Below are 144,179 nucleotides of genomic sequence, written 5' to 3' on the forward strand. Positions count from 1 at the left end.
AGGGAGTTTTCTGCACAAGCAGAGCATCAACTCCAATCCAGCCTGCTGCATAATATATATCCATAACATATATCCTATTAAAAAAAAAAACCATAGTAGAATCTAGAAAAAAAATCTTGGGTTTATTGGCCAAGAGTTGTATGGAAGCATTTCCCATTTCCTCTAAATGTTGGGTGCACTTCGCAATACAGTCTGAAAGGCCCAAGATTTTAGATTACTGTTGTAAAGGGATGGAGCAGAGAGAGCCACAGAGGGGAGATGGAGCCAAAAGTTGTTGGGAAGGAATGCCATGGTCTTGCCTGGGAGCATGTGTCTGGATATTATTTGTTTAATTAATCCAATTCTGGCCAATTCAGGAAAGCTTTCTTGGTCACTGAAGTTGATATTTAATATTAGAGATCCAAATGCAGACAACAAATTGTCTTGAGCCAACTACAGTATTGATCCTTTCTTTGCATATCACCTGAGGATTGTGAAAGAAAAAAAAATGGGATAACACATTTCCTCTTTGAATGCTTCAAGATATGTGAAAGAGCACTTTAAGTGAAAAGACTGCATCCCTGATGGTAACTTAGCACAATGGAGTGACCTGCTTCCTGGTCAAGATCTTCTGCTGAACAATCCTTACACTTGGTTCATACATTGCACAAAGCCATAATGTAATTTGCAAACTATGTCTTCATGAAAGGTGTGAACCAGCCGTTGAGGATATAGCCAATATGTAAATGTATGTATGTACACACACATGCATACATATACATGCTATCTATCTAGTGGCCACATGGCTTTTTGTTATTTCTGCCCAAATTGTCCACTGACAACAATTTTAATAAGAAATTGACTGTGTAGGAAAGTTATGGTTCACCAGTCAGACTCCCCAAAGTATAATCTGAAAGAACAAAAGTATTGAGCTTTAGCAACCCATGGATCTTGCCAAAACTTAGGATCAAGATAGCTCTCATGTGAATGCAATAAACACACAATGTTTGCTTGATGTAAAGAGCAGCTCAAAGAAATCCAAGGGATGGTTGCTATTTACCTGTGAAGGTCTGCCCCTCTTCCCCCAAATTTCTCTGCTGGTTCCTAATTGCAAGGGAAGGGGAACTCCTTTGATCAGCTTTGGAGAGAGAAATAGGCCATTTGTGTAGTGACTGCTGGTAGTTTTAACAGAAGATGAACTTAGTAACCTTTAATGTGAGTTATGGCACTTTCAGTTCTCAAGAACAGAGGAAAAAAGTGAATAAAGGAAAGATCTCAGCACTGTTCAGATGGTTCCAAATGGTTCTTTTTCTGCATATGGAAAAATGATTGGGTGTCATAAGAGCATCACAAATGGAAGACCCGTAGTCCTATTCTAAACTGAGGGGAGACAGGTGAGCAGTCCCGGGTTCTTCCGCGTCGGAGTATGGGTACATCTGAAAGAACCCGCCAACTCAAAAGATGCCGTCTCCGGGGGACCGGCAAAGCTCGCGGGGTCTGGGAGGCGGATTCGCGCTGCAGCCTTGGCGAAAGGGCTGTACGCCGAGAGTGACCCATTTGCACGCCAGCCTGCGAGAATCGGGTTTCCCGGAGGCGATGGGGGCGGCTATGCGGAGGAAGGTTACGCGCAGCGCCCAGGTGATGGAGAAAGGCGACCGCGAGGAGAACGCGGCGGTCTCCCGTCTCCGCCGGTGACAGGGGGCCGTTGCTGTGCGTAAGAGCGAGCGCGGGTCGGAGCGGCTGGCAGCCTCGGCGCCTGCTCGCCATCGCAGCCCCTCGTCAGCTGGTGCCCCGGGGAGCCGGCCAAGGGAGGCGACTCTGCCGGTCGCTTGTGCGCGGCCCTCTAGGATGAAGGGGAGGAGCCAGTGCCAATCCAGCACTGCTCTGTCCGCTCGCTTTGCGCGATGCACATCCTCCTCTTGCGGCTGGAAGCCTGAAGTGGGGGACGGTGAGAAACCGACGTGACCGCTTGGGGATTGGCGAGACCAGGACCCGGGCCCGGGGAAGGCAGAAGCGGAGGGCGTGCGATCGTGAGAAGCAGGGAGGGCGAGAGGATCGGGACGCGGCTGGGCGGAGAGGCGAGGCGAGGCGTGGCGGGCGGGGAGGGGGATCCGGTTGCAGGTGTTTTCGAGCAGGATCTCGACTGCCGTAAAGGAGACTGCGCTGGCTTGGCTGAAGGGAGGAGATTCCCCTAGGTTCCGGCTCGCTGGTGCCGCCGCTTCGGCCAGGAGCGCGGTTCCGGCTGGGCTGCTGCGGATCCGGAGCGCGGGTGACTAGGGGGCGCCACTCGCCTGCCCGAGCCGGTCCGCCTGTCCCAGCGGGGACTTGCTCGGGGAAGGAAGGCGGACGAGGACAGGAGCGCAAGCCGAGGATGTGGCGGTGGGATGCGCGGGTGACGAATCTCTTCAAGAGGAACCTTCAGCCCACGCTGACCTACTGGAGCGTCTTCTTCAGCTTCGGCCTGTGCATCGCCTTCCTGGGGCCCACCCTGCTCGACCTGCGCTGCCAGACCCAGAGCTCGCTGTCGCAGATCACCTGGGTCTTCTTCTCGCAGCAGTTCTGCCTGCTGGTCGGGAGCTGCTTGGGCGGCATTTTCAAGAGAACGTAAGCCAGCTCTTCCCGCTCCTGCTCGGTGGCTTTTGCTCTTCCCATCGGCAGCGCCTGCCTCTCGTTCCTCTGGGAGCGAGGATGCTGCTGGCCGGCCGAGGGAGGGAGGGAGGGAGGGAGGGAGGGCGCCCCTTTCTCTTTCGCCAACCGGGCGCCCTTTCAGCATCCAAGAAGGTGGTGTCGCCCGTCGCTTGCTGGGTGGGATGCATGCCAAGCTTTGCCCTGGAAATCAGTGCCTGGTTTCTCTGCTCATGCCTGTTAGTCATGCCATAAGGCTGGAACAGACCTGCCTGCTGCAGTTCCTGACCTTTTAACTTAGGGATCTTGGGCAAAGTTTGGAGCCTGTTGAAATCCATGCCTAATTCCTCATAAGTCCCAGCTGCAAGTTTGGGCATAAGTCAGGACTTATTTCTGGGTACAAGTGTGTTGGACTGAATCCAGCGAGCAAGGGAAATCATTTTCCTTTATAATGACTTGGCACTGTTTTAGCCCTGGTGCCTAAATACATAAGGAGGATGGGGAGAAACCAACTCTCTCGCTTGGACTGTGATAAATCAGGAAAAAGGGAACTCGGCTGTTGCTGGACTGCCAGACGTACGGTGCATTACTTGTTGGGAACACATTTTGATGTATGGACCAGGCCACCGTGGCTCACCCAGCAAACTATGGCTTAGCTTTATGGGTGTGAATGTAGCCTAGGTATTGTGGCAGAAACTGGATTTAATGGATGACTCAATCCAGAGGACATTTCTGGAGGGTGGGGTGGATGTGTGGGCAGATGAATCTGGAGGTGGCCTTTCGGATTCTGCCAGGCATCTAGCACAGTAGTGGGCAACACCTGTTCAGGGAGAACCTGGTTCCTGTGTCTTTAAGAGCAAGCTGTCACAGCAAAATTGAGCAGTCAGTCGCTGCGGCACATAGTTGTTTGTTCAAATGACAGATTAAAACAAAATAAGATTGAACAGATTGATTGAGATGCAGTCACAAGAGAAATGTAGAGTCCGTTATCTTAAAAGCAGTTAACCAAATGAATCTCCCTCTTAGAAAATGCTTCTTACACTGGCAATTGTCGATACAACACCCCTCCCCCACCACTTTTTCCCATTATATTGGTTTTGCTAGCTAAATTCCATTTTTTGCAAATTAGGTGAAGGTCTGGTTCCAAAAGCAATGTGTTTCTTGAATTATTTAAGAACATATCCTCCAATAACTTTCAGACAGCTCATCTAAATAGGATCAAAGTCATCCATCCAAATCTGAACAGGGGCCATGCAAAATGATCCTTATGTAACTACCAAGTACCTGGTCAGTTGAGAAATCCCATTCGTGCTGCAGGATGGCCTTCTTGCAGGGCCTACACGAGGAGCTCTTGGGTCTGCTCACGTGACATCATTGTGGTTATTTGAACTCTTTTGCCTGCATGGAGGTGGTTGCAGACTTTGGGAAACTGGAGCATATGGCAGGATCCCAGAAGGATTTACAGTGGGGAACCAGCAGAACTCAGCATGCCTGATGGACTTTGACATAGAAACCTCAGGCTGCAGAAATCCTGCTGAGAATTTCTCTTTGTAACCTAAGAGGTTTGTTGTAAAGGACTTGTTTTAATAACCTCAGTGTTCAAATTCAAGCTGTCTTCTTCTCTGAAAAGTTGGCAGTTAAACATCTAGTGGCCAATAAGCATTTAAGTTGATGTAGGGTAAAACAGATACAGTAAATACTCCATTTTCATACAGAGTTCCAGGATGAGATGATGTTATGTTTTTTAAATCATTGATGAACCATCAGTAAGGGAATAATCCCTATAAAGCAGAAAATATTATGAGTAATTCCCCCTATCCCACTCCCAAATTACACCTTATAATTGCTGCTGAATATTAATTATAGTCTTGATCCAGTTTGTTTTAGTTTCCCATTTTAACTTATGGTTAACATCTGTCATCTGATGTTTAATCTGGAAAAAGGTTTTTATCAGTCTAGGTATTTTAAGTCTAGGTGTTTTAAAGGTATTGTTGACTATACTTTAACAAACAGAAAGCTTTGATCAATCTTGCTTTAAAAACCAATTCCTTTAATTGATAGGATGTTTGGATATATAGTCTCATCATCAATGTATGCTTCGGAAGATTAAAATATATTTTTTGAATTAAGGCAAGCACACAAAATAGTCACATAACAGTGTTGTAAGCAAAGATACTCTTCCATTAGAACAATTCTGAATAGAATCAACTATACTAATTATTCTTTTCAACCTCATAATTATGGAGTCAAAAAGAATAGTCCTGTTTGAAATTTTAACTATTGGTATCCCCGAACATATATCTTCCTATATAATTATTTGGCTTCAGTTTTATAGTGTGACCTGACATTGTTCCATAAAATATTTAGAATAGAATTTTTATAAGCATATGATATACCTGGCCAAGATCATAGAGTAGCTGTCCTTTATTAACGAAAGAGGAATTGTGTATGGATTGGTTTGGATCATCTTGAGAAGAATATGGGATTACATTTTAGTTTCTAATCATCATCTTGGCAACATTGAGCAGTGTCTTACAGAAATCTTGGGTCTATTGTTGTCCAGCATCATTCTTTTAAGACATCTCTGTAATTTGGCTCTGACCAATGAACCATTAAAAGAAAAATGAAATCAAAATTAGGTTAAATGATTATGAAAATTAGAATGCTAAACCCTACTCTTTCCAGAAAGTTATATATATTGCTTGCATTATCTATAATAATAGAGCCTATTTAAGCATGGACTGAAAGAAGCTGCTTAGTCATTGTATTTTTTGTCATCAAAGTGAAATTCATTGGCAAATTGTTTCTTAAAGATTCAGTGGGCTAATAGTTGTTGATCAATATTGCATTTTTCCCAACAGTCCTAAGTATGTCCATTTTTGCTGATTAAGTATAACTCCCAGCATTCCCTTAAATGTAGTCTAAGAACTGGGACTGCAATTAACTTGTATACAGTGCAGCTAGTATGTCATAATGTGCAACTTTCTGGAACCTTGATTGAACTTGCAAGTACATTAGCTACTCTCTTTAAATTAATGTGTTTTGATCCTACAATGTACAGTATGTTTTCTGAGTTATGTAATATACTGCAGTTCCCAGTTTACTGGGGAAAAACTGAGACAAAGTCCCAGGTGGACAGCTGTTAATTAATACTGAATAATTCTGTTCTTGTCATTAGATGATCAAGTACATTTGGAAGGTGGAATGTTGATGGTTGTACTTAACACATTTGCGGAGGACTAATTGACCTAGGGAACAAAAGACTTTTGAATGCTCTTAGCCCCCCATAATGACATCCTTAATGCTCCCTCATCAGGGTCTTAGCAGTTTCCTTTCAATACAATATGAAAAATGATAGCTTGTCTCTGTACAGTGTTTGGAAAACACATGTTTCTCTAACTGCTGCTATCTTCCAGGATGTTATTTGAACTTAAGTAACATTTTTACATCGAAAAATTAATTTTCTAATCAAGTCCTAAAACTAAGATCTATTGACATGGGAACATAGTTGTCCAATATGTTATAGCTTTTTCCTTATCTGTTGACTCTTTCATACAACATTCTTAACTCAGTCTTCAGAGGTGATCGGTTATTATGTCATGGAATTATAGAAACTCAATTAAATGTCCCAGATAGTTAATTCAGAGAGAAATTAGTTTTATCCCCAGATAAATCAGGCTCTGTTTGGAACTAAAATAACTCCACTCATGCATCCACACTATGGACTACTTGAGAGTAACCTGTCCCAATCTTTGTGATTGAGACAAATTCTAGAGAAGCCTCTCAAACCTCTAGCGCCCCATCTTGCTTGTCTTTTCAGAGTACTCTCCTCTCCTCGCCTGCTCTGACCAGCCAGACCCAGCAAGAGGAAAAATGAATAGAAATTAGTATAGATGAGTAAAATTCCCCCCTGCCGCCCCCCCCCCCAGTCCTGCTGGCCCACAGTTTAATCTGCTTTCAGATTAGAAGCAGTAACATGTGAAAAAGCAAGCAACAGCCTCCAAGTCTCATTTGCAACAAGAGCTGGGACCTAGAAAATGGCTGCCAGGGCAACTAAGACACTCTGACTCGTGTAGTGAGAGGAGTTAATTTAGCAGGAATAGGGCTCCCTTGGTCAGCCAAGACACGTGAATGGGACCTCTGGATCCAAACCTCTTCCTGCAGCATGGCAGGCAATTCATTTCGCAATCTTTTCGCAGTCTGGGAGGCTGCTTGCTTATTTATTTATTTCTGGTCTCTGAGCGTCTCAAAGAACACAGCTGTGTTATGATGTCCCTGGAGGGGGCAGGATTAGAATTTTTAGCTCTTTTTAGGCTTCAGGGAATTTTATTTTTTAGTAAAATAGGTTTGTTAAGCCTACTGAAGTGTAACGCACATTCTTTTTTTTTTTAATTAGTATTATTTTTAAGGGAACAATCATTAAGAATATCAACTACTTGCTGCAGGATATTGGTGGTGCATTTTGGGGGTAGGCAAGAGGGGACGGAGGTTCCAAGGGCAATGCAAATGAGACTGAGGTCTGCGTGCAGCTCATGGGTTGCCCATTCATAGTCTAGAAATTGCTCCCTATTTTGCGTTTTGTTTGGATCTGAGTCTGAACCCTGGAAGAGTTGTTCTCTATCTGTGTGGACAGTACTGAGCTGGATGGACTTCCTTCTTCTATTTGGTAGGGCAGAAACATGGGTCTCCTAGTCCTGGTGGTTATATAATACCCTTAACAGCTGACTTTTCAACTTTTGCTTGAATGAATGAAAATCCTCTACTTCAGTAACATAATTGAGTACTGCGTGCTTGGTCTTGGATATGCTAGACCTGGAAGGGGCTTTCATGGTCCTTTCCAACTAGGAGCAGACACCTACATTTCAATATGCTACCTTCAGAAGGGCCAAGAAAAAGTCAGTAGGGTCAGAAGGGGAAAATGAGCAGGGCATAAAAAAAAGTAGAGAGCACAAATTTATATTAAATAAAGTAAATCAATTAATAAAATAAAATAATTGTTCACCTGGCTGTTGGCCAGTCAGATGATCTGAAAAAGCACCCTTTAGATATGTGATGAATGTCTTTACTGCAGTAGACACTGTGTCCAGGTTTTTCCAAGTGCCAAGCTTCTCAGTTGTATCTACTTTAATAATGATTTTACCAGTTTGATAACTGTTTATGATTTGTTATTTTTATTCTCAGTGCCCTATGAATGGAGAAGAAGGATGTTGTCATTCTTAAACATGCTTTAACCATGTTTTGTTGACCAAACCTTTGTAGACTGGTTCACACACAATGCTAGCCCATAAACCATGATTTTCAGCCACAGTGACTGAGCTCACATGTCACACTAAGCAAATAACATGATGGTTTAATGCTCCATGAGAATGCAGCCATTGTTTCCCTTTTTTTTTTTTTTTTTTTTTGCGGTGTCACCAGTTTCAGTAGCAAATGAAGAGAAGTCTTTGGAGCCCAGGTCAAACATTTTGGGCTTCCTAAGTATGGGCTTAAGGAAGTTGTATGAAGTATGTTGTTTCCAAAGCTTCTTTCTCCCTCTATAATAAAAATGAAATCCAGGCAAAGACTATTAAGTCTTTGGATCCTTCTCCCAAGCAGATTAGCAAATCAAGTCAGTTTGTGTTAAAATCTGCTCTGAAGTGCTGTGCCTCAAAAAGGATCAGTCCATTGTTTAAATTACTGCAAATGAGCATACTTGAATGCTTGGGTTAATATAAGAAAATCTCCTTCTTACTATATTTGGAAAGAGAATTGCAGTTACCCCTTGCTGGAGATGTACTGCTGGAAGACACACCCTTAAACTAACAGCTGCAGACCCCAAGTGCTCACAGAGTATCAGTCTCCTATCATGGAAATTTTGGCTTGCACTCCATGTGATGCTTAGATCATCCAAAAAGATTCCATTATTTTTATTGGCATCCTTGTTTTGACCCATCAGGAATTTAGAATTTACACTTCTCTTGGAGGATATGAGATCTCAGAAGAATGTGAAAGAAACTCATCTTAAATTCATGACTCTCTAGAAGTGTGCTGGGGTTGCAGGGGGGTGGGGGGAGATAGTCAAAGATGATGAGATGTATCACAAGACTTGGCAGTACTGTATATCCATTTTGTTCTTGCAAACAACAATTTTCCTAAAAGCAAGGCATAATGCTTTTAAACTCACTCTGTCCATTAGATTTAGTATGCCATCCTTTTACAATTAAGCACATTCATAGATTTCAATACACATTGCTTTCTGTATTACAAGTCCTTAATACTTTGTTGAAATTATAAGGAAGTATACAGTAGGCTTATTTTTGTTTTTTGATCAAACAAGGAAACCAAGTTCTTGTTAATCTGTATCTTCCCCTGGGCTAATGCCTTATTAATGGTTCTGAGGATGGAAGTTAGAGAGTGATATTAGGGAAATACTTGTATTAGGCCAACTACTCCCAATTTTACAGTCAGAATTTGCAGTCAGAAGAAACATACAGGCCACACATTTCTTTAAACCATGAAGTAATTTGTTTTTGACTTCACGTATTGTTGAACTCTGCCATTGTGGTTTTTAAACCATGATTTATGACTTAACATTCATCTGGGAACTCAGACATAGTAGCTTAAACAGATTCCAGCAAGGCTTGATTCTTGGTACATGCACGGACAAATGCATAGCTCTTCTAAGAATGGCCCTGTAATTTCTTGATATGACAAACCAAGTCTCTAGCCCAGTGTTGTCCAAACTTAGCCATTTTAAGATGAGTGGACTTCAACTCCCAGAATTCTGGGAGTTGAAGTCCACTCATCTTAAAGTGGCCAAGTTTGGACAACACTGCTCTAGCCATACAGTCATGCTCCATATTTGTCAGCTGAGTGACTGCCTCTTCCATGCAGCTTAATCAACAAACCACATTTGATTGTGATCGGGGTGCTTGGCAACTAGCTCACACTTACGACGGTTGCAGCATCCCACAATTGCTTGATTGCCATTTGCAACCTTCCCTGCTGGCTTTCCCACAAAATCAGTGAGGAAGCTGGCAGGGAAGGTTGCAAGTCACTGGGATAAGTCTCCCTCACCTGCATACCCTTCCCCAGCCCCTCTGCACTTGTGCCACCCTGGCTAGTTGTGCACGCTCCCTGACCCTTGCTACACTTCCCTTGCACACTCACACCCCCCGTGCACCCCCCCGACCCTCGCCATGCCTCCCTTTCACGCTCACGCACCCTCACACTGACTTGGTTGTGGGAAGCTGGCACGAAGTTGCCTTGACCGTAGAATTCTTTTAATGACGGCAACTGGGGCTGCAGGGATTGCTGTCGCTAAGCGATGAGGTCACGCTTTATGACTGCATTGCTTAGTGATGGAAATTCCGGTCCCAGGTACTGTCATAAGTCGAGGACTGCCTGTATGTGAATCCAGCCACTGAGTAGGGAGATTCCTGAGTAAGGAAATCCTGAAAATATTTGCATTTCTCTCTATATATTGGGCCTGGTGCTCTAGCTATTGTCTGTCTGTTCCCCACATTTTAAAATAAATTCACATATGCACACAATGGCTGGGTTTGCATTATACATAGATCATAAAATGTGATCACAGAAGCTGTGAATCCCTAGTGTATGTGTCATTGGCTGGCTGGGGAATTCTGGGAGTTGAAGTCCACACATCTTAAAGTTGGTAAGTTTGAAAAACACTGGTTTAGCATAATATGTAACAGAGTGTTTGTGTCATTGCCATTCTGTGTTTTTTCCCTTCTGAAGTGCTCCTTCCAGCTTCAGCCTTTTCCCATTTCACACTTTAGGCTTTTATTAAAAACTGGTTGATATTTTTTCTCACCATTGGATCTCCCACTATCTAAAAAAGATGGTGCAGGTGTTGAATCCACCCAGGATGTTTTAGAATTATTGCAGTTGTTTAATTTAGTTCTGTTCCTTCCTAAATTTCAAAGCATATTTTTGTGCAGGTCTTTGAAAAGGTTTAGGTTTTGTTCTATTTATGAAAGTGCCAATTTTTGTTCAGCTGTCTGGATGGTTTTTTCAGAACATACAGGTGTTATTACCATTGTTGGATACAGACTCTGTGGAAGAACCCTTTTAGAGAAGACCTAACGCCTGTCAGTTTCAAGGCTCAGTTTCTGAGATGCCAACTGCATGCCTCTGACAAGCAAGCAGGATAGTCTTGTTTCTCCCACACACCTATGGTCCAAAAGGATAATATACATGAATGTGAAGGCTACAATTAGAATGGATTATAGTGTTCTATTGTTTTCAAACATTCCATTTAGAAAGAGTTACCTACCTTCCTCTTCTGGGAAGTCTACATTAGGGATTATTTAGGGCAGGGGTTCTCAACCTTTTTTTGCTCATAGCTTCTTCTGAGTCTCGTTTACCACTCTGACCACCCCGTTGCTGTAAGGGGGTGAATTGTAAACTGTAGCAATTTTCAATATTTTTGCCGTTCAAGTTAGCAGAGAGAATGAGATGTGAGAATTATGGCAAATTGATCATACGACCGGCAGTTAAGTTTGAATAGCCCCCTCAGAAACTTACTATGACATCCTAGAAATTTGGCATGGTCCCCTAGGGGGGCCAAATGGCCCACATTGAGAACCACTGATTTAGGGACTCTTCAGTTGGACCCAGCTCCTCATGACTGTATGGACAAATGCTCACCATCTCAACCTATTTCTAGTACTAGCTTTTAGCTCTTCCAAAGGTGATTCTGTAATTCTTTGATACCATCCATCTACCTTATCAGTTATCTTTCCTTTCTTTTACTTCTCTCATACTTAGGAAGCATAGTAATTTTCTTTTTGTCTGTCATTGATCTGCATCACATGCCTGCTTGCATATCATCATATTCTCAAGGGAATAGGAAGTCATTATTTGCTTCAGGATTGATTGACTGGTTTTTCTTGCCGCCCACAGTATTCTTAGCAACCATCACCAGATCCATGCTAAAAGCATTTTGAAGACCATTTATGCTATCTGTGTGTGTGTTAGGGGTGGGGAAATTCTTTTAACAAAAAATCAAATTTACATTTCAGTTTGAAGTATGTGCTTTATATTTACAGTACAGCCAAGAGAAACAGATGAAGTTGATTTTGTGGTATGTGTGAAAATGTCTGTAGTCCTGTGTCTCTCTTAGGCCTGATTCAAAGCCATACTGGGAAATGTCAGTGAGACATTGTACCCTCTGCAATGGTTAGATTATGCAATGCAGGTCCCTGTGTACAAGGACTCTTGGCTACTTCTTTCTGTATCTGCATATTTACTGATAGTTACTTCTACTTCTGCTTTCTGGCTGGTTCCTTCTTTGAAGTTGTTGCCCAATATCAACCTCATTTTATTTTGATAAGGGTTGAAAGCATTAGCTAACAGATGAAGTTTTTATCTACCACTGGTTTCTTATGTAGATAGGAGGCTGCCTTACATTGAATTTGTCTACTCGTCCACGTGGTTAAATTCTGCTGATATTAGGTGGTAGCAATGGTAGAGTTTAAAGCAAAGGACTTTCTTGGCCCTACCAGGAGATCCTGGGGACTGAACATGGGATCGTCTGCATTCAGAGCATGGCATTCCAGTAGCATATGGCCCTTCTGTGTTGCAGGAAGAGTGTGGCCTCTTTGCACAAGACATTTAACAATGTAAATTAGCAATCTAGTGGCTGCATTCGCATAATATGCTAAGCTTGATTAGTTTTATTTTTAAATGTTTATTATAAAGTTTCTTTATGTTACATTACACACAAGTTTCTACAATAAACAATTCTATTATATTAGACCAATTACCATATATAATTGTGTATAAAGCCATTTGTGCATAAGCTGACCCTCAAATTTTTAACCAAAATACCGTGAAAAACGTCCCACCTACAGGTATGTTGACCCACATTTTTCATGGTATTTTGGTTAAAAGTTTGAGGGTCAGATTATCCATGGGTGGGCTTATATGCGAGTACATACACAAAATATGGGACTTTAAAAAATACCTTTAAAAAAGTATTACTGTATATAGTTGCAGATAAGCCCATTTGCAGATAAGCCAAACCTGATTTTTTAAGTGCATTTTGGCACCTAAAATTCTCAGCTTATCCGCAAGTATACATCTTCTACACAACCTGAAGGTTACAGGTAGTCCTCATTGAATGACTACTCGTTCATCAACAGTTTGAAGTTATAACAGTGCTGAACAAGGAGATTTTCAATGGGTCCTCATCACTGCAGCCATCGCAGCATCCTCAGGGTCATGTGATTGCAATTTGATGCTTGGCAACCAGCTCACAAATACGATGGTCACAGTGTCCCGCAGTCATGTGATCGTTATTTGCAACCTTCACTGCTGACTTCTGACAAGCAAAGTCAATGGGAAAGCTGGCAGGAGGTCACAAATGGTGCTCATGCAACCATGGGATGCTGTGATCACATAGGATTCACTTAACAATAGCACCTGGAACTGCCTTAACTGCCATTATAAGTCGGTGCAGTCACATGATGTCGCACTTTATGACTGCATCACTTAGCGACAGCTGCTGGTCCCAGTTATCATCATTAAGCAAGGGCTACCTGTATTCCTTTGGTCATTTACGAAACAGATAAAATACTGCCAGTCCCAGTAAAATAATGAATTCCCACTTCGTTTTGTAAACTTGTGAATTTTATCAGAGATTTCTCTATCAGGACAAATCTTATCAAACTATTTTTCAAATGAAGTTCCATCCAGATATTTCCATTGGTGGCCAAGTATGAATACATTTTTGGCATTATACCTTTGGGTTATACAACATAATTAATAATTTCTCCAAATTGGACAGTGGATGATCACCCTCTCGGTTCATAAAAATGAGTTTACCTGAAACCAAAGTAGCCATGGCACTTTACAGCTTAATTATTGCTATACTTACTTCTTTCTGTAAGTTATTGAATCTTTATAAAAGGCCATTATTCTATGGATCTCTTTCCACAATTTCAGGTGTGCTATTATATCCTGATTAAAAATCCCAGGAATATAATTTAAGGATTGCACAGAATAAGTACAAAATAAGACCTCCTCCGCAATGGATCATAAGTGAATTAATGATTTAATTCCTTCATTTTATAAAGATCATTTTGGAGGACAAAGATGGAGCTTAGATGTTTATCCAAATATTGAATAGTTACAATTTTTGTCCACTGTTTTATCAAATCTTCCAGAATAAATTAAACACTATGGCCTAGTTGTGCTGCTTGATAATATAGGTTCAAGTAAGTTATCCTCCATTTTCCTATATTCTGAGATGTATAGAAAATATTTCTATTCTCAATTTTGATAAATCATCCAAATATTTCCATTTTTCTTACAAAATTGTTAGAATCTTATCTATTGTGCTGGTCTGGAATAAAAAATATTGATAAATACTCTGGAATTAAAATAACTTTATATCTTTTTAGACTATATGGTTTTTCATTTTTCAAATATTTAGAAAACTCAATTATTTCTGATTGCTGAAAGGCACATCTAAAATTGAAGTATCCTCTCTCGATAGTTCTGGCAATTTCAGTTTAGCTAATTAATTATTAACATCCTCTAATGCTGGGTTGTTTGATATATCTAACTCTTTTTAAAAATTCAGAAATTCAACATTAATTCAGCCTGCATCAACAATGATTTATTCTTTAGAATTTTGTATTGATTGAAAGTATCTTTATTGTTTTTCAGTGCTTTTTCAGTCTGTTTGCTAACCATTTTGAATTCTTGATGTCAAATTCATGTTTTTTCTTTAAAATTAAAAATTGTGCTATGATTTTATTAACTCTAAAATGTCCAGTTCTTTTCTTTTTCCTTCTAATAGTTTATATATTTTGAGATTCTGATTCACTGTATTTTACCAATAAATGGTATATTTCAAGATCTAATTTCCTTAACTAATAAGAATTCTCTTTTTAATTAAGCTCATCTGGTTTATGCACTTTTCTCCTCTTGCTGCTTTCATAGCTTCCCACTTTATTTTTAAAAATGTTTTCTTGCATGATTTTCTTTTTAAAAATTACTTAAGGATGATTATAAATTTTCTTTTGATGATTGATTGAAAATTAATGTAGGATTAAATTGCCAAAATAGGTAAAGGAGATACACTTATCTAACTTCAACTCTAAATTAGTGGGTATAATCTGTGATATGTTCAGGGGTGAATGGGTTTTGCTTAATTTGAGTTAGTAAAGATTTAGATATCCTATACGCTATGTAGCATATTTTTAAGTAGGACCTATGCCTATTTGAGTAATATGTAAAGCTATTTGATTGGGGATTCCTAATCTCACATGCTTAATCATTTACTTTGCATAATTTTCAACAATTGTTTATATAATGAATATTTAACTTACCATTTCCATTTTCTCCTGCTTAATACCTGCATTTATATTTAGGATCCCTCCTAATATCAGATTTTCCATACCAATCTTAATAATTGTTCCATTAGCTTCTGTAGAAATTGTATCTGCCCTTGATTCAGAGAATATGTTAAAGCAAATGTAACCAGTTTATTGTCCAATTTCCCTTTAACAAAAATAAAACTCCGAGGCCTTTCCCTTACTTTTAAAATTAAACTAGCTTTAAATAGAATTTCAACCCCTAAATAATTTGTTCCTGCTGCAAAATATTGTTTATCAAAACATTTTTTCTTCTAGACCTCCTGTTTTGTATGTTTCTTGTAGCTATCTTATTTCCCATATAGTATATGCTGCTAAATTTTTTCAGCTCAGATCATTCTGATATTTGTGTTTCAGTATCCATAGGAACCCCTAAATGAGTTAATAAAAAAGGGGGGGGGAGGGTTTTGTGTGAATGTCTTCCATGTTATTTTCCAGTATGGCTTCTTGTGATCCCAAGGCCTCCAGGGGATATTGATCTACAGTATACTAAGCAAATAGCCTGAAAAAATCTGCCAATCCTAAAGAGCTTCTGAAGTTCCCAATTATTTGGAACTTTGAGGTGGACTCTTAAGAGAAGAGGAGAGTGGAATTGTGGATACAATAATAAGCAAACTATTCCTCCATCCTCCTCATGGCCAGGCCCAGGAGATTGATGTGCTGATATATATAAAAAAGTGGCTGCACTGGTTGCTGGCAGCGCATAACACAGTATTTTCATAATCTCTGAAATAGATGACAGCAATGTTTCCCATGCTGGCTGGGGGAATTCTGGGAGTTGAAGTCCACACATCTTAAAATCGCTGAGGTTGAGAAACACTGGATTAAAGGATGATATTTGTTTTTGTTTTTGTTTTACCTGCTTCTCCGCCATCTAAATCATATAGATGTTTATGTTGTCCTAAAGAACTCACAAATCACAATTAATGTTTAACTTCTCAACGTGTTCTGAGGCCAGCCGAGGGGAGAGGGTGGCAGTTCTTGTTCTACAAGGCTCATGCATAGAGTTCCCATCTTGGCACATGGCCCATCCCCAGTGGATCTGTTGTTAGCATCTGCATATTTATCCCCCAATGTGCTGTTTTTGTCTCCCAGAGGTGTTGCTTTTATAGCTCTGGGCCTGTTGCTGGCACATCACTAGCACTTAGCAGTTGTTTTTCGCTTGGTGCTCCTATTTTTATACGTATTTTTCATTCCTGTGTAAATCAGTACCAAGCTCCAATTTGTAGCTCAGTTGAACGTAATACAAGTCCTTTCGGAACCAGTTATTTATAAGAGGTTCTATATAACTGCTGTGTAGATCGCCATAGCTTCTTGCCACCTTTCTAGTATTCGATGTATCCTTTTGCATGTTTGCAATTTGATGGGAAGGATTCATTTTCCTCATACATCAGGATATTGATTTCATTATGTTGCACAGTCGTGTGTCAGATTCATAACCAGCATTAGTCAGTTAAAGCTAGGCATAATTCCACTGATGGACAAGAGAGGGAGTTAAACATATCCCTTTCAAATAGCACGTATGCAGCAAGTGGGAAACAGTTCTTGCGATCTTCATTATAGGCATCTTAGTCTGGTCCTATTGAGAAAATATCATAGCACATTGGCTGGGGATGACAGAAATGATAATTCAGCACACACATCTGGAGTGTAATGGGTTGGGAAAGGCTCTTTCTTTTAAAAATCATTTAAATATCACTGACTTCCAATGCATGTCATTACTGTAGTGAGCATATTGAATGAAATCACATTTTTATTTATTTATCTATTCATCTATTTAAATTTGTTAGAGCCACCCATCCTGGTAGACTCAGGGCATCTTAAAATGCAAAAAAGAATCAAATCAGTTTAAAACATACAAGAACACAGACAGCCTGGACTAAAACAACCTGCATAATAACAAAGAATCACAACAGGTACCAATAGAAGAGAATATGTGTAGCTCAGGGTTGAACTCTGGAGTCCTTGGGGTTCTCTGAGCTTGGTTGTTTTCTTGCAAACATTTCGTTACCCAGCTAGGTAACATCTTCAGTGCTAGAATGGAATGGGATTTGCTCTCTGTTTATATACAGTGGAATGCCCTGCCAGTGTTGGTGGGGGTGTGGGTTTTGTTTTGTTTTATTTTTTCCCTCTGGTTGTTCCTTGATTAGGGTATTGTTTATTGCTGATTGTATGTCTGTTGATAATCTTTATCTCTAAGCACCTGTTGATGGCTGCCTTGTCTGAATATTCCTGAATATTCCTGGAAGCTTGGTATTCAGACAAGGCAGCCATCAACAGGCACATAGAGATAAACAACATCTACACACTATTCAAAAGAGACAATAGAAAAGAAAACAAAAGACCAGAACATCTCCTCACCAGCAATCATCACCCAGATAAGCAGAGGTTAACACCAAGATTATCACCAGACATACAATCAGCAGTAAATAATACCCTAATCAAGGAACTACCAGAGGGAAAAAATAAAACAAAACAAAACCCACACTCACACCAACACTGGCAGGGCATGCCACTGTATATAAACAGACAGCAAACCCCATTCCATTCTAGCACTGAAGATGTTACCTAGCTGCGTAACAAAATGTTTGCAAGAAAACAACCAAGCTCAGAGAACCCCAAGGACTCCACAGTCACAACAGGGGCCTCACAACACATTAACCCCAGGACTGAGACCAAAGCCAGATCTTGAGGGCTTTTCACAACCCCAGGAGAGAGGGCACTGTCCATATCAGTTAATACCATGTTCAGTCAAAGATTCTGTATCAAAATACCTGAAAAAATCGTACAATTTTTACAATAGTGCTTTGAATGGCAGACCTATAGTACAACAACATGAGTAACTTGTGCCTTTTTTTCCCCATTTGGTCCAGGTTGGCACAGTCTCTGCTTGCTCTCTTTGCTTCATCCCTTGCTATTTCTGTGGTTTTTGCCATCATCCCTGTCTGTCACAATGTGGTGGTACTTGCGGTGGTCATGGCTGTGGCTGGGCTGGCCATGGGGTGTATCGACACACTTTCCAATATGCAGCTGGTGAAGATTTATCAGAAGGATTCAGCAGTCTTCCTGCAGGTGAGAAAGAAGCTAGTAGATGCTGGGCCCCTGACTTTGAATCCCTGTTTGTGTGCTTGCATCCCCCTGCTTTTCCATTGGTTCACAAATGTTCAAGGCTCCATTGTGCTTGCCATGAGCAGGTATGTTTTCCTCTGATGTTATGTCAAATATGAGGGTCCATATTCCTATGTAGGCTGAGTCCCTTCTTTATTTTTATGCTAGGGAGAAGGAAGGAAATTTTCACTTTGTGCTGAGCTTGGGTGGTATGTTTTCTTTGGAGTCAAAATCAGTGCAGTGAAGAGGAAGCCTCAGCCTTCTCAGTGCTTTCAAAAAAACAGGATTCTCCTAAATGCTATATTACGCAGCTAGAGCAAAATCTGTGGTTACAAATGGTAAGATGCTGCTGCGTCTGGGCATCTCTGGTCTTCCGTTATATCCCAAATGCTTGTATATTTTCTTTTCTCCACCCTCCATGTTGCATTTGAAATATATGTTTGTTTCCTTTCAGTTTCTATTGTAAGGCATTATCTCCATTTTATAGTTAGATACTTCAATCCAAGCTAGGACGTATCTGTCCAATACCTTCCTTCCCCCCAGATTAAAACCTGGATGCAAAACTAGAAGTAAAGGCACGTTGGCTTCAGACAGAAGCATGGTATAGCGCTAAAGAATCCTGCACATAATGAATGAATGTCAGTCATTTCAGTGGGAAGCCTATGTTGATCTTGCTTTCAGACCATTCAAGAGGACCAGCACATGTCCTACTGCCTGGAGAGCAATAGAACTGAGTGCACTATGTAAGCATATCCAAACCATAACACACAAAAAGTTCTTTGCAGATCGTATCAGAATTCATCCAATATCACATAGCTTCCTAAAATTATTTGTCACAGTAATAACTTGTTTCTGAACAAGTAAGTGCAGATGTAACTACTTCGTTGTGTTAGAATAATGGGTTCTTTTCTTCCTAGCGTTTTTCCAACATGTGCAGGGTCCGCTTTTTTTTCCCGGATCAACCAAATGTTGATCCATTGGTTATGATAGGAATTGACCAACCGGCTTGTCGTCCTAGCCTGACATCAGGGGCTAAGAAACAGTGACTGGCTCAAAGTCACCCAGCCGGCTTTTATGCCTAAGACGGGATGAGAACTCACAGTCTCCTGGTGTCTAGCCTGGAGCCTTAACCACTAGACCAAACTGGCTCTCTTGTGTTAGAATAAAGTACTGTATATACAATCCTTTATCAATATAAATTAATCTTTGGATCATTTTGCCAGTTTTGTGTTTTAGAGTACTTATCTGATCATAATCCCATTTCCTAAAACAGATACTTCCCTCTTTCTTGCACACCCCATTCAAACCATGAATGGGTTACACATGTTAAAGCTTATGTGTGGCTGGGGAATTCTATAATAACCATCTAGCTGTAATCCCATCTTCTGCTGTCAATAGACAGGGACATTTCATAACATTTTCTTGGAGGACTAGTGTTTGCTTAATCATAAACTAGCCATTAATCCTAGCTTGGGTGACATACCAGACTGTGGTTAAAGTAAGCTAATCTATAGTAAGCCATAGCTATAAACTGAGATTAAATCATTCTTACTCCATCACAATCTTGAGCTACTATCTAGTTTAGATGATATAATAAGCCAAACCCTAATATGGTTTGGCACGTTATATGAACACAGTCACACTGTTGGTTTGCATCACACCTGTGGTCAGCATCGTAATTGTGCTGGCTTATTCTCTGGTTCATCTGTGGTAGAGGAGATGTGTATATTTCTAGTCTCCCACAAACAAGTCACTAAGATCAAAATCCCAAGAGCACTTGGGTTGCGTATGAAATCTATTGCAGAATTAACTACATAGCACAGCCTTCTCCAGCCTGCCACCTTCCCCCCAGATGTATTTAACAATAAACTATTATTTTTTTCTGAGCCATAATTGATTGTGTCTGGCCAGATTTGTTACTGGCAATGTTGGGTGTCACAGGACTGAAAGCAGCTTTTCTCTTTGTCATTCTCTGTAGGCCCTTCATTTCTTTGTGGGCTTTGGTGCTCTGCTAAGCCCTCTGATAGCCGATCCTTTTCTGTCAGACACCAATTGCATCCTGGCAAATGGCACAGCCAGTGGTAGCAGCAACCTCCCTCACATTCGGAAGTCATTGGTCCCCCATCATCCTGGGAATCTGACACATTATGACCTACCCACAAAAGGACTGGTGGTGACACGAGTGTCTTATGCTTTCTGGATTATGGCTTTGATCAATGTAAGTATGGCCGTCTTCATAGCCAATTGTTCCGTGCATAATGTTCATATACATGTGGAGTTGTGGGTGCTCTCTGAGCTTGGTTGTTTGCTTGCAGATGTTTCATTACCCAACTAGGTAACATCATCAGTGCTAGTGAATGTGGGGTTTGCTCCCTGTTTAAATACAGTAGCCTGTTTATATACAGTAGCTGTAGACAATAGCTTATTGTAGCTTACAGTTTCCACACTAAGCAGAAACAACTGATTAAGTTTTTCCTGATCAGTACCACTTCAAGAAAGGGCTTGCTGGTTTGAACCTCCACTCTGTTTCTTTTCTTGACTCAGGCTGAAATCTGTTTGTTTCTTTGCAGACCCTCATCTTTTGTGTGTCTATTTCTTTTACTTTTACCAACCTTAATGGAACATACATGCTTACATCATATAGTGAGTACCACTCAGTTCAAGGGGACTTACTCCAAAGTTAGTGTACCACTGAGAATTTCAGTGGCATACCAAGGGCAAGGCAGCAAAGGTGGTCTGCCCCAGGGACAATGCATAATCTGGTAACTTGGAGGTGACAAGGAGGCTATCTGGAAGGTTGATGGCAGGTGTGGAGGCAGGTCACTGCTGCCAGTGCACCAGTCAGCTGTTTGGTGGTCAGTGGTGTGGTGTAGGAGGAAGGATGGATGGAGGAAGTGGGTGTTAAAAAATTATCTGGTCCGGGTGTTCCATATGCTAGGTATGGCACTGGAGAATTTCTTTGGGTGAGGGAAGTGTCTTTCAGAGGCTACTGTTCATTGTGAAGTAATGGAGGTTCTGTGCCTCAAGCCAACCCTGATTTCTCTCCCCCTATTCTGCTTTTTTAAAACAGATGCATGGAATTGAGTCATACATTTTACATCTGCCTAGTTTGCTGTTGGCCCAGTGTTAGATGCTATTGGTGGACTGATATATTTGCCCCTCTGAAAAATCACTCCTGTGTCTTAACACTGGAAAGCTGAGTTACCTGACAAGACTTTGTGGTCTGGCCAGAATGTTGAAAATCCCAGAGGCTAGTAAAGAAAGTATTAAATAAAAGACTATCTGGAAATCAAACCATAATTCCGAGCATATCAATATACCATAAAATAGACTTCTGATTTAATATTCAGGCTAGATTAAGAACCATGGGAAAAGATGTACACAGCAAAGAATTCTGTGGGCTATTTACATTAGATTTAAAAGACAAAGTCAACCCAGTCTGTCATCTGAGAGTGATTATTGGCAGCATATGTTAATCCCAGTCGCAGAGTGAGCCCATTAATATATTCTGCAAATATTACGTTCAGAAGTAAGTAGTAATAGATTCAGCTGTCCCAACGGTTAGAGTCTTATCCTTTTCTTCTTCCAGGCAGATTAATTGTTGAGTTTTAGTAAACTTTGAAGTGTGGCTTAATACCCCGCTTTGAATTCAGGACATTTTATACTGTGCAACCTTCACTGAGACCACATGTACACCTCTTATATAGCATATTCTTCACGGAGATCAAAAGACGTGGGTATCTCCCCCACATGCAGGTGCCCCCCCCCAATGCAGTGCTTTGAAGTATTGCTCCACTTCAATGAAGTTCAAGCAAAACACTCCCTTGAAACTGCTTTGCAAAGCACTGTGGCTACCTCACTTCTAAGTGATGCTGATGCTTTAAGACAGCGCTTCCCAAACCTGGATAAATTACCCAAAATTGGGTAAAAGTGGTTTTTCTTTGGGTAACAATACACAAACCCATTCACAACAGGGACATTTAAATTGACTTAAAGATTGCCACATGTACTAAAATATATTCAAAAATCTCCCAAAGTATTCCTATTAAGACAAAAATCGATGAAGTTGCCAATGGTAATTTGCTGAAATGACATAAAGATCATTCATTGATATTGTTTTTATAATACAGGTAGTCCTCAAGTTACGACCATTCGTTCAGCAACCATTCTAAGTTATGACGGTGCTGAAGGAAGGGACTTAGGACCAGTCCTCAAAGTTTTGGCTGCTGCAGTCACGTGAACAAAATTTGGGCGCATGGCAACCAGATCACACTTACGACCAGTTGCAGCGTCCCACAGTCACGTGATCACCATTTGAAACCTTCCCTGCCAACTTCCCACAAGCAAAGTCAATGGGGAAGCCAGCAGGGGAGGTCACAAGTCATTTGGGTAAGTTTATCCCACCCACCTTGGCCTTTTTCCTCACATATACGGTGCCCTCCTTCCCCCTTTCACTCGTATGCCAGTGCCCTCCTTCCCCCTTGAGTTTTGGGTAATGAAGGAAAAAGTTTGGGAAGCACTGCTTTAAGACCCTTTATTTTATTTTATTTATTTATGTATTTATTTATTTATCTATCAATCAATCAATCAAATTTATGGGCTGCCCATCTCACTATACAAGTGACTCTAGGCAGCTTACGCATAAAAAATAATAAAAATAATAAACAAATCTTTAAAAATATATATAAATACAGGGTTAAAAGACAAGGGAAGTGACATCAAATCAGCAACCACCCCCAGTGCTGGGAGCCCCCATTCGATCCCCATGCCAGGTGGCAGAGCCAGGTCTTCATTCTCTTCTGGAAAGCCAGGAGAGTGGGGGCCAGCCTCACCTCAGTGGGCAAGGTATGCCACAGGGCAGGGGCAATGGCAGAGAAGGCTCTCCTCCTCAACCCCACCAGCTGGAATTCTTTAGCTGACAGAGTCCGCAACATTTTTCCTGTACTTCCAGCTCCTTACAACTCCAGCAGTACTATCCAAGCTTTGACAAGTAATGAAGAAGGTGCTGTTTAACTCACAAAGAAGGAGGTGAATGGAACAGCCTTGTTAAAAGCTTTGGTATGACCGGCTGGAAAACACCCTCTTCATATTCTCTGGCATCCCCTTGCCAAGGCCCAAAGAGAATTCTGCCCATGTGCAATGAGCAGAAAAGATAGGGGGAGCTACAATGCAACACAGATGGTATTAATGCATAATGTATTACCTCTTTCCTTCAACAAAGAGAATCATGTCACTTCCATGGAGCAATCTCTTTATCAAAGTGAATCTAGGTTGTCTGCATAGGCCTAATGCAGATCATATTTTTCCTTCTCTTTCTCTAGTTCTGAACATCTGCACTGAATGATCAGGGTAATTTAACTAAATCTACCCTGTGCATTTCAGTCAGTAAAGGAGCTTTGTTTTCCTACAGGGGGGTGGGGAGGGCAGGGTTGTTGGGAAACGTGGAAAGGGAAGTATTAAATCTCCCTTCTCTCCCTGACTGCAACCCCAATTAAAATATATTGTGCTTAAATGTAAAGGAGGAAAATTGAAGTGACCACAGGCCATGCTATTATTGTAACATGCAAGTGAACCTCCAATAATTAAGATGGTGGGGCTTTTGATATTGTCCCAAATTGTCTGGGTTTGGTGTTTTTTTTGAATACCTTTTATGTTTTTGTATGTTTCAATACAATGAGATTTATGCAGTATTAATTAAGGATTATTGACATTATTGTTTAGATAACTCGGAAATAAAGAAAGGAAAAATAAGTATTTTATCAATATGAATTACAATTTAGGATGACTTTTTCAACCAAAACTGAGTATAACATTAAAAAAAGAAAACTGCTGCAGATTGCATCAAAATATTTGTTATACAGTAAGTTTCACTCTTGAGCTGATTACTTAGTGTTAAAGTCATCATTGTATTGTTACTTAATTTTTTTTACATATTATTAAAGGGAGAGAATAGATAAGCAGAGCAATTTTAACAAAAATTAAAATACCAAAAAAGGAAAAGGAAAAAGAACTTTTGAGTTTCTAGCTACCCCCTTTTTATTCATCTGCTGATTTACAGTGTTTGTAAACGTTTAGGCTCTCTTAGAAGCCAGACTATAAGTGATTATATTTGCCATGCTGTGTAATGTATTGTATATATGGGAACCATTCTTGCTTAAATTTGGTTAAAGTTCCATTATATATTAAACTAACAGTTTTGCCATTGCTGCATATTCTCCAAGTTTACGTTTCCAGTCAGATATTGTTGGAATTGTATTTTTCTTCCAGTGTGGGGCAAGATTTATTCTCGCTGCTGTAAACATATATCTGATTAAATTATGATATTTCTTACTGATTTTTTCTGAGATTATACCTAGTAGGAAAAGTTGTGATTTCATTTCAGATTTAAATCTCAGGGTTTTCTGCACTGTATTATATAGTGTATATCTTTCCAATACTTTTGGGGGTTTTTTTACATGTCCACCATATGTGATGAAACATTTCTTCTATTTCGTGGCATTTCCAACATTTATTACAATATTGTTCCAAATTGTTATAAGTCCTTAGTGAGAGACAGCAGAGACTTTTGGCAGAAATGGGAATTTAAAGGAAAGGCAAATCATGTTGTAGTATTCCTCCTGCAAGTTTAGAGTTTTGTGTTTGAGTAGGTTCTAATCTCTTCTGTGTTGTATGCTTGGCAATTTGTTATGCTCTAAACCATGCTTAAGATGAGAAAACTGTGCCACTTTGCTAAATGGGAAAGAGAAGTTGTGGACAACAAATATTGACAAAAATCCTTTCTAGTTTTCACTTGTACCTGACTGACTTTCTGGCTCTGCCAGTTTCTCTGCTGTTGCTGCTTCCTGAGAATGAGATCATTTTCTTGCTAAACCTAAAAGGTGTGGCCCAGTAGAATTCCTGGGGAGGAGACCACTTGAGGGCCAAAGTCTGGGCTCTACACATAATGAGATTGATTTTGCATGATTATGTCATGGACATCATTGAGTTGGGGAGGCGTCATGTTGAGAAAAGCTGTTTCTTCTTCTTTTTTTTAATGTGCTGGTTGGTTTTAATGTGCTGGTTTTTAGTTTTAGAAAAGGCAAAAGGTACCTACTACTTGGAGAACTCTAACTTCTCCTGGGTGAGTCTCATAAGGCCTGTTACTGGAGGGAATAGCTTGTTATGATTCTCTGCTTTGATAATGCAAATCCTATCTTCTTAAATCTGCAATCTGCTTGCACAATTTTTAACACTTCACAGCCTCTGCAAGGTTTTCTAGCACTTGGGTGGGTGGCGGAGCTTCTATTTTCTGCCTCTCTTGGGTAGTATAAGAAGAAGCTACTTTACATGCCAAATATGATGCAGATGAGCAAAACATATGGAGTTGGTAGAACAGAAGAAATGAATATTCGTTACCAAAAAGGAAAGTGAAATTTTTTACAGATTAAACAATATGGTGATAGAGTGGGCAGAGTGTGAGAATGCAGTCTGAGATTCTGTAAAGTGTAAGAAAATATGTAGGATTGGTAAGAGGGACACCTGCACTGGATGAAACTTACACATAGGCATAAAATGAATATAAAAAATAAAACAACATGGTTTATGTATTTTTTTTTTAATCAGGGAAATGCTACAGATGTTTCAGGGTTAGTAGATGAAAGACCAAATATTGAGGAGTTAGTGGGGGCAGCATGTCAGGCAGAGTGGCATTGTTGCAATCCAGTGCCTGTAGCCTAACCCAATAAATTACATTCAACTATTATGAATAGTTGAGCAGCAAGAAAGAATGGACAACTTGGAGGCCATACTTTATAATTTGCTTGACCTCCTTGCGACCATAGGGAGTGTGGTCCAGTGATGTGCTGGGGACCACAAATTGTTCTAGTGGATAACTGTTGCATTTTTCAGCTTTCATTCACAACATTTCTTTTAAGAGGAGCATTCTTTTGATCAGCAAGAAATAGAAGTGGAGGTCTCCAGATGCTACAGTTTTTATTGTTCCTGACCAGTGGCCATGTTGACTGAAGCATCCAACAGCATTTGAAGAACCATGGATTTCCTACTCCTGGCCTGGAATTTCAAGACAAGTAACAATAATGGTCAATAAGCCTTATTAAATTGCCCTGTAGCTACCCTATGAGCCTGGTTAAAGAAATGTAGAATTCTAGCACTGTTAAAATGAAACTGACAACCACTGTCTGTGCTTATCTTGAAGTGATTTGTGTGGATGGTCTTGTTGCTGATAGTTAATATAGTTTGAGACAAATCTTCCAGCAATAGTACTAAAACTGGATATATGCCTTAAGTGCTTTTGTGTATTGAGTGATGAATATGGCCTGAGCCCACTGGATAAATCAATCTTGAGTTTTGGAATATGAAATATAGGCATTTTTCCTAAAAGCCAGAGTTCACATAACTCTAGGAGACTTCTGGCATTCCCTCCTGCACCCCCTTTTAGGGTAAGCATTTGCAACCAGGAGTCCTCCATCTTGGCTTAAAACCCAGCAGTTCCAACAAGCACAAGCTATAATGAGGGACACTGAGAAATATATTTCAGCAATATTTGGAACATTATAAATTTCACTATCTTTCCCCTTCTGTTGTGGAAGAGGTATATTACCCTGCCACAATCGAAGACTTATTGTAAAGGGGTCTGTTGTATAAATGACCAGTGATGAAGAAATTAAATACCTCTTTTCCCATTGTATTATTACTATGATCAAATTCCCCCTCCTTTTCCATTCATCCCAGCCTATCCTTAAAAGTTATTCCTTGGTTTCTTTGCTGATCTTCTAGCATCAGGTGCAGCTTGTCTCACATTTCATTTCTCCTGTGGTAGAAAATATGGGTGTGGTATCTTCTGTGGAACTCTTAGCATGCAAGCCTCGGAATTACAGCTTAAAGGAACACACTATGCGGATACAGAAAATAGAAAGGGAGCTAGGATATGTGATGGATTGGGTCCAGATTTTCCATTAGAGGTAGGGCACTAAACAAAGACTTTGAGGATTTAAACCTTTTGATTGGTCCTCATTACATTCTTTTAATAGTTCCCTGACAATTTCCATGGGGTAGGGTGGGAATGGAGGTGGAGTTTCATCTGCTAAAATTTCCTCTTTGGCAGATTGTTCTTAAAAGCAGAGGAATAAGGCTGGGGAAGAATCTTGACACGATAAGGTAAACCATTTCTTCTAATGTTTGTTTGAAAACTAACCATATGAATGTTTTCTTAAGTTAATCATACAGCTTCTTAATGGGCCAAATGATATAGGTGTGTAGAAATGTTAATCTAGGAATATTTCCCTGAGATAGATAGGTGAACTTGTTATCAGCAGCCCAGGTTTTGATGCTAGTGCCTTTTCTCAGTGTCCAGAGGAGCAATAACACCTAAGCTGCTTATTTGTTCACTATCAATTTGATCTGATCTGAAAAATTAGCTCAGACCATAGTAGGTCATATAAGATAATACTATTTGTTATGTGGAATGTTGCAACAATCCACCACATCCACAGGGGAGGGGGAAGGCTTCTTTGAAGTAGACTCTCTGCTGCGAAGGCATTTAACAGCTTTCCCAGTCCTCCAGATTTGTTGGATTTATGGTGTCTGGAGGTTGATGGGAGTTGAAGTTCAATTTAGCTCTGCTAGGAAAAGTAGGGGGATCCATAGTTTGCATTCTTAATATATGCGACATGAGTGCAAAGGCTGGCTCTGCTTAGCCTTGCAGGCAGGGCACTAGTGAAACTAAAATGATTCTGAATATATGTTAGTTTTGCCTTCTGGTAGGCTGGTGAGTCTTGCACTGTGGTTTGTTATTATAAAGCAACATAGCCAGATGTTACCTATGTCACTCTAAAAGCAAATTGTGAGATCCTGCAATAAAGTGCCTTGGCTCTGCTCGTATGTTTCTTGGCAGGTGAACCAGTAGTAGAAGCCAAATCGGCTGATCAGCACCATTTAACTGTGAAAAGAATTAAAGGTAAAGGATAAGCAAAATTCAGAGGAAGAAGAGAATTGAACAGTTGTGTCTATAGAACACTTGGACGGAGGTGGAAGAATTTCACTCGAGTGTAGGAAGGACAAATTCAGTGACAGGACAAGATTATGTCTCAATAAAACTGCTACTCCTTAAGATACCCAAAGATTCTTCTTTTACTTTTGTTCAAAGTCAGGTAGCATTTTCCTGGTACATCAGCTGTACAGTGTCTTTTCTGAGAAAAGAAGATCTAGCTGTAGCGATTGTTGCCTTAATCCCCTCTTATTTAGATTCTTGTAACAGACTCTATCTAAGGCTGCCTTCCAGAAGTAGCTAGAAACTACAACTAATGCAACACCTAGATTTTGGAAATAATTGTTTTTTTCACTTGCAATGTGCAGCAAATACCTCTCTCTTAATGCCTCTGGGAGCTGTGCAATGGGGATTTTTTGTGTCATGTTAAAGTCGAAAAATTTACTTAGTTACTTTACTTAAATAAGTTTACATATTCACTTTACTTAGTTTTCTATGTGGCATAGTGCTTAGAGTGTTAAACTAGCCCAGTAATCTCCATGTTCTGATCTCCTTTGTTTCATGAGAGTCTCTGGTTGACCTCAGGCTGATTTTTTCTCTCCTACATAAGAAGAGTTTTGCTACAACAGACCAGAGCCCTACTGAGTTCAGCGTTTGGTCCTCATAGGTTGACCTCAGAGTGGATAAGCAGACATTGAAGGCAAGCTAATGAGGAAACAATCAGAGAAAAGGAAAAGGAACAGGAGTACATTACTCTTGGAGACATCGTGGGGAAAAACATCTTAATATCACTCTGTATTGTCAAATGTTTTGAGCATAGTGGAAGGGGGGTGTACAAGAAAATGAACCAAATGTAATTAAAAATCAAACATTGGAAAGAAAAAAAAATGAGCACTCCAAAAACAGATTTCTTATGCAATTCCTTCTCATGCCTTTTTTTTAGCTTATTTCCAATTTACAGTGTTGAGCCATATTATATGTATCCTTCCTCCAGGAGGATTATGCTGGTAAAGTAATCTTGGGATATTATTGAGAATTTTGAGGTTCTGGTAACCGATCTGCAAAAGGAGATTAGAAACAAGTAGAACAAAATCGGTGTTTAGTACAGAGCTTCCTTGAACCATCCATTCCAAAACTTTTGAGGCATGTAATAAAATACTTTATTCCCATGACTTCTCGTAGTAGTGGGTTCAAGCTGAAAAGACAGGCAATTCTTAGTCTGACCAATTTGATGGAAACTTATAACTTAATTATGATGGTAGCAATGAAGATGTGTATTTCTTCACATGCCTCCACCAGAAGTGAGAGGCAACTGTGCTTGTGGATTTGGAGAAAGGGGAAATTTGGTGGGAAATATCTCAAGTCAGTGCTTTTTACCTGAAATGTTTGAAGAGAAGCCATTGCGAAGATTCTAAGTCTTTCTGCCTGTGGGCTATTCCTTCCTTCTTGAACGGGATCCAGTTTAGCAAAACGCTGCAGTTTACCAGGATAGTCTGCCTACTTTTGTCAGTGAAGGTGAATGTGTAACACGGGATAGCCAAAACACCATTCCAGTTATTTAATTTTGGATTGCTGTGAGTTCTTATATGTAATTCATTGTTCAGATATCCTTATTAATATCTGGCACTTGCTCTAAGTTATTTCATATGCTATATTAATCTTATGTGGCAACCAAACCTACATGGATCGGCCCTCCCCAGTTTTGTAGGTCTCACATATGCTGGACCACAGCCTTCATTCATCCTTGCATCCATCTGCAAGGTAGACTGTTATTCCGCTCATATAGGAATAGTCCACTGCTTAACATAGAGTGTTTGCCCAATATTTTCTGACCTGGCATTGTTCAAATATCTGTGAAGTATGCATCTGTTTTTGCTGCTCTCACTTTCATAGCAAACTTGCTATTAACACAAACTGGTCCTGACCTCCGGAAGGATTCTAACTATTAAAGGAAAATGTTTTTCTTCCATGGGACTGAACTAGCTGTTCTTGTTTCTATTGTTCTATGAACAATAGAGACCTCTTAAATGAATTCAGTTGAGGAGAGGGGAGCAGAGAGGGAGAGAATGCTCCCTACCTTGAAATAATTCTGTGAGCCAACAAAAACCAGGAAATGTGGAATTATAGCTCTCCTAAGTCACAGACAGAGAAAAAACAAGCTCAGAGCAATCAACCATTAATTATGAATGTTCTAGCTTTCACCATAAATCAGATGGGAGAGGAGAAAGATAGCTTCAATTAACATTACTTAATTACTTTCAGATACAGTTTCTACTCTGCCAGTGCACAAAATATTTCACTAGGCTTAGCAAAATCAGTGTTGCATTTAACAGAAGCATTTTATATTGTGGCAGAAGGCCACAAGAGGGCGCTGCTTTTATATATCTGAATGCAACATTGCAAAGTACTAATGATGTGTGCTCAGGAGCTTTCTGGGATCCATGTCTGATCTTTAGACAACGCCTGTCCAGATGGAGTCCACAACTTAGTTGCAGTCTTTAAATATAAGCCTCAAAGTTAATGCAGTATGCAAAGCCATTTTCATTGTGTGTACCTAAACTGCTAGCATCTGTGGTCCTGGCCTGTCACCTGCTGGCAAAGTGAGAAACAGCGTTTCACTTCTTCAGTTAGCAGGGAAGTGGTATAGTTGGGTTTTTAGGTGAGAAAAAAACTATGGGAAAGGGCTGTCTGAAAAACACTTCAAATGTTATATTCTGGGTTGAGTTTTACAGCTTGTCATTTGGAGAGCAAAGCATGCTAGCTATAATGGCTATAATGCATCTCCTCTACTGATCAGCTGAAGCTCAGATGTATTTTTAGACACTACTCATATGCCCATCTTATGCACCAGAGCCTTAGAAAGGCAGTGCCATGAGAGGGCCTTTGCACAGGTCCATTTGGTGCATCAGTTGCACCCTTTCCTGGATCAGTCAGCCCTCCAGACAGTCACTCATTCCCTTGTCACCTCATGGCTTGACTATTGCCACACGCTGTACATGGGGTTGACCTTGAAGACCACTCAGAAGCTTCTCCTGGTCCACAATACAGCGGCTTGGGCAGTGATGGGCATGCCTCAGTATGCCTATGTGACGCCTCTGCTCTGAAAGCTGCATTGGTTGCCAGTATGCTTCCAGGTGAAATTCAAGGTGCTGGTTGTCACCTATAAAGCCTTACATAATGTGGGACCTGGTTATCTGAGGGACTGCCAGTCTCCAATGGTGTCTGCCCAGCTGGTAAGAGCTGACCGACTGGGCATGCTCCAGGTCTCCTTGATTAAACATCATCTTTTGGGACCCAGAAAGCATACCTTTGTTGTACATTGCCCAGAGTCACTTTGTGTGAGATGGGCAACCATATAAATGTGACTATTAAATAAATAAATAATACCTTCTCTGTAGTAGCACCTGCCCTCTGGAATGAGGTCCCCATGAGATCTGTATGGCCCCCACCCTGATGATGTTCTTAAAGACCTGGTTATACCCAAGCCTTGGGATAGGGCAGATGGGACTACCCTGTCTGTGATGTTTTATGCTTGCTTTGTTGTTGAGTTGCTATCTTGTTATTTTTTGTAGTTATTTTGGCACTGTTTTGATTAAAGTTTTGTATTCTACCATTTTTATCTTATTTATTGTTGTTAACTGCCCAGTGCCTGGGGTTGGGCAACATCCAAATTGCATTAAGTATTTTTAAATATTCTTGCCAAAAAAACCCACAGTTGTAGAAATTTCTGCTCCTAATTTAAAAGCAGGAAGGCTATGCTTCTCTGTATGTAATCCTTCCTCTTCCTCTTAGTATATGTTGGAAGAAAATAACATTGTGCACACAGGTAACATTGAAGAGTTTCCTGAGAAAACTGGAACAGCCCCTTTCAGTGGAAGAATAAACATACACCTATACAATGGATATATGTAATACAACATAGGTCTGCTTGGGTAACTTTCTCTTCTCTTTTCTATTGCTTTCCAGCTGCCTGTCCCCATTGCAGTATTCCTTTTGCTGTACAAGGAAAGGCTCGTGCCCTGCTGTCACAATGGCAGTCCCCCTCTGTTACCTGCAGATGAATTGGCAATGGAAACACGGATAACTGACAAAGATGACTCTTCTACTTCCTCATCAAAAATCCAGGTAGAAATAGGTGAGAGCGATTATTCCAGTTTTGGTGTACCATTCTTTTCTCCCATTAGCTCTGCAAAACCAAGAGAGCGTGATGTGCTGCTCTATGAAGGCCTTGGGCTTATATATAACCTTAAACAAGGCTTATTGAATCATGGTTTATTGAATCAGCCTGAATTGGCCATAGTTCCCGCAACACACTGAGCCAAAACTGAACAAACAATACAGTGGCTGTGTTCAGACAACACACTGAATCATAAATTAATTAACTATAGTTTAACTTAGGATGTTGTACAGGCACAGCTTGTGCAATGTCTTCTTCAGTGAGTTGTGTGAAATAGAAAATTGGGTTAATTGAATAAGCCATATTGTTAAGCATAATTTAGCATATTATATAAAGATAGCCTTTGGCTTATGGTGGGAACCAGGGCATAGCATGTTGATGATTTCCAGTGAAAAATCTGCATATTAAGATGTTGACATTAACTTTCAACAAATCCCTCAAATTCCAAAATGTCTTTATCCTTCTTCTAAAATGGACATAGACATCTGAATTGCTCAAGGTTGTTTATGAGACAGATTTCAGAAAACCCAGCAGAAGTGTTCTGAGTTGCAGATTAATTCCCTCTTCGTGTTCCCTTGTGTAGTCCTAGGCTGATTCCCAGAATTGTTGCAATATGTATCAAGAGGAAGTCAAAACAATACAAACTGGTTGGTCCATTAATGCTAGAATTTTATATGAAGTTTGTCTTTAGTGTCTGTTAATATTAGCTCTACATATTATGAATTCTCTGGGGCAGGTTCTTCAGTGTAGTTTACTCAGTTCAAGGTTAATATAATTGCCATAGATCGTCTTGTGGACTGCATTTAGCACAGTCATTTGTATTTGTCCATATAGAACTCTCGTCAGTCGAAAATGAGGCCCCATATTCACTTTGGTCTCCTAATAAAGATGCCATTTCTCTCTGGGCAAAAGTAACTGTATCTCTGTGCTACAATAAGTCTCATGAGTAAAACGGCAATTATTTCACAGTGTACGGTTTGAAGATGAAAAGCAGTCAATACATGCCTAGAAGGTTATTTCTAGAGTCTAATAGGAAGCAATTTCTGTATGTGTTCTAAAGCTGTATCGTTTTATTTAGTTGATAGCTTTGCAGCAACATCTATCAGCTTACACACTAAGAAGAGAAGGCATTTATGAGCATGTACTTGCATTTTGTAGTGGCTTTAATGCAGACCTCATTTAAGCCATACAGTTAAGTGCAATACATGCCAATACGCCCTTGGTGCATATGACAAATGAAGAAATGGGGACATCAGCATGGAAGCACAAACCATGGGTACAAGACAGCTTTTAGAAGCAATGAAAAATAATAAGAGCCTTGTTGGATCAAACAAACAGCATATCAACTGAATCACTGTTTCTTGGAAGGTTCCCAACAGAGCTACAATGCTCCTGAATTGGTTCCACAAATTAATTTATGGCATGGCTATACATTTTGTTTCATTCAGATCTGATCCCTCACATCCATAGTTGCACTTTAATGAGAATACTTAAGATCTGAAACTCTTGGGAACTAAGTGAAGGACTGGTGGCATATAGACTCCTAAACTGCTTCTCATCCTTGCCTTCTCTCCCTGAGAGTTTGTTTGTTGAACCTTGCTCAGTGGGTGACTTTCTTCAATGCTAGCAAAAGGTATAATTTGCATGGATGGTGGAATATTAGAATTGAGGAAGAAAGGCCTAAGCATCTCCTCCAAGGAAATATCCCTTGCAATATAACTAAGATGGAAAAAAAGCTTCCCATTGGCTTCATTTTTTTAAAAAATAACATTTTTTCCTAAAACGCCCAACTGATTGACAAAGGAAGGCATACTTGAGTGCACAAGACAGGGGAAGAATGTGTGACTCCATCCACTGCTGGCATGAGACTTCTAGAGGGTTACTCATTGGGTGGAAAATGTTTATCCATCTCTGAACTAGGGAAATAACTGACTTATTCTACCTTTCTCTTACTGGCTCCCTCCAGATCTTAGACTACATGGTTCATCATCCCAATCTATTGGCCAATTTGACTAGGAAGTATTAGTATTGTGATGTAGCGCATCGGGATATCTTTTGCGGATAAGGAATCTTTTCATTTTAGAATTTCCTTCTTTCTTGTATAATCTTATATAACCTTGGTCAGGTTTTTTCTCTGTAATAATTACAGATTGACAGCTGAGTTTTGTGAGGGAAGAATGATATCATCTACTCCTTTAACACCAACATTATGCTTTCAAGCCAACAAACTGTGGGACACAGAAATTATTACCTTTCTCCCTTTTTTTGTATGTACTAGGAATGACCACCCAGAATTGTGTAGGAATGGGCAACCAAAGAAATCAAAATTATAAATACATAAACTAAATATAAAGTTATCAAAATGAGAGGTGTTGTTCAAGTCCTCAAATGTGATTGATGTTAAGCTTGCATGTAAAGAGTGACTGGCTATACTAATAGTTTAACCAATACACTTACATGACATTGTTTTCTCTCCCTAGGGCATGATGACCTCTTTGGGTGCTGCCAAAGCAAGAACTTCAGAGGAGTTCCTTGCTCTTACTTTGCTGTCCACGTGACTGGAGCTCTTCTCCTTTTTATGACAGATGGGATCCTGGTAAGGGCAAGTGACAAAGAAAATGTCAGGCCCATACCTGTACTACCAGAGTAGCTTTCCCAACTCTCAGAACTGATTAAGATGCTCAACAACTACCATGTAGACAATCTAATTTTGTTTCAGGCATGATCTCTGTAGCTGGCTTAAAATGTTCACATGTTCCAAAATCAAAGGATAGTTTTCAATCATAAACATTTAAGCTGTTTCTTTTTTTCTCTCTCCCAAATTTACTGTCTGTTAAACCTCTGTTGGTAAAATTATTTGGCTCTGAGCATGTGGATTCTGCTAAGACAGAACAATCTTTACCCAGTTACTTACTGTACATTTTAAAAGAAAAATTCCCATATTTCTCCCCTCCTTCTATTTTGTTGTCAGCATCAAATACCTTAGTCTGACAAGTTACTTTCACAAGTTATGTTATGTGATTCTGGGGATTTCTAAAAAATGTGTAAAAGTTTTAAAAATGACTTTTTAAAGTCTATCCTTTGATTTAAATTGTGCCAAGTAGTATAAGATCGTTATTTTAATTGTTTTTTATACGCTGTCCAGAGAATTGTAATTATATATTGATAAAAATCTTCTGAATGAGTAAAAGCATGACTGCTACAGGTAGAAGGTCATTGCTTAATACTGAAAGAGTGGAAATCTAATGAAGAATGTTTTCATCTCTTCAGGGTGAATACTCTGGCTTCGTGTACAGCTACGCAGTGGAGGAACCACTCTCAGTGGGACACAAGAGGGCTGGCTATCTGCCCAGTCTCTTCTGGGGGTTCATCACACTGGGCAGACTCATTTCCATCCCTGTCTCCTACAGAATGAAGCCAGCAACCATGGTTTTCATCAACGTGGTATGGCCAAATCTTATTCATCCTTTCTTTCTAAGCAAAGAATAACAATTTTTTTGTGTTGATAATTGCCATGATACATACGTGGGATCTATCTCAATACACCTGGAGGGCATCATGTTGGGGAGTCCTGGGGATAGATTAACGTACTTTCCCTTTAGGGACCCATGTAAACTATAGGTCTAACATGAAAGCTTTGGCTCTTCAACAAAGTAGTCTTTCTATCTTCATAAATTTTCCATGTCCAGAAGCTCTTCAAGAGTTGTTATGCCACCTCTTCTTAAAAGAAATAATTAATTATATGATTATATACTTTTCCTAAAAATATTTGTGTTTAAAACAAAATAAAACAAAACACTTACTTTGTTCTAATCCAGCTGTAATAATATACAAAGTAGATTAAGACAAAGTACAACTATAAAGCAATAGCTTATAATGATTCTGATTCAGTTCCAGATGAGCCTTTCAATGAACAGTCCGTTATTCATGGAAGGATTAAAGATCCCTCCTATAGAGGAAGGTGGAACTGCATGGAGACATTTTTATCAATTCCCCTGTAGCCATGTGTCCTACCTATCTTTCTGCTTGGCAGGCTCCCTGCTCTTTCTTAAACTCTGATAAATACTATTCTGAACTCAGTTAATAAAAACAAAACAATTAACCACACATATGTTAATAAAACTACACTAGAAACAATACAACAGTAAAACCCTGGAGGAAAATAGCAGCAACCACCCAGAATGTTGGCTCCCACTTCAGTCTACGGTTCTTTGCTCCAGGTGGCAAGGATCACAGTTGAACTAAGAGAGCAACGAGAGGGCAGCTATATAGTCCCCATCAGGGGCAACCCTTCTCTGTCTCCTGCAAATTTCCTGCAGAATCTGGACTGGTATCAAGCAGGGATTATTGGAACATTTTAGAGGCTGATTTCAGAAATTGCAGTGGTACTTATGATTTTCTTGTGATGTGTTTTTGTAATTGCTGCTTCTCTTTTCACATCTGAATTTGACTCTGTCTTGATTCCTCCACTTTCCCATCTAATGTCATTGCAGGTTGGAGTGCTTGTAACATTCTTCCTGCTCCTAATTTTTTCTACCAGTGTGGTTTTTCTCTTTGTGGGGACTGCCTCTCTTGGCCTCTTCCTCAGCAGCACATTCCCCAGCGTGCTAGCCTACACTGAGGACATCCTCCAATACAAAGGTAAAGCAAATCTCTCCTTGTCTTTTCTTTTGCTGGAAAATTAGTAGTTGGAGAGTCCCAGTTTAGGAAGGCTGGTCTGTGGTAGCATCCCATTAATTACTTACTATCTTCTAGAGTCAATGAACCATTGTTGTGCCAAAATAATGGAAAGGAAGACTGGTTTACCTTGCCTCAAGTCTTGCTAAGTGATTCTTGAAGATAAGTCACTAATGAGGATTCTGCCCATGTCGCTCTCTTAGAACTCTTGTTTTGTGGAAATAAATTCCTGGTATTCTGCCAGCCTTTCTAAGAGAGGATTCTTTGAATGATCTGATTTGCTTTCTTTGTCATGCTTTATTTCTTCCATTCTGGGTATTATTTGCCTTGCCCCAGATTGGGTCCCACATATCATTGTCAATTATAACATCATGTAATGTATTGCTGAAGTTGAATTCAACTCCTGATGACTTCATTGTCATATCCATGTCATTTTCTTGGCAACCAAATGGAAGTGATTTATTGAAAACATCTTCTGGGATGTTTTCTCAACTTTCCAGTCTACTCTACCGCCCTGATATTTTCTGGTATTCCCATCCAAATACTAACTAGGTCCAAACCTTCTGAGTTTTTTGAGATCAGCCAAGATCAGCTAGTTGCTGCCACATTACTGGGCAAATGCTGAAAGGGGAAGGAACCAGATGGGTCTCAAAGAGTTAATTCTTTCTTCCAAAGTGAATAAACCACAGATCCTGATGCTCTTTTTTGCTTATTTACTTTGATGACATTAAATTAACACTGAATGTTTATCTTGGACTGCAGCACAAGACAGATGGAATGGCACTCCTGACAGGTCATTTATACTACAGATTAATTTCTGCCATTTACGTTTGAATGTGCCAGCTATACATATATTGTCTTTATATCATCTGCATAATTAAAACAGATGCCAACTTTTTATTCCAGGCTGCGCCACTACTGTGTTGGTGACGGGAGCAGGAATTGGAGAGATGGTTCTACAGTTACTGGTAGGGTCGGTAAGTACACAACATATCAAAATGACACCCTGTTGGGTGTCAATTAACTTATGTAGCATCTGACTACCTCCCAGGAAGTAGATCCTCTGAAGAGAAAACTGCTACCTTGTACCAAGACTGCTAATTCAGCTAGCTCAGTAGTGTCTGCACCAGCTGGATTTCAGAAAAGCTATCCAAAGAGCCTTACATGAAGATGCCCCATGTAAGTCTTTTAAATAAATAAAATGCTGGGAACTATACTTGGGATACAAACATATCCTGGACCACCAAACTTTAGCTGAGTTGTAATGTGTTCTCTAGCATAGGTGGCAGTTTGTAGAGAAAGGGTGCAAAAAAAGCTAGCAAAATTCTGCAAGACAATATTTCTAGCATATGGAAATGCTGCTCAGTGTTTTTAACCACATTTATTTTGGAGGCCGACTGAGGCCAACAGTAATCAAAGAATTGCGAAGTGTGTGCATTTCCACTGAGCTGTGATCTGCTAGGCTCCCATGGCAGCAGTTTGGAGCTTAGAGGTATCCTATTGGTCATCCAAAGTTCTAAGCTGAAGAAAGGGAAAAAACATTTCTTCTCATGATCATGTTGCTTCTGAGCTTTTGGCACTTCTTGAACTGCAATTCCTCCCACGTACATGCAAACACAGTGTGCAAACACACACTAGTCTCTGGCAGGTAGAAACCCTGGGGAAGCAGATGGCATTTGCTACTTTCCCTGAAGGTCAGAGAGTCTGGCTCAAACTTCTTCACTCAAGGGAAATGAAGTCTGCATAACCTCAGTCAGCAGTGCTGGAGCACTTTAATGTTCTTCTTCCTCCCAGACATAAGCTGTGCTCATTAGTTTTTAAGACAGTGCCTGAAGCTTGAAAACCTAAAATACCCTGTTTTCTTTCTGGCAGATCATTCATGATCAAGGTAGCTATAGTTTCCTGGTGTGTGGAACCATCTTTGGAGCTTTGGCCTTTACTTTCTACGTCTTCCTTCTATTTTTCCACAGAATTCACCCTCAGTCCCAATCAGGTGAGACTGCCAGCTTATTCGCCCTACCAACAGCAGCACTTCTGAAAAGAAAGGAAGGCAGGCAGGGTGGAAGAGGGTGTACGTTAATGCAGAACAAACAGGGAAAACTCTGAATTTTAAAAAAAATGCAAGGAAGTGTTTATTTTACAGCTGCTTCCTTTCCCTTTGTCCTGCTTGGACTGGACTGAATGCCCAAGCAACCGCAGATCCCTTTACTTTATTTATTCTTGGACAAGGAGACCACAAAAAATGAAGCCAGGGAAGTGGGTGTGGAGTGGAGAAAATCTATAGACACTAAATAAATAAACAGTAATTGGTTTTCTTTGCTGAGTTTAGAAGAGATTTCAACTTCTGGCATTGTACCTTTTCAGATTACAGTTGCTACCATTTCAGTTGAAGAATTAATGGGGATTTGATGTTATATATCAGGCATGAGGAACCTGGGTCCTTCCATTCCCAGGCAGCACCATCTAGCATGGCCTATGGTGAAGGAGCTGTAGTTCAGCATCCTATAGAAAGCCAGAGCTCCTCATTCCTGTAATGCACCAGATGTTGTCAGAATTATTAGTAATAGTTATGTTCAAGAAGTATTAAGTGCACAATTTTTTCAAGCAAATAAATGCAGAAACAAACCCTGCTATCGCTGTGAGCTTTAGGGATGAGGTTTACCTCAATAGCTATGAACGCATGTAAACTGCCTCCATTTACAAGACAATTGTATGCAAAACTTGGTTTTGCTCCATGAGGTATCCTGGTATCAGTACATATATCAAAGAGTGACGTTCAACCCAGTATATGTAGAAGTTGCACACATTTTGAAGAATAGCACCTGCCCACAATTGGTATCTAGAAGTACAAGTCTCCATCTATGTCTATTGCACATTGTAAGACAGAACTAATAGTACTTCATAAAGCAAGTTTGAATGGAAGAGGGTAGAAGGCACATGATATTTTAATTATTTAAAAAAAAAAAACAGCCAGTGAAGGGCTTTTGATGCTTCACTTTAAATAACAGCTTCAAAATCTTGTTTTGTAGATATGGACGTGTCACCTGACAAGCAGCCAACAATAGGGGAACATGGACTTTATCAAAGCTAAATAAAACAGCAAGTTCTTACCTGGATCAAGCACATGGTCATTTCAACTGAAAGATTTGTTATCAAAGTCTGATTTGAAACTACCTGATTTTTCTACAATTGAACTCCTTGATTACAGTTCATTCCCATTTATGGTTAGAAGGGAATGGTCACAGCAACAAAGACTGAGGGACAATCTGCAGAATCCTAGAGAGGCCAAACTTTTGATATATGATCATTTAAGTCCATTCAAGAGCACAGGTGAAAAAAATGTACTACTGTCATTTTACAGACTTTGCTGACAGGAAGCTGGGGAGGGGTGGGGATATACAGTACTAGTATTTTATATGTAGGAAGTTTTGGAAAGCACCCTTCTTAATTATGTAAGCTGCAAACTGTTAGCTGCAGGAAAGTTTTAAAAATCTCTATCCTTGGTGTTGTACATAGCCATCCAGAATAAAAATATTGTATCAAATTGCCCCCCAGCTTGAAGTATTCAAGTTTTGTCTGTCCCCAGATGGGACTTTACTATGTTCTGGTGGTGAAAAGCCCTAGACACTGTTGATAATACAGTATACAGTTCAACTAGCGATGGGTTAAGCTTGGTTGAATCAGTATAAACTGGCCTTTTAACATTAGCCTACTAAACGGTATAAGCCAGATGGGCTAATTTATTTGTCACAAGAGCCCAAGTCCTGAAGTATTAAAATTTTTTAAAGTACATGAAGTCAAATGTTATGTCTCTTGCAATTGTGCAATATTGTGTAATAGGTGCCTTCCAGGAACAGAACTTGAGAGGTACTAAATAAGTGGTAGCTATTCTCATGACTGGCTCAGATGAAGGTAATGGGATAGGTGGGGATTGCCAATGCTGCCCCATGGGTATACATCTGTATGTATATATAAAGGAATGTTAAATATGGTATTGTTGCATGAACTTGTGGAGTGACTAAGATGGGACCCAGCAACATTACTTAAGCTATTTTTTCTAAGAAGCGTGTTGCACTTCTCAATTCAAAATTGTATATTTATACTAAATTTGTATTGCAATGTGGCTTTCAGATTGCTATGTTGCATGGGTATGCACCCTCATCTTTGATTTCCATGTTGTTTAAACCTTAAAATACACTGTCCTTATTACAGAGCATGTGTACTCAAGTTTATATATTCAGATGAGTATAAAGTGGACCACTGAACTTTTCTAATGGCCCATTTCTAGATTTTTACTTTTCTAGACCAGAAGACAAATCAGGTGAATCTTAGTTCCAAATTTCATGTGTTAAGATTCTGGCATTACACAAGATTCAAGCTGAAGCTTGTACAAGCTTCTGCTGCTACAAAAGAAAGATTACCATATTATCTGCAAGTTCTTTTTAATATGTGAGAGGGGGAAATTAATGACATAGGTAATAACATTTTTAATTAAAATTGAGGTTAAATTTAAATTTGTCCTGGCTCACCCACTTGCTGGAGTGTAGCATCCAACCCATGACTTAATAGCCAAATACAGCTCATAGCCAAATACAAACCAGGATTGGAAATTTTAACCTTAAATCATAATGTGGTTTGCTTGACATTGGTTTAATGTATTTATAAATCACAGTTTATTTAGATTGCCGTCAGAACCCAGAGATTGTGGTTTGTAAGACATAGTTTGATATGTCATATAAATGCAAACAATTGTGATTTATTCCATAATCCATGTTAAGCAAAGTATGGATTAACATATTGTGTGAACACAATCTGAATAAAACAGTCTGGAGCAAAAGTGTCTTTTGTAGATGCAGCCTAAGGCAAAAAAAACAAAGTCTTGTGAAAAACTGTTCAGTTTATTAATGATTATCAATGTGTTTTAACACACAAAAACACCATAAGTGTGCAAAATATTTTGAATCAAATAATTTTTAATGTAAATGCTCCTGTTTCAGATATGAAGCAGACTACTTGGAGCATGTTGTGTTTCAAACTCAAAACAGTGTTGCACTGAAAAACAGGTATGCCAAATTTGAGGTACTTTCATTCAAAATGCTTTGCAGGCCCCTAAGAGGTACTTAACAAACAAAAAACATTCTCAGAATTGCCTGAATAAATTATTTCAAAGTCTGCAGTACAGGAGGTGCAGGATTAAGCTCTTGTTATTTCTAAAAACAGTTTTAATTAGCAAGTCTGCATCACACTGACCATGCTGTATTTGCATTATCAAGTGGAAAACCTGATTGAGTTGTTTGTTTATTTAAACTGCCCAATAGCCAAAGCTCTCTGGGTAGCTTATACTAAAAATACAATATGAATAAAAATATATAGATAAAATCAAATAACATAGAAACAAAACCACCACCAGCACAGAGGTAATTCAGAAAATAGAATTGAATGTCAATTAAAAAGCCTCGGAAAATAAAAAGATCTTTACCTGGTGCCAAAATGATGCAAATGCAGGTGCCAGTCAAGTGTCCCTCAGAGGGATTCCATAAATTGGTTTCCACCACAGAAAAAGTTCTCCCCCTTGTAGAGGCCTACTGGAGGGGACCTAGAGGAGAGTTTTGTGAGATGATCTTAAGGCCCAGTATGTACATATGGGAGAAGACAGTCCTTCAGGTAATTTGGTTTAGGGCTTTAAAGGTCAAAAAGCACTTTGAACTGGGTCTAGAAATGGACTGGCAGCTGGTGTCGATGGTGAAGAATTGACATAACTTGGTTGCATCAGCCAGCCCCACTGAGCATTCTAGCCTATTTTGAACAAACTATAGTTTCTGGACCACTCTCAAAGGCAGCTCCACATATAACACATTGCAGTAATCCAGCTGGTAAGTTATCAGAGTGTGAATAAGTGTTGTGAAACTGTCTCTGTCCAGGAAAGGTCAAAGTTGGTAAATCAGCCATTTGGACCTCTAGTGACAGTGATGGATTAGCAACACCCCCAAAGTATGAACCTGCTCCTTTAGGATGAGTAGAGACTCCATTAGGACAGGCAGGGCACCACTTGGCTGAACAGATGCACCATCCATAAACAAGATTTCTGTTTTGTCCAGACCGAGTCTTAGTTGATTGGCCCTCATCTAGTCCATTACTTGCCCAAGCACTCATTCAGAACACCAAGCAACTCACCTGGTTAGATGAGAAGGAGAGGTGGAACTGGGTGTCATCTACATATTGATGACTGACATATCCTCAGCTGATGACCTCTCCAAGCAGTTGCACGTAGACCAGTGTTTCTCAACCTGAGCAACTTTAAGATGTGTGGACTTCAACTCCCAGAACTCCCCAGCCAGCAGAAGTTGAAATCCACACATCTTAAAAGTTGCTGAGGTTGAGAAACACTGATGTAGGTGTTAAAAAGCACAGGAGATAAAGTGGAGCTCTGAGAGACCCCAAGGCCCAACCACCACGAGGCAGAAGAGAAATCGCCCAGAGTTGCTGAGAGTCGGGTGGCATATACATTTAATAAATAATAATGAATTCCCCAGAACCACCTTCTGGAAATGGCCAAGTAGAATGGAATTATCATAGTACAGTACCCCCTCATCCCAACTCTGAAAGCCTATCTAGGAGGATACCATAGTCAATGGTATTGAAAGCCACTGAGAGGTCCAAGAGGACCAATATGGTTGCAATCTCCCTGTCTTTTTCCCAGATCATCTCACAAGGTGACTAACAGTTTCTGTTCCATAGCCAGGCCTGAAACTAGATTGAAATGAATCTAGAAAATCATTTCACCCAAGAGAGTCTGGAATTGATCGCTACCGCCCACTCAAGCACCTCGCCTGACCGGGCAAAGTACCAAACTGCTGCACGTATTGCAGTCTACAATGAGAACTCAGCACTCCAATGGCTTCTTCCATCTGTGAGGCTGTGAAATAAAACTGAAGCCTGCTGTAACCCAGACGCTCCTTTGCTTCTAAAGATGGTATATGAAAAGGAAACACTGCATTGATGGGCTATTGGGAACACAGGGAAGAAGGGATTTGGATTCAGTCACTTTAAAAACAGGCTGTATAAGTAGCACTAAATAATCCCAACCCAAACGTAGCCCTTGGTGCTACTTTGCTTCCATGCTGCAATCCAAAGAGAAACTTCACAATAAGCAACCACCTTGCTTGCATTGCTTGCCTGCCCGTTCATGCAAGATCTTTAGAGCCACCTCTGGTCGGAGAGGGGCTAGTTGGATTTTGGTTTGGCAGCCAAATGCTTATCTCTGCTACAGGACATCCTTCATACTTATTTCTCTGGTCTGATTTCAAATACTTCTAGCAAAAGTTTTATAAAAATTGTACTGTAATGACATCTTCTGTCTACTGTGGAAGAGAATAATATTCCAAGATAAATTTTTGTTAAAAAATATTTATTTTAAAAAATACAATTGTTCTGCAAGTCTTCTTGCACATACATATTAACATGATTTACTACAATGTTTAAAGCAAACCTGCATTATTAAACAAAGCAAATCCCTCTATCAGTTCTTAAACAAAATATTTAACACTTTCCCCAACTCTTGTAAAAAAAATTGCTGTAACTTTTTCTTGCAAAAAGTCTAAGCAATAGGAAAAAACACACCTGATTTCTCAAGGAGAAACTTCATTATGTTAGGATGTGCAGTAATTAATATATCATTTTTTAAAAAGCAACCAGTCCTCAAAACTGTGCTTGCAAATTGTAAGGCTAACTTTTCAAAGCTCTGGACCAGATTTGGTAACTGAAATTATTACTGAAGATGCAGGTTTTTCCCTTTTCTTATAAACACCTTAAGATTATGAAGGTCTCCCTAATGCCTTGTCCAGAGATGCTTATAGTCAAGACAGTAACACTGAAAACATACTTAGAACTTTGGCTATTCATGCAATTTTATTACATATTAGCATTATTTTACATAATGGAATTAATGTACTGAATATATAAAAGGTATAGGTTTTCAATTTTTTTTTTTTAAAGGAACAAGTCGTTACATTTCCCTAGCTAAATTCACATGACCCTTGTGACAACAGGCTGACTATCTGACAGATATTAAGAAATCCTGATTAGACAGCAAAATCCACCAAGGGAGAATATATTATAGGTAAATGTACTGAATGTATTCTCTCAGATATACCAACATAGCCCCTGGATGTTTGAGACTGCACAGATACTGCAGAACACTCACATCCCAAACTCCACAAGCATGAAGACTTACCTAGGAGCATGGGATGAGGGAAGAGAAGCTAAAGCTGATTTTAATATCCTATACAAAGGGTAGCACAAAGGCCTCAGGAGAAAGATACAGTCTCCTTCCAGCAGGCAACTACACAAAGAAAACGGCTCAAGGACCTGGCCTAACCCACTCCTATTCTTACCCACTCCAGCCTAGAGGGCTATCGTCTCCAAAAATTAAGATAATTCCTCTTTTGTCTGCAATACATATGCTGAGTAAAAATAGACAGTCTTCTGGGAAAGTAACACTTGAAAAAGAAAACAAGAAACCAAATACTGTGTGTGTTTGTAAGTAAAATGGAAATGCAGGAACATGATCAACATCAGAGCAAACCCAGCAAAGCAAATTTAATTCATACTGCCCACCGTCAATGTAAGCCAGAGATTCTATAGTAGCTTTCATGATTACCAGTCCCTTGCAGAGGACTCCACTAACTGCAGCTGTGCAGATATTAGCTAGTCAGCACTCTGGCAGAAGTATTTGTGAAGCACTGGAAGTACATAATAATATTTAATTGTGGCAGCTTTCATCTCTGAAAAACTCTTATATCAACATATACATCAAGGCATATTCTAGGTTCCTCCACTCCTCCATCCTCTAGATTTCCCCTTGTACATTCTTACAACATGCATGAACATGTCAACTGTGAATACAAACAATATCAAAGTACTCTCACAACCACTATGCGTACATAAGGTCATTTGGTAACTGCATTAAAAATACAAATAATGTATTGTTAAGTGGATTTAGAAGGCTTTCCCATACAAGCTTTAGCAAGTATTTTTTAAATCTAATATTTCTAGTATTTAAAATTCTGGGCAACTGAACATAGAGACCAAATATCAACTATAGTTATAAAAAGTACTACCAAAGAAATAATATCACAGCTTAAAGAATCTATTAGAAAACTTTGCTATTTCTTCCCCTGTTAATTACACATGGCATACCAAAGGCAGATTTTAAAAAAAACAAACAGATAGGAAGATAGTCTGAAAATAAAAGCTTCCAGTTATTAACATAGTACAGAGTTAATATTAAGGAACTTGTCCCAAGTCAGAGTTTAAGATAGCTTTGAAATGGGATACGGTAAAGTTGGAACAAGAAGTATATTGAGATCCAAACAGAATAACTGAATATCAATTGTGGGCCACAATGAGGGAGATCCATCTATTTTTTATATTCCACCTTTCCTTCAAGAGCTCAAGGTGGCATACCTAGTGGTCCTTCCTCCCATTTCCCCCCTCAACATCATATTATCTTCAAGCTGTGTTTCTGGCCTTCATAGTAGCATATGACTGATCATGGATTAGTAAGATCTTTGGCGTGATCCACAGATTTTTTTCTAGAAAGCTCTGCAAAAGAATTCCAAATTAATGCTCACACTGAAGAATGCACTAACTATACAGCTTTGAAAGTTTGCCATTACAAAGAAATCTTATTTTGAGCCAATCCATTCAGCATGAAAATAAATGATGCTGAACCAATTTAAGTTTGATGGCAATTCAGCTAAAGAAAAGCTTACTCCTTCAATTTAAGCACCAGCAACATGAATGGCAAACTAAATAAAAGATTTAATTTGCAAACCTGAAAGCCACTTCAAGCAAAGATACATTCATGTGGTAACAACTATTTCAGCCATTCAGGTTGTTATGTGACAAACACAGCTGTATGAATAATGCTACCTTTTAACTCATCTTCAGAATATTAGTTTAAGATACTTTTGGAGAAAATGACATGTTTAATAGCTTCAAAATTATGTCTTAACAAATAGAGAAATATAACATGGCACAATGACCTATAGTATTAGAAATCCTGAAAGTGCAACTTATTTTAAAAACTGCAGCTATAAAGTGCAGTACCTTTCAAGCATATTTAATAAAAACAATCTGGATACCATCTGGGTCACTTAACTCTACAAAACACTGCCTTAGGTACCAATTTCTCCAAGCAACGGGACTAGCTTCATCACTGTGACTAATAACATTCCACGCCACTGTAAGAGTGAGCCTGAGAGAAAACTGTTTTAAACAATTGTCAGGAGCCAACAGATTGTGGCACTACTTCCATGATCTTAAAATTTATATTCATGTTTTGTCAAAAGCAGCCATGCCTTGATACTAACATTGTAAACTACTTTCAAAAGCATGTCTCTGGGAAGAAAAAGCAAATAGCTATTCAAAGAAAAAGTCAAAATACCCTTAGCATTAGTGCAAATCCTAACTAATGAGTCCAGAGCTAGTAAATTACACCTAGATCATTTTGTTAGACTTGCATTTATATTTTAGCCAGACTCCTTCAAAGGCATGACAAGAGATGAATTTCTGAAGCAATTATTATTAGGGCACTTTTATATCACTGTTGTTTTCATTTGCCGATCCTTGAAAAGCCATTTGAAGACCATCTACAACTGAAATGTTAAAAATGAAGAGCAAAACTCAGAGCTCTGCCTTGAGCTGAGATCAGCAGTAGTAACCCTTACCCCCCTACTTCCATAAAAAAAGGGGGAAGGTTTGTTTCCTTGTACACACAAACGCCAAGCCATGCTCTTATTTCATGTTGTTATGCATTTATCTGATTATATGCCAACCGCCAGAACTTTCAGTGGGTGCCACAAGGAGGAGCTGAAAAAGCAACAAGCTACCTTTCATCTTGAAAGACCTGGAGCCCAGAAGCTGAGAAATAGGTGAAGCAGTAGATCCGGTAAGGGACAAAATGAATCATCCACAAGCTCACTGAACCACAGCACTTTTTTCTTTAAAAACATGGTCTTTGTGGTTGTATTCTCTCATAGCTCCAAGTCTACAGTTGACAATGATGAACCTGTCAGTCTCCCATAACTTGAACACCATGCTTTAGAATCTACCATTTCTAGATCTAATAATCTTTTATTGTTAGAAATCAAAGAAGAAACCACATGGGGCAGCTGAGGGCTCTTTCTACATCTCTTCTGCAATGTTGAAGATTACAGTTACATGGGTGACAAGCTTCTGAGATGAAGCTTAACATCCTCATCTGAAACTTAAGAATATTTATTCATTCAAAAACTAAAAAGCACAAATATACATTAGCTTATCAATTTGCCCAATCTGTGAATGTGCCATTTGAAAAGGGATAAATAACTCACATCTTTTACTAAATGATTTAAGGAAAACCAGCATTATCACTTTTCACTCCTCCAAGATATCTATGTTCTATAACGTATTCATATTCACTGAAATCAGTGGGAGTTCCAAGTAAACACAACTATGAATGTTTATCAGCATTTTGCTTCCTACTACTTTTCACCACTTAAAAAAACTGCTTTCAAGCACAAAAGCTGCATAAGCATGCCGTGCTTTGTTTACTCACAGAACTGATTTTACATGGAGAATATCTATTTTATTGGAGTATTTGCTCAGCACTGTATTCAGGGAAGAAAGTATTAATAAGGCAAAACAAGTGCAGGTTCAAATCCCAGCTTGATTTAGTATGAAAGAAATAGTACAAGGATCATATGTCACTTCCTTTCCTTATATTTATGGAACCCTGGAAGAGCACCTTAGTATGACAAAACCTCAGCTAGATAGTAAGATCCATTAGTAGAGAGGAAGATCTGCCCTTGCAAGTTTCTCTTTCTGCTGCCTCTCTGTTGGCATTCTAACAAGTGGCAAAAGCCAAAAAGGGAAGTGCTGGGGGATACTGAAGGAGGGTGCTCAGTCTGTCAACACTGGAGCTCCTGTACTTCTTTCCACTCGAGTCGTCCACCGTTTCCCCCTGCCCAGCAGCATAACCCCAGAAGGGATTTAGATGTCATTTGTTAATGTAAGATAATAACCAGAATCTTAAATGTAATTCGAAATGTAATTTCAAACCTTAGTAAATTAACAGTCACCTACAGTTCCTTTATTTCAGCTCTAATGATTAACTGTGGTTTAATGTAAAAAGGAAGTGAAAACGGAACTCACAGTCTTGTTGCTCTTTCTGGGTGTTAAATTATAGTTCAGGGAACCAGGAACTGAACATCTGAACCAGGCTGCTGATAATTGCGTGTCTGCATGACTTTGAGTCAGTGCTGATTCCTAGCCACTGCCTGGACTAATCCCTGCCATTTATTTGGCACGATTTTTGGAAGTGGTTTGTCATTGCCGCCTTCTTAGGGCTGAGAGAGAGTGATTGGCCCAAGGTCACCCGGGGGCTTCATGCCTAAGGTGGAGCCAGAACTCATGGTCTCGCAGTTTCTAGACAGATGCCTTCACCCCTACACCAACCTGGCCCACCCACTGATAATTACTGATAGTTGATTTCAGTTTCCATTTTGAGAAAGTACTCTAGTTTGGCCCTTAAGAACCATACCACACTTTTTTTTCAATGCCATGGGCATTAGCCTAATGCTTCCTTTTAAGCAAAATTTTGCAAATATCAACAAGCTTGAGGAAGTATTTGGTTATTAAATTAAAATGTTGCTGATTTACATTCACAAAACATGACCATGACAGCAAAGGAAAATTAAAGTTCTCTGGCATTTCCTCGCATTAATGTGTCCTTTATGGCCTCTCACAATCCATTTTCATACCAGTTACGGGGGGGGGGGAACCCTCACCCTTTTTGTGAAAGATAAAATTTTCACTACTTACTCTTAAATTTGAAAAATAACATCTAACTTAATGAATACTCCCTTTTTAAAAAACAGAGCTTTAACCAGTACCATCTGGACAAGCTACTGAGATCTTTTGGATGAATAAATGTTTACATGCTATTACATATAAAAATGCAATAAAAGACTAACGAAAAAATATAATGAACTATTTAGGAGACCCATTTGTCCAAACACTAACAGATTAGATAAAGACCAATGGACATCAGTTCATGCTAACATACAGAATCGTATTGTAACAATAAATGTAGGGATTTTTCTTTTCTCTAACCATCAGAGAATGAAAATACAGCATTAAGAAAACTCAATTAAGTACCAGATATTTTTTATCAGTAATCACATATAAAAATAAGTTACCATCTGACTAATGTCTATGTTAACATGATCTAGCAGCTCAAAGCATGAAAATATTTATTATCTAAGATAATTGTAGAAAACATGCATGAAAAGCAAAATAAAATCTGGGTCTGGGTGAAAAAGAAATAAAAAACATCCTTATTATCTGGGGTGTAAAATGGAGGTTAACCCTTCATTATCACCTCAACCTGCATTTCTTCCATCCTTAATGGTAAGAGTACAGTGTTTCATGTTTACTAAATGGGTTTTTAGAAAACATTAATGAAGTACCTAGGTGAGTGGCTGCAATGGAACAACATTTCTATTCAAAATATAACCATATGAAATTAAAAAAAGAAAATAGCAGGTCAACTGGCTGGGAAGTAGGCCAGTATAAAGAATTTGTCTAAATAAATTACACAAAAGTTTACAACTGGGAATGGTTTTAAAAACCTTTATTACAAAGGGAAGCGTCTCTATGCAATGATACTATGTAATAGTACAGACTGTTATCTTCCATACCAAAATATAGTAGCCACCTCCAGTTCTGACTCCCAAAGCTCTTTCTTAAATAGAAAATAAGAGGCAAATGGTACCTATTGCTCCCAAATGATTTATCAATGATGAAGCAGGGAGAGAGAAATTAAAAATATCTCTCTCACACACCTCCTTCATAAAATGAAAGGACAGAGTTCTATTAAGTCACTAAAAATGGATATGCTGCACCTGGACCTCAGCATAAGATGACCAGTGGTTTATAGCTGTACATTTTTTCTGAGACTAGTAGGACCAGATTGTGAAACTAGGATAAACAAAACTACTTTCAGGATGATCTAAGTTTTGGTTCACTTGCAAATCTAAATACATGTATTATGTGCAGCTACTTCTCATACCACACAGGAAAGCACAGTACTGGAAGCAGGACAGACCCACACGGAAGGCAGAAGCCATTTAGGCCAGTGTTTCTCAAACTTGGTCACTTTAAAATGTGTGGACTTCAACTCCCAGAATTCCCCAGCCAGCACAGCTGGCTGGGGAATTCTAGGAGTTGAAGTCCACACATCTTAAGGTGGCCAAGTTTGAGAAACATTGATTTAGGTCATCAAATCGAACCCTCTGCGCAGTGCAGGAATCTAAGTAAAAACATCTGTGACAAATGGCTGTTTAGTCCATCAGTTATTTTTTTTTCTCTCATTCAGTTGGAATTCGCCAGCCCCTTCTGTTGTCTGTGTGACAAAGGAGATGAAGAGCAAATATTTTAACCACCGTTACTATACGTGGTAGAGTTCTAGTCAAACTTCATTTTTAAAACCTCCTCTATCTAATACATGTGCCAACAGCAGCCAGTCCAGAATGGCTGCCCTTAAAAAGTGCTGCTCTGACTTGGACGTTGCCTGCCGTGCAAGTATAAGAATGCAGGACATCTACTTTTGTTACCTGCCAGTGTTGTTTTGCATGCCTATACTGAAAGCAGATCTATGAAATATTGCACATTCAATTAGGTACAACAAAAGACAAAAGGCCTTTCGAATCCCTGCCTGATCAAGGGAGCCAACTACAGATCGAGCCAATTAAAAGGTTTTTCACTCAAGGATAGCGCAGTTACTTAAATTTTGCACCATTCTGTATAACACATTCACAGGGATCTCTCATTATCTAGTTTAATGCTGATAAATCAGCAAATGTCTCTTCCTTTAGTCTTCCTTTAGTTTGATACATTACCTTGAGGCACTCTTGCATACCAACATACAGGTTGAAATGGTATGAGGCCTTTTCAGAGTGCCTGAATAAGTATATGAATTAAAACCCACAGGTTGTTAGCCCTTTTCAATCCAAGCCAACCCCCATACATAAAAAGTATTAAAACACTTTTCTGGTATCTATTTCAACTTTCTAATAAGCTATTAAAGCGACAAGATTTAAGGTGCTTTCTGAAATGTAACAGGGCCTGAATATAAATGTTATGCAGAAAGGGTGAATCTTCTTGAAATTCTTTCAGCTGAGAGACAACTACTATTAGTGGTGTTTAGATCTATCCATTATACCTTCCATTTCTAGCCCCCAAAATAAGACTCTCACTTCAGCAAGCTGTCATTATGTTACCATCAGTTTACAAAGAAGTCTCAACTACCATCATGCTGAAGTTGTTACTCAATGAATATCTTCCCACAAGATTAAGTACAGGCTAGAAGCACATTTTACTCCTTCCATGTTACAAACAACATGTGCCATCTTGCTCTTTCTCCCTCCAGTCTCAAACATTTAATTAGCCACAGTACTTTCTAATAATGGCACACTTCTAACTTCAGAGGCTTGGACACATTCAAAACTTCAGTCCACTTATATTTAAAGGAACACCTAAATATATAAGAGGCCAAGAGAAGGCATGTTTCTTTGGTTCTTCATTTGCTGAGAGGGAAAAAGAACAAACTATAAACATTCACTTCCCAAATGTCATACCTATGTACAACATTATCAAGAAGCAAGACAACAATAACCCACAGCATGACAAATAAATGCTTATTAACCCAGTGCCAGAACAAATCCACTGCATGGATCTTCAATCAGCACAATCTGCTCAATTCTTCTTTATTATGTAACAAGGGATTTGCTTTTATTTTTCTTGACTTGGCTTATCAAATCTTAAAACCTTCCAATCTTTTTGGAAGATCAAAGCAATTCAACCCATGATCTATGCATATCTATACCATTCAAACATACAAAATACCACACTATTATGTGATAGATGAACTGGCATTTTTGCCAAAGGAAAAAGAGTTTCCTTATCCATAGCAACCACTCTTAAAATTTTCCTCAACTCTCTTCTACACTACTGTAAAATGCAGTGTTAAAGCTTCTCCTTAAGGTCATTGGAATCCACTGTAAAAAATAAGTTTTTTTATTCACTTTCCAAGCATTTCTTGGAATGCCAGCTTCCATGAATTAATATTTTGACATAAAAAACAAAAAGCAAAGGAATGAAGGATATCAGTCAAAAACTATCTGATACCAGTTGCATGTTCTGTCCAATACCAATTCAATTATTATACAAAAATGTTTTTTTTTTAATTAAAAGAAGCTTTCTTCAGTCAAAAGAAGCAGTAAGGAGCAGGGGGGGAGAGAAACTCTGGAGAAGCGTCTCCACAATTAAGGCACTTCCTAATGAATTCTCATATGTCTTAAAGAGGATTTTGCAAAGGCATCTGAACCAGGAATAGCAAAAACCAAGTCAGTTTAAATTGTCTCCATGGAATTAAAAACTGCTCTTTAAAACTTGGGTTGCAGCATTTTTAATGAAACCTTTTTCTCTTGTTACTCCAAGCTGTCCATTTCCCAAAAGCCATACACTAAGTCTTCTGTAAATCTGGGGAGAAAGGGCCAGGAGTGGAAGGCCCGTCCATTCCTGATACAGTAAATGGTCCGTGGGTATTCAGCACTGATGGAAACTATAAAACAGAAACAGATGTTAATGCTACAGTTGTGTATAAGGTAATGTTTGCATTTTTAGTTATCATTTCCACTGGTATCTGAAGCATCAAGGCTTTGCCATCAGCAAAACATTCACAGGCTTTAGATTCTTCAGCTGAAGACAGAGTAACAATTTCATATGATTGTTTTTGAAGAGGGAAGCCTATCCAGCCCTTTATTCATGCTATGAAATGATTTTATCAAATGGCTTCAAAAGGCAAGCACCTGAGTTACCAAGTCGTTTCTTCTAGCAGTAAAATCTTAAAACACAAGGGCCTTTATAGTTATTGATTTTTCTCCTGTGTTTTGGATTTTTCTGCAGAAATATGAATAAAAAAAAGCCTAAGAGAGGTGAACTCTCCCATTCCCACCCTTGAACTCCCTTAAAACTCTCAAATCAAGCAAAAAAGAGTCAACCATTTCCAACTTTCCTCTTCCAATTCCTTAAGCAGGGGGGTGTACTCAGTGGCCTGAATCAGTTTCTTAACCTCAGCAACTTTAAGATGTGTGGAGTTCAACTCCCAGATCCCAGGTAGAATTCCCATTCCAACTGTATGATTCTGGGATAATTAAGTTACAAAATGGCCTCATGGGACCCACCATCAGGTTGAGTGTGCAGATGCAGTACTGTATAATTTTATTGCATAGTAAAGCACCACACTATCTTATTTATCAACCAGAAGGTCTTTGGGCTTTACAAAGTCCTCACAGGGATAATCAAGAGCATCCTGGGAGGTTATTTTACTTTCTGTTCATGTCCACCTTTCATGAACAGGAAAGTCTTCTATGGCAGCCATTTTCTGAGAATACTCATCACATCTCTCAACATTTCAAATGAGCTCCTGCCCCAAAGCAGTTGCTAATCCCTGATAAACATGGTTCCCCGATACAGATAAGCCTGTTTATTTGGGGAAAAAAGTCTTAATAAGAGGAAGAAAAGCAGCAACAAGCTCAACAATGGCACTTATACCTATCCTCATATCATTTTCCACAGTAAGAAGCCACATCAATCTCCCCAGACTCAGTGATGTCAGGTTCAGCCCAAAAAACTCCAAGAGACAATGCAAATACAGTTCTGTTGCGTTTATTAGCTTCAATCTCCAGACAGAAATCTCGCCAGACTGGACCCTAGTTCCCAAGCCAGCCAGCCACAACACTGTGAATTCCTTAGGGAGCTGCCAGCCTCATCTTCTTGAACTTCCCACACTCCTGTTGGGGGCTAAGAACACACTTATCTTCCTGAGCCTGGCCTTCATAAGTCCATTCCATCACAGACCCTTGGCTTAAATAAGGTTGCACAACCTTGTCCTAATGAAGAAAAAGGCTCACACTTACATGAATATTTAGGAAATATCTGATACATGGACTTTGATTGTTGTCATGATCTGAAACATACCTGGAAGAGGGTATTAGCACCTTGTAATCTTGCTGGACTGAGGGGAGCAACTGGGCTGAGAGTACTCCAAAAATGGATACTGGAGAGCAAGGGGCTTGGCGTCAGTAAAATAGGTGTCTGTGGGACATATAGAACAATAGGATAAAACTAATCATTTGGAAATACTCATTAAGTTCAATATGGCTAACAAGCTTCTAATACCACTAAGGCAAGACATTTGTTTTAACATCACTACTGTAGTCTGGGATCAGACTCCAAAATGACAGTTGATGAAGAGAAGAAAGTCACTTTGATTTATAGATTTTTTTTATTAGTATGTGTAAAGCAACAATAAAAGGGGAACTCAATGAAACACATTCTAAGGGGGGGGGAAACTACATCTGGAATTATCTGAATTAATTCCCAACATTTGTGCTTTCTTCTTACTTGCATGCAGTATAAGCTATCTCATATTTTATCCACAGCTCACACAAATGCATTATAAAAGATGAAAATCCCGAACTAGTTCTGTCTAGTCTATGCACTGAAAACTATGTCACACTGCAAAAATGGGAAGACAATTTGATCAGCTATCTACCTCTTTCGGATACAGCAAGAGGAGGACATGAACCAAGATTTTCTCTGTTTCAGTGTCAGATCCTAACAGGTATGGTGAGATGGAGGGGAAACCTTATTAGTTTTGTCTGACTTCATTAGATTATTATTTTATTTCCTGCTCAAGAAACACTGATGGGACAAAAATAAAACAAGTGACCTGTGAAAACACGTTTTTAACAAAAAAAAAAGTGATGCCCTGAACAGATGATCATAAAATAGAACTAGGCAGAATTCACATTAATTTTTTTTAAATTACATATAAGACAAGTCATATTCTGATATGTTCACTGAATTCCATGAATCTAAAGCATCAGCTTCAAGTTGTTACTCTGATTTTACTTTTGTTTTCATTTTGATCATTGTTTTACTGTTTTCTGGAACTTTACAGCTTGGGAGGTTTTACCCCTAAAAAGTGGCTTATAAATCTTCTAAATACATACAATCACCCCCACATTATATTTTACAGAATTTTCCAAGGTTGCCATTTTGGGATTTAATCCCAACTACTTAATCATAGTTAAATCATTCTATTGGATTGTCTATTCTCCATCACCTCTCTATTTTTCATTGCATTCAACTCACTTGCTTACTCATTATGGTCAATTTTTATATCTGCAGCAAAATTAACTTATAGCTGAAAGTACATTAGGGTTCTTGCTTAATTTAGAATATGAAACTACCTAGAAACAAATTTTTAAAATGCTATGTTAAGTAAAAATTTAGCTGCACATAATGTTGCTGTAGGCATAATAATTAAATATGGTCTTCAACAGCTGAAGAAGTTTCTCTCTAAGAGGGAGAGAAGGTATTATCTCATAGCAACTCCTAATTAGATAACCATGGTTAAACAGTGAAACGTTGGCATTTGTCCTTACTAGGAATAATTTTTAAAATGTCTAGGAAGCTTTGGGTCTCTTAAGAAAAGGTAATATTTCAAAAACCTCCAGCAACATTAAGCATTCTGCATCAACTCCATCAAGCACAGACTAATATAAAATACTAAACAGATTTTGACAATTATCTGGTGAACAACAACCTTGGCTAGATAGCCATCCAGCCTCTTAAATACCTACTTTTATTCCCAAGCTTAAAAAAAAAAAAAGCACCCTTCTTTCCCAAGAATCAGCAGTCAAGCTTCTACACTATTGCTAGTCCACATATAGAATTTGGGTTTGAAGTAAAAGACAGGATTACCTGTGAAAAAAGTGCTGGTGTAAGAGAAGCAGTTGGTAGAGATGGGCTTAGTATTCCCAGTGGACTGGGGTCACTGCCAGTAATAACCAGAGTGGGAGTAATCTCCAGCCCTTTGGGCTTTCTAGTTCTGCTATGACGAAGATCCTTTTCAAACATGGAGGAACCCTGCTCTTTAACCTCTGAGGCTTGATTCTGAGAGTGCTCTAGCTGCTGGCAAACTACAGACTCTGTTTCTGTGTCTATAACCAGATCAGAATTAGAGCTTAACGGTGGCAAGGGAGATTTGGGTGGAACCTGGAGACTAGGAGATGTGGAGGTTGCAGGAGATGTAGAGTTACAATTAGAGGTCAAGCCTGGCAAAGATGCTGAACTTTCAGTGGTTGCCCCTTTAGGTGTTACTAAAGATTCCAAAGCCTGGAGACTTTCATCTGAACCTGAAGATAGGACAGAGGCAGCAGAGATAGTAGAAGTCAGTTGAATAGTCGAGGCAAGGGGAGATATTGAAGGCCTTTTGGAGGACATGGTCACAAATTTTATGACTGAAGGTGTCGGATCCTGAGAAGTTCTTTTCTCTGCCAGTTTCTCAGCTGAATTCTCCATCTTAATTGGCTTAAACAGTTTTGCACAAGAGGAGGAATTAAGAGAGTTCAAAGTAAATGAAGAATATAGGCCTGAGTGGATATAGTCATTGCGACTGGAGGATTTTGCACAGGCCTGATGCTTCTCTTTCCCGTAAGTCTCAATGTCCTTTGTAGTGTTGCTAGTATCAACAAAGCCAGCCTGTGCCTCAGCCTCACCCTCAATCCTGCCAACAACCAGCGGATCCATATTCAAAATCTCTGGGTAAGATACAAACTTGTAAACAAACTTTTGACCATTAACTTTTTTGATGATGTTCTGTGAAAACATCGAAAATAAAACAGGCATTAGGCACCCCCTGCTTGAATACTTGTTCCAGACATAGTTCATCTAGTCAAGGAGGCAGTATCATTAAATAAAGATGAGGGAACTGTGACTGATTCAGTCCCACTGATCTCAATGGGCTAAAGAATCTCTGCGTAGTTCTGGATTCAAACCTACATCTTTCCTCACTTTTGTTTTGAAAGTACAAGGTGTCTTTCATAGGGATTTGGGGGTACACATCCATGTTCTAATCAGGACACATACCCAACTGTTGAGGACAAACATCCACTTGTCAAAAAGCATATAGCACTGGGGAAATTAAGAATGTACTTCCCATTTCACTCTGTCAGGACAGCCATACACCAACAAATCCGTCAACAATAAAAATAAATAATGGATTTAAAAGTACAGCACAGCTTTAAAAAAAGTTTGCTCATAATGAACATGGATTCAGTCAACTGTATATTTTATTGTGTTGATTCAGAAGGCAATATAATATAAGCCAATTTCTGATCTCGGGTATAATACTTCTATCAGTATCGATGGTGCATTTCAGCATCAAGAAATTCAAGATACCATCAAGTATTCAAAGCTGGCTGTATATAACATTTTGATGTAGCTGAAGGGAAATGAACACATGAAATATTTAGCAGAACGGTATGAACTACAGCCATTTCAAAGTCTGTAGACAGTATTCAATGGCACTTGCATTATTCTGTAGCAATGTGCTGAATGCTACAATTTGCGTATTATAAAATTACAAGCAGCATTCCTGCCACTGAGGTCAGTGAAGAAAAAAAAACTAATTCTAGAGCCACTGGAATGCAAGGAAAGTTAAACATTTGAGGCAAACAAAAGGCTGAGTTACCTTTACGTAATAATATATATCATCTTTATTATGGTCACAGACCAGAATTACCTTTACGTAATAATATCTGAGTGCACGACTGAGTTTGTCATAGTTCATGCTGGGCTTGTTTTTACGGATCCCCCAAAGACGGGCCACCTCTTCTGCCTGCAAAAGTTTGAATTCTCCATCATTGGAGGTCCAGCAGATAATATCCTTATTCTGAGATTCCTGAAGAAGTTGCAAAAGGAACTGCCACAAGGTGATAGCACTGTCCATAGCAATGAACTGAAATTCAGAAGAGAGGAGATAAGGTTGTCACCAAGATCATGCACAATACTTTGGGAACAAATACATCTCCTGTGGATGGCCATTAGTGCTATCTGATGAGAGAGAGGTTGCCCAGAGAAAGTCACCTCAAATTTTAGGGGACCCACATTTGCTATACAATCTGCTTTTCTACCTCCTTAGCCTTCTTTGCTAAATCAGATCAGTTGGAAGAATCGCACTGACACCCTATATTCATTTTGCCAAAATGACATACTGTATGTCTGATTCACCTCATAAGGGACTATGCCACTATAGCAGCCAAATAAAATTTCTCCCTCCATTCAAGATAAAAAATATCACGTACAAAGAACAAACTAGTTCAGTACAGCCATTGAACTACATGTTTTCTCATGACAGAAAAAGTATAACTGGGGATGAACAGAGGAGTGCCTATTCAAGTCTGACTTGCATGTTACTTTAAACATTGACATCAATATTACATTCATCTAATAAATTAGAAAATAATAGTAACAAAATAAAATACTATTTTATATATTAGGCAAAAATCATTAATCTGCATCTGCAGGCTTTCTGATGAGAGACCTTTTGCAGACATACTATAGTCCCATTCACCTATTAGTTTTAGAGGTACATTTTAAAAAATATAATACTATTGTTACCTGAAAGGAGGACTAGGTGTTTTTACCCCAGTTTAACTTTAAAAAAAGAGGGATAGGTTCATTTTAGATTTCCTGAGAATATGACAATAGAGACTGATGTGTTTCTCTCCTTATAACCTTCCTTTTTCTGGAGAAGCACTATCTTGCATTCAGAGTCATCTTCCTCTCGGGTAAATACAAGATATGAAATGGTTCAAATAACCTCCTCTTGGCTTTCCAAATCAAATTTTACATTATTTTTCCCCAGATTTCTACAGCTGAATAATGCAGGAAAGATCCCAGTGACATACAACAGAAGAACAGAAAGAATTTTATAGATGGAAATATTGACATTATGACCTTGTCGTCCGTCCTTCTTTTGAGTACCATAAGCATACCTTTTACAAAAATCCACATTTCTAATGAAGATCAATTCCCAGCAGCCCCAGCCAACAAGGCCAATGATAAGGGTTTCCAGAAGTTGTGAACCCAAACATCTGGAAGGCAGCAGATACTAATGGATCTTTACTTTGGTACTCAGTCCTCCAGGTTACAGACACAGATGTGAAAGAGGAATCAGGATCATGAGACTAGTGTCAAAAAATAAATTAAAAAAACACAAAGAAGAAAGCAAACATGAAGAAGTCTTAGTCTATCACTTTCCAAATAGCATAAATAATACAATTTATTGCAATTCTACTGAAAATTTATAGTCTAAGAAATTAACTGATAATAATTCTATTACTGTAAAACCTTTGGAAAAGTACCAAGAAAAAATTTACAGAATATGACAAAGTAGCCCATTCAGAAGAGATGCCAGAATGTAGTTGGCTCAAGAAAAGTATTTGCATAATATTTAAGTAGGGCTCAGCATTTTTATTTAAAGTATCCATTAAGACAACTGTCTCCTTCCTTGAGATACAATCTGTCATTTCATCTATTTTTAATACTGTAGATCTCTTCAATTTACCTTCCAAGAAGATTTGTGACATTTGATGCCCGCAGACTGCCCAGGTAAGAAAACAGGCAGAAATGGAGGTCACAGAAAAAGCAGATGTCTGTGACAAGTCTCATTACTTTTACTATCCTAGAGTACAGGTAGTCCTCGCTTACCAACAGTAATTGGGACCGGGAACTCCATCACTAAGCGATGTAATTGTAAGGTACAATATCACATGACCACGCCAACTTATGATGGCAGCCCAGTTGCCAGTTAGGTAAATCCCATGCAATCACAGTGATTGCAATTTGCAACCTCCTGCCAGCTTCTCATTGACTTTGCTCGTTGGAAGCTGGCAGCGAAGGTCTCAAATGGTGATCCCATAACTGTGAGATGCTGCAATGTCATAACTGCAAGCCGGTTGCCAAGCACCCAAATCGTGATCATGTAACCACAGGGATGCTGTGATGGCTGCAATTATGAGGACTGTCGTAACTTTGAACGGTTGCTGAATGAGTGGGCATGAAGGGAGGACTACCTGTACCCAAGAGCAAATCATATTTCTTTCCTATTCCAACTTTGACTGAAGTCAATGCCAGTAGATCACAAGTAAGAAGATATCTTTTGAAGTCCTCCTTATCAACAATCTTAGGAGAGCACAACCAAAGTTATAAGGGACACAAAAGAGAAGTATTTGTGAACATTTGTATCCTGCATTTCTGCTGGCAACGGATGATAAGAGTTATAGTCTACACACCTGGAGGTCACGAGATTGATAAAATCAGCATTCCCCAATGAGCTTCTTCCATTTGTCAAGAAAATACTGAAACAAAAACTAAAGAGGAAGCAATTATTTTTCTACTAAATTTTCAATACAGTACTGACTAATTCATATAAAGAAACACATCTGCAGGGTTTTTATGCATAAAGATCTCTTGTTCAGTCTCCAACATTTCTGCTGTAGATTACTGGGTAAGAAGGCTGGGAAAGACAATTACTGGAAGGCAGATGCCATACAGGCTAAAGTGTAACTGGTGCGTGGTAGCCTGCTCCAAAGTCTTTAAAAGAAGTTCTTTACAATGAGCAGAAGCATGAACAAAGCAATTCTCGCTGAATCATTAAAGAAGGGGAAAAAAGCAAAGCAAAGCACCATACACATGCAGACAGCTAGATTCAGTTTCTGAAGCAGCTGCATGAGCCTTGAAAAATTTGTATCTGCTTTAACCATTAGAAGTGCTTTTTTGTGCTTCTGCACATTGCAAAGCACCTCTTTCAAAAGTTTTGCTTAGCTTTGGTGATGGAGTATTACAGTCAGATCCTTGGTTTATCTTATATTGCATCCATCATGGGTTGCATTGGGACAAATATGGCACCCCCCCCCCAAAAAAAGCTAAACCAAAACTGCATAAAACAGTTTTGGTCAACTGCTATCAAATAGCTCTTAATAGCACCAACCCAACCCCCAACTAGTGTGAGAAGAGCTTTTGAGGAACCATCTCACCTTGAAACAAGGGAAAAATAAACAGATTCAATTTGAACTTGGGAATGTAAAGAAAAACTAAAGAAACTAAAGAAAGAAAAAAGAGAAGAAAAAAATGCCAACCCAGAATGCGGAAAGATGAAGTGGAAACCTAAGTACACTCAGTTCACGAGGAAACATTCTCTCCAATCAGGCCAACCAAATAAACCACCAGTATGCTTTTTGTGTTCCTCCTTTCCCCTTACACATCTCTTTGTTTCTTTGTGTCTATCTCTCTTTTTGGGGGGGCAGGGGGAGGGAAGATTGTTCTGGAGGCTTATTGGATTGCAGAACTGGGGAAAATGTTTCAAATAAATTGTTTATGTTGACTGTTGATGATCAGGGATAATAGTTCAGAGCTGAAGATTTAGCATATTCCTTTAGCAAAATGTTGGACTATGCAAAGCTTAAGCAACAATTTGGTGAAATACTAGGAATCAAGCAGTGAAATACAGCAGTTGCTTTTCAAATGCCATAGGACAGAATGGCTCAAGAGCTCACTACAGTATCCAGAAATCCTTCTGTGTATGGCTTAAGCAACACAGCAAAGACACTGGAATGCCTAAAAGTTCTTTCTCTGATTGTATGTTGCCCTTGGTACAGTTTGTGACAGCTATAATAGGCAAGGGGAGCCCCAGAAACCATGGTGCACTTTTAGAGCACAATTTATTAAGATTATTGTAATGTGCTCTATACGGGGTCTCCTTGAAAAATGCCTGGAAACTATAGCCAGGACAAAATACGGTGGCCAGACATCTGTGAAGCTTGCATTTTGAAAACCGTGTACTGTATTATCAACCTTGGAACTTCTTCACTGTTTTGAGCAAAATTCAAGACATTGCTTTTTATCTATGAACTGTGAGAGACTCACTGAATGTAGGAGTTTGATGGTATCTTGAAGATGATCTAGTCCAACCCCCTGCCTAGTATATTGTCCCTCAACAAGCCTATCATGCTAGTAGGAAACACAGCCACCCTGGAAGGCTTTTATGGGGTCCCCCTAACCAACTTTTTTAGACCGAAGAAGCTGCTTGAACAAGTAGCGAAACCTCTCTACTAAAAATGAAAAGAAGTGCAGTTGCCATGATCCAACCTCCAGACAATTCCACCTGGATGGCTGAGAAACTTCATAAGCATACTGCCTAGTATAGGAATGTACAACTATAGCATCCCTGACAGATAGTCATCCAACTTCTATTAAATACCTGCAGCTAAAGTGAGTCCACCATTTTCTAAGGAAATCTGTTCCATTGTTGAATAGCTTTTATTATTAACCATATTTTTCCTTATGTTCAACCAAAATCTATTTCCTTGAAATTTAAATCCACTGTTACTTGTCCTCGCTTCTAGAACAACTCTGAACAATTTTGCCCTAATACTTGACAACTCTTTAAATATTTGAAGACAGCCACCATGTCTCCCCAGTTTTCTCTCCTTCAGGCTAAATATATCCAAACCCTCCAAGTGTTCCTAGTAAGTTTTTCCTTCCAGAGACTTTATCATCTTTGTTGCTCTGCTCTGGATATTCCAGTTTGCCAGTGTCCTTCCTAAAATGTAGTGCCCAGAACTGGATACAATTTTCTAGGTGTGGTCTGCCCAAAGCAGAATAGAAAGAAATTATTTCTTCTTTTGATCCTGACAACCCATTTGATTTTTCTTGCTGCTGCATCATACTGTTGCTTCATGTTCATCTTGTGATCCATCAAGACACCAAGATCCTTTTCACATATACTGCTATCCAGTATGGCCTCAATCCTATACTCATGCCTGTGATTTTCTTACCCAAACATAAGAATTTGCATTTGTTCCTGCTGAAATTCATCCTGCTGGTTTCTGACCAGTGTTTCAGTTTATCAAAATCCCTCAGATTTTGATATTAGCTTCTAAGTTTTTGCAATCTGCCTACATTTGTGTTGGCTGCAAATATTTTCTAATCATTCATCCAGGTAATTTAATGATATGTTAAACACACAGGGATAGAATAGAGCCCTGTAGTACACCAAGCAGTACTTCCCTCCAGCTTGACACGACACAGAGTTTAAGGCTAAGATATCTGAGGACTACATCCTACCACATAAACTCCTTCATGAAGGAATTAAAAGAATCTTGTTTAGGAAAGCATTTGAATTTTAATGGTGACATCTTTGATCTTTGATCATGTCTGATCTTGTTGATCAGGATTGAAATGTACTTTGTAAAGCACTCAAAACCTTGGGAGAGGGACAGTATGTAAATAAATGTCATGAAATTAACACACACACCCCACAAAGTGAGGTCATCTCCATCCCTACTTATTTTCCAGAAGTCCCTCAAGACCTGGCCATGTCATCTGGCCTGGGGATCTCAGGGGACCGGTGAAATCTTGAGAGGGCTCCCTTGCTGATCTAATTTCTTGTGTGTTTTATTTTTTTTAACTTTTTGACTGCTTTTAACATGTTTATTATTTTTATATTTTTTGCTGTACACTACGCAGAGTCACTTTTTGTGAGATGGGCAGCCATATAAATTTGATAAATAAATAAATAAATGTACCCCATTACGTATGGCGTAGTATATTTAGAGCAACTACTTTAATGGACAGGTCCTTTTCTAATTAAACTTCCTGCGGTAGGAGTTTTTTACACTGGCATCCTCTGTCTAATACTGTGCAAGAAATATGCTTCCATTTTGGTCAAGTTTTTAATGTTCTTTATTTTTATATATACATACATAAATCCTTATAATACAAAGGATTTATTTGTTCCTGTGATTGAATAATATTTTTAAGCTTACTGGGTTTTTTTATTTACATATCAGCTCACATGAATGATTCATAACTGTATTTAACATATATATACAGCCTAGATCCTATGGCAAAAAGGCCACTATTTCCCACAAACAACATCCCCAAAACCTGCTGAATTAGCAGCATGATCAGAGAGAGAAAAACCTAAATCCACCTGTAGGTTGCTTGATATAGTCAAAGAATTTCTGCAAATGTTTAGTATATTGTCCCTTACAATTCAAACTTCTTGCATTCCAGAAGTTGCTACCTAAAATACATACACATGAAAGAGAATTCCTTGTATCTCTTGAGGGATCTATGGCTATAGCTTGTGGAATGTTAAATAATGGGCAAGCTACTTTCCTTTTTCTAATCAGTTTGTCCATTTAGCCTTGCAGCTGCAGAACAAACTTCAAAGACCTCCATCTACTACACAAGTAAAAAAAAATGTTCTTCCCTACATGCTCAAATAGTAAAGCTTCCAAAGATTTTCCAAATACATACAAGGCTAAAATGGAAGTTTACAAAATAGTTCCATTTAAGCAACATCTAAATCCAATTGACAGAAGTGCATGCAATACAATCTATTGCAATTTTCCCCTACCTTCCAAGATACCTGGAGGTCTTGGAAATTGCAGACCAATACACCTTGGCTATGTTATATGTGCTAGCTATATGTATGTGCATTTTTGTATTTACTTTTCTTCTTAAAGCAGCAGAACACTACACTGTTTCAGACAACTTTGAAAATAACCTTCAACTTCAAAAGTCATATCCTATGTACCATATTTACCATGGTAAACATTAGTAGCTTTGCTAGCTGTACTCCCAACTGTTGTACTGAATTTGTACTTCAGCTGTACTTCAGATCTTGGCAAGCATATACTGTTTTTTTAAATCTAAAAGCCTGCAAAAAATTGGCTAATAATGGTTTTTGTGACAATAGTCACATCAACGACGCTACAAAAGACTTAAGCAATAACCTGAAACACTAGAGAATATCACTGACTCCAAAAATAGTACTGAAGTTCTTAGCTATCCTTCACCAAGCTGGTGTCCTCTGTATATGTTGTGACTACAACTCCCAGGTTTTACAGGAAGAAGGGGGGTACGTCGTCATTTTATTCTCACAATAAACCTATGAGGTAGGTTGGGCTCAGAAAACAATGATTGTCACAAAATCACCTAGTGAGTTTCATGGTAGAATTATAGAAGCTGAAGTCCAACATACACTTGTGCACCAAGTTGCAAGAAGACTGACTTAAAAGATGGGGGAAATGGGATGAGCACCATCAGGCTACATCTTCTGACCCCAATTCTTCTCTGTGAGGTACAAGTATACTGCCACTGAGGGATGCTAATTGAGAGTTCTTCCTGTGAGCAGCTCCTGCCATCTTGGTTGACTCAGGACCATCTATTTGTTGTTCTTGTTATCAGGAAAATATTTATACATATGTATTGTAGCTTTTGTTTTACACAAGTCATGTGATCTAATAAACATTTCCAGGGGAAAAAATCAAAGTTCACAGCAGAAAAAGTAAGCCAAGTTCGGTACAAATAACTACTATATCCTTTCAGAGCCAAAGTGCTGAATGGAATAACAAGATTTCAATGCGTTTGTAGCTGCTTTCATCCAAGTTACTGGCACGTACACAGAAGCATGCAGACACACAAATGTCCTCATCCACATGACACCACAAAAGAAATCTTAACGTTTTCATACATATAACACAGGCTCTGAAAGAGAATCTGCTTCACTCACTGTTTAAACATTAACCTTTAGAAGTATGTCTGCTGAGATCTATATCAGTATAAGACATACTGACAAGTGAAATACTTGCATACAATACCAAACTCTTTCAACTTTTTCTTATGAGACATGAGATCCTCTGATAGTTAAGATTTAATGAAAGGGCCTCCTTAAAGAGCAGATCCAAATACCAGTAGATGGTAATATGAACACCTTCACCATTTGTACTTAAACAAATTATATTTGCAGTTCCTACCAGTCACCAAAAAGTCCTCCTGTGTCTCTTCTACTCCATGTGCCACTTATCTCTGCTAGTCTATTAAACAGTGCAAAAACACAAAGCTAGAGAGACAAGTATTCAGCCAGCTGAGAAGAACACAAGATATTTCAGTATAATAATAAGGGAGAAGAGGTCTATGATATGCAGCAATGAAAGCTAAGAGTAATCAAGGAAAGAGAAAAATCTCTTTGGCCAAAGCAAAAGTAAACAGATACCTATAAAAAAATGTCAGGGTAAACTTACAGGTGATCATAAGCAAAGCATGGATCTTGGAAAATAATACTAGATTCTCAAAACTTTGACTGGAGTAGAAAATGAACAGTTGTAGGAAATAAACATTTGGTGTGTTCCAGAAGAAACAGTAATTTGAGTGAAAACTGTGGGAGCAAACAGAGAAATGCCTCAGATAGTCTTAGTAACTGGTTTCACATTCATAATCAGGACAGTTAAAGAAAACTATCAGTCCAGAATTTATCCTTTTTTCTAATGATTGTTCACTGGTAGAATGAGAAGGTTCATCTATTAGAAAAAAACGGGGCATGATCAACAAGGAACTTAAAACCTTGTATAAGCAGAGATCACATACATAAAATAATTTCTAATATTTCTGACAATTCACACAGAAAAGCTGAATTCAATTTTGGCCTTTTCTTTAAAGAATTGCTTCTAATATGACCATTGCAAAAAAAGGAGCCAACTTTTCCTCTCTGTAGTTTGCATGTACACGCATTATGTATGCCTACTTTAGGTACTAAGCAAAAAGTATCTGGAGTAGCCCCACATGATCTCTTGCCTCATAAAACATGCAACCAGTGCAAAGGTTATGGCTATGTCTGTAGATCTACAGAAATCTCAAATGCAGCTTGCTTACCATGCATGGGCAGCATCAGGTACCTGTCATAAAGGCAATAACTAAAAGTGTGTGTGAAGGAGAGCAGAGTGAGTTCCTGAAGAGCCACGATGACAGAATCGGAAGATTGTGGGTTGGTTAGGAAGATCCCAGCATGTTTCAGAGGCCACATCTGAAGTTCTCAAAGCAGAAAAAGAAGGGAGCATTAAGATTAAACTTTACAGGCTGAGAATTAAGGCCAGAGAGTGGTAGGGAAATGTCAAAATAGCGGTGGAGACAGAGCCAATATAGGCCTCTAGATACAGATTTAGTTTGCTTGAACCAGGAAGACATTTCCAAATCCTTGCTCAGTCACCCTCACACTTATCGGCCACGTTCACATATCACGGCAAGCCAGAATTATGAAGCATGCGGGACAACTGTTGTATGGGAATACTTTTCAGAAAACAAGTAACAAACCAGCTAACAATGATGAAGGACAGGGAGATAAACCGAGGCGGGGCTGAGCACGCCAGAAGAACAACTTCAAAAGACGACTGCTCGTGCCCCGCACGGAATCTGGAAACACGGGGCGGGGAGGCGAGAGGACCAGGAGCCTTAGGCCCGGAACCTCATCCGAGAGCGGTAGCTCAGCCGCTTAATGTGCTTAGCTTTAGGGAAGGGACTCAGAGCATACGCAGAGTGTCCGTTAAAGAAATTCCGCACACGCGAGAGATTAGCGGCCGGGGTGCGCAGATCGTCCAACGTGCCTGGCGGGATTCCAGCTCCGACTGGCTGCTTTTACCAGCCAGCCAGAAAGAAGGAGAGAGAAGGGTCCCAAGCCGACCCCGGACTCACCCAGGCGGAGAGCCCCCCGCGCCAAGCGGTTCCTGTGCAACGGCAGGTGCTGAGCTCCCTGCCGAATGCCTGCCTTTCATGGCCAGCGGCCTCCGCGGAGACTCGAAATCTGGCTCCCCATCTCTCTGAGGGCAAAACCGAAACAAGGAGCCGAGTTGCAAGACCAGCCTGGCAGATCAGGCATTTACTCCGTAACAGATAGGCTCCCCAGTCCAATTACGGCCACCGTACCCCGCACTTCCGCCACCCCTCGCGAAGGGGAGGCTAGAGCCCAATCGCGACAGCCTTAGTAACTTATTGGGCCAATGGGAGACTTCTTCCCGCCTCCATTCCGCAAGGCTTTCTGGTCATTGCAGTTTTTTGTAAGTGGGAGTCTTGCTTTTACCAGCCAGTGAGAAAGACAGCGTATCTAGAAAGCGAGAGTTATGACGGTTAGCGCTACGGTATTTGCTTATTGCAAACTCAAAGCAAGTCATCAGAAGTTTTCTTTAGAGCACGCCTATTTTGTTCTGACACATGCCTTGAGGCCTGGTTTATTTATTTTTAACAATCTGTTTAGTTGGTTTATCCTTATTAACATAATTTGTAACCCTGAAAGTGAGAAAACAATGGCGGGGGGGGGGGTGGAATTGCTAAGAGGCTACTGGTTTGAAATCCAGAGAATATTTTCCCCAGCTTGGATTTCATATACAATGCAGACCATTGATATAAGACTTTATATAAATACATACAAATATATTTCATATTTAGTATTTACACACACACACACAATATATATATATATATATATATATTTCTTATATTTAGTATTGAAGCATTTAGACTTTCATAAGGATTTCTGAATCCTGTTTTATTGTTTTCTTCAAGTTTGTAAGCTTGGAGGCCTTTTTCACTAACCTTGATAGATAAGAAGCTGTACCCATAGAAACAAGATAAGGTGTACATTCTTAGGATAGTTTCTTCCTACAAAAAAGGTGTTTAGGTGGTCAACAGGGCCTTTGGAGGCAGGCAGGCCGGCCCTAATATGGAATGATACTAAGATGGGAAATGGGTGACTGAGTAAGGGGTGATATTCTAAAGGAAGAGCTGAATGGAATATATATATTGTACTGAGGGGAGAAGGTCCTGCGCAGCTGCCCACCTAACAGCTTGCTGTCATCGCTTTTGCTTTTGGGTGAAGAATAAAGAACTTAATTTCATGCAACTGCCTGTGGTCTTTTTTCATCCTGGCTCAGAAATGAACCTGGTAAGAAATAAAATTCTAACACCATAATAGAATTGAGAAGCTAAAATTATCTTCCACTAGGCTTCAAATGCCAGAATGGAACAGGCTGGAACAGATACTTTTAAAATGAAAGTCAAGGATAAACAGTATAATGTATTAGTGATTACTAAAAATAAAAACCCTTTCAGTATTATACTTTAACAACTTAATAATAATAAATATCCAAAAAGAGGCAGAACAGCCTAGACCACACATTTCCCAGCCAGTCAAATCAAACAAATTTGCTGGTCACATAAACCATCAGCTTTGATGAAGGAAAAAAAATCAAAACCATGTTCAGCTACCAGTTCTAGAAAAAAACAATATATTCAGACCACCCACTTCCTAGCAAATCAAGTGAAGCAAATTCACCAGTCACATGTAATTATAGAGGGCCCTTGTTGCAATAAGAGCAGCAACACGGGAGCTACTGTTTAGTCCTGCATGACTGACAAGTTTAGTTGCTTTAGTTGGCTAAGAAGTGGGTATTCTACCTTGTTCAGACAGTTTTGGAGTAATAACACTTGAATGAAAAAATAGTACTGAAAACATTACAATCTTAAATATCGTTACCATATAAGTCTAGCATAGCTCACTATTTATGGCTTTTATACTGTCCCATCTCTTTAGAAGGTTAGATAGATTCTGCAACATCAATTATATGTATTTTCTCAAAACTGACAATTACAGAAGTTGCAGAAAGGCTTATTACTGTGTTCATACAACATACTTAATCTAATTACCAATTTCATCTATTTTCTGGATTGTAGAAAATCATAAACTAACCATATCGGCTGGATTCTCACTGAGCTATAAAAAACCTAAGTGAGGTTATACTAACCAACCATAACATGTTGCTACGTCTTTGCCTGACCTGATTGAGTGTGTTATGACAACACAGCCAAAAAGTAACTTGTTTAAGATTCTTTGGGAACTGGATCAGTACATATAAGCAAGACAAGATTCATGAACTGTTTTTCTAGATTTCGTATTTCTTTAGTAACTGTTGACTGCAATTAAGATAAAGGCATATTTTACAAGTTTTACTTGTAAAATGTAAAAAGATTTACACTTCTACCATCTGTACGCCAAGAACTTTGCAATAGCAAATACCATAAAAACATGAAGAAAAGACTCATGGTGATACCAGATATGTAGTGAGCATGATCTGGAAGTTGTGATTGTGTTTGAATCCTTGATATATATATACATGCATTATAGATTGCAATCTTATATTTTCAGTTCTTACTGTACAGTTTACTTCTTCAAACAACCACTATATGAGCTGAATTATTTGCTATGACATCTGCATCCTATTCTTCTCTCAAGGAATTTCCAACATGATAAAAAATATTGATTTGTCTATTTATTTTCTTTTCACAATAGTCCTGTGAGGTAGGTCTGTACTGAAAAATTGATTCAAGACCACGGTCATTCAGTGATGTTTATTACAAAGCAAACCGTACTTCCAAGCTATCTCCCCATTCCACATTCACTGATCAGCCATGCCTATCCTGCATAACTGCCAAGCATAAAGTACTTTTAGAAATAGTCCATTTTTAAACCCACAAAATGATTTACACAACATTAGATTCCCAGTAAAGGGCTTGAATCCTATAGACTAAGATCTGGCTATGTACATCTGATGATTCCCAATAAGAATGAAATTACAGTAGTTTGTATTGCCTCCTTGTGGTCAGTATAACTGGAAACACCACATATAGATTGTGTAAAAATAGAGAAATCCACCACCAGCCCGGGGGAGTGAGAGAGGGTGAAAGTCAAGTAAAAACCTTGTACACAACTATCTCTCACACGTTCTCTGAGATTTTGAGGGGAAATGGACTGTATATACCATTCTAATCAATTATATATATTCCGTCCAACAACAGCACTGAGCGTTGGACCTGGATAGCTCGTGAAGTTGCACTATATTTAGTCATCTAAAGTGCAATGGTCAATGAATTCAATTCTTGGTAGAGGATTTGAATCTCAGAGAATAACATCTGGTTATGTACATCCAATGATTCCCAATAAGGACCTTGTACTAACTTTTTACATATAGTATTCTCTTGGCAACCCTATTGTGCAAAGCAACAATACCACCCTATAAAACATGTAACCAGAAATTACAAAGATCACCACAATTGCAGTATATGAGTCTATGTTAGGACTTGCCTTTGACTTGGAACAGCATTAGCAACCTAGTCCAATTTGTGGCAGTCTTACCCCATGACAGGTCAAGTCACACTCCAATGCCACCCAATAGTCATAGGAGCAACATTTTTAAACAATTGTAGAAGTTATGGGAAAAATTAAGATCTCTGATTCCAAATAACTCCCAAAGGCAAAAGGATTCACTAAAACCTAATCCATGTGTTTATATGTGTGGATAGATGGTGTACTTACCTATGTGAGAATATGCAGTTGCTATATACAGTGGGCCAAAAAAGTATTTAGTCAGCCACCAATTGTGCAAGTTCTCCCACTTAAAAAGATGAGAGAGGCCTGTAATTTTCATCATAGGTATACCTCAACTATGAGAGACAAAATGAGAAAAAAAATCCAGAAAATCACATTGTCTGATTTTTAAAGAATTTATTTGCAAATCATGGTGGAAAATAAGTATTTGGTCACCTACAAACAAGATGTCTGGCTCTCACAGACCTGTAACTACTTCTTTAAGAGGCTCCTCTGTCCTCCACTCATTACCTGTAGTAATGGCACCTGTTTGACCTTGTTATCAGTATAAAAGATACCTGTCCACAACCTCAAACAGTCACAGTCCAAACTCCACTATGGCCAAGACCAAAGAGCTGTTGAAGGACACCAGAAACAAAATTGTAGACCTGCACCAGGCTGGGAAGACTGAATCTGCAATAGGCAAGCAGCTTGGTGTGAAGAAATCAACTGTGGGAGCAATAATTAGAAAATGGAAGACATACAAGACCACTGATAATCTCCCTCGATCTGGGGCTCCATGCAAGATCTCACCCTGTGGGGTCAAAATGATCACAAGAACGGTGAGCAAAAATCCCAGAACCACATGGGGGGACCTAGTGAATGACCTGCAGAGAGCTGGGACCAAAGTAACAAAGGCTACCATCAGTAACACACTATGCTGCCTGGGACTCAAATCCTGCAGTGCCAGGCGTGTCCCCCTGCTTAAGCCAGTACATGTCCGGGCCCGTCTGAAGTTTGCTAGAGAGGATCTGGATAATCCAGAAGAGGATTGGGAGAATGTCATATGGTCAGATGAAACCAAAGTAGAACGTTTTGGTCTCAACTCAACTCGTTGTGTTTGGAGGAGAGAGAATGCTGAGTTGCATCCAAAGAACACCATACCTACTATGAAGCATAGGGGTGGAAACATCATGCTTTGAGGCTGTTTTTCTGCAAAGGGACCAGAATGACTGATCCATGTAAAGGAATGAATGGGGCCATGTATTGTGAGATTTTGAGTGAACACCTCCTTCCATCAGCAAGGGCATTGAAGATGAAACATGGCTGGGTCTTTCAGCATGACAATGATCCCAAACACACCACCTGGGCAACGAAGGAGTGGCTTCATAAGAAGCATTTCAAGGTCCTGGAGTGGCCTAGCCAGTCTCCAGATCTCAACCCCATGGAAAACCTTTGGAGGGAGTTGAAAGTCCGTGTTGCCCAGCGACAGCCCCAAAACATCACTGCTCTAGAGGAGATCTGCATGGAGGAATGGGCTAAAATACCAACAACAGTGTGTGAAAACCTTGTGAAGACTTACAGAAAACGTTTGACCTCTGTCATTGCCAACAAAGGATATATAACAAAGTATTGAGATGAACTTTTGATATTGACCAAATACTTATTTTCCACCATGATTTGCAAATAAATTCTTTAAAAATCAGACAATGTGATTTTCTGGATTTTTTCCCCCATTTTGTCTCTCATAGTTGAGGTATACCTATGATGAAAATTACAGGCCTCTCTCATCTTTTTAAGTGGGAGAACTTGCACAATTGGTGGCTGACTAAATACTTTTTTGCCCCACTGTAATGGTGGTATTAATACAAATCTCACAGAAATAAAGAGCTGAAAGGGGCCATTGGGTCCAACTCCCTGCTCAGGACAGGAACCCAAATTAAAGCATCCCCAGAAGATGGCTCTCCAGCCTTCTCCTGAGCACCTCCTATGATGGGAATCTTACCTTTTCTTTGGACAACTGGTCCCACTGTTGAACACTTATCTCTGTTAACCTTAGTCTGCTATTTTCAGCTCAATATCTCCAACCTATTATAATAGTTTTCAGCTTTATTCTTCTTCTAGGGTACATGATTGCTACATCAACAGATCCTTAGAGATCAGCTCACCAATCACTTCTCCTATTCACAAAATAATGGGAAAGAGATAATCTGGATTTCCAAGAGACATTTTCCTTTCAGAAGTAATGCCCACATTAGGAAGGATTCTGATTCAGGTTTTGTCCCCTACTACGACATATGCAAAGATAGATAGATATTTTTATGGTTATTGTTTTGCAATTCTTTTATTATTTGTATGATGTTTAGATTTTAACATTGTACCATGGTTGTTTTAAATGGTATTATTTATTCTATGTAACCTCCTGAGAGTGTTTCAGTTGCAATGGCATAGAAATATGCTTAATAAATAAATGTATCTGCATAGCTATGCTTGAATTCTGGATTTATATATCTGCAAATACAACTTGCATCGATGATTTTTCAGTACAATTTGTAGTTCCATGGTACAATTCTCTATAGGAGGTATAGGAGATGCTTTTAAAATCTTTTGGTTACTTATGCCAACAGAAGTTTGTTCAGTGGGAGGAGAAATGGCTATAGTACACCTTTATACATTATTCAGAGTCCTAGTTGAAGACTGAGACAAATTGATGCGGGATAATAAGCAAGGAGACAGAGGCAATATGAATCATTCAGGCTGGCACATACTGAAAAATGAAAAAAGTGCCCGTAGGGGAAGGAGGCTAAAACATCCAGGGCAAGCCATAACACCTCTCAGAATCAGTCTTCCAAGTAAGCATGTGTGAGTGCAGGCTGCTATTCTTACACAGGACATACAGGTGCTTTCCTCTTCCGGCAGGAACTGTTGCATTGAGGCAGGTTGGAGATGCATAAGAAGCTTGCTTGCTTGCGGATGCATGTCGCCTCCTAAGTACAAGGTGTTTTCTGTACTGGCATGCAAAATGTAGAAGAACATTTGTCCTTAGTTTCACACTAGCAGTTCACCTGCATCAGATCTGAATGCTTAAGTAGCTATATTAAAGGTAAAAACTCCCTCACTTCAAGCTGGATTCTTCAGCTACATGTTCATGTAGTTTTCTTGGAAATAATATGGAAGTAGTATGCTATTGCATTCTGCTATTCTTTCCAGATATTTTTAAAACTCATAGTTTACCTATAGCCCTGGTAGTCTCCCATCCAAATATCAACCAGTTTTGACATGCTTAGGTTGTCTGAGATCAACCAAAATTAACTAGGTGCTGCCATGGGCTGTACTGGAATAGCAAAACCAATGCAAGGATTTTGTATACTGTATAGCAGATGTCATAATACATTGGTTAGTATTTTATCAAATTTAATGTACCAGGCCCTTTATTATTTTAATTAAAATGGACTGAGCTGAAGACTCATTCTGGCTTGCCTTATGAGAAAGGCAGAAGGCACTCTCTGACAATGCAGCACTTTAACAAAAAGCAAGAAGTGGACAAATTCACCTTGGTTACCATTCTGAGGCACTGGCAAACTACATTCCACAGAATACGCATTTTAAATGTGGCTCTTAAGAGACAACACAATCATTCACAGTAATCCAAAATACAATTCATTTCCCCCCCAAAAATTAAAAAACAAAGCATACAGGGAGAGCAATGAAACTCACTTTGGAGTGGCAAAATATAAATTTAGGAAGGTAAAGTCCATAGTTTAAAAGAGGAACTTGGAATTCATGGAGTAAATTGTTTGCTGGATTTGGGAAATTGTAATTGATATTCACTTGCATGCATTTCAACTTGAAATAATCTTCTCCCATTGTCTTGGTTTTAGAATAAATGCCAGACTGATCAAATAGGGCTAGACTGAGAAATGATGAAAAACGTAACTTGCGTTTGAATACTGTCCCTTTGTGTACAGCTTAACAGAATTCCTGAACAATATGTACATTTACAAAATACAGTATGAAACAGGATTTCATGCCATTCTCCACATCCTAAATTGTCACATTTTCCTCTCAGATATAATTTACAATTATTAACATGTATCAAAGATCTTGACTTGGAGGCAAACCCTAATTGCAAGACACATTCAAACAGAAATAGGCTTCCCCCAGACTTAAACAAGTCATTTTCTAATTTCCTCTTCTCCTAAAGAAAAATCGTATTTTCTATTCAGTTGTCCTTTGAGTTGACGGGAATTCTTCTCTTGGCAAGAAAGCAGAGTGTTGGTTAACTATTACGAAAACAACCTGCTGTTTGACTTCCTGAACTGAATGACCCTTTGTGGATCTTCATATGTTTAGATAAGTGGTCACTGCGGGCAAATTTCTTCTCGCACACTTGGCACTGGTAAGGTTTGAGTCCAGAATGGGAGCGCTTGTGGCGAGAGAGCTCATCTGAACGGGAAAACCTGCCAGACAGAAGAGGAAATATTTGTTTACTGCACATTTGTGGAAACCAAAGAGACTGTTGCTTTTCACCCCGCGCCATCAACACCAAACCACAGAATGCAAGAGAGATTTCTGGACTATAGAAAAGATAATCAAATAGATAGATGGCACTCTAATTTGAAACTCCAGAAACCAGAGTTTTTCCACTTATGAAGTTTTCCTTGTAAACCAAACCTTGGCTCATATAGGTTCACACACACATAAATTATGTATAGCATGTTATATATGAACCAAAGAGAGAAGAGACATGGCATCTCTCAAATTCACAACAATAAAGGCTTATGGTCCTTTATTCTTGTGTACCTCTGATCTTCTCTTTCCCTCTTATGGTGTCTTTGCTTCTATTTTCATACACAGATTTGGACACACACACACAGTCTTCCTAAGAAGTCTTTCAACAAAGAAACTCAAAGGCCCTGACAAATATTAACAAAGCCATTGTGCCTTTGTGAAGTACCACTTCTCTATTTAGAATGTGAAAAGAGATGCAGAAGGAAGCACCACTTGTCCAGTGTTATGTAACAATTCAGAAACAGGCTAGACATGATCTCACAGCCTATCAAACTGGGCTGAGAACACAAACTGCTCCCTAGCAGATTTATTTTCCTTTTAATTGCAAAGGGGCCTTTGTTGAAATGGAATGATGTAAGGCAGGTATTGGGCAACATGCACCCATCAGCCTAATTTCAAAACCCTCTCCAAGCAATCAGTTCAGTACTTTGGCTTGAGCAATCTGTCTCTCTCCTTGGTTGCTTGCAATACAAAGACCTTTTTTGGGGGGTGGGGTGGGGGGAGACAGTCTCAAAAAAAGAGACAAAGACAGGGAGGCAAAAATAAACTTTCCAAAAGGGAAAGAGGTAACCCTGCCCACTGTGGGTTCTGGCCCTGCCTACCACTGATCTTAGCTCTGTCCATGACTCACACTGAACCTTCAGCAGATGACCTTCCCAGGAATGTAGGCCTTGACATAATAGCATCCCCAATTCTAAAGAAATAATGTTGACTTATTTTATCCATATTTCCAGGAACTACAGCCTGATGGAAACCAACTCCAGGCTATGAGCAATAACTCTTTACTAAGGGCACATTCATATGACTGTACAGTACTTATGATTAAAGGCCACCATCTTCACCATAATGACACCATTTCTGCAGAATGACCTCACCTCCAACAATGTCAACTCCAAAGTTGGCATGCTGTAGGCACTCTCTGAAAATGTTTAGGCTAGCTTTTCCTAGCCAATAGCTCCCACTCATATTTTGGATCTTTTAAACAGATCGCTTGTTTATACACATAACTAAACAATGCTCTAAATTCTATCAAACCCCAACTCTGCCACTGTATAGAGCCACTCGGACAAAACCTAGAAATGCACGGTGATATAATGGATTTTGCCACCCTCTGGTTTCCTTTCTTAACAGCTCCTACTAGAGGAAACATAAGAGCAGCTCTGGATCAAAGATTAATTAAGTCTAAAATCCAGATTTCCCACAGTGACCAACCTGGGCATCCTAGCAACCCCGAAGCAGGGCAGGAAGGCAACACCATCTTTTGGCTTATAGCCATTGGTAGATTATAATAATCATATTTTAAAAAACAAAGACCTTTTTTCTCAACTTATTTTTTGCCTAAATGGATCAGGCTTTGATTCTCTTAATCCAGAATCAACCTGGCCAGAAAAGAACTAATATCTCTAGAGTACCTACCTCCATGACATAGCATAGTTTCAAACTAAGGGAGTGCATTCCTGGTTACCAAAACATGCCAGAACCATGTAACAAGGCATATATAAAATAATGTAGAATCTGAAATATGTTCTGCTTATAATTCCTCTCACTCTCCATTTGCATTTAGAAGCAACTCATTGCTAACACAGCAGAGGAGTCAGCAAAGATCCATTTCTTAATACATTTACCAGAGTTCTGAGGGGGGAAAACTGACTACATTGCTGCAATGAAGTGGGACTACGTTCCAAAGTTATGTAGCCAAAAGGGAGGAAGCAAACACATCAGCCAAGAGCCCTTTGGAGCATGATTCTTGATGCCTCGTAGACTAAGAGTTGTAGGCTAAGAGAACAGCAAATGAGAGTGTGCCAAAGCGGCAAAAAGGAGATCCCTGTTTGTTGTGGCATGTACTTAAAAGCTGCAATTGTTTAGATATTATGGATTGGGAGAAGGTACATTTCCCTATTGAAGAACCCCTAATTTTCCAAGTTCTTCCACAAAATAATAATTGATAATAATTATTATCAATAATAATCTTCAGGTGAATCAGTTGTGGATGTCTCACAACTGAAATAATACACATGATTCCCTAAAGGGAGCTGCTCACAAGACCTTTAATTTCAAGGTCTCAGATTAATTTGTTTCACTGCATTTGACGGAAAGAGTTCATTCCTTTGGTCAATGGTACAGTACTTTCACCCTTTGGGATGCTAGCGGTCTAGCCAGAAAATCACACACACACCCCAAAATAATTAATTAATTAATTAATTAATGCTGGATCTATCTTCTTAACAGCTTTATAAAGGAATTGGCTAGTTCTGAATGGACAAACTGCTCTATGAAAGAACCTATGGTACAATTTGGTTATTTAGGTTCCTGGCAGTATCATTGGTAAGCTATATCAGTATATAAGGATTTATCACACTAGAACTCCCCCTGAGCTTTCAAATAAAAAAGAATACCATTAACCTTCCCCACCCTTATACTAAGACAGGCCATTGGTTTATCTTATTATTGGAGCAATTTTGTAGGATTCTCATTGGAGTCTTTCCATAACTTAACTGGAGATACCAGGGACAGAACTTGGCATTTTCTGTAGACAATACCTGTTCTCTACCATTAATGCCACCCTTTTTAAAAAAAATCTTCTGATTTTTGCTTCTCCTTGCAAATCATTCTGTTAATTTCTCTTGGTGTGTCTTCATTCTTTCATGAGCTTTGTTGAAATATTTTGGTGTTGATCAGGTATCTACAAGGAATATTGAAGAAGACCTTTTCATTCCTTTCCTCTTTTCCATTTCCCAGGACCATCCATACTCTAGGCAGAGGTGGCAGCACCTCAGGCAGCAGTTAATGAAACACAGAATATAATGGTGAGCTACAGGAGAAGAGAGTTGTACATGTCCCACTGTTTGTCCTGGGTACCCTAAGCTTGACTACTCTCCTTGAGATGTGATGTTCAATCATCAATGTTGAAATAAGATTCAGTCTTATTTCTATAAGATTGAATCTTATTTCAATCAGCTTCTCTCCATGGAGGGGATGGGACTATCTCTTTTACCTCAAGTCTTGGGCTGGTCTTGCTTCCCTGAACTCTTTCTGAACACTATTCCCAAAACTTGGTTGCTTCATCCTTAGATCTTCAGTTTTATGTTAGATCATGAAGCCTTGTATTAGGACAAACTATTTGTCTAACTAGCCCAGGACTGTCTATTCTGACCTGCAAAGGCTCTCCAACAACATTGGCAGGGTTGTTCAATCACTTGCTTCCAGAATTTGGCTATACTTAAACATTGCAGAAGCCAAAATATGGTTTTATTTTGACTGTACATGTTGTGATTCATTCAAAAAACTATAATTAAGCAAAACATGTGTGAACTTAATTTCAGCATTTAACAGGACATGCCAAGAACAAAATCTGGGGACTTCTGAATCCACACATGCATTCTATCAGTGAACTGTAGTCAGTGCATTCAGTTTGCCCTTCTCTCACAAGGGTCTCCTTCCTCTCTAACTTCCAAAAGCTATAACCTCCACGCTACCTTGCAGCAGCAGAAGGGAACCTATGGTCCCCCAGATGCGCTGTAGTCCTTGGCCATGCCAGGCAGTCATAATCCAGATCATCTGAAAGACCACAGATTCCTCAGTCTGGTCTAAGCAGTTAGAAACTCCAGGATGCCTGAGAGATGTTTTTGCCTAAGATGTTTTTGAGAGAGAGAATCCCTACCCTATTTTTACACACACATACACACACACGCATTCGCACACACAGAGCTTGGCATCTCTGAAAATAAGTTACATATTATTTTGTATTGTTTCTCTTATTCTGGGCTATCATAGCTGGGCTGTAAAAATCTGGATCACCACTTGATGGCAGTAAAGAGATGCAGAAATCTGAACTCTTTGTTCCTATGCTGAGGTTATTTGGCATCTTGGAGCCCAGATATGGTAACCCTGTTCTTATCACAGAACTGACACTGGGACAAACAACCCAGCTCTGGCAATCACTGCAAAGCTCCCTGTAAATGGAGACAATTACACATCTGTCAACAGCAGCCTCTCTCCCCATTTGGAAAGTCTCCACTGATGCATTGACAGACAGACAGCTGGAGGCTTAAAATTGTACACAGAACCATCTGCTTGAAGAAGAGATATCTGCACATAAATTTAATTTTTCAAAACTGCAACTTTTGATAAGATATAGCCTGAGAACTGAAAAGACCAGCATAACTGCATAAATAAAACAACATTTTTATACAGTCCATGAGTGGATAATTCTTTATCAGGACCAACAAAATGTACAAAACTGTGGACAGCTTTCAGGAGTTCCAGAACTTCATCCAGCAAGTTTACAAGAAGCAGACTGGGGGGAGGGAGAGACAGGAGGACTGAATAAGGCTAACACGAAGATGATGTCACGAAAGCTGCATAAGCAGTGCCTGTATGTGGAATATGACTATACCCGAGGGCCCAATGGCCTGCAGACTGGAAAGGATTCTGGGGGAAAGGAGGAATACTGTGGGGAACTAATTCATGCTGCCTTTGAAAACATGTTGAACACAATCCCAGGGGATGGGGAGCTTAACGTTAAGGCTTTCCAAAGCTGTAGAACACCAAGCAAAAATTCAGCAGCTGAGGCTTTTCCCAGTCCTGCTAAGAAGGAAAGAAGCTACTTTACACCAAACTAAACTATTGTAAGCTGTCAGGCAGCTGTAAAACGAATCAAAACCTTGTGAGTTAGGGAAAGAGAGAAAGACAGAGAAACTATTGTGTGTGAATTAGTCTTTCACCAAGAACGGACATAAGAAACGCCATGCCTTTCAACATTCTGTTCCTAACCAGATGCCCGTGGGAAGCCTAACAGCAAGTTACAAGGACCAAAGTATGCCATTCATATTTGTCAGCAAGTGATATGCAGATTGCTTTGATACTGGACTGGCAGCCTTTGATAATTTTACCCTCCAGAATTTGTTTAATTTCCTTTTAAAGCTGTGGAAGTTGATGGCCTTCAGGGAGTCCTGTGGTAACAAATTTCATAATTTATCTGTGGTGCTATGTGAAGAAATACTTCTCTTTATCTATCCTAATCTTTTACCACTGAGTTTTGGAAGATATCTCCAAAAAGAAGGAGACAAACATATGTGCCTTTTTTATAAGCTAAGCATCCAAATTGCTGTAATCTTCCCTTGTGGGCAATTTGCTCTAGTCCTTTGAATATTTTAATTGCCATTTTCTGTATCTTTTTCAACTCTGTATTAAATATATAGCAGCAGAGTCACACACAATTGTCTAAATATTCACTTTTTAAACGTTGCTTCATATTAATGGGCATAGATACTATTAACCACATCAAGAATAATTATCCACATTAACAAATGCTTATATAGCTGTTTATATCAATTGTGCTGAGATCCCATGTATGTTTTTCACATCAGGTATTAGATTTCAAATTATTTTTCAAGCAATACATGATCTATATTTGGACTACAATCCTAAAGAATCTTGCAAGCTTCACTGCACCTACTGGGAATGTCTTTTGAGAAAATATATGTAGAATTACATTGTTGGTTCAGAGAAACAGTTATAGAGATTACAGAATTCTAAGATCATTAAACATATTTCAAATGCTTCACTGAACAATGAACTATGCTAAAAAGAGGCTTCGACAGTAAGCCTGTAATTAAAAAAAAGCAATCAAATATGCAGCTGGACAGCCTCATTAAGAAACTGGTTTTCACTGTCACCTACTTACCTCCAACCACAGTCAGGCCAAGTACAGGTATAAGGCTTTTCTCCAGTATGACGTCGGAAGTGTGCCTTAAGATGGGAACTCTTGGTATACATCTTGGTGCAGCCAGGATGTGTACACTTGTGGACTCGGATAACAGAAGGGGAAACTTTGGGTACCTTGGTTTCTATACTCCTTGGATTTCCAAGAACTTCTGGCCTCAGTGCCACAGGCAAAGGGGCTATTCGTACATACTTCTGGTCTGTGCCTTTCACAGGACTTGGGGTGACCTGAGGATAAACAGTCAAGCTCTGGCCTTGCATTCTGATGATCAAGTGGGCCACCCGGATACCACCAAGAGAGCTCTGGATGGATGAGCTATCTTCTGCTTGGACAGGCTGCACCTGAAGGAGAACAGGGATTGTCCCCATGGTTCCAGGCATGCTTGTGTCTCCAGATACTACTTCAGCCTGAACAGAGCTAGAAACGCCTTCATCTAGATCAGTTCCAGCAGCAGACTGTTCCCCTGCATTACTTACATTGATTTCAGATTTTATCTCAAGTTGTCCTCCTGGCTGCTTGTCATTCATCTCATCCTTGAGAAGTGCCTTCTTCTCATTGAGGAACTCCTCAATCTCTTCCAGTGTAGGGATGAACTCTCTAGAGACTTCAGAACAAAAATCTGGTAGCTTGAGATAAGCCTCATAGATGGTATTCTGTGGTTTCTCCACTTCCTTCTTTATCATTGACAATGAGACACCCATCTCTGATGTACAGACTGTATTTGAGGTAACAGCTGAAACAGATACTTGTTCACTGCTGCAATCCTGCAGTAAATTTAATGGTGGCATGTCAGGCTTGAGAACATCTAATATGTTATCTTGCTGATCAAAGGTTGGGGCAAACAATGGACCAGAAACAGATACCAGTTTGCTATGACTTACTGAGACCATGGGTTGGTCTAGTCCCTCATAAAAAGATGAACTGCAAGCTGTGTAATCAAATCAGATGGAAATGAAGACCTTGGGAAATTATAGATCCACCTGCAAGAAAAGAACCACAAACTTGTCTAAAAGAATCCACATTCTAGCTGAAGCAAAATCAAAAGATGGAAGACTTTTGGAAACTACTTTCATAGGAACACAAATTCTAATTCAAAAATATCCCTGAAATGTATTGCAGTGGTATCCAAAAACTGATTTTTAGTTAGCAACAAACTCCTGGTATCTGCAACTGTTAAGAAAACCATTAATTTGGCACAAAATCTATCTTTATCTTTTAATTATTTGGCCAATGATGCATTGGCCTTCTCCTTTTGCCCTGAATTTTACTGCACATTCTATTATTATTATATCCCACATTTTCTTTATACATAACTCAAGATGGCAAACATATCTATTATTTTGATTTTCAATTCCCATGTGCAATTTCAGGATTTACGTTTTGAAATGTTACTGCATCATGACATACATGCATATAATCAATTTTAAAATAAAGATATTTCTGCAAAAAAAGTTAAAGGAAAGTCCAGCCACACTTATTAAACTACAGGCATATACAACACACTATATATTCTGCTGTGTATCTGAGAAATCTTGTGCGTTATTGAGTTATTTCTCTGTGTCAAAAGATACAGAGAAAGAGACCATGGGTTGGTCTTGTCCCTCATAAAAGATGAACTGCAAGCTGTGCAATCAAGTCAGATGGAAATGAAGACCTTGGGAAATTATACTCAAGGGGGCAAATAAGCATTGCAGTACAAATAAAATCAGCATCAATACACAAACACACACATACAGTACTGTGCAAAAGTCTTAGGCAGGTGTGAAAAATGCTGTAAAGTAAGAATACAGTGGGGCAAAAAAGTATTTAGTCAGCCACCAATTGTGCAAGTTCTCCCACTTAAAAAGATGAGAGAGGCCTGTAATTTTCATCATAGGTATACCTCAACTATGAGAGACAAAATGGGGGAAAAAATCCAGAAAATCACATTGTCTGATTTTTAAAGAATTTATTTGCAAATCATGGAAAATAAGTATTTGGTCAATATCAAAAGTTCATCTCAATACTTTGTGATATATCCTTTGTTGGCAATGACAGAGGTCAAACGTTTTCTGTAAGTCTTCACAAGGTTTTCACACACTGTTGCTGGTATTTTGGCCCATTCCTCCATGCAGATCTCCTCTAGAGCAGTGATGTTTTGGGGCTGTCGCTGGGCAACACGGACTTTCAACTCCCTCCAAAGGGAGTTGAGATCTGGAGACTGGCTAGGCCACTCCAGGACCTTGAAATGCTTCTTACGAAGCCACTCCTTCGTTGCCCAGGCAGTGTGTTTGGGATCATTGTCACGCTGAAAGACCCAGCCACGTTTCATCTTCAATGCCCTTGCTGATGGAAGGAGGTGTTCACTCAAAATCTCACAATACATGGCCCCATTCATTCTTTCCTTTACACGGATCAGTCGTCCTGGTCCCTTTGCAGAAAAACAGCCTCAAAGCATGATGTTTCCACCCCTATGCTTCACAGTAGGTATGGTGTTCTTTGGATGCAACTCAGCATTCTCTCTCCTCCAAACACAACGAGTTGAGTTGAGACCAAAACGTTCTACTTTGGTTTCATCTGATCATATGACATTCTCCCAATCCTCTTCTGGATCATCCAAATGCTCTCTAGCAAACTTCAGACGGGCCCAGACATGTACTGGCTTAAGCAGGGGGACACGCCTGGCACTGCAGGATTTGAGTCCCAGGCAGCATAGTGTGTTACTGATGGTAGCCTTTGTTACTTTGGTCCCAGCTCTCTACAGGTCATTCACTAGGTCCCCCGTGTGGTTCTGGGATTTTTGCTCACCATTCTTGTGATCATTTTGACCCCACAGGGTGAGATCTTGCATGGAGCCCCAGATCAAGGGAGATTATCAGTGGTCTTGTATGTCTTCCATTTTCTAATTATTGCTCCCACAGTTGATTTCTTCACACCAAGCTGCTTGCCTATTGCAGATTCAGTCTTCCCAGCCTGGTGCAGGTCTACAATTTTGTTTCTGGTGTCCTTCAACAGCTCTTTGGTCTTGCCATAGCAGAGTTTGGAGTGTGACTGTTTGAGGTTGTGGACAGGTGTCTTTTATACTGATAACAAGGTCAAACAGGTGCCATTACTACAGGTAATGAGTGGAGGACAGAGGAGCCTCTTAAAGAAGTAGTTACAGGTCTGTGAGAGCCAGACATCTTGCTTGTTTGTAGGTGACCAAATACTTATTTTCCACCATGATTTGCAAATAAATTCTTTAAAAATCAGACAATGTGATTTTCTGGATTTTTTTTCTCATTTTGTCTCTCATAGTTGAGGTATACCTATGATGAAAATTACAGGCCTCTCTCATCTTTTTAAGTGGGAGAACTTGCACAATTGGTGGCTGACTAAATACTTTTTTGCCCCACTGTATTTTCAGAAATATATATTGTTTATGTTTATCAATTTACAAAATGCAAAGTGAACAAACAGAAGAAAAATCTATATCAAATCAATATTTGGTGTGACTACCCTTTGGCTTCAAACCAGCATCCATTCTTACACTTGCACACTTTGTACACTTGCACAAAGTCAGGGATCTTGTAGGATTAGAGTCAGGTGTATGATTAACCAATTATACCAAGCAGGTGCTAATGATCATCAATTTCATATGTAGGTTGAAACACAGTCATTAACTGAAACAGAAACAGCTGTGTAGGAGGTTTAAAATTGGGTGAGGAACAGCCAAACACTGCTACTAAGGTGAGGTTGTGGAAGACAGTTTCATGTCACAGGTCATATACCATGGCAGGACTGAGCACAGCAACAAGGCACAAGGGAGCTCTACTGCATTAGCAAGGTCTCTCCCAGGCAAAAATTTCAAAGCAGACTGGCGTTTCAAGATGTGCTGTTCAAGCTCTTTTGAAAAAGCACAAAGAAGTGGGCAACATTGAGGACCGTAGATGCAGTGGTCAGCCAAGGAAACTTACTGCAACAGATGAAAGACACTTGCTTCCCTTCAACATTGGAACATGTCCAGCAGTGCCATCAGCACAGAACTGGCAGAAACAAGTGGGACCCAGGTACACCCATCTACTGTCTGGAGAAGTCTAGCCAGAAGTGGTCTTCATTGAAGAATTGCGGCCAAAAAGCCATACCTCTGACATGGAAACAAGGCTAAGCGACTCAACTATACACGAAAACATAGGAACTGGGGTGCAGAAAAATGGCAGCAGGTGCTCTGGACTGATGAGTCCAAATTTGAAAGATTGGGCTGTAGCAGGAGGCAGTTTGTTCGCTGAAGGGCTGGAGAGCAGTACAATAATGAGTGTCTGCAGGCAGCAGTGAAGCATGGTGGAGGTTCCTTGCAAGTTTGGGGCTGCATTTCTGCAAATGGAGTTGAAGATTTGGTCAGGATCAATGGTGTCCTCAATACTGACAAATACAGGCAGATACTTCTCCATCATGGCATACCATCAGGGAGGCGTGTGATTGGCCCCAAATTTATTCTGCAGCAGGACAACGACCCCAAACATACAGCCAATGTCATTAAGAACTATCTTCAGCATTAAGAAGAAGAAGGAGTCCTGGAAGTGATGGTTTGGCCCCCACAGAGCCCTGATCTCAACATCATCAAGTCTATCTGGGATTACATGAAAAGACAGAAGGATCTGAGGCAGCCTACATCCACAGGAGATCTGTGGTTAGTTTTCCAAGATGTTTGGAACAACCTACCTGCCGAGTTCCTTCAAAAACTGTGTGCAAGTGTACCTAGAAGAATTGATGCTGTTTTGAAGGCAAAGGGTGGTCACACCAAATATTGATTTGATTTAGATTTTTTTTCTGTTTGCTCACTTTGCATTTTGTAAATTGATAAATGTGAACAATTACAATATACATTTTTGAAAGCATTCTTACTTTACAGCATTTTTTCACACCCGCCTAAAACATTTGCACAGTACTGTGTGTGTGTGTGTGTGTATATATATATATATCCTGTTGCACCTGCAGACACAGCTGTCCCTATGCTAGAATGGGACAAATGATTCTGTAACCAGAAGTTAATTTTGTAAACATGCCTATGCTTTCAGTTCAGTAGAACAGAAAATGGCTCAGAGGAAGAACAGACTGTTTCTGGCAAGCACATCACAAATAGTAGGAACCCAATTGTGCAGATTGCATGGCACAATAATTCTAAATTGGTATTTATCAGTCATGTAGCCTGATGGGGAACTAATGAGAACCACGTTTCAAACATTAGCAAAGTCAGAGCAACCACTATTCATATCTATTGTATCAATCCCTCCTCATACAGACATTTTCCACAAATTTGAAATTCAGCACTGAATTTGGTAATATGTAGAATTTGGTCAGAATTTCAGACCGTTGGTAAGAATAAAAGGTGCATTTAGCCATGACTTCCTGCTTGTTGTTCATGTATCCGTGCAGACACCCAAACAAACACTTTGCTTAGTGAGCAAATAAGTTGAAGCTGAGAGTAGAATAGATAACTTAGCTTCTCTTAGTAAAACATTCCCATAGGAGAAGCTTTTGAGTTGGCATCAGAGATGGAGCCCTAAAAAAGGGATCCTGAAGAGCTGAGGAGAGGAACTGGAAAGAAAACTTGGATATAATGGCTGGCAAGAAGTTAAATGGATGTAGACAGTGTTACACTGTTGAAGATTTGGTTTGGGTTTCAGGACAGAGCAATGATAGCTGAAGGACCTAAATTAGACTGGGCAATGTTATACTATAGAAGGCTTGTTAATTCAAGGGCAAATCTGGAGGAGGTCACTGAAGGGAGTTGTCACCTGAGATGTGGAAGAAGGCTCACTGAAGACAAGAGGAAGCTGCGTAGTGAGACCCTGTTTACTTAAACTCAGGGACAGAAGATAACGGAAGACAAGACATTCTACCAGTCAGAGCTGAGGGAGGAAGCTTGTCCCAATCTAGGAGAGAAAAAAGGCCAGCCAGTACCTATTTAGCTCTTATCTTTAAAGTAGGATGTCAAAGAAATACCTGTGGGGCACATGTATGGTAGAGCAACTCTCACTGCTTGCAAGCATACTGTATGCAGTCAAGAGAAGTCTTAGGCTACTATATTCAGTAGTAGAAGGGGAAAAAAGTTCTCCCTGCAAGGCAGAGGGAAAGTTTAAAAAGTCAAGTGACAGTGTTATCAGCAGCCAAAGGGGAAGATGAAGTGGGCACTGGAATGCAATTAGCCAGTTGTAAATTCTGCTTCCAGAGCTAGCTGGTGAAGTGAAAGTAATGCCTTAGCTGTGACATGCTTTGTTAATAAACAAAAAATCTCTCCCGCCCCCCCCCAATCCAAAGGAATTGTTGTTACACTGTGACATTCATCAAATCTTATGAGCCCATAGAAAGTCCCTGTGACAAGCTAAATCTCCTTCAGGCTGAATTCTACTCCTGATGATTTCATGGATATGTCCATACAGCTCTCCTGGCAACAACACAGAGGGTCACCACACCATTTTAACTTCCCTGCGTACTCTACCGTGATGGGATTTCCTGGTGGTGGTCTCCCATCTAAATACTAACCAGATCTCACCCTGCTTAGCTTTTTGAGATTAGTTGGATAAATGCTCCCATCTAGCTGGGCAGTAAGAACAAGGACACTCAAGGCAGGGTTTTTGTTCTTGTTCTTTTGGTATCTGGAGCTAAAAGCCAGAAACAGCGTAGTTGGCCATAGAAGTGTCAGTTCATAGATTTATCCATGTATGACTTGCATCAAATTGCATACATACATCTGTTCCTTAGGTAAAGATACAATTTTGTAAGTCACACAAGTTTTATCAATCAATTCAAAACTTTTTCAATGCACTTTTTTACCTTATATTTTTATAAAACAGCAGCCATAACTGGAAATTATGCTTAAAAATAATTGAAAAAAATAAGCAAACATAAATCCAAATTTGTGTAAACAGATTTGAATGAAAAACAACAACAATTTGAGAACGTTTGCCCCTGTCCCACTGAGTAGAGCACAGAATTCAGAACTATGCGGATGTATTCCGAGGGCTTAACTGACAGAGCACTTTTCTTTAACAGCATTCAAATCAGGGCTTATCTTCTCGTGTACCTTCCTGCAAGAAAACCTAATTACAGGTACATTCCTGAATAAACATATCCACTTTTTGACAGCATAGCATTCAAAGCATTTCACTTCCAGCCCACGGCAACATTCAGGTCAAAGACCTGGCATTGCTCAATGCGTTTTGGTACACACCATTCACAACAGTTGGGCTGTTTCTTTGATCACACACCCACTGCAGGTGCCTGTAACGTAAGCCCAGAAATTGCAAGGAGTTAACTCACTCTTCCTTCTCCTTCCTCTCCAGAACATTTGGTAGCAATCTAAAGAAATGGAGACCAGATTTTGTTAAAAATAAAACTGGGAAGCTTAAGAAACATCCCAGAAAAGGCAAGTATGTTCCCTGCCTTATTTATAAAAATAATAAAGGCAGGATTAAAAAAATCTTTAAGAAAAAAGCGATGATTTCTGTCCTTTGCCGAAAATCCATACGGCCATGGTCCCACCCTGTGCTTCAAAGAAGTGAAGCTTGGCTAGCAGTCTTTACCTTTCAAGAACTTTAAATACATGGCTGGTTTTGCACTTTGTAATTTGTTGTAGCCATGGTTTACTGGAAAGAGACATTGTGTTGGTTCAGACACAATGCTAAGCCAGCCATTTACAAAACCCGGTGCCTGGGTTATACAATATATTAAGCCAAAACCCAAACATATTGTATGACGTCTTAAGATCAAGTAAAGGGACAATGGTGGGGGGGCATTCATGAAGAGAATATACTGTACAGGCTTGGAATTTTTAAAACGTAGACTGTTCAAATTAACTCTCTCTGTAAGGAGAGAGGGGGTATTTTCTTTCCATCTCTTCTTTTATTATGGCTAGGGACTTGAAAACCAGAACAAGTCCAGGCCTCTCTGGTACCTTCAGCCATGGAAGCTAGATGACTTCAGTCCAGTCACGCTATCTCAGCCCAACCAACCTCAGAGGGTTGTTGTAGTGGGAAAAAATGAGAGGAGGTAGTGCTATGTTTGGCACCTTGAGCTCTAAACTAAAGACAAGATATTAAACTAACAAATAAACCAATATCTGGGAGGGCTTCACTCTGTGGGTTAGAACAGAAACTAAATATGGTCCAGAACCCAAAAACAGATGGCCACATTTCACCAGATTTCTCCCATTTCTGTTTCTGGTTGACAGTGTTTATTTTCATTGCTAAACTGTTTTTAATTATATGTCTCTCTCCCCCCCCCACCCGCTCAGTTTTTTCCTTCAGAAAGTGGATTCTTAAAAGCTAGCACTGTGTTAGATCTTCAAACAACAGCAGCTTCAGCAGGTGTTGAAAACACTGTGACTGCTTTCAGGGCTAAATCTGACATTATTTTTAGAAGGCATGAAAGGCACGTGTGTCTATGCGTGTGTTGTCAGGATCCACTTAAAAATCTCATCTGCAATTTAAAGCCAAAGACGTGGGGGGGGGGGTCCTTCCTTCATACTTGATGGCACACACATTTATTTTTCATGTGTGCGCATATCTGAAAAATAAAGTAATCAGGGGAGAAGTCCCTGACCAGGACACAATCTATGCTCAGATGTGTCTAAAGCTATTAAGACCCAGTGCATTCAGACAACAAACTTGGCTTGTCTGAACAGAGGCATTCAACAACTGCAAAAGAAGTTGAATAGTCAATAACAAAGGTGATTTGTCCTCAACAATTGATGCTCTGAAAACACTTTCACCCTGACAACAGAGAGTCAAGTGAGAACTCGCCCTAACTAGATGCAGATATAAACTGGGTTATCATATTGCATTTGTTTAACTAAAGTTTAATGACTAAATAAAAATAATCTGTATTCACACAACACATAAGGAAGGAAGGAAGGAAGGAAGGAAGGAAGGAAGGAAGGAAGGAAGGAAGGAAGGAAGGAAGGAAGGAAGGAAGGAAGGAAGGACATTTTGACTCAGTATGTTATGTGAATGCAGCCACAGTTACTATATGAATAAAACAAAATGACCTGAGTTAACATGTTATTTTGCTTAAGTTTCTTCAAATTACGTGCTGTTCCATGTGGCAAAATTATTTGTTATTATTTAAAAGACATATATGAACAAGACCTATAAAATCAAGACTGCAAGTGAAACAGTCTCAGCTTCCATGCTCCCTACCTTCACCACAGAAACAGACTAATCAATAGCAGAATGTCACTTTGCAGGCAGAATGTCCCCCCATAGCCTTTCTATTTATTTAAATAGGCTGCCTTTTTGGACAAAGCCCATTCAAGGTAGTGACCAAATGTAAATGTAATACTATCATATAAAATTGTGATTAAAATTTAAATTTCAGAAATAAAGAGTCCAAGCATACATATTAAAATATAATTCAATTACTAGGAAAACATTTTCAGTAATAAAATACCAGAATAGACAACAGTAGACTATCATTTGATGTGATACATCTTCTACTCCTGCAATAAAAGAAAACATGCCTTCAAAATGATATGTAAGCACCTTTGAACTGAATTATCCCTTAATTTAAAAAAAAAATAAAGTCAGAAAGCTGGTTCACATGTGTATCAGAATCAAATGATGATTGACTAAGATAAATCATGACTAAAACCAAATAGTAGGTATTGGTGATATTAAGCAATTTATTCTTCTTCTTCCATATGGGCAATATCTAAAGTGATCCAGTCAGTTTACACATATAACTACAAGTCAAGTATTAAGGAAAAATCAAGTGAAAAATTTGTACATGGGAAAGAATTTGGAGATTAGGTTCATATAAAAGTATTCTCATTTTTGGCACTTAGGTTTTCATCTATTTTTACAGGGGAAAGACATCTTACCTATTGCACAGAGGAACTGTAAGCAAAAAAAACATGGAAATTAGGATGTTGCACAGCCTAATTAAAGGTTTGTAAAGCTTCAGCTGGAAATCTGGCACAAGAACAACTGCTCTGCCTAGATATTGTGTTAATTTTGGTACATCCTATCATTCACATGTTTTATGTTATCATTTATTTTATAGCAGTCTTTTTTTTTTCAAAGGAACAACGTAACAGTTTTGGCCAAGAGTTGAAAACCAGTTTTGGCAGTGGAAAATTGAGCCTGTTGAACTAAGAAATGAATTCTAGTATTTATGTAGATTTTAATATTATGTACGAATGATAGCTGAGCCATCCAATTTCCCCTGTATCTTGATTAATAACAACATCAATAATGGGCACATGACGCAATGGAAATGTTGTAGTATTGAAGTCAGGAGGGGAAGAAGAATGTTTTTAAAGCAAACAGGACAAATATGAGACTGAAAAGACTGAAACAGCTGCATAGCTGGCAGTGTGTGATTAAAAAATGAGGGTGCCAAGTAAAATGGGTTGAAGGAGGTGAGAGCAGTGAATCTGAGGTGGGGGCAGCACAGAAGAGGGCAATCTCTTTGTGAAGACAGTGATGTTGCTGGGGCTCACACACCAGGCCAAGACCTGATGCCCTGTAACCCACTGGCACAAATCACAGCTGCCATGCCCCACCTCTTTTTTTCCCCAGAGAGAAATGTGGGTGGGTGGGAGAAAGAGATGGGGACATGTGGACACATAGTGGAAAAAGCAGAGAAGACTGAACCCAAAAAGAGAGAAATGAGGGGGCAGGTGAAGGATATTTGGAGGATAGGTGAAGGTGGGAGCGTATGGGTTTAGGCAAATTCAGATTGGATGGATCGCATGGATCAATCAGAAAGAACATTGTTGGAGGTATGTAAAATGGAGACAAAAGAGTTATGTGAAGATTTAAGGACAAGCGGCCCAGCTAGCTTTGACCTTGCTAATCTCAACAAATTAAGCATGATCAGACCGGGTCAGTACTTGCTGTTCTCTAGTGCAAAAGGGCGGACATGGCCAGCGACGAACCGCGGAAAAACAGAGAGGGGGAGTATGCAAAGTGCAGTGAGAGGGCAAACAAGCGAAAGTGCATTGCGCTGGAGTTGTAGGGAAGAACGGGTGGACTTTTTGAGAAAGAAGCTGTTTCCCTGGCGTCAACTACGGGTATGCCAAAACGGGAGCGGGGCAAGGCCCTATTTTCAGCTCTCAGAGGTGGAGAAGCACGGGAAGGGAGTCACGCGCCTGGCATAACCCGCGCGCTCTTTGCTTCTCCGTAACGGGCGCCAGCAGCTCGGATGGCAGGAACGAGCGCAGCCACAGGGCAAGGCTGCCCGGACCGCACGCGCTCCTCGGCTCACCTATCGAGTTCCCACCTACTACAGCGTCGCTTCCCCTCGCACCGATCCGAAGGAGGGGGAGTCCCGCCCTGCAAACCATCAATCAACACAGCTCCGTGCTTCCGATAGGCCGGGCGAGATCGACTCCGACGGCGGCGCACTCTGTCGAAGGACGAGCGTCTCGGGTTACTCGCGTTCAGCGGCGCGTTGCTTCACGCGCCCGCAAAACCTCCGCTCTAGAAGTTTAGCCTGCCTGGCTGGATTCCTGAAGCCCCATTACCTTTGCCAGCGTGACGGGAATCGGACGCGTTTCTGAATTAACGCTTTCGGGGTGCGAAGATCGGACTGAAAAAGCTACCCGTCATTTGGCGGCAAGAAGCCCAGATTTCGCACTAGAAGCGCTAGGGAACTCCACTCGCCTTAACATGCCATCTGCAGTAGACAACTCACGAGGATGATTTATTTCCCGCTCAGTGTCCCAAATAATCAGCGGGGGGTTAAAACAAATACATTATCCGAAGAGCAGACCTGTCTTCCGGGCTTTTGCTCCCCGGCAAGCACATCGGCTCTTGATCATGAATCCGTCCCCAACCCAGCCAGCTGGGGCAGAGAAAGAGCAGAACTAGTTCTTGGAAGGTGTTAGTTCGCACGCGGCTGCTAGTGCCTTCCCAATAAAGTTGCCCTTTTACAGCAACAGTGCACTTCGACCTTCCCTGTTGAAAATGCAGCCACTCCCCGCACAACACGCGCCTCCGTCCCCCTTCGCTCTCTGCCGTGCCCAGCTCGCGCGCGTCCGCGCCAACACCCCCTCGCGTTAACTCTTACCCTCGCCGACTGCGGCGCCGCTCCCGCTTTCCCTCTCCTCCTCGCGCTCTCACTTTCTGCTCACATGATCCGAAGGTAGGTGCCCTCCGGAACAGTGGGCCCGCCCACTCGAAGGCTTGTCTCTATCCTCGCCTCCTCATTGGACAGCCCGTCTCAGGGGCTCGCCTGGCTCTGCTAGCCGCAGGGCCACGTGCCGCTGGTTCGGCGAGAACACGGCAGGCGCAGTCGGACCGTAACGGGGGATTTCCCCGCACGCGCAAATACGGTTCTTGTTTACGTCTTCATTTTATTCTTGCTGCTCGCTTGAAGGTCAGAAGTCCTGATATTTCAGTCTTATATGCCTTGAAGCTAGTGGGATGAAAAGGTATATGTTATATTAGGAAGAATGTGCAGGGCTAAATGATTATAATGCTTATGAAGTTACTATGTGAGATTTTTCTACCTGCTGGTGGATATATTTGTAAAAACAATGCATAGCGTGCTTGTCAGTGCAATCTGAAATACATCTATGAAGGAAGTCGAATCTTAATAATATGAGTTTAGGATTAAAATCATAGACAAACGTGGATTTATTTTTAAAGCCCTTCCCCCCTTTGTTGATACTGTGGTATTTGTTAATAACTTAAGAAGCAAGAGTCTATATATCAAAATGGTTTTATACTTCTCTTTAAGATTAGAAATTAATTGCTGTTGAAGTACATATGTTCTACAAGACTAAATCAGTTTTTGCATTAGTATCACTGACCCAAGAAAGCTTGAGAATTGATATTTTGTAAGGATTCTGTGAAGTGTGATAGAATAAAATTGGCACGAGCACCTCCCGTCCATCCAAGTCAGCTTACCAAGAAATAGTTAACCTTCTCAGTGGTATTTTAGTAGCTGACAATCTGTTCTGAATGCAGAAGGTCCCCAGCTTCAGTCTTGGGATGTTTAAGTACAGCAAGGCTAAAAACATTCTGCCAACTTCTAGAGACCTATTAACAATCAGTGTCTACAATACTGAGCTCCATAGACTGACTCATAAAGGGCACTTTCTCAACATTAAGTTTCCTAAGTCTATTGTTGTTGTTGGTCACACAGTCAGCCAGTTGTTTAGACTCTATTTGGCATGTTTATCCACCTATCAAGTCCTTCCCAAGGACCTGGGATAGGCAGATGTTGTTGTTTGATGGTGTTAAAAGTATCGTCACAGAATGTAAGTTGTTCCAAGTAAAGTTGCCTTTTGCAATTGACTGATGGTGATTTTGTCAATGTCGATGGTCTTCAAGTGGTGCTCCAGATGTTTTGGGATTGCCCCTAAGGCGCCTATTACTATTGGTACTATATTTGTTTTCTTTTGCCATGTTCTATTCCTATTTGCAGGTCTTTGTATTTTGTGATTTTCTCCAGTTCTTTCTCTTCTATTCCGCTGTCTCCAGGTATTACAATGTCCACTATCCAGACTTTCTTATTAACAGTTGTTAAATTTGGGGTGTTGTGTGGTAGGTGCTTGTCTGTTTGAATTCTAAAGTCCCAGAGCACTTTAGTTTCTCCATTTTCTATTACTTTGTCCCACCAGTTCTTGCTTGCAGGCAAATGGTATTTCTTGCAGATATCCCAATGAGCCATTGTTGCTACTTTGTCATGCTGTTCTTTGTAGTCAGTCTATGCGATCTTCTTGCAGCAGCTAACTAGGCGGTCCACTGTTTTTTCAGCTTCTTTGCAGAGGTGGCATTTGCTGTCTGTTGCTGTCTTCTTGATTCTGGCTTTATATGCATTTATTATTATTATTATTATTATCATTGTCATTGTTATTGTTATTATTTAAAAAACTAAGCCCAGAACATAAATAAAAGAATACTGTATCATTTGAATTTGAATACTGTATAGAAATACACTTAAGCTAGTGGAGTTATTTTGACACATGGTCCACAAAAATTCCCAAGCATCTCTTATCCTTTTCAGAGGGAAATACAGTAACAACAACAACAACAACAATATAAAATAGGAATGCATCAGCTGGTTTTTCATGGCATCCAACATCTGCTGCCTGAGGTTACCACCTCACTCTGCCTAATGGTAGGGCCAACCACTTGTAATGCCTTTACATATACATATATTTGAAGGGTCATTAATGGTATCTGGAAATAACTACACTCTGATTCTTCAGTCTTAAGTATATGCTTCCCCAGTAGCCTTCTCAAAAAATAGCTAAGGGAACAATTACACTAACCATTCTTTGGTTGGGCCAACTTCAGATTTGAAAGTTAGCAAAGTGGTCACTTACTTTTCCTGTGGCAATGAGCTCCTGAACATATGTTTAATGGGCAGCATTAGCACACAGCCAGGAATTGCTTTATTAAATTTCCCAGTGTCTCTAAGGCAGATTTGCTCCAGGGCAGTGTTATAGATTTAAAATGGTGTTTCTAAAACGTAACTGTAAACCACTGGGAAAAATAGCAACAACCTCCCCCAATACTGTAACAGCATTTACCCCGCCACCACCACTCATATCTCAAATATTGAGGACAGACTTCCAGGTGAATAGGCTTAATACTCTGGGGTCGGGGTGGGGCTGCATGTTATAAAAATAGTCCAAAGAAAACCCAACTCCAAGATACTCATATTTGAGTTTAAAGCTGTGCCTGCCGGATGGAGGATATGAGGACAAAAAGGAAGGCATGTCCTCCTTTTGCTGGACACCTGGTAACCCTACCTAGGACTCATCTGCCTTTCAATTGATAAGGAGTCTTCCTGCTGGAAGAACTAAATCCAAGTAAAGTTCAATCCTAGGACGTCTTATTTTAAAAATGACAGCACTACAATTTCTATTGTTATACTTTCCTCTTGACTTTATGTGCTTTCAGGTATCATTCTTGCCTTTGTCTCTGATATGGATAGAGTCTTAGCAGGTGGCAACACCTTGGCTGAGGCTAGGCAGGGTAAGCCCTGATAAGTATTTGGATGGGAAACAGTCTGGGAATTTCAGGACAGTTGGCTAGATAGGGCAGCTGAAAAAAACACCCCAGAAGAAAGCAGTAGCAACTCACCAAGCCAAGTAAACACTGCAACAAAACAGTGTATGGAGACCAGGTCGACTTGCAGATGTCTGTATTTTACAAGTAAGGATAGTGGCTAGAGGTGAACACGCTAAATGGGGAGCCCTTCCTCTTTTTCCTCCATAAAGAGCCACCCAGAGTCACCCTCTGGGGGAGATGGGCAGCATACAAATTTAATGAACAAACAAACAAACTTGTTACTGGTGCAGTCCTATAGCACTCAATTTGGATTTATTCTCAGGGAAAACCAGGAGTCACAGTTCCTAGTCGTTTTATACTGTTGTCATAAGGACTGTTGAGAAAATGAGTACATAATGTCCTGAACACTCCAAAGTGATATGGAAATTCTAATAACTTCTTGGCATTCAAAGCTTGGCTTGTTGAGAGGAAAATACTGTTAACTGGCAACTGCTCTGTTCCATACCACACACACGAGGATCTGATTCCTACATTATGTCAGCATGGAGCACTGTCTCTTCCTTAAAGCATGAGCTAGCATGATTAGCCCCTTCTTCCCAGAGGCTTCAGGGACCTGCATTAACTTGTAACCAGTTTAATTGATCTACTAGAACGGTAGCAAGAAGGTACCACCCTTAATTTCCCAAGCGCAGGCTGCCAGCACTCTTGATCTTTCTTTAATTTATTCAGGAATTACAACTGATTTCTGCTACATTTAAAATGCATGTTTTAACAGGTAGTGCCTGCAGAACATTGTTTGAATAGTACCTGAAGTTTTTAATGGTGAAATTTGCACACCATTTCAAATAGTTGCTCTGCTGGTGTCAGTGCACTGATACAGGCACAAGTGGTATGGCAAAATTTAATAGTAACAACATCTGCTGTAGGAATAGTAAATGTTAATATAATGGAATGTCTACTCCAAGAATAGTATGCAGTTTTTCAAAAACAAAAAACTGCATATACATACTTCACAAGCTACATTGCAAATGGGTATGGAATCAAAGTTAGCCTATTCATGTTTGTTCATATGAGATTCCCTCTCCGGGCCTCTAGTTTGGGCCTGTGCTAATTTGGAGTCTATGTATCATGTGTTGGGCACTCAAATTTGGTTGGGATGTCACCAGTGTACCTGCAGCAGCCTTCGTGAGTAGGTAGTAGCATTTTCAATATTGGGACTCTCAAGCTGATTATCCTGAGGGACCTGCAATAGGACTTCCTCATCGAGGGCAGCTCTGCCATCACAGACATAATTATCTTGACTTGCAATCAACCCAGACTGAATCAGGACTACTTTGAACTTTGTTTTCTCAGTTGGACAGGTCACTAGTGATCTGCAGATATAGATTTCTATTCATTAGTCATGGTTGGATCACCGCCTATTGAAGTTTAATTTCTCAGTGGCGTTCTCCCTTTACAAGGATGGGTGGCCTATTGAAACTAGAGACTGGTGGATTGAGAGATTTTCTGGATGATACAGTTGTGATTTTGTTATTTATACTGGGTGTGTCTATGTGTATGGATAGTTTCATCTCCACACACTTGTGAATATTTTTTTTAATTGCCTCAAAACAGGAGTAGGCAACCCCTGAACCCCATTTATATGGCCCTTGAAGCCTTTTCTGACCATGATTCCTGAACACTGATAGTATTGTTATGTATAGGAGGCTAATAGTGTTGAAAAACTATAGTAATTGAAGTGTAATTAGTTCAAATTGTACTTGTTGCTCTTGTTGGTATTTACAAGGAAATCACCAGTTTTTCTGGTCTATGCCCTGGCACAATTCAGGTTCTTTGGAGAACATAGGGGCTCAAGTACCACCTGCCAGCAGTACCCTAAAGCAGCTGCATCATTTCCTGGGATTGTGCAGTTGTCATCCACAGCTACAATGCGATCCTGGGAAAAGATACGTTTGGCTTAAGAAGCTGTAAACAGGTGCTACACACTCTGAAGTACTTTTTCCTTAGAGTCCAAAGTGTTGCAGAATCCTAATAGGTACTTGAAAGAATACATGCTGTTATTTGTTCAATGAAGTCATCTTCATTTCTCCATATGTTCCTACCAGCTGAGGGAAATCAGTTGGTAACTTACAGCTTTCTTAGTAGTTCCCAAATAAATTTTCTGTGTTAAGTCTTTGACCCTGTCTATTCTTGCTGACAAGTTTATTTCCTGCTGGAAAATAGTGAAAGCCTGTGATTTGTGCTTTTGCAGCTTCACATCCCAATCCTTGTTAATTAGAGAAAGCTGTGTTAAAGATCAGAGAGTCCTTGACTTGGACCTGCACAACAAAGCTTTTGACTATTAGTGTGGGGGCCTTTGTATTACACCTTTTGCCATCCCCAACTGTTCCACTAATATACTCCCAATCTCACATCAAAGGGTATTTACACTAGTGAGATTTAATACCTTACACTTAAAGGGCAGGCTCAGCAACATCCCGTATTCAGAGTGCCTCTGTGCTTGGATGAAGCCATCAAGGAAGCCTTGCTCACTTTGCCATACTATCCCTTGTTCCACTCTTAGCACTCTGAATGAATATTCCCTCGGAACTGGCCTAAAATAGAGGTAGTATATTTTCTACTAACATGTCAGACTATTGAAATTTCTACAAAAGTTGTATTGAAATGCAGTTGGTGTGAAGCTGCTGGTTTGAATTACCCTTAGGCTCAAATGGTCTGGTTATATATTGGTTCTAGAAAATTAATACTTTTTAATGTTTACCACCATTTCCATTTCCCTAATGTGTTGATTTTTTTTACTTTCTTTATAGTGTGTGTGTATCTTTTAATCTTTGACAATAAATTCAGTAAATAAAGTAGTTCAATTCCATATATTCACGGAATTTCTTCTCCAGAAAGGCTCAGAAACAGTATTAACCTTTCAGATGCAATGCATTTATTCTATTAGATTTTTCAATATATTTTAATATTTATTTCTCTTAATAATGTTGTATTTTATTTAGGTATTAATAAGTTAAGCTGGCCACACTGGAATGTATTTTAAAGGACTTTTAATTTTTTTACATATTCTTGCTATTTTGTTTAGCTTAGTATTCTAGATCTATGGTTCTATTTTTCTTCTTTGTTGTTATCCATTTTAGCCTTTGATGCCTTTAATTGAATGAATCATGCTGCCTTTGCTCTGCTTTATATGGTTGTAAATTTTTTGTATGTCACCTTGAGAGCTATTATTTATAGGCTCTTAATACCTCTTAGAATTAAATAACCAATATGCAAATCTTTCAAGTGCAGGCATAAATGATTATCCAGAATTGTCAGGATATGGTGCCAAATTAATTAGCCTGCAAACAGATATGCCCAAAAGACTATCCAGGCTAGGATTCACATTTGGAAGGAATGGATCCAGCATTAGTAATCCAGTCAACTGTATATATAAAAAAGTAATCCGTAATGCAAACTCCTTGCTGTAGCATTGCTAAAGCTTGCCTAGAATATTATAGCACCACCTGCTGGAGATTGTGCACAAAATACAGTGTATCCATACCTAAATAAGGTAGGGAAAGCAAGCAGAGCAGAGCTTCTAAATTTTTTTTCCAACCCCTTTACCACAGGGAGCATCTGCACTTTTGTGTAGCTAAGTAATGTGTCTCATCTGTGTGAGGATAAGTATCTGGCGTCATGTTGTATCTGTGTGAATACTCTGCTCTGGGTCACATGGTCAGTGGGGAGGGCTTAGAATGGAACAGCTGCCAACATTCTGAGCTACTGGCCAATTGCCTCCCCACACAAAACTAGTTTCTGTAGCACCTGGGCTGATTCAGCCCATTTGCAAACATCTTTGCCAGCTTCTCCCCACCAAATTTGGTCCTGTTGCGTTCAGTTTTTGAAGAGCTGTTCTGCTGACAGTCAGTCCTGAGTGCCTATTCTGCTGAGTGGAAAAACAAAATAAAAATCAAGGCTCCTATATAAACAAGGATTAGTTCTGCAGTCATTCTGGGGGCTAGGAAACAAAGCTGTTACTTTCTCCCTAGCAGATACTGTACTAATTCAGAAAGGAATGCATGACAAACTAAGGGATGGTACTGCCAGATTTATTTTAAAGTTTAAAATATGGGCATAAATTGTTAGGTTGCCAAATTTTTCTAGGAGGGTCTGTTTTCCTTTTTCACAACGTTAATGATTCCCACCATGCACAGACATGATCCCTCAAATTATCCTTTATTCCTGGGATTTCCCTCAATTATAATTGACAATTTGTCAAAACCTTAACATTCCATACCTCAAGCCATTCTTCGTACAGGGACTTCTCTTTATTCACCCTCCCCCCCCCCCAATTTCTTGAGTGCCTCCAACCAAATTTTTGTAAGAATAACTTTATTAGCCCTCCAGAATCACCATGGGCACCCATGTAAATTGAATGAATACATAGATAAATAACACTGTACTGTTAGCATACATAATGGTAGCTGTAATCTGAGTACTTCAGCATTGACTGGACAGGAAGCTACACCCTAGCTGGGCTCACATCATGGATATGCATGAAATTAAAACATTTTGAATTTTGTTCTGAACTCAGAGTAAACCATTGCATTCCAGGTTTTGTTTCTCCAAATAGTTTGGCAGCCAAACAGTTTGGCAGCTCCCAGAGTTCCCAGCCTTTTGGTATATTGGCTTGAAATGTTGGGAGTCACAGCCCCAGTACAGTATTTCTGGAGAGCAGCAAATTGGGAAAGGCCAGTCTACACTACAACCACCCACGTGGTTTCTTTCAATAGTCATAAAAAAATAAAACATGAAGCAGAGAGGAGACTCTCTCAGAGAAGGACGTCTAGATTAATCTAAGAATCCTGGTGTTTACATGATGCAAGCAAATGTTGATACCTTCTAATTTTTCTGTAATGTCTCCTTGTTTCTCCTGCATGAGCAGCATATTTTTGTCTATTTAATTTGTAATTTCACAGTTGCAAAACTGTTAGTGATCAAGAGATACATAACTTTAGTTATGAAAGTAAAATAACTGCAACAGATTTATAATTGAAATCTGCCAATTATAGCATTTAATGTACTAATTGTTCCACAACAGGAATTGGCAAACCTGTTGAAAATTTCCTAAATGACATGGCAGAGATACACAGAGCAAGAAAAGTGTTTCATGATTCTGTTGTGGTGCCTGTGGTGTAATATATAGATGGAGCTAAAAGTTATCCACAGTAAATCTAAAAAGAGGTAACTGGGTGAAAAATGGATATAGAGTTCTTTCTACACAGTTCTATAATCAGTCAATGACGGAATGAGGTGTGTGAAGTACAAATATATTTGCTTCATAAACCAAGTGTAAAATCTGAAAATAAAAAACTACTATATATTTTTCATGAACCTAATATTGCAGTACCTCCAAACAACTAACTTGTATTTTGTTTAAATGTATTATTTAGTGTAATGCAGTAACCCACCGTAAGTTTATTGTAACATGAAAAATTCCACATCCTGGAAAGGGAGCTATTCAGACTTCGTAAGCATTGTGCACTTTGGCTTTCTTTTGTTTTAATCCTTCTGATGAAATGACCCATGTTCAGAAACAAGCTGTTTCACAATGATCTAGCCCAGAGTTTCTCAACCTTAGCAACTTTAACATGGGTGGATTTCAACTCAGTGCTGGCTGGGGAATTCTGGCAGTGGAAATCCACCCATCTTTAAAGTTGCTGAGGTTGAAAAGCCCCATAAGTATACACCCTTACAGTCATGTGAATGGCTCTGACTTACTTCACTACCTCAGGTGTTAATCATTCTTTCAATTCAAGATAGAAAAAGTAGATCACTCAGTATTCAGTTCCAAATCCAAAAGAAGTTCTTATTGTGGTATTAAATTAACAGACCATTTTAAATATTTCCATTCCTTAATAGACTTTAATATCTCCTGCACAAACTGTACAAAATATTTACTTTCATAAATAAATAAACATACAAATTCCATAGAGTTTTTTTTAGTGGGGATGATATAGCACGGGGTACCATTTAATCACTGGCCAAAACTTGGTTCAAAAAGTTCCCTTTAAATAAAGCTGTGTGGGAAAGATAAAGATGGACAAACATACCATTAACAAAGGAGAAATAATTAACATCCAAAGCAAGCTGCAGTGATGCCAAAATGACAGTTCATGTGCAATGAGGCAATCATGAAAACACTATGGATACATACTTGTGCCAGGACATCTAACACAAGTATGTAAGTTGCAGGTTTTGTGTGATTCCATCATCATGCATCATTATTCATCCACCTTGCTGCCCCACAGACACCTGTGCCTCTCCCCTAACAGAGTTCCAATACAAACAAAGTTTGTGAATATTCAGGACCTATCAGTGATGGGCACATAACAATAATGGAAGTGTGTGAATCCATTACCTAGTGGATTCTTTGTTAGCCCATCTCAAAAGTAAAAAGAAAGTTTCTGATAACCATATTGATTTAAACCAGGTTGGTTGCTGGTACATGAGTATTTTGGATAGAAGCTGAAGATAATGCGGTATCATGGGACAGAATTACACAGAACTGATATGGTTCATGAATTTATCTTCTTTCATCCAACATTAATCCACCAAATGTTAGCAAGAACAATCTTATCACATTTATGTTTCATAATTCCAACTGTGCAGCAATTCTGCCACATAATGGAACAGATTTAATCATAGGACAGCCAAGATGGACATAGATTATTATAAAACCCACAACTATCTGTCCAGTATATTCATAGTGACAGTTCCACTAGTTCATATCCCTGGATAATTTGTTCAAAATGCAAAAACAAGAATGGGTTAATGCTGAAGTTCAAACTGTAATGTGATTAGATTTTGTTTTGGCATATTTTATTACTCAGTAATGAAAACTGCTAACTCATAGTTTATGGCTTATTGTTTCTGTGAACACAACTAGTTGCGCCTTATCCGGTAAATTATGGTCAAACCACCATGACTAAATGCGATGAATGAACCCAATTTATATTTTTAGGGATTGGTTTTGTATGAAAAGATGGTTTGGATGGTTTGTCAAGCTTTTTGTGCAGGCATCTCTGCCAATATATTTTCAGCCACTCAGCTAGTTCCTACATCAACTTCCCCAAGCTAGACCCCTCTAATTGTGTTGTACTTCCATATTCTCTCTCCCTTCCCATCCTAACACTTCAGGCTAAGCCAAGCATGTGAATCTAACCTGAACTGGAAAGACTACAAGGAGCCTATAGCACAGACAAAAACTCAAATGGCGTATCACTTTCAGAGACCCATATTAAAAAAGACACCGTCATCCCTGATATCAGCATGGTTGGCTATAAAACTGGCTATACATATTTTGTACTTGAGACTGCCTACCACCGCAGATCTAGTGAGAGCCATACCACCTTTTGAAGCTGGAGTTTTGCTGTTGAAGGGCTTAGTTTTCTTGGAGAGCTGTGATCTTTTGCTACATAGTATGGGGGACAAGAAAAAAACCCACTGGGGAATGGCCAGATTCCGGATCTTCCTGGCCAGATTTCTGGCCGCCTTAGATGTTGCAGAAGGATTCTGGGAACAGCTAATGTCCCTCTTTGGCATAGAGGTTCCTGGCCTACAGTGAGGGTTCTCATAATATAAAGACCAATATAACTGATTTCCAAGTGACTAAAATTTTCTCCAGCCCAAAATCTGGGCTGTTTCCACATAAGCCCCTTTCTCTATCTGAAAGAATCTTTCTTTCTGTCTTTGTCTCTCTCCTTGAATTCAGATTCAAATTCAAATTTATTATTTTTCTAATTTAAAATAAATCTAATTTTCTCATTTTTGTTTTCTTTCTCCAGACCCAATTTACAGCAATAAATGATACTGCAGTTATCAATCAGCCCGGAACAATGTAGACAAACAAAATGCTACTGAGGCTTTGCAAGCTCTCCTGTGTCTTTTAACTAAAATTTCCTTTAGGTTATTGCTTTCTCTAGTGGGAATTAGTGATGAATTTTCTTTTATTACTCCCTTCTACAGCCTCTCTTAATTGGTCCAGTAGCGCTCTTAGGCTATGAAGAAGAAAAGAACCCCATGTAAGGAAACTAATAAACAAAGGGCATTCCTACCAAGACAGGAATTTGGGCACCTGGATGCCTTTTAAGGAGCAAAAAGGTTCAGTGAAAATGGGCAGAATCTTTAATACCAATCACTAGATTCACTGCTCTGGAAAAATGTCTATTTGAGTCTTCCCAAATCAGATTCAGGACACTGACACTTCCTATCTATGAAATATTTTTTTGTTATTTAGACAAGATAGGATGAAACTGCCCAGAATTTTTGCCATCCCAAAACATCTGAAAGGTGTCAGGTTAAGAAAAGCTGAAGTATCTCCTTTTGAAAGGCTATAGTTTGCATATTCTCAGAGAAGTTGAGGCAAAGATAATGAAATTAGACTTCTTTAAATTCTGATTTAAATTTTTAGACAGAAATATATTACATTTGTTGGAAAACAATCCATTTGCCTCATGGAACCATAAACTGGGTCTGAAGCACATACTTACTTGGGAAAGACCTTTGCTAATGTGAGTAAATGTTATGGAAGGACCATCATATAATATACAAATGCTTATATTGGTCAACTGTTTAAGCAATACCTCAGTAGCACTAAAGGGCTCTCAGTGACAATAATCCAGGATGAGCTATTGCTATCTGATCATGCAAGGAGGTGACACTGATGACTAGTACAATGTCTGCCATCATTTAAAGCATGAAACCATGTTAGGAACACATATCAAATACTGTGTTTTTTCAATAGCCCTCTACTTATGGCATCAGAAAAAAACACATGGTTGGACAATAGTCTCCTTCACCTGCAATCTGCTTGATGGATGGGAATGCTGAGTTATAATCCAACACATCTGAAGAATATCAGATTGCCAATGTAATAGCAATGTATTCAGTTTTGCTTTTTACTTTTCCTCTTCAATTTACATCTTCTCCTATTCTAGTTCTGAAAGATAGCTCTCCAATCTTTTTTCCTCCTACAGCATTTTGCCCCTATTTTTGTTTTACAACTTTACTCCTTCCACTCAGAATAAATTAAATTGCAAGAATTAATTAAATTTCAAGAATTACCAGAGGAGTTAAGTCTGTTCCTCATCCACATCAGTTCCCTCCCTCTAACATAACAAAGATGGCTGCATTCACTAGATATCCAGTTAGTGTGAGCCTATAGCAGAGGACTTTGTGGATAAATGTTGTCTTTCACAGGATTTAACTGACCAGCTTCTTCAGGCTAAGCATTTGCATTAGTTAAAACTGCTAAAGATATTGAACACTTGCAGGATTCATCCCTTTGAATAAAAATACTTTTCCTACAGGGGCCTTTGGCACAGTTCATCTAGCAGTTTCTTAATGGATTCTTGTGACAAACTACAGTCTGGTTAACACAATAATTTGGCAAGACTGCAGCACACTAAGGCTGACCAAAGAGCATGGATTAAGTAGGCTTCAGGGCCTATATGACTGTCTCAACAATTACCTCATAGGTCAAAATGCAAAAAGGGCCAAGTTAGAAATGACCAACTGATGTTTATATCAAACTGAGGGCTTCAACAGATACAATATGAAACAGCCATCTGAGGAAGCTCCACAATTCTGAGACTTCGGGAGTGGGAAAAGGTATTCATTCTTTCTCTCTCTTTGATAACCCAAACCCAAACCCTCAACCCAGAAAAATAATCTCGTTACAATAGTTATCTACATTCTAAGAAGAGACCATCAATGGAAGCTTTGCTTGAAATGCAACCTGCAACTTTGGTGACACCATTTTTCTTGACGGTATAGAAGACAGACAAAAAACTACCTCTTTCCCATCCCAAATTCTAGAATCCTAATGCTTCCTGGCAATCACTATTTACTTAGTACTACTGTCAGATCTAATCTACTAATTGTTCTAATTACAAGTACAGTCTTCTCAATTTCAATTTGTGCAACCCCATGGAAAGAGGATCCTACCTTGGGGAAAGAGAGTTGATCTTGACCTTCTGGTCCCACTGTTCTATGCATTCTGAATTCTTGTTGTATATGTGTTACTCCTGGTCAGGAAAAGCTGTCTGCCTGCTGCTGACTGAATCAATGCAAGCTATATGGCTTATTAAAAAAAGTTGGGGGGTGGATTAAAAAAGAGTGCAGTTTGGCTTGTAATGCTTTTCTGTCCTGAGAAATGCCTCTGCTCTACCTGGGCGGCAGAAAGTATGGATTACACAGTGGAAAACTCAGTTTGGAGCCTGCCTTGTGCTATATAGGAACATAGTTCCTTTTCTATAAAGCCCTTCCACAGAAATGTGAGTGACCACCACATCTCATTAGCAGAAATAGCAGCAGACACCCGTTTTTAGTCTAAGCCTTCTTTTTAGGACTGCACACAGTGGAAGGCACTGTAATTTGTTTTGGCCAGTCAGTCCCTTAAAGGCAAGTCCCCAGAGAGGCATGTTCTTCAGCCTCCGTTTATGCAAGTATTTCTATTTGCACTAACTGCAAGCTCTGTTTTGGGCAGATGTGGGGAAAAGGATCAGCTGACAGCTAAGGTTTTCATTTCCGTCATGCCGCAGTAGAGTTGCTGCCAGTGTAACCACAGCATCTTCTGCTAAACAAGCTCCCTCCTATGTAGCTGTGCTCATATTATTTAAATCACCTAGATCTTGACCTGCAGCACATCCAGAAAGATGAAGGGAGTGTATTATTCTTACATCTTTTCAAAAACATTGATACACCATGTCACATTTTCCTTCCCATATATTTTCTGGCTCACAGCAAGTTATGAGGACTCAATACAAAAGTTGACCAACAATGTTTCAATACAGAAAGTAAGAAATGAGGTTCATTGCATCTCTGAGCTATCTTTGGTCCCTTCTGCACTATGTCATCCTCCACCAACAACTTGAGGAAGTGATTATAGTAGCACCCTGTTAGAATGGCTCTTGTGAGCCTGATTCATAGGCTTGTGCGCAGAGATTTTTACTGAAGGCATCGGAGACAGCCCAATACCACACTTTTTATTAAGACACCCTGAGATCAACCCAGTTATTTTCCTTCAGCCAGATATTTTGCACATCACATTGTAACAATCAGAGAAGCAGAAGAGACTATATGTGCACTCCTGACTCTTCTCTATTATGTGTTTTAATGTACATAAATTTTATCTCTTGCTTTCTCCTTCTATACTGAATACTTGGCCATATCACTTTTGTCAAAAATAACTTTGGTTGCAAAGTAAATGGCTACCAACCCAAAGCCAGTAGCAGATGCCATGTAAGTGGTGACAGACTGTGTGAATTGAACCAGCGAACCCATAAGAAGGGATGGGATAACCTGGGAAAGAAGAAAAGCACTGTCCAAGATGGCCAGATCGGAACAGATGCCTCGGCTTGCAGTTGCAGTGTCTGAATCTCCCACCATCATCATGAGTGAGACTTCACATGGTGAGCTGACACAGAGAGAAGAGCCAGCAACAGGGGGAGAGTACAGGCTTCCACCATGTCCATTCTGGTAGGCCAACTTCTGAGTAGAAAGGTGGTTTTTGAGGAAACCAAGTTTCTTTTCTGATTGAGCTGCATCCTCTTTACTTTTATATTTAGGCAAATATATCTGAAAGCACAAGAAAATAAAAGATAAGATGTTAGAAGACAATTCAGCAAAGGCATAGGAACCACAAAATAAAACATGAAATAAATGATTAGCTGGAGCAGAGAAAAGTGGGGATGAAAACTTTTAAATATAGATCAACAGAACAAGGATAGCTGTTTTCTAGAAATCAAAGTTATCATTCTAGCTATTTCACATGAATTGAGAGTTCATTAAAAAAAACTCAAGGCAGCTTGGTATTGTTTACCATTTAAGTTTATATAATGTCAGCCTGGTCAAAGTTCTTTATCCAACACAGAACAGTCAGGAACTGATTCCAAAAAGATGGCAGTCCTATAAGCACAGTACGATTCAAGGGCATGCATGAAATGCAACCGACTTACACGGCTTGCGCACTGGAAGCTTCAGACAGAGTTAGTCTTGCTGGCTCTCACAACACTGGAATGGCAGCTGTTATGGAGAAACTCACTTCAGAAGAAAGAAGCAAAAAGACAGAGGAAGCAGACATAAAGGATTGACAAGAGGCAAAGAAAAAAAGAGGAGGCTTAGGTAGAACTATCACTCTACAAGGGTCTACAAAGATACAGTATTCACTCAGCAGTCATGCAATTAAAGTGAGGTAACGGGGAACATCTGCTTTGGGCATGACCTGATTGGGATGCAAAACTGGCAAAGGGAAGTAATATAGTGACAGTTTTGAATAACACGTTAACAACAGAAGTTTGTTTAAGGGTTTGGTCAGGGCAGCAGTACCACTGGTTCTCTGAAGATTTGACTAAACACGCTAATTAACATGCCTATTTGTTAACTGCATATAATTGTTGCTTTAAAAACCATTTGTAGAGTTCTAGGCCATACAAACCATGGCTAAGGAAATCCAGGACTCCCATCCCACTACATAAATACATCGGCTATCATGAAATTACGCTGCATAACGACTGCCGTGGAGTTTGCATTGGGGTCAGACTTACTGATTATGGTACTGATAATTACATATCCACAAAGGCCATTACTGAAATTCCAACCCACAGGACCTCTAGAAAATCAGGGAGTTTGTACTATCGGAATTTCTGGTGGTAATTTTCTATTAGGTTAGCTGAAGTTATTTACTCTTTCTTAGCTGTTTTGCTCTGTGATGTAGGTTTTAAGATTCATGGCTAGGCTGCTCTGGGATACCATGTCCAGGAAAATCCATTGCTTATTAAAAATGTCTACATATGGGGAAACAAGTCAAGTCAAGATACTGTAGTACTTTATATAGACAACAGCTTTATATGACAATGGGCAAGAATCAATAAAGCAGGGATCAAGTGAGGTACTGCTGACTGAATCTTATGCCACAATAAGCAAGTTTAGTCCTAGGCTGCCTTCAGCTGGATAGCTGGGAATATTAGCAATCAAAATACTATGCAACCATTCTGTCTTCTTAACAGAATGACAGGAGAGTCATATCCAGAAGATGACATTTTCCAGATCTCCCATAAGATTCTACGAATTCATCAGGAAAATTACACAAGAGCCTTCTCTGGAACCATTCTTATGTGCACTGAATAGAGTCTTGTTGAGGGCAAAGAAAATACATCGGTGCTACTTCCTATATGTGCTAGTTTCTGCTTTCATACAAGGTAGCCATGGGAAAAGGTGTACGTGTGCCAAACGTGGTAGTTTTGTTCATCAAACACATTTTAAAATTACATCCATTTGTTCCACACTCTCAGCCATTTCAGGCTATTTTCCCCACCTGTTTTTCGTGATGATAAAGCGATGCAAGTGTGTATGGAAGGATCTGAAGCACTGAGAAGGGAAAGCCAGTCAAGGCAGCAGAAACAGTGACAATGACAACACTTTGAGAGAAGCACATGATGAAGGCTGTCAATGGAAATAAGGCCACGCTAGCTAAGTAGACCATTCGTGTCCCAAACTGTTTCACCATCCGATCCATGATTGTTGAGAAGAAAATGGAGATGATGCACTGGAGAAAGAGGCCCAGGCTACCCATCCGAATTCCTGTGAACAAAGATATAGACAGTGAAATAGGGTAGAATCAATGGACAGGTTAGCTAGAAAAAAGTCAAATTTCATAAAGCCAACTACCGTTAGTCATCTGGACAAGAACGTTCTACATTACCTGTTCCAAAACAGTTGATCAAATTAAAAGACCAACAGGAGGAAAGTATTAAATGTGTTTATTCTGAAAACACCTGGATATGTCAGAAGGGCAAAAGCTATCCTCAGATGCCTTGCATAGAGTAACACAACCCTCAAATATACCTCAGTTTTAAATACTCTCAGAACATTGCCCAACTATTAATATAAGAAGTTAACTGTGGCCAAGATGTTGATTTGTATACCTGCAACTGACAAATGTTGCTCACATTTCATTTATACTGAAACTGATGTTTAAATCAGCGCCACATTTGAGTTTCTGGTGAATTTTTCTTCATGCATCTCTAAAAGACAATTATACATGGATCATGGGTCCAAGATGATGCAATTACTGAACAGCATTGTGTACACTTCATTAATAAATGTTAAATATTAGTTAAACTGAAACTGGGTCACCCAGACCTTGGAACAATATACTATACTGAAACAAAAGCAAGCTGGAGATCAAATGGCTTTAACATTCAAGAAAACCTACAGTCTGGGTTTTTCATGTTAAGAAAGAGATGAGAAAACAGGTCAGGTACAGATTTTATCCTCTTGCCACAAGAAGGGATCTGCACATTTGATTTAGTGCAGGACAAATATAAAAGTTTTTCACAAACTTAATTAACAAAAAGTAACTGCTCGCAGGCCATCATACATTAATCAATGAAGAAGAAATGTTAGATATTAAATTAAGCAACAGTGGATGTATTTCCATAAAAGTATAAACTATAGGTTAATGTTATGTGCATGAATAGGAATGGACATGCTCCCTCTTTCTCCCTCTCTTCATTCAACATTTTCCTTCCTCCAACAGGAAGAAAAATAACTCAGACTTCAATTTTGCATAAGAAAATTATTCTTTGTTACATGTCAACCAGGAATTATTATTTAAAATTTAAGGTGGTTATATACTTGAGAGTCCTTGATAAATTATTAAGCAGCCAACAATTTTTTAAAGGCATGATTCACATGCTTTAAGCCATGACTATGTTCAGTGAGAAGAAAGGTAGACCAGTGAATTTGGGTTTTGTGCAGTTCTTTCCTTCCAGTGCATGTAGCACTAAACCACTGTTCAGTATGTTAACGCAACTACTGACTGGATCCATTTTAATCCTAATAAGAACTCAGCCAACATGCTTCTAATTTGCTTTTTAAGCTATTGCTAAACAAACCAATATATGAACTTGGCCCTTAAGTTGCATATGGCTAAAATGGTGCCCACATTAGTTCTATTTTATATATTCACTATTAGGAATTTGTCCCTAGTATTCATAGAGGGTATTTATTTATGAAATGTGTGTCCCTCCCTGTTGCTAAAAATAAACCTTAAAATGGCCCACTATAATAAAATATGGAATTATATTTAAATAATAAATTAAAAACAATTACAATCACAATTTACAACAATCACCAGCAATGAACAGTATCTAACTCTGCTTCAGCAAATTTATCAGCTTAAAAAGCCAAAGGCTTCTGAATACAAATGTCTTTGCCCGGAGCAGCTAACACTGGCAGTATGTTCTCGGGCATGAGAGTAACCACCGGATAGCCTTCACATCTACCTCCAATAGTGACAGACAGACAAGGGCCATTCTTAAGGATCTTAAGGATCATCTGATTATCTGATCATTCAAATAGTCTGTTGCTATGTTATACTGGGGCTTTATATGTAAAAACCAGAATTCTGAATTGTGTTCTGAAGCAAACTGACTGCTGGCAAAAGGCACTAGTATATATTCCCTGCAGTCTGCCCTGGTTAGTAGTTATCTCCAGTATGATGAACCAGTGGAAGTTCAGAACTCTTTTCAAAATCAGCCTTATAAAGCACATTATTCTACAGTAAAATTCAGATTTGTAAGATGGCTGGACTTCTAAAAATAATATTTATTTTGGATGTTTGGGAGAAAAATAGGATTCCTTTATAGTGTAGTGACAATGTTCAAGTTTGAAAATTATAATAATATCAAGGCAATTTAATGAATACACTGAATAAAACTGTAGATCTTATTCCCAGATCTAAAACCAGTACTATCATTAACTTGCCTCATTCCTCTTTCCTGCTACTACTTCTCAAAGAAGCCCAGGTTCAAGAAGGAAAAATTTATCACAAATGGCAAGGCAGCTTTACGCAAGTCTGCTTTGGTTGCATCAATTTTCAAAGGGTTTTTTTTTTAATGAAAATAAGTTTTCTAATTACATAATTTTAAAAACTTTCAGTGCTGAAATCTGCTTTGAGGGCATAAGCAAAAGGACTCTCGCTCACTTCATCATACCTTCATCATAGTTTCTCCTGGCCTCCGTCCCAGGCTTGGCCCTGGGAACCCCCTGGTATAGTCCTTCCCCAACAAAGTCTGTGTAGAACAGCATGAACGTCATGAGGGCCATCCAGCTGCAGAGTTCCGCCACAAAAAGCTTTCGGATTACCTTGGGAATACGACAGCACACTCCATGTATGCGTGGGGCCAAGGCACAAAGATTCTTAAAGGCCTGGACCAGATGCCTGGCCCTCAAAAAGTTCTTTGGAAGCCAGAAAGAACAGCAGCCAAGTGACGGGGACTTGGAAGAACACTTCCCTGTAGGGCCTGAGTTGAGCTCTACCTGAGCGGATACCTCCTCTGTCACAAAGACAGTTGCTAAGACACATCCAAGGAAGATGATAGTGAGGAGGCTGAAGAGGCATTCCTCCTGATCCCCTAAGTAAGGAGCAAGGAAACTACTGTCCCAGTCAATAGCTGGGAGCAAGTACCCAACACAGCCTCCCAGGCTAACCATGAAAGAGTACACAGAGAAGGCCTGTCGGCAGCTGTCAGGCTCCTGGAACAGGTCAGAGAGAAGGGCCTCCAAAGGGGTGAAGCAGACCTGGCCACAGAAGTCAAGGAGGCCAACCCCCAGGATAAGGAAGGCCAGCTCCAGGGCACGGGCGTCCAAGGCAACAAGTCTGGCCAGACGGTGAGAATGTGGAATGATCAGAAGGCTCAGAAGAACGCCTAGGCACAGGACCCAGATGAAGGGCCTTCGCCGGCCATAGCTACTATGCCAGTGGTCGCTGGCAGAGCCAAGGAGTGGTACAAACACTAGGCCCAGAACTGGCCCAATCCCTAGAAAATAAGAAGGGAGGGGGAGAGAAATCATTATTTGAAGGGAAGGAATTAAATAGGACAGTAGCTGGAAACAAATGACCATAAAACAAAAGGTACAATGTCAGATAGTCCATCTCCAGGTCTCCAAAACCAAAGAGGAAGGCCAGACTTTCTAAGGAGAAATGAACAACTGCTAGGGGGTCTTTCACCTTTGAGCATCCCCTCCCCCATGTTTCCAAAATAGAGTGTGCGCATGCACACATGCCTTTAACAGATTAGAACAAGGATGAACAAATTAGCGACAGAAGGCACATTCAAAGTTAAGGAGAGCCATGATACAAAAGTAGGAAAGTCATCATGTATGATAGGGAGAATAGTCAGAGGAAAAATCTTGAAACATCTTTTAAAATGCAGAACTTCCCATCCCCCAGGACTTAAAAAAAATAATAATACAGGTTTGATTTTCGGCCAAATCCAGTGAGAAACTACACTGCCAAAATTTGGGGGGACAGCATATAGTCTGCAGGCTTTAGGTTGCCCATATCTGGATTAGATTATAAGGATAGCTGGTATCATATAGTTTAGTATAACATAGCAATTACATTATATTCTCTTATGTCCTAATCCATAATGTGCCACTTCATTTTACATACTCACATGCAACAACTATTATTTGCAGTTCATATATTGTACAACACTACTTCATATCATAACTGAGATATTGGCAACCTAAAGCCCTAAGGCCTTGATTGATGGACAGATAAACATGCACATACACACACACCCCACCTGTTGAAACTATGCAGCTCAAAGTCTATCAGATCTAGCATGGAGAATCTCCCAGCAAAGAAAAAAAGAAGCCACCTACCCAGAACCATTGTCATAAACTTCTCTTCCACTCCTACTTCCAACAAAAGGGGCGGCACGTATGTGACACCTGCAGCAAGGCAGACTTCCAAGCCAAAAGTTAGGGAGTTGATCAGCAAAAGCTGGGCTTTGCGATTCTGGAACACCATGTTGAGCCAGGCCCTCTGAGCCAGGCCACCCATGCACCTCATCATCCAAGGGTTGCCCCAGCCAACAGCATTCTCCTTAGGGGGATTCAGAGCAGGAGTTCAGAGTCCTGAGTTTTCTTTTGTAGCTGAATAGCAAAAGGTTGGTAGCCATGTTATAGCCAGCTGTGAAGATCCCAGTTTGTTGCCAACTGGTCAAAATGAAGACTCGTTCCGGGCTCAGGTGGCAAGATGAATAGTCTTAACTGTTTACTGTGCTTCACCTTCTCTGTGAGAATAGTGAAAATTAAAGATAATACACATCAACACTAAAATTCCTAGTCAAGACAGTTTCTAATAGCAATGAAACCTCCCCTACCACCCAGTGGCCCTGCAAATGAACCAGAGTTCCATTATTTGCAGGGAGCATGCAGGCCAGCTACTCCTTAAAACACCAACCCAACCCAAGATGTAAGTTAAAGTGGCAGCTTTATCATTCATAACTGAAAACAGTCCTACTGTGTTTAGCTAAATTAGGCTGGGGAAACCAAGGTTCCATGACTCCACATTGCCCCTGCATCCATTTTTCTCTGCCCACAACTGCCCCAAATACCATACCACCATCATTTGGCAACAGGAAACATACAAACTCAATTGGTGACTCTGTGGGTGACACAGTCACACTCTCTCAATCCAACCTTCCCCTCAGGATGGTTGCTGTGGGAAAAAATAAGAGGGCAGAGCGCTATGTATGCTGCCTTGAACTCATGTACAACAGGTAGGGTAGAAATCTAATGAATAATAAAAGGTGTAGTGAAAGCATCCATGTAAATTCTACCTACCCCAGAATTTGCACAGCCCTTCCTAAAACAATCACCAAATGATTACTCAGCCTTTGAGAGGATGTTAAGAATTGTGATTCAAACACTTAAGCTCTGACAACTTCATAGAACTAAAATCGCCAAGGCTCCTTAATTTGTAATAATAGTGCTTACAAACCTTTTCTTAATGTGTCTATTTATCTATTACAAATATATTCCAACAGCAGCAAATTTTATCATATGCTACATTAAAGTTGTACTTCATTAAATGAACAAGAAACAAAATGACAAATGGGATTCAATGGAAGTAAGCACAGAAATGATGCTATCTCACATGGAGATCTGAGCTAGTGGTAAGTAATCAGGAAAAAGATTAGTGTTTGGTTATGGAGAGAGCCACAACCAAACCAAAAAAATGGATGAATCATGATTATATCAATATCTTAATGCATCTAGACAACTGATGGCGTGGCTATAAGTTCATACATAAGTGCGACTCTAGTCATAGCTCAAAAAGAATAATGTAGAACCCTGCCAGAAAGGCCAATCAGAATGACTCCATGAAGGAATTTTATAGTGTTCAGCTCTCTGGGTTTTTCTCTTGTCTTGGAACAATAGAAAGTGGAAAAGATAATAAAGAGCATGAAATGCAATGTTTCTCAACCTTGGCAACTTTAAGATGTGTGGACTTCAACTTCAATTCTGAGAGTTGAAGTCCACACATCTTCAAGTTGCCAAGGTTGAGAAACATTGATGAAATGTATGATATATAAAGAAAATGGATCTTCTGATTATAGTGGAACTCAGTATAATGAAGTCAAACAGCAGGAGATTCAAGGCAGATGAGAAAGCAGAGGAAGGGTTTTAGATAATTGCACAGTTAATCTACACAACTTGTAACAATGGGTGGTAGCTGGTAGGATAAATGGTTTGAAGGGGGGGGGAATGAATTCTTGGAGGAAACATCTAGCAGAGACTACTGGGCATAATGACTACAGTACGTATCACCTCCAAGCTGAGAAGCAATATTTCATTATGCTTTTCATACCACCCCACTTATTACACCCCACTTAGGGCTTCTCAGAAGCTTCTAACTAGCAATTCTAGGATGGTAGCCTGGTTAACTGTTTCACCTGGTTCAGCAGAAATCTTACATTCTAAACTCACCTAACAATTATATTGTGGATCCAAGTAAAAGCACATAGACTTTGCACTCATAGGAACAGGGCTGGGAGCTTTAGATCTGCTAAAAAGAAACTTTGGGCTAGGAGCTGAGTATACAGCCAAGAGAGTAATGGGAAAAATCATTAAGAAAAATTAACAATGATACTAACAAGTACAGTATATGAAGGAGGCAAACTTTTTGTGTTAATGTGTTATTCATAAAACAAGAAATAAATTCTAAACAGCTGTAGTGTAATGGTATATGGGAATGAGTTTGGGAGAAGGAGGAAGAGCAGCAGATTAGGCAATGGTCAGATAAGAGGCAGCTGAGCCAGTAGCAGGAATGGGGGCACAGCAAACATCTCAGAAGGGATCCTCCCTAGTTTCTTGGACTGTAAAGGTGAGGGGAGAAGAGATGTACTTGCAGACTTGCAAGATTCTGTTAATGTAACCTTACAATAACGATAGAGCTAGTACTCCTGGGTGTGCTTCTTGTCTGGACTGGTTCGCAAGGCTGACATATAGTTAACAATGATTAAATTGATGCCCAAGTTACTATCTTGATAACTTATTTGCCCCTCAGTATCTCCACTATCAGATTTTTCCTCAGATAATGTATTAGCAAAGGGAAGAAATTATATAAAACATTAAACAAATGAAAGCTTTGATCATACATTGTTCAATCTCTTTGAGTTGGAACACAAACAATTTACCTCTGGTAAACCATAGATTAACATGTAAACAAAACAGACCAGTAGATGGCTCTATTGCTTCCAAGACTTGCATTACTTTTATCATAGCAGTGAAAATATATTCCACCAATGTTCCTTTAACAAGGTTAATATGTGGTTTTCTTCACTGTGTGCAAACTGGAGGATAGTCATCTTTAATAAGAAGGCTAGGAAGAATTAAGTTTTCCATGATAAACAAATTCAATCCTTTATTATAGCCCCAAATCCAGTTTGCTATTACACCATCTCAAAAGTCCTCTGAATTATACTTAATCTATCAGTTTCCTAACCAGTATGTAAAAATAATGGATATTTACATTTGGGTCTCTTTTGTTTTAGCTGATTAGGTCTAACAGTTATTTGCTCATTCTGGACAGAAATTTAAAGTCAGCAACTACTTGAAGCCAAGAAATTCTAAGAACTCTAGATGGGCTTGCTAGTAAGCAAACATATGCTAGGTTAAAATAGATACAAAGATGAAGGGGCTTTTTCTCTACAATGAACTTCCCTTTTTTTTTCTTGAGAACATATTTCTGCTGTGGCATACCCAGTCATCAAAAAAGGCATTGTGCAAAACTTCCCACTGATAATAATCCTAAAATTTACCATAACCCAAATCACAGTATTTTCCAGGCAATGTTTCTTAAAAAGAGGTAGGACCAAATTATTAACGTTTTTTTAAAAAATCAGGATTTTGAAAACAATGTATGGTAAACATTCCTGGAAAACATACTTGCAGTTTCCAATTTTAAAATATTCACACATGCACAGACTGCCCTACCTGCATTTGTAAAGAGTTATCCCTGTCATTGCATCTTTTTCCCTATAACGTTAACATCTTTATATAAATTAGCTTATCAAGACAGGAAGTGATGCCAGATCTGCCACTATAAATGAATTGTTTTTTCCAGTTATCAAGACAAATTATTACATTTACGTAATTCACAAATTCCATGCTTCTGTAATATCTGAGATCCAAGTAAGTACAGAAGGCTAACTCAGGGGAAGCCATTTTTCTTTCACTTAACTGCCTGAAATTTATGTAACTTAAGAGAAAGCTTGATCAGTCTTTCCCAAAAAAGCAATTATGGTCTTAAGGAGGAGCTACTCAACACAAGAGTTGAGAAGTTCATGGGGCCATCATCTTCATTTTCTACATAACTGATACAGATATTTACATGCCTGACAATTCATTCATCCCACACCCATCATCTTGGTTTTAGAATATATAGCCAACTGCATTGCTTCAGCATACTTAGAAACAGGCCATAAAAGATACAAGGAGAAAGATGTGAAAACTCTGTGTAGCAGCACCAAAGGAAATTAGTATGTGCCAGTTTGAGGATAGAGGCCACGTAAAATCCCCCTTATCTCCTAATATTACACACCACAGATCCCACTGGTTTGTTTTATTTCAACATGTACGGAAAGATATTCATATTGCTGCCTTCTAAGGGGAAAGGGAAGAGGTGAAATGGGAACAGATATTGAAGAAACATCTCCAGATGAACAAGCTTTCCTAGCTTTAAATATAGGCTTCTTAGATTAATAAAATAATAATTCTGAGTTAATTGAAAGGAACACATTTGGCAAGTTAGGAAACAGCTACATTGGGGAAGCTAAAGTCAATCATATGCAACTATTTTTCACATGTTAGATTTCTGCAGCAATAGCCACTCTTCAGCTTCCACACTGATATGTAGAAAAAGTATATCAGTATAATCTAAATGATTGGATGGAACTTTGCTTATATGCTCACAGAGGAAGGAAAGGGAGAAACAACTAAAATGTGTTTTAGATTCATCTCCAGGAGAACCATATAGGACTGATGAAAGTATCTGTATTGTTATGAAGATTATGTGCAAAAGTGAAAAGTTTGTGTGTCATGCTTCTAGTTGTTTGCTTTTTCATTATTTTTAATCTAATGTTAATCTACTTTTTATCTTTGTGACAGAGATATATAAAAGCCTGGTCTGAACTATTCATCCATATAGAAGAGCGAACTGGAAATATATTTACTGTGCACATTAATTTATGCACTGATGATAACTATAAAGTTGCTGCTGAACTGCTAGAAGAATTATTATTTAGACGCAAGGCTAACGAAAAACTAATACACCATTTTAAAACCGGTTAGAGTAAAACCTTCCTTGGGATATAAACCTGCCCTAAAGCCATGAAACTCAAATACAGTAAGGGCTCTTGAGGCATTTTGAAAATACAAACTGAAACACATTTATTTAGATAGAAAGCAACACTGGCCATAGCACACTGTTCTACCACAGCATCAGTTAGCAGAATTAGGTATTCTTGATGCCACTATGCTAAGAATCTTCTGTGGTAAGCGGGGCAAAATTAGGTTAACTTCTTGGCCCTTAGAAATGGCAATTTCAGAATGTTCACAAATATAATACCTATTTAGCTTTCATGCTAGACATCAGGGAAATCAAAACCTTGGATTCTCTTTTCACTCCTATGCAAACCTAAATTCATGCTCTGCATTAACTCACTTCAGAAGCAAGGAGCTGTTCAGCAAAACCTAAAGCAATTTCTGGTTAGTCATATAATTCTTCTCTTCTGCTGGAGTTGATGAAAGGTGTTATTTCCAGTAAGTTTCTAATTGCAGCTTTCATTCAGCAACCTGGAAGGGTCAGAGAGAAATCAGAACTATTCTGGAAAGCAAGAGGAGAAAACAGTGTAAATTTGAAACTGTCCTTCACCAGCCATCCAAAACATTTGCAGGGTCTCCACTTATTCCAAATGCTAAGAGTCAGCTCACCTGATTATTTGCTAAAGCTGGAAGCCAACAGGCTAAGAAGTTCAAGCACACTGGTTTCTTCTTCCCTTCCTCCTAAAGACAAAGCTGCTTCAGCAGAGTAAGCCTGGACCGGCATGGGGAGTACACCAAGGAGGAGGTGGGGCCAAGATCACACACCCACCCCTCTGCTCTCATATCCTATTGGTTTGAGAGCCCTCCCTGCTGTTATTTTGCCTCTTCCTTTTTTCCCTTCCATTCCCCCCTCTCCAAGTATTTGCACTGCAAAACTATTGTATAATTTACAGTGAGTTGAGAGTTCCAGTTACAATGCACAACCTGCTCCTTTGTCTGGGGGGAGAAAAAAAAAAGTCACAGAGCAGCGAATAGTCAATCCTTTTTTGAAAACCTCCAAAGAGCTCAGGTTGTCAATTTCTAGGATGACATGACTGTTGAACTATTATCAGTAGGACTGGTGCATTCCCATTTCTGCCTTTTGCAGCAAGCAGCATCCCTGCTCCAAAACTTTATGTTGGTAACAGATCCTAAAAGGGTACAAAAGCCATAGGGTGGGGGGGGGGGGTAGAGAGATGGCTGGGAACAACTGGGAACCCTGCCCTGAAACCATTCTCAAAAGTGATTATACAGCTGAATAGTTCTGCCTCCACAACAGGAGAGTTTGTACTCTAGTGGGCCTCTTGGAAGGGATGCAACAGCATCCATAGAAAGTTGGCATGGAATAAAAGCTATTGTTGGAAGGGAGCTCTATTTTCTTTGTGAGTTGCTCTTCAGAACTATGTCATTGTACAGCACTCACCAACTCAAAGCTGCATATTCCCTATGAAAAGCAGAATGCTGTCAACTTGTATTTCCCCCGTTTTGTACATATTGGGAAATCCAGCTGCTTCTTCAAGACATCCGAAGTATGATCTGAATCCATTAAGAGAATGGTAGAAATGAAGAATCATCAAAGGAGAAACTCATGTTATACCACACCTAGGACAACTGAGTTGTTCTGGGTCAATCTCCTGTTACTGCAGCTTCAATCAACCTGGGCAGTCGCATGCTAGAGAGATAATACAGGAAGTGCAGCTTTAGGACTTTCTTCAAAGTGGTGGTGATAACTGGAAAAACACCAAATGTCATCCTTGATCTAATAAATGAATTACGTGATAATGCAGCCTTCAAATTTTATTGTTTGTGATGTAGCAATATTTAGCAATATCACAATATATTAAAGGAAATCAGCAAATATAGGGCATTATCAAGCAGAAGCTGATTATGGCTTGCTTTTTCCTTGATAGGGGTCCTCCTGTATACCAGCAGTTTAAAAGGCAAAACTTCTTTGCAGTATGGCTTATATTTCTAATTAAAAGTTGAAAGTTGCATTTCAGGTTGATGAAGATCTTTTGTTGAAGCTCACCATATTTTACAAACTGAACCTAAAAAGCCAGAGCCAACAACTTCCAGGCGACTATGCACAGGGTTGCAATCATGCTGATCCTAATCAACAGGGTACTCTGCTAAGTACTGATCCTCTTCAGTGGACTCACACACAGGCATTCACATACAAACACTCATAAACACCTACACTTCAAAATTTACCCCTGCATCACTGAATGTCATTTTATATTTAGCACAAAGGATAGACATTATGGCTAGGGCATTTATTCTATTCAGATGAATGGAGTGTACATTGTTTATGTCTCAGTCATCTGGTGGATCAAGTGGAAAGAAGGGGGGAAATTATCACCCATAATTCAAAGCTTGCACTTTTGCAGGTGCCAGTTTGGCTACTAATAACAGTCTCAGCTGAGAGCAGGCAGGCATTATAAGCCACTAATCTCCACCACAACACACTTGCCAAGAGACTGGATCTGCCAGGCAGAAAGCCAAATTAGATGCTACAGTGGAAGTGTCCAGGGCAGATAACTGCAGTTGCAGCCCACCATGCTGAAAATAAAACTGTGGTCATGAGGAGAGTCTAATAAAACCGCTTTGTTTATTGTACCTTGACATTCCAAACGCCAGTCTGCATATCTTACTAAAATTAAAATGATTTCACTGCTTTGGCACTGAACAGTATTAGAAATACTAGCACTTGAAGATTATGCACAGTCTATGGTTATATACAATGACTGAAAGCTGGCAAAAAAGGTATATTCCTAAATATTAAGAAGCCTTTAGAGAAAGGCCATGCTCGGTAATACAGCATGCGCTTTGCATGCAGAAGCTGTGTGCTTTGTCTAAAAATCTTGGAAGAGCCACTGCCAGTCTGTACAGACAATGCAGGGGTAAGCAGACCAATGTACAAGACAGCTTCTGACATCCCTGTATTCTATATACTACACCCAACTGCGCTGCTGTGTGGTGGTTGCATCTGGCCAAGTGTAAGGAGAACTTCATCTCACATCTGTATCTGGTCTAAACACCTGGGAAAGCAAAATAAGTGATAACATTTTCCTCCCCTCTTGCTTATGAAGTAGTCACCAATCCTTTTTCAATTATTCAAAGCACTTAAAAGAACTCAGACATAATGAACGAACGCATGTGCGCGCGCATACATATAGAGAGAGATGCATAGTGTCAGTTCTTATCTCCCTACCCAAACTGCATGCATTCACCAGACTGGCCTGTAACCTGTTCAGATCCAAACTTGCATGGTCACTTTGGGTGTGCAGTATCCTGCCACATGTCTAGGGTCTTACTATTCTTCGAACTGCATATCCCATTTTTCCACATAATTGTGCACAACGAGGCAGATATAAGATAAAGTATAACAGAGGCAACCATATATACAACAAACAGGTAAAAACTAATGCAGAGTTTATATGCACATAAGGACAGTGCACTTTAATGAACAGGTAAACCTTCTGGGCATAGATTTTGTCACTGAATTGTATATATTAGCTAAACAAATGCTAATGCTAACTGTAACAGTACTAGGGCAAGTGAGCCTCAATACTCAAATTCTCCAATAGGCCAAATGTTAATGGATGCATTTTGTGGATGAATCATTTTTATCATTGTTCCTAATCCTCATTTAAAAAAAACCCCAAAATTTCCATTAAAAAAAAGCCAGATGTTATCTTCCTACTTTAAATATATTTTCAATGAAGCTACGGATTATGAAGCTACTGCAAATCTGCTTTTTGCCCTTCTTAAGATTCACATTTCAACAATAAAATAAGCATCTGTCTGCTATGAATGCAATGCAGCCACTAGAGGCTAAATTGATCTGGCACAGGATCAATTCAGGCTCCGCTTTATCCCTCTCTTGGGAGACAGTCTGAATATTTTAGTTAAACACAATATAAGCCCTACCTGATAAACAGAGAACAGCATTTCTTTGTCTAAGAAACCAGGAAACAACTCATCAAAACTTTACCTGAAAACCAGGTAAGCAGGCCAGGCCTCAGCATGATTTAAAGGGAAAAGCCAGACAAAGGGAAGGCAAATTTAAAGCACACTTTAGAAGGATGGCAACTGTTCCAACAACATGTACTTAACATTCCTGCAACTTCTGCACAACTGTTTTCCTTCTTTAGTCTGCAAGATCCTCCAAAATAGTTTTTCTTTTTGAACCTAAAACCTTGAGGACTGTATCAAAACATAACAACTCAATAAGTCATACCAAGCTGGAAAAAAAAAATCTTCAAAATTGTATAATATAAAAAATGATGGATGAATGGATGCTGGGCAAAAATAAAATCACTGAAAACCAGAAATTGTTCCAAGAGAAATTATTCAGTACCAATGTATATTAATAAACTATACTAGTATCCAACAATGCAGAAACATGTGATACACATTATTATTGGTGGTGGTGGTGGTGGTGGTGGTGGCACAGTCAGCCAGATCTTTAGGCTGGATTTGGCATTTTTATTCACCTATCAAGTCCTTCCCAAGGACCTGGGATAGGCAGATGTTGTTGTTGATGGTGTTAAAGGTGTCATCACAGGATATAAGGTGTTCCAAGTAAAGCTGCATCATCATCATCATCATCATCTTATCCTGCCTTTTTTTATCTATCTATCTCAAGGCCGCGAACATACCTAATCCTCCTGCCTCCTATTTTGCCTACAACCACCACCTTGGGAGGTGGGTTGGGCTGAGAGAGAGGAACTGGCCCAAAGTCACCCAGCCGGTTTCATGCCTAAGGGAGGCCTAGAATTCACAGTAATGGGAATAGGCATACTTAATTATACTGTATGCTGCTTTTCCACTTTTAAATCTTTTAAAATCTCTTTTAAAAACAATGGCTCAAAGCAGCAGAATTTATCATTCTCCCTCTAGATGCAAATATAGGGTTTTTAGTAGCCAAAATAGCAGCAGCAGAATTCATCCACAGAAGAGAGGTATGAGCTGAGTGGTCAATGCTGAAGTTCTCAGGAGTGCAAAGTTGTTTTAGAAGAAATTGGAAACAGGTAACCGCAAACAAAAATGGAGCCCACTTCTTAGCCACTGGAAGCTGACTCTCTGGGGGATGGAATTGGGTGGGACTGAAAAGTTAAAAGAACGGACCATATTGAAGGAGAGTAAGCTTTGCAGTGCAATTATAAGCAACGTCTCCTGAAAAGTAAATTGGATTGCTTTAATGAAGCTTAGACCCCATTAAGGAGATGTAGAACTGCAACTTAGAATACAAAAGAGGAACATTTCACACTGCAACATTTTCTTTAAGCCTCACTTGATGATGTCATTGTGTCTAGCCCACTTGTCTACCTTAAAGAATACACAGCTTACAATTACATCTATATAAAGAAGGACTGGGCTGGAAAGTAAACATCTAGAGCAGGATTTCTCAACCTTATCAACTTTAAGATGTGTGGACTTCAATTCCCAGAATTCCCCAGCCAGCATGGGGAATTCTGGGAGTTGGTCCACACATCTTAAAGTCGCTGAGGTTGAGAAACCCTGCTCTAGATGTTTTGCTTATTTATAATTTTGAAGCATATTTTTAAAAAGCTAACATACTGTAAAAAATGAAGTTATCCCCTAGGGAAAAAAGAAAAGGACTCTGACCTTGGCCTCCCAAGAACAGGGACAAGAAAAACTGCGAAGCTTTCCCCCAAACTGAAAGGTGGACTGAACACATTTATGAGCTTCCTCTCTGATGTAAGAGGACAAGGGACAAGTCCCTCACCCTCCTCTGACCCCTCCTCCCCCAGGGGTTCCTAAATATGTGCCCAGAGTAGGGAAGATAGAAACACAGTTGTAATTGATTTAATTTCACCTCCTTGAATTAGCTCCAGGTTTTCGCTAAGCTGAGGCTTCTGTTATCTCACTGGCTCTTCACCAGAGCAAGGCTAATAATATGTTGCAAAAAGTCTTATTATCCAAAGAATGCACAAATATTGCCTTGATCTAGCAGCTTCTGTAAGTACAAAGACAAAACTAAGAAAATTCACAATGAAGGAAGTTCCATGTTTCTTTAAGATTCATGAACTGGCATTCAATTGCTGATTTCAGTTCACTGAAATTTTAAATAAGGCTGTAATCACACACCCATTTACTGAAGAGTGTCTCACTGAATGAATATGCAGCGGTTACTTCTGAGTAAGTGTTCAGAGGATTGTTGCAAAAGTGTGTCTTTGCCAGTTGTTAACAAAATATTCCAGCTGTTTTGTCCCTACAACAAAATAATAAATTTCCAATAATACCATTGCATTTCAGTTTTGTTTCCCAACAACCTATGTTAACCAGAAAAAAAGCTGAGTTGGAGAATGCCAGTAAAGTTATTTGGAATGGAAATCTATTTCTGTTTCAAAACAAACTTTTAAATAAAATTAGAAGGTGAGAAGGAAAAACCAAGTATTCTGTGGTCTATTTGAAGCAACTCAACCCAGGGAGTGGGAGGAGAAAAGAAATGCATCCTTATACTGGATCAGCAGGACTGCCAGATCTGGGCTGCAAAATCTGGATAACCACTAAGTGGCAGCAAAAGGATACAGAGAGCTCTCTTTGTTGCCACCTAGTGGCCATTAATTTTCCAGTCCAGCTCTGGCAGCACTACCATGAACCTTTCCCTAATCTAAGGCCTACCAGATTCGTTGCACTACAATTTACATCATTTCCAACCAGTTATTGAACAACTCTTATCATCCCCTACCAGAGCAACCACTGGCTAGATGGAAATTATGGGGATTGTAGCTCCACAGAAGCCAGCTGAGTGATTTTGGGCCGGTTACTCTCAGTCCTAGGAAGAAACCGATGGCAAACTATTATACTTACTTCCAAAAATGCTGCCAAGAAAGTTGCAGGGACTTCTCCAGGCCAGGAGCCAAGACTGCCTACCCCACAAGAAAGTTCAACGTCACTTTTTAGAAAGCTATTTTAACACCTTGAGGCTTTCATTTATGTTTTATTGGATTTTTTCCTGTACTACGTCTCTCCCATGTGTCATCAAAGACAGCTATAACAATTTAACAGCAGAATCAATCTGCCTGGCATAAAAAGGAGCGTGAACAAAAAAGGAGAGGCAGATGTTTCAGAATAGCTTGCTCATTAGGCCACCATGTCTGAAAACCCATTTCACATCTGTTCTGCAGAGCAGCGTCAGGCCAGAGCACCCACAGACTGCATGCACATGACCTTGAAAGAAAGATTTCAGATATCATTCAGGAATTATCCCCAACCTGGTACCCTCCTGATGTGTTGGACTACAATTCCCAGAATTCTCAGCCAGCTAAACCAGCATGTTGAGGGCTGGAGGACACCACGTTGGAGATTGCTATATGATTGCAAAACTCACCAGATGACCTTGAACAAATCTCCATCTCACAGCTTTACCGGGGTGGATAAAAGAAATATGCCTTCACATAGGCAGTTAAACTTTTAAGTATTTTCTGTAGACTATCTGAATTGCAAGAATGAGTTGTTCTCAGACCACCCTCCGTCGCGTTTGCCAGCTTCCAAGCAAAGCAATACTGCAGGCCAGCAGAGGGGTGAGCACTCACATTAACTAGTTCCTGCACATCCATGCTCCACGCCAATATAACAGCACCAGCAGTGCCAGCTGTATCTGCTAATGTAACCAAAGGCTCTACCGCATTGATAGTTTATGGCTTGGAAGGTCTTAATTCAAATCACTCATCAGACATCTTAAACTTGAACTTCAATATTCGCAGTGGGAAAGAGAACGGTGCCCTTTAGAAATAAAGATGGGACCTCAGCAGTTTGCTTTCAAATGGGCCAGGATTAAGGACTGCCCCTCTGCCAGTCAGCCTCCTCCTCTGAGTTAATGCAGAAGAATAAAAATGGAAATCAAATCAAGTGAGAAAAGCCTAAAGCAATCCCAAAGGTGGCCCCCTCCCCTTAACCTCTTGGCCATGGTAGTGGGCAAGGATTAAGCCCTGCCCCACATGACCCAGCTGATTGCATTTATATGTCAGGATGTAAAACCCGCCCTGCTGAGCAGCCTTTTCTCTGCCTGAGGCAGGGAAGGCGGGGTGGGGGGTGGGGTGGTTTCTGCTGAGTGTCTCGCCCAACAGACACACAAAGGGGATTAGCCAAGAGCCTCTCAGCCCTGCAGAGTAATCCATCAAATTATCCCCTTGTTGGTGCTGCTGTCCTCTTTTGGGGAGGGGGCAAGGCTCTAAAGGCTTTTAAAGATGCTGAAATTACACTTGAGCCTGAAACGGTCCCCCCAGCTGCTTCTAGCTGAGCCCTACAATGGGACAGTTGTAAACAGAAGACGAGGATCTGGAAGGGAAAAGAGAGGGAGCGCTACAAGGGGAAAGACGAGAGGCAGCCAGTGTTAAAGAGGGCAGTGGCCTCTCCCATGTGTCAAAACCCAACAGGTGGCCTGGCCAGCTCTCCTCCCTTGTGGTTTCCGGTAACAGAAACAACAGCGCTGAAAAGTAGCTGACCATATACCAAGTTCCTCCCAGCCCACCCCACCCCTTCTCCATTTGGGGAATGAGTCCCCATTTCTAGGAGTTAAGTTTGGTATTGTATAGCAGCGCCCCAGGCATTTCCCTTTCTTCCAAGCCATTCAGGGGCTTTGGGCTTTATCGCTTCTCCTTCTTAATACACATGGAAGAGATCCAAATTTCAGCTAGGCTTTTCCCAGGGCTCCTAGTGCTCAGCTGCATTTGACCATCTGCCTGCATTCTTGAAGAATGTGAAGTGAGCCGTGGGCATGGTCCAGAAACACCATTTCTTGAAGAAGTGGTTTTACAAGCACTTCATTCAAACAGTCCTTCTTCAGGATCTGGAAGGTTATTTGGAGGGTAAGTGGGATAAGAAAACAGAGCTTTTATTTTTATTAAATAATGATAACATATATTAGTAACTTTTAAGTGGCATTAATATTCCCAGATCTCAAGATAAGCCTCAAGGATGCAAAGCTACTGCAAGGCCACGCACGGTCTGTTCCCAGGCTCTGGTTGGTCATTTCATCAGCAGAGGCCTCCGTCCTTATCCACCATCCACTGTCAAATAATAACTTTCATGTCAAGACAGTTTCAACTCTCTTTAAAATCTGGACCCAATTTCAAGTTCAAAGCAGTTTAAACAACTTTGTTTTAAGATGTTCTTCCAATAAGCTATTTGAGTAAGCATAGAGGGGAGTGGACATATCCTTTAATCCAACTTTCTGGCAAAGGAAAAGGTCAGTTACATATCATATGTGAGGGGACAAGAGACACTATGCAGGGATGAAATGCCAGAGAGTTTTAGTTTTTTGCCATTTTTATCTAGTATGGGGACCACTTCACATGCAATTCTGCCTTCAAGCTCAAACAGAATATAGGTTGCACGTGCATCTGAACACTTCATTTCCTCACAGCCATCTTATGAAATAGGTATTTCAAGCCATTCAGTGTGAGTCGCATGACCTATTTATACAACAAGGTGCCACTTCCCTATTTCATATAAATATTTGCTGTTTTAAGAAAAAAAAGTATTTGTCTTACTTTGCTATCCATCCTACCCCACCCCCACTTCATAAGATACCACTCTTTTGAAATGAAGGCTGACTTTTTGAAGGCCTGGCAATACAGAAGTGTAGTAGGAGTAGCTTGAAGACGCAGCATTGTGTTCATGGGGATAACAAGTATCTAACTTTTGCCCCTACGTGCAAACATACCTCTTTGCATTACAGGTATTTTCACTGTCTCACACCTCCCCTTTTACCATTCTGAAAGGTTTCCATCAATACAGAACTTGGAAAAGAAAGCCAAGTCCAAATTATCTTGCTTTGAGAATTCAGTTCTAATATTACATCTCTTACACACTCTGGAACTTTTAGTCTCTTGAATCCAGAATACTGAATGTAGGTTTTCTATCTCCCTCTTTCTCCAGAGTCTCTCTAAACTCATACTTCCCTCATACAAAGTTGTAGGATACAATTCAAAGTCACCAAGGTCATGAATTTGGGAGGGGGGAGAGGTCATCTGCACTGCTAGATTTCACATTTAGAAACTAAACTAGAAACTGAAAGGCAGATGATCTGAAGAGCTTTAGGTTCTTCCCCCACTTCACAGCTTAGCTCTGAACAGAAACAAATACTCTGCCAGTTTAACATCACTCCATGACATCAAGAATCTGAAAAATGCAAAGGTCAGACTGAAAACAGCAGCAGCTAACTTTGTTCCCCCTTTTGTGACAGTGCCTGGTCATGCTGTCAAAGACAATTATTTACATTTTCCATTTTGCCTTTTTCTTCCAGCCAGCACAATATAGAGACTTTTGGGCCAGATGTAGAGGAGACCTGCCAGCTGATACAAGACACGCTGCAGACTGAAGCCAGAGGCCTCTGGTTGGAAGGGAAGCTAATGAACCTAAAGGAGGATCCTATGGAAAATCTATACGGAAATAGTGCTAACTTACCATAAAACAAAATGGTGAATTTAAAATAAAAGTTTTTCTGGAAACCATGTTTTTTGTGATTATCAGAAACATTTGTTTTCCTTGTAATTAACAAATGTATATGGTTCCAAATAGCTCTTTCCACAGCAACTCTCTCACCCATACTGATGCATACAGGAAATAGTGAGATGTACACATAGCTAAAACATAAAACTAAGAAACTGTGTCTAGTATGGAAAGCTGTTTATAACTGGGCTTGTGGTTTACAACAAAAAAGCAACAATGATTGGGTAGTGCTTAGGGCAGTGTTGTCCAAACTTGGCCACTTTAAGATGAGTGGACTTCAACTCCCAGAATTCCCCAGCCAGCATGGCTGGCTGGGGAATTCTGGGAGTTGAAGTCCACTCATCTTAAAGTGGCCAAGTTTGGACAACACTGGCTTAGGGGCATGTTCTGGAAGCCATGCTGGCTATGGATGACAAGACTAGACTGACACATCTAAAAGACAGCAAACAGAGAAATTTTGTAGTATAGTAATATGTTAGGACCAACTAAAGTCTCATTTTATAAACCCAAAGAACATGCATATCACAATCAATCAGATTTCAGTTCTAGATAATTTCAGTTCTTTTTTCTATGATTGCCAGTCAGGCTGGAAATTGAGCAAAAGAAGATTGGAAGAAAAATGGCTACCCCAATTATTGTTGTTTCAATGTCCGTAGTTTTTTAACAGCCTTAATATGGCTATAAAAGAGATTATGCAGGCATAGCTGAATTAGCACAGCAGCAGTTTTGTGAGTCAGAGTCAAAAGGCCTGCTCATTATGACTGAGTTCACGCTTGCACATAGTTTGCTTAACCAAGGTTAGTTGAATGAGCTATAATTGGCTGGGTTCACATAACATATTACAGCATAAGCCATGGTTTCCAAGCTCCAAGGGCTGGATTCAGATCCAACACAATACGGTAAAGCCAAACAAACCATGTTAGCACAATGTGTGAAACCCAAAGTACAGTTCTTTGGGGCAAAAACATAAGCAGTCCACTGGCTAATTCAGTGCAAAAAGGCTGTCTACTTAAAATTTTTGAATAGGAAGATAATTTGATGCCAATAGAGAGGCCTTATCTGGTATAGAACAGCACTGCAGTGATAGGAGGAAACCACATTATTCAAAATCTCAGCCATGAGAAGCTTTGAAGAAATTAAGACAGCAGATTCTTAAACTTCCTTACTTTTTTTCTGACTGAAGTTGAAGAGCATGACCTTACGCTCTTTGGTGGAGGACAAGTTTTGAGTTCCAGACACACTAATGGCCCCTTTTGTAATCACATGGTAACTAATGCATTTTTGCCTGTGGCAATTTTGTGGTCTGCAGTTCCAACTATTTATAACTATGCCAGCTATTTAATGTCATCGTTGTAATTTCTGACCGCTGCAAAGAAGGAACCTGCTGGTAATCTCCAAAGTAGAGGATCTGGCTTGGAAACCAAGAACCCATAAGAAAGAAGACAGGTACGGAACATGGACTAATTTCAGTTAGAATGTACTAAAAAAAAAAGGCAGGACAGAAGTGGATGTAGTGGGCAGAGGCAAGTCTCATATCTATAGTTGGGTTGGAAATGCCAGATTTTGAAAGAGCTGCCTCGCTTCTCTCCCATGTGACCTAAGTGCCATTTTGCCACTATGAATCCCATTCTTCTCAGAGTCACTTTGTAGATTCCTGCAGATCACATCAGACTAATTTTCTCTTTAAGAGGAAAGGCATTTCTCTAACTTATCAACATTTCTTTTTAGAGCATGGAATTTAAGTTCCTGGCAGCTATAACTATAACCATTATCCCTAATTTTGCCACTTACTAAAGCAGGACTGGAGAAACTTATGGCTCTCATGCTATTGCTTAACCATAGTTCCCAACTTTCATTAATGAAAGTGAGAATTATGGTTGAGACACAGGTTCCTCAGAGTTCTACTAAAAGGACTCAGCCCAATTTTGGATTTTAGGAAACTTGTACTGTTTATATTTCAGTTTTCCTAAAAACCCACAATATAGCTAAGACTGGTTAAGATAGGGTCTTCATCATATTCTGCAGTATATCACAGAGTTAGGATTTATGGCAAATCACGTGACTTTTCAGATTTCTATAATTTCTTTCAAACAGCACACCACCTTAGTCTCTTGTAGAACTGGGATAATTAATTGAAAGGTTTCCACATAATCAGATCCTGTTATCCTGTTCATTTCTCAACAGGAAAAGAGGGAGAGTGGGTTTTGGCAATAGAGGCTTGGCTAAGTTTGCATTCTGAGTCAAACTTGGCTGTTGCAAAATTCTAGCCTTAATACACACAGCATGGTTGAGAAGAACAAGGCTAGCTGTAAACATGAACTCTCTCACTTACTGGCGCTCTATAAAGACAGGGTGGGGAATCTTTCAGGCAGACTCTGAAAATTACAGGCACGCTCTCTTCCCGTTAGCCCTTTATGTTTAATTTCTTCAGAAGGCTGGATTTACCAGATCAAAGTTCATGGAGAAGACAGGTGGAGTGGAAAGCTGGACAGGTAACAAAGCTCCCCCCCCCCCACATCACACTTTTTTGGCACCTTCACGTTAGGCTTCCCTGGAGAATAACTCTATAAATAATACACTTTGGTTTCCAAAAAGTACTTACCGTATGTTGCAGGTAGTGAATGTACAACATAGGAATCAGGTCAGTACCCAAGATCATGCAAGTATATAGAGAAGGGAGGATGAAGTGAGAACAGTCATACCTGCTGCAAAAGTCCAAGGTTCTTTTCCTTGGGGCACCCATTATTTTCAGGTGTGATCTCATATTGACCAGAAGTAAATATGGGGATACTCATAAAAATTTGGGGTGGGAGGAAGAGAATCCTGGCATTATTGTATTTGAATCTGAACAAGTTGAAAAAACATTCAGGAAGAAAGCAATGACAAACCATTTCCGTACAAAAAAACTATAGTGACGTGTTCAGGTAGTCACCAAGAGTTTCAGGTAACTCTTAACCTTTAAATACAATAATGCCAGGATTCTCTTCCTCCCACCCCAAATTTGATCTGGGCCAAGATATAATTAACATAACATGCAAATCATAAGCAAGAATGATCTTGTATTTGTCACCTGGGAAATGCAGAATCCAGGATCAGTGTGACTCTCACGAAGCTTCCTATAACTCACTCTGAACTTTGGAGTTAATATAAACAGGATGGTATGTTTAACTACCCTGTTCATTGGCTGGTCCAACTGCCATGTAAAGGTGATGAAATATATGACTCTGTGCAATGATACTCAGGCACTTATCTCCATACTATTCCATCTGACTGCAGCAAAGGAGAGGCACCATACTAAGACCCTCCCTCCCTCAACCCACCCACTCATCCACCCTCCATTTATCTGGGACAAGCTGCCAATTGGCTGCTCCACTCATCCCAAAATAATCTGTAGCAAAATAATCTACAGCAGTAATCTGTAGCAGGCATTATGCAACTTAATTATGTAATCTTTATAAAAGATTGGTGGCTTATTTGCTTATCTTCCTCCTCTCAGGGTCTCTCACTTTCTCTCTTCCATTCATTGCTTTGATTCTTTATTTTGCTTTTAGTATTTTTTCAGAAATGTGGCAAGGCGCAAGAAGAGGTAGACGAACATCTATTCTAAAGAGAGCATACATGCTCAGCCTCTTTCTCTCTTTTGGTGAGATACTAAATACAGTGAATGATAGAAGCAGGAAGGTTCAAAGCAGAGTTAACTGGAAATAAATGCAAGCAATGCCATTTAAGGACTTTGATTCAATTGAGAAATATGACTGAAATATAAGATTCAGAAAACCCTATTGGTGACCCCAATGTCACTTCAACACAAAAAACATTTTAGTAAAGCCAGCTTGCAAACTCAGCTCCATTCAACTGTTATATCTGAAGATGGTTCTTGATTAGTTCCCATTTTGCAAAATGCAGCAAAACAGCTACCAGATTTAAAAAAAAAAAAAAAAAAAGGATAATGTTGCTTTGGAGTGGAACAACACCCTGTCCCTTTGTCATCTATTGACATTAGATTTGTGAGTCAATGATGAATAGTTTTCAAAGGTAAGGAATAGAGACATTGTTCTCAGAAATCGAAAAAAGCTCTATTGCATCTTTTCTTCCAGGGACAGCTAAGTCCACACACTATGTTTAACTTTGCCTTTTCTGTAATACATTATGCTGCACTTAAGTAGCTTTCAAAACATGAAGCTGAGTTTTTCTTTGTCTGCACTCATATGTACCTGTCTGCAGTTCAGGTTCTTTGTGTCTTTTGCATATGAACTTGGACCTTAACTAGAGAGATTAGATTTTTTTTTCTGAAAACTTAGCCAACAACAAAGGTGCAGTTAGGTCATTTTAGATTCAGGAATTAATGGCTTCCGTCCTCTTAAGATAATAATGCAGTACTGTCTATCTGAACATAAGGTAAGCCTGACCAGCTAGATCTGGGGGTTCTTCTGTTTGTTCTATCCAGAAACGCTACTGATTGAAAAGAACATTGAAACTCTTCTGACAAGCAGCAATATAGACCAGCAATCCCAGTATGACAGTAGCTTCAGAGAGAAATCAGAATTGGCTGCCATTAAAAGGAAAGTACAGTTGCAATATGGGATATAGCGACTCTACTGTATTTGGGAAGTGAATTTTGGTGCTGTGCCAAGCTCAGTAGCTAGCATCACTGAGACAGCAAAGCAAAATTGTTAGCCAAAGAAATCGGCTGCAACTATATAAGCCAGAAGGGGTCTTTCTAGCACCTAGGATATGTTCTACAGTATTACTTTTTAAAGACATTGCAGAGATAGAATTAGGATGCAATGATTTTTAGATTATAAAAATAATAAAGGGGGGATAAAATAAATAACTCAAGGTGGTGAACATACCCAATACTCCTTCCTCCTCCTATTTTCCCCACAACAACAACCCTGTGAGGTGAGTTGGGCTGAGAGAGAATGACTGGCTCAAGGTCACCCAGCTGGCTTCGTACCTAAGGTGGGACTACAACTCATAGTCTCCTGGTTTCTAGCCTGGTGCCTTAACCACTAGACAAAACTGGCTCTCTATTTGATATATATCAAAATATATTTGATATATATGTGACTATTTCTCAGTTTATCAAATACAATGACAGAAATGAAGATAACTTTAAAGGTGAGATAAACAATATTCTAGCAATGACAGTTCCTACTGACCTAAAAACCAGTCTGGCATTTAAGCACCAATGTTTGACTTTAAACTTCATTTTTAGAGACAGGATACAAACACAACTATGTAAGGCTAAATGAATTCTATAATATAACATTAACCTGTCTGGATGGTATGGTAACTTTGTCATAGGGTGAAAAAGAGTAGAGGAGAGAGAGAAGAGTGCAGGAAGAAAAACAAAGAAAAATCAATCTTATTCAGGTTCCTATGAACTTCTGAAACTTCAACCCTTTATAGAAAGTGCCATTTGGAATTGCAGATTCTTGTAGCAGTTCCCAGGACAATCTTCTTTGGATGTCTTAATTGATTTCAAAACCCCTAGATCACATCAAAGATCTGCACATAATTCACTTCTGCATGACTGACCTCACAGTTTGCAGCTTCTCCTGATGTGACTTTTACACCTGAATGCAGCTACATCGTAGGCCCCAGAAGATGTGTTTATGGACTTCTTCCAGACCTGGCATCTGCTTGCAGAACATATGCAGGTCTCTACTCTGTCTCTCCAAACGAAACAAACACTGCAGTTTCAGATGCTCTGATCCTTCTATCCCATGTCTTACTTTCCCAAACCTGCCTTCTTTCATACTCAAACTGGCAAAGCATTAGAATAAACATATTTCAAACTTAAACATGGGAACTGATTTCTACTTGGGTAGGAAGGGAAAAAAACATGTGCCACTAGTTATAAGAGGCTCCTAGTAATTAGCAAGGGAGATAAGAAAAAACACACAACCTTGTTAGACCGCTCTAAGTCAAGAACTAGCAACTTACTCATCTCTCCCAGCCCCAAATGAAGCTCCATGAAATAAAAGCGCATGTTATTGCCTTAGGATTCCTATCAACCATTCCCCAGCCATGTTTTCCTACTGAACCTTATGTATATATTTAGCTCTCACATTGTACTCCTGCTTGAATAAAAACAGCTGCAAAGTAATTTTTCATTTTTAGTATGCACTCACCCCAGAGGCCTTTTTTTGTAATGATGGGGAACATTCATGCTATGCTTTTCTCCCTACAACAGTATTGAGAGCAGATTCACTGATCCAACTTCAAATCAGCCTAGAATCGGTCAAACGCTGACTCAAATCTCTATCTTTTTTTTATCTGAGGTGCAAGAAAGCTGTTTAAATATAATCAGTACATTTGTCCAAAAAGAGAGATTAGACATCTTATGGGCACAGTGCTGTAATTGTTGTTTTAAACTGTAACCACATAGGTAAACCTAGAGGAAACCAAAGTGAAGTTGAGTGTCTATAAAGGGGGACATTTTAAACTTTTGCTTACTTCAAAATAACTCTTTTAATTAAACTCTTCTGGTACCTTAAAAGACTAACAATGCATTATAGCACAATGAACTTTTACAGACTAGAGTCAGATGCATTAGATGAGAAAAGACTGGAAATGGTGGAGTCAAATAGCAATAACTGAGTTCCAACATAGACAGGTTGCTTAACTATGATCGTTGAATAAGCCACAACTGGCTGGATTTACACAACATGCTAAATCACAAACAAACAAATCATATTGAAGCTTAATACAATATGCAAACCAGTCCATAATAATACAAGGAGTATTGTTCATAACTATTCACCCCTCTTTTTTCTTATTACACACACTCATACAAAAACCTATGGAAGGAAAGCTAGAACTGCTACACACCACTGTCTTAGTAGCAGTGGTAGGAACTGAATGCTCTAGAAACAATCTAGGTCAGTCTTCCCCAATGCTATGTCCTCCCCATGTGCAACTGTGCAAAGAACGAGAAGACTGTAAACATTCTAATTTTCTGCCACCGTAACTGATGCAGCCTGGGAATAATGTGAGTTGTGGTTCAACACATCTGGAGGCAGCAAAGTTGGGGGGAATGAGCCCCTAGAATGTAAAATATTAACTGAAACATGCCTGGAAAGAAAATAGAATCTGCCAGTATATTTCATATCATAACAGAGTTGGATGTGCAAAAGCTAGGCTCACTCAAAGTATTCAGTGCTGCTTTGTGCATGCTTCAGTCAATTATTATTGCAACTGTTTAGTATACAGACTGCTTTCCAGGACTACCTTATCCATCTATGTCTAATTTAATAAAGATCAATAGTTATATAGTGTTCAAAAAGTACAGTTCAAAAAGCTGATACTACTTTGAACCTTCTCCTTTCATAATGTGCAAGAGTATAATACAAAAATTATTATCTCAGATCTGTCAGAAGATCTGTCATAATTTCAGACAAATGTGTTATACTACTTCAGATTTTGCTCTATAGAGAAAGGATTAATGGGCTTGTCATAAAATTGATCACTGGAAACAAAACAAAGTCTTACAACAAAGTAAGACGGGCCACATTAACTAGCATTCTGTTTACAACAGGGGAAATGGCCCAGATCAACCAGGACAGCTATAGCTAAGGCTCGTGCAAGCCATCTCCTGGGTTAGGAGAAACCCATCTTTGAAAATACCCAATGTATTTATTCTTTCTAGATAGAATAATTTTGGAATACCCGAGAATTAAAAGAGAATAAGGATTTAGAGTATGTCAATACAACCTCAACCTAAAGACAGTCCATTATACTGTATATGTGTATATATATACAGACACACGTGTGTGCTTAGTCTACTTATAAATATATACACAAACATACAGAAGTATATGTGCACTTGTGTTTACACCCACACACATTCATATAGACTATGATAATATCACATCAGATCTAAAATTGCATGCTGGCAAGGAAGAGCTACCACCCTCTCATTCCCTCTTTTACTAGCCACTTCTCCCCTAAAGTGCCAACACTACTGACTGATCATTATTTTTGGCTGTTAAGAGACTGTTACCTCCAAACAGCCATGTAGTATAACATGTAGCAGCCATGATAAATTTTATCCTCTGAGCATAACTTTGTGATTCTTAGAAATTGGGAAATGCAATCCTTACTCAGACTCCTGTGATATCCAAGAAGTCCATGTATATAGAGGAACTAAAAATGAATTTTATGAGTGAGCCCAGACTCTACATCAGCTCACTAGCTTTAAGCTGAACCTACTTGAAAGAATCTAAGTGTACTCATCACTCAAATATTTGCAATTTCCATTATCGCTACACCAAATTATGGCTATATGCTTGTGTTAGCAGGTGCCCTATACCTCAGATAATCCCAAGTAAAACACTAAGGTTATATCCCACTCCATCATAAAGGCTTAGTACTACTTACAATCCATTATTCAGTTTCCCCAAAGCTAGGATTTTTAAAAAAAAAAAAAAGCCAAGGCAATAGCTTTTATTGGATTAACTTCTGCAGATATAGGAGTGTGCAAACTTGATTTTCACAGGCCTGTTCCACAAGCAAAGCTAACAAAGGAGTAAGTGTAACACAAACACCAGCCTGTTCCTTGAGTACTACAAGTTAATCCATTTCTTAAAAAGAAAGACCCATATGGATTATTACATATTTACAGTCAAAAAGTGACCTAGGTCACAAAGTTAAGGAACAGTTGCTTTCTCTTTACCTTTGGATCAGGAAGACAGAGTTTAGTTAATTATTGGAAAAATACTCTTTCTTAACCACAGGTCAAATTGAGCAATCTACCTGTTACATGTCAGCTGTGGCATGGGCATTATGAAATCCTTGGTGGAGTTTTGTTTTTTGTTTGAGAAAGAGGCCGAACCCTGTGAATCTACCAGAGTTAATCAAGGACACCAGCTTCCTTGCCCAGTTCAGAAGCTTCTGCTGGATCCTTTGTCTGGCAGGATCCACGTAGAACTGAATTTCAAAGGAGGGGAAGGGGTATTTGCTTGTCCAACCTGTGTTCCCCCTCTCACAATCAATTCCTCATACAATTCTGAAGTGGTCAATAAAGCAATTTAGAAAAATGTAGTGGGAAATGTGTGTTATGTGAAACAAATCTTACTTCAGATATATATTTTCTTGGCCACAGCTTGGGCCATAGGAGCCTGAAGAGCCAATCACTTAAACCTTTATTATTAATATCAAACATGACTTATCACCATTATCAACAATAACATCAGGCCTAACGCTTCAAACAGCACCAGGCACCTGTGTTTAGCTACCATTTTAATTTTTCATAGTACAGTAGTCCTTGTGACAGTGGTCCTCTGGGCCACTGTGAAAAATTAAATTTAGCTATGAATTTATATAGCATAATAATAGGAGCTAGGTGCCTTGCAAACTATAACATGTCAGTGCAGTATTAAAACAAAATTATAACAGTTAAAACTTTTTATCTAATAAAGTTTTTAACTTTTAACCCACCCTTCTCCCCAAATTTTAAATGTCAATTATTAAAAAGCCCCTGGTCAGACTTCACCAGGCTTGTTATATCCAGATGTACTGTAGTATCAGCTCCCAGAATTGCCTGACAGCATAACCAAGGGGAGTTGTAGTCCACCATTTCTGGACAGCAAGAGAAATTTCTTTGCCCAATACCACAAGACTGTAATGATGGCATTGGGCTCCAGTAACCCAGTTGCCACAACTGAAAATATCTTCCCCTAGAGATCAACTGCCTTGCTTTATCTGATACGAGCAATCAACGCACATTTTCTAGAGGAAATCCTAGTTTGGGGCAGAATGTGGCTTTTTAGATAATTCGATTCCAAGGAATCCAAAGATTCCAAGGGTTGTTAGAAAGTAGGCCCTGGAAAGCAGGCCCACCGCACCTAAACAAGCCAGACTTTTTAAACAAAATTGGTGCAGGACCTGCATCTTTCTGTATTTCCGGAGGCAGATTCTCAGCTTCCAGAAATGTTGACAACACCACAGGGTATAGTTGGAAGAAAGAGAGAAAAGAATCTGCAATCTCTCTCTTAACCCATGAAAGTGATTTAAAAACATTATGTTTGTACTTTATAAGACAGGGCAGCAAGTGGGCTGTGTCAAATTTGAATCTGGATTTCCAACAATTAACAAGTTTTAGAATGTTTAGACTATCCAGCCAATAGGAGATCAGGAATCCAAGAAAGAATTAGAGGCAGAGAGAAGTTCAAGATGAAGTTAACCTGATGATCAATTTTCCCAAGGCTGGGAGGAATTCCTTCGTCATCTAATAGGCTACCGCTCATTGAGTAGCCAGCAGTAATCCAGGGGTAAGTCGTTCATTCATCCGCAACATTTCCCTTACCGCCACGTATCCAGTGAACGGCTCTGAAACCCAACTGTCCCAGGTTAAAGGTAACTAAGGAAACTGAAGTAGCAAAACGTGGAACCCTGCGCAGTTCGGTCATCAGAGATTGCCGCAGCGGGTTCAACCAAAATAAACTCCACGATTAATATATGACTCATACCTCCTGCAGCCCCACCCCTTTCCGGAGACGAAAGCCTAAGATTTTCCAAAAGAGCCGAGATTACGATGATCAAGCAAAATAACTTTAAGGTGGTGCGCTTGCGGTATCTCAAACCGAGCGGGCGCTGCCAACAATGCCCTGCTCTCAAATACTGAGCCGGCTCTTCCCGCGTGCCCCCGAATTAACCACCCACGCTACTCCGCAGCAGCCGCCGGAGGAGGAGGAGGAGGAGGAGGAGGGAGAGGGCTCGGGGCACACCGGCCTCCCCCGATCCCACACGCGGAGCCTCAGAGGACCTGCCCGAGCCCAGAGGCGGCGCCGGCCTTTCGGGGAAAGCCATCGCAGCGGTGGGGCTTCCTTCACAATTCACCTTCCCAGGCGCCAACCCACTGCAAAGCCGGACAGAGCCGAGGGGGAGGGAGGCTCTTCCAAGTGAAGGGAAAGCGGCCCCGCCTCTCCAGGAGATGCCCAGAATTTAAAAAGGAGCCAGGGCAAAGATGTTGACTTCACAGGAGGCGGCTCGGAAACACTAGCCCACGTGTTGCTGAAGTACCTGGAAAAGAGACGCGGCAACTCGCACGCCGTCTTCCCAAAACGAAGCCGCATCTCCGCTGCCACCCCCGAGTAGCGAGTTACGTGTGGACTCTATCGCAAGCCGGCTCTCGTTCCACCGCCTTTTAAATCGCTGGACCTCAAGGCGCATGCGCCGTTGTTGCCTGGGAGGAGTGACGTTGGCTCGCCCAGATCTGGGGCCGAAGGAGCGTTCCTTGTGCGGAGAGCGGCGAAGTTACTTTCTCATCGGCTCCCGCGGACTGTACTTTTAAGGTTGCGATCCGCCTACGTTCCAGCTTTCGGGAATTGCGTGATTACAAGCCCTTTTCATTTCAGTGTTGCAAAAAGCACGCCCCAAAGCTTTGTGGCTCTTTAAAATTATGGCCAAAGGATTATCGATTTCATCAGATATGTGACGTGAAAGGTGTCCTAAATTCTTCTGATGCGAATAAACACGTACACAGAAATATACAAGATGCTAAAAAACGAAAATGCAGAAAGTATATTTTAATTCATTTATTGTTCAATGTGTAGGTATACCCTTCCTTTCTTGTTCTCTGAATATTCAAGGCTGCTTACAACAATTAAATGCAAAAGATAACACAAGAAAATCAATACAGTTAAGATCAAATTAGAATTTGAAATCAGTATCATTAAAATTATTCAACCTGGGAGCCAAGCAGAAAGCCTTGCCAAACTTGGGTAGCTGGAGCATCTCCCAAATGGCAAGAAAGGTCCTATATATTTAAAAACTTTATTTTAATCTTCTACGCTTCCAAGGTTTTTAACACCAGCAGTTTTTAGGAGAACAGGCAAATAAATGGAATAGCACTACACTTGGGCCTGAATTGCCATGCTGTAAAATTGCATGTAGGAAAAAAGAAACAATTGTAACATTTTTATTTGGAAGCACAGACATTACTTAACATAAATCATCTTTCAGGTCAGTTCAAAATTGTACTGTACTGAAATAGTTGATCTCAGTGTTGTATTTCAGGCAGAGCTCCAAATATAGAATACTGAACAATGATCCAGTCTTTTTACTTTCAAGTTCCCCAGATTAAGCACAGGTTATATACATCCCCATATCTAGGTGTTCATAATTTGTTCATAATTTTTTTCTTTCACTAGGTCATTGTGCAGACTCATTTTTGCTGGGAAGATCATGATGCCAAGACTTCTGCATGACAACTAGTGGTTCTTTTTATAACTTTTAATCATGATGTTAATTTGATGTAAGCCACCCAGAGTCCCCCATTGTGGGGAGATGGGCGGGGACAAGTCCACTAAATTAAATAAATAAATAAATAAATTTTTCTGTTTGTTTCTAAAGGAGAAAGGTTTGATGAAGGTATCATGGGTGGTCTATGGAATTCTTGGACTTCTCTTAGTTAAGAGAGCGTGCCAAGATGTGTGTGTGTGTGTGTGTGAATGAGAGAGAGGTGATAAATGAAGGCTCCTGTGAGCGCTCCCATCTTTCACCCTTTAGTCATCTCTCCAAGTAGCCTGCAGTCTCACTGGCTTCCAGCATTCCCATTACATCCCAAAGAAAGACATCCTTCTTTCAGGCTTACTCAGATCAGCCAAGGAGGCTGCAAAGGGACAGATCGATATGGGACAGTGACATCAACAGCAGCACCCAAGACCGCTTTACAGCAATAAAGTTGATTTAAAACATCACAAAAGCAGTGGAAAAGCACCCTCAAAAAGAGGTGGAAGAACAGGAGCCTCTTTTGCACAGAAGAATACTTTCAGGAATTTTCACACAGTATTACTGAATATTAGCAGTAGCTAATCCTACTTGAGGTTATTATATAAAGACCAATCCGACTAGTTGTCTTCTGTTTTTATAACCCATAGAAGACTCTATTTAGTTTGGGTTTCTTGCCTGACAAAGTTTCAGTGAGTCAGGCAATCACTGCCGAGACCTCACAGATCTGAGTCTGTCTTCTGCCACCCAAGTGCCAATTGCAGTGATAAATGAGCAGCTTGTTTCAGCTGTACTTAGGCTTGCATGGAAGTTAATTTCACTCTGTAGTCCATTTAGATCTTCACGCAGAATGAGTTTGTGTTAGTCCTTTATCCAGACATGAATGTAGGCATTCCCTGAACATCTGTGTGACCAACCAGATATTTGTACAAATTTCACAGAGGCACAGATGTGAGGGTAGAAACATCTGTTCTCCAATTAGGCATTTGTTGATATGCAACTCAATGGTAATCCAATTTATAGCAGTTTATGACAAGGCCAAAGCACTTTAGAGATGCATGGAAGTCTTTGAGTGCCAAATATTATTGCTCTTTCCTTGTCATTCAACATCTTATGCCTCACACTTTTCATTTCTTTTGGTACAGTTGTACAAGGCATGCCTTGTTTCAGGCATCAGACACCTGTTCCATCCAAACTGTTTGCAGACTGGAACCCTTACGCATGGGAAAAAGCATCTGGAACGCCTGTACTTCTCATCAGTTGAACCAGTGGGAACAAATCCAGTGGCGTGGCTGTCTGAGACAATGATGCAAAAAAAGCCAGTCTTATTTCCTGAAGAAACTCCACAAGCTATTTAGCTCACTGTGCAAGTAC

At 39.6% G+C, this 144,179-nt stretch overlaps 4 protein-coding genes and 2 long non-coding RNA genes across 17 annotated transcripts; 3 read left to right on the forward strand and 3 right to left on the reverse strand.

Annotated features, from left to right (window-relative positions):
* Positions 1-1,845: 1,845 nt before the first annotated feature.
* SLC60A1 (solute carrier family 60 member 1) lies at positions 1,846-41,147 on the forward strand. The gene is made up of 10 exons (XM_088154369.1): positions 1,846-2,583; positions 17,861-18,059; positions 20,074-20,313; positions 32,047-32,215; positions 34,738-34,853; positions 35,528-35,701; positions 36,751-36,898; positions 37,841-37,911; positions 38,807-38,927; positions 39,964-41,147. Exons 1-10 carry the CDS (start codon positions 2,351-2,353, stop codon positions 40,023-40,025), a joined length of 1,533 nt encoding a protein of 510 aa, XP_088010495.1. The 5' UTR covers positions 1,846-2,350; the 3' UTR covers positions 40,026-41,147.
* A 10,183-nt stretch (positions 41,148-51,330) lies between these two features.
* Positions 51,331-68,665, reverse strand: ELK4 (ETS transcription factor ELK4). Of its 5 annotated transcripts, XM_088154372.1 has the most exons (9): positions 68,429-68,665; positions 67,613-67,763; positions 66,985-67,118; positions 61,186-61,263; positions 59,887-60,078; positions 58,632-58,847; positions 56,810-57,706; positions 55,019-55,135; positions 53,611-54,930 (listed from the first exon to the last, which is right to left on the reverse strand). In XM_088154372.1, exons 6-9 carry the CDS (start codon positions 58,836-58,838, stop codon positions 54,790-54,792), a joined length of 1,362 nt encoding a protein of 453 aa, XP_088010498.1. In that variant the 5' UTR covers positions 58,839-58,847; positions 59,887-60,078; positions 61,186-61,263; positions 66,985-67,118; positions 67,613-67,763; positions 68,429-68,665; the 3' UTR covers positions 53,611-54,789. The 5 variants fall into 5 exon arrangements, with proteins under 5 accessions (XP_025032306.2, XP_088010498.1, XP_088010499.1 ...); XM_025176538.2 differs by lacking the exons at positions 53,611-54,930; positions 66,985-67,118 and adding an exon at positions 51,331-53,600 and having other exon boundaries at positions 68,429-68,663; XM_088154373.1 differs by lacking the exon at positions 66,985-67,118 and having other exon boundaries at positions 61,186-61,251.
* Positions 68,666-71,122: 2,457 nt separating this feature from the next.
* LOC103049950 (Krueppel-like factor 15) lies at positions 71,123-94,509 on the reverse strand. Of its 7 annotated transcripts, XM_088154379.1 has the most exons (5): positions 94,420-94,436; positions 89,582-89,709; positions 83,271-83,369; positions 82,351-83,153; positions 71,123-76,333 (listed from the first exon to the last, which is right to left on the reverse strand). In XM_088154379.1, exons 3-5 carry the CDS (start codon positions 83,277-83,279, stop codon positions 76,153-76,155), a joined length of 993 nt encoding a protein of 330 aa, XP_088010505.1. In that variant the 5' UTR covers positions 83,280-83,369; positions 89,582-89,709; positions 94,420-94,436; the 3' UTR covers positions 71,123-76,152. The 7 variants fall into 7 exon arrangements, with proteins under 7 accessions (XP_088010505.1, XP_088010504.1, XP_088010500.1 ...); XM_088154378.1 differs by lacking the exon at positions 89,582-89,709 and having other exon boundaries at positions 94,420-94,509; XM_088154374.1 differs by having other exon boundaries at positions 82,351-83,369; positions 94,420-94,435.
* A 2-nt stretch (positions 94,510-94,511) lies between these two features.
* LOC148214227 (uncharacterized) lies at positions 94,512-130,567 on the forward strand. The gene is made up of 2 exons (XR_015798583.1): positions 94,512-94,783; positions 130,363-130,567. It is a non-coding gene; the product is annotated as an uncharacterized LOC148214227 (long non-coding RNA).
* On the reverse strand, positions 103,264-141,734 carry SLC45A3 (solute carrier family 45 member 3). Of its 2 annotated transcripts, none has more exons than XM_007422155.4 (5): positions 141,597-141,734; positions 115,095-115,507; positions 113,420-114,244; positions 110,737-111,002; positions 103,264-108,998 (listed from the first exon to the last, which is right to left on the reverse strand). In XM_007422155.4, the coding sequence occupies exons 2-5, from the start codon at positions 115,285-115,287 to the stop codon at positions 108,570-108,572; spliced, it is 1,713 nt and encodes a 570-aa protein (XP_007422217.1). In that variant the 5' UTR covers positions 115,288-115,507; positions 141,597-141,734; the 3' UTR covers positions 103,264-108,569. The 2 variants fall into 2 exon arrangements, with proteins under 2 accessions (XP_007422217.1, XP_025032266.1); XM_025176498.2 differs by lacking the exon at positions 141,597-141,734 and adding an exon at positions 133,639-133,714.
* On the forward strand, positions 108,765-121,865 carry LOC148214228 (uncharacterized). Its single transcript, XR_015798584.1, has 2 exons — positions 108,765-108,899; positions 119,889-121,865. It is a non-coding gene; the product is annotated as an uncharacterized LOC148214228 (long non-coding RNA).
* Positions 141,735-144,179: the final 2,445 nt, after the last annotated feature.

The sequence above is a fragment of the Python bivittatus genome, unplaced genomic scaffold (genome assembly GCF_059951505.1).
Source record: "Python bivittatus isolate LINGU-HERP-01145 unplaced genomic scaffold, Pbiv_v1 ctg000700_np1212, whole genome shotgun sequence".
Lineage (NCBI taxonomy): Eukaryota > Metazoa > Chordata > Lepidosauria > Squamata > Pythonidae > Python > Python bivittatus.

Coding starts and splice junctions, on each gene's coding strand:
- SLC60A1 (XM_088154369.1), top strand. CDS start 2,351: ATGTGGCGGTGGGATGCGCGGGTGACGAATCTCTTCAAGAGGAACCTT. Junction 37,912..38,806: donor TACAGTTACTGGTAGGGTCG/GTAAGTACACAA, acceptor TCTTTCTGGCAG/ATCATTCATGATCAAGGTAG. Junction 38,928..39,963: donor TCACCCTCAGTCCCAATCAG/GTGAGACTGCCA, acceptor CTTGTTTTGTAG/ATATGGACGTGTCACCTGAC.
- ELK4 (XM_088154373.1), bottom strand. CDS start 58,838: ATGGACAGTGCTATCACCTTGTGGCAGTTCCTTTTGCAACTTCTTCAG. Junction 57,707..58,631: donor TCAGATATTATTACGTAAAG/GTAATTCTGGTC, acceptor ATGTTTTCACAG/AACATCATCAAAAAAGTTAA. Junction 54,931..55,018: donor GTGCTAATACCCTCTTCCAG/GTATGTTTCAGA, acceptor TTTCTTCATTAG/GACAAGGTTGTGCAACCTTA.
- LOC103049950 (XM_007422156.4), bottom strand. CDS start 83,279: ATGGTCTCAGTAAGTCATAGCAAACTGGTATCTGTTTCTGGTCCATTG. Junction 76,334..82,350: donor TGGCCTGACTGTGGTTGGAG/GTAAGTAGGTGA, acceptor TCTGTCTGGCAG/GTTTTCCCGTTCAGATGAGC.
- SLC45A3 (XM_007422155.4), bottom strand. CDS start 115,287: ATGATGAGGTGCATGGGTGGCCTGGCTCAGAGGGCCTGGCTCAACATG. Junction 114,245..115,094: donor GTTTATGACAATGGTTCTGG/GTAGGTGGCTTC, acceptor CTTATTTTCTAG/GGATTGGGCCAGTTCTGGGC. Junction 108,999..110,736: donor TTTATCATCACGAAAAACAG/GTGGGGAAAATA, acceptor TTGTGCTTTCAG/ATATATTTGCCTAAATATAA.